Here is a 140,923-nt window from a genome sequence, read left to right on the forward strand (position 1 = left end):
AAGGCCCTTCTCACTGTGTGCACACAAGCTTTTCCTCGGTTCCTGCACACGGGGAAGTGGGAAGGGGGAAGGAGAGGGAGGGGAAGAGAGAGAAGCAAGCTCTCTGATATCTCTTCTTATAAGGGCACGAATGCCATCATGAGAGCCCCATCCTCATGTCCTCAGCTAAACCTAATTACCCCAAAGGCCCCACCTCCAATGCCACCACACTGGGAGGTAGGGCCTCAACATGTGAATTGGGAAGAGGAGGCGCAATTCCATCTATGGCATGGGCTTTGCAACGTCTGTGGAACAACCCCTTCCTCGCGCGTGCCTTTGAAGATGAAATGAAACAATAAACAGGAAGCCCCTCAAGCACTGCCCAGCACATAGTAGGCCCTCCATCACCAGGGGTTCTCTTCAATGCTCCCTGAAGCAGAGGATGACGGGTAGAGCAGGAGGATCCGCTGAGGAGGCTGGGGAGGGGGCCAGGCTCAGGGCCATGAAGATGTGTGAAGCATGATGCCTGTGACCCAGAATTACTGCAATAGCCTCCCAGCTGGTCTCTCTGCCCCTCAATGTATCTCAGCACATTGGCCAGAGCGGATCTTTTAAACTTTAGGTTCTTCAGTTGCAACAAATGTACCATTTGGGTGGGGACGTTGGTAATTGGGGGGGGGGGGGCTGTGCTTGTGTGGTGGGTGGAGGACATATGGCAGATCTCCATACCTTCCTCTCCCTTTTGCTGTGAACCTAAAACTGCCCTGAAAAATTAAGTCTTTACATTGCCCCCCAAAAGTAATTGTAAAAATGCTTAAATTAAAATTAAAATAATAAAAAACGTAAGCCCTACCATGTCATTTCTCTGCTCAGAATCCTGCATAGTCAGAGTCAAAGTTCTTATGATGGTCTCCAAGGCCACGTTCCCCATCCTCCTCCCTCACTCTGACCTCAAACGTGTCCAACAGAGTCCTGTATGGTTCCACTTGTATAAGGTTCCTAGAGTCACCAAGTTCACAGATACAGAAATAGGATGGTGGGTGCCAGGAAGTGGAGGGGGAGGGAGGTCATGGGCAGTGGGTGCCAGTAGTTACAGAGTTTCATTTAGGGATGATGAAAAAGTTCCGGACTGGGATGATGGCGATGGTTGCATAACTATGTGAATGTACTCAATGCCACTGAACGGTACACTCTAAAATTATTGAAACTAATTTTTATGTATATTTTCCCACAATAAAAAAAATTTGATTAAAAGCAAAACAGAAAAAAAAAAAAAAAACTTCCAGAAAATAAAAAGGTTGGTGTATCTCTAAGTCCAAGAAGTGTTTCCAAGCATAGTGTAGGGGTGGATACAGGCCAATGTCCCGTCCCCACAGGGGGCCCCCCCAAGCCACTGGCATGGACGGGCCCTGCCCCCCTTCACCACGTTGGGATTTAAGGTTGGCTCATGGTTATTTTCGGGGGTCCATCCATAATGACTCTGAGCCCCTAAAGCTCAACCTGCACAAAGCACATTCCCCTAAGAGGTCCCTATCCCCTTGTCCTAGTCACAACTTGGAAATCGGCAAAAAGACGGCTGTGAGTCTCCTCCGTGTCCTGTAAATTGGCGCCGGCTAGAGCGAGCGGGCTCTCTAGGGCACGCAGCTTTGTTTGACATCCTAATTACTATTGATTAGGGCCCCTGCTCTGTAGTCAGGTGTTCACTTGTAGAAAACTGATAAGGTACAAGTGATTTCCAACCAGCAGAGGGAACAACTCCAGAGGTTATAGCTTCATTGCCCTATTGCAGCAATTTTCAACTGGTGTGCCGCAAGAATTTTTAAAACATGCGGTACCTGACTACCTAGGGGCACTGACCTCTTTTCCCTTAGATTGCCCAATAAAAAAAATGACCACAGCCAACACAATAGCCATCCCGTGTGAATGAATCAAAACTAAACCTATTGAACCAAGATGGCAACGTAGGCAAACGCCTGTACTCACTGCCTCCCACAACCACATCAAAATTACTACTAAAATACGGAACAACCATCATCCAGGACCCCTGGAAAGCTGGCTGAATGGAAGTCCTACTAGAAGAAAGCACAGAGGCTGGGAGCAGGTGCGGAGGTGCGGAGCGGGCTGGTCCAGCACCCACGTGTGCCGCTTTTTTAACCGTTTGAGTCCCAAGCATCGCGATCGCGCTGCTTGGTATTTCTCCACATAAAATAAAACAAGCGCTATCACGCTGTTTGGGTCTTTTCGTACTCATTTAGAGAAAGCGCGGTTGCGCTGTTTGGGATTCTTCGACAGTGTTTTTTCAATACCCCCTGGGAATCAAACGAATCGTATGTTTTCTCGACATAAAATCTCAGCAGCACAATCGCGCTGCTTGGGACTCAAACGGTTAATCAGGAGGGAGATCGCCTCTTTGGTGGCCGCCCAGAGGAGCAAGGGGTCCCAACCCCACACCAGACCCCCAGCCCAGGTCCCAGAACTGGGGAAAGAAGTCCCTACAGGCAGTAAGAACTACGGGCTGTAAAAACCACTGGGGACTGGGGCTCAGTGACACAGAGGCTGCTGGAGACCCAGCTGCTCCTCTTAAAAGGCCGGCACCACGAACTGAACTTACAAGCTCCTGCTTCCTCTGAGCTCCAGTGCTGGGCGAGGCTCTGGGGGACCCAGACACATACAGGGGGAAACTGGACTGTCTGGCATCACAGGGCAGGAACTCAGGGGCAGCTTTCTTCCAGATGGAGGTGCTCACAGCGGTCATTGTTCTTGTACTGGAACCTCCCCAGTTGCAGGGCTGACTGGCAGCCATTTCTGTTTGCTCAGCCCTGGTAATTCCCTGAGATCCCGCCCTACCCAATTTATAACCCCACCCAAGCTGTCCTTTCTCAGGCTAAAACACTGGTTCTCAACCTTGGCTGCACATTAGAATCACCTGGGAATCTTTTTAAAATCCTGATTTCTGGGCCTCATCCTCCGGAAATTCTGATTCTTTGTTACTAATGTTGTGGCCCCACCCCATAACAAAGAAACAGAATTTCCAGAGGATGAGGCCCAGAAATCAGGATTTTAAAAAGATTCCCAGGCGATTCTAATGTGCAGCCAAGGTTGAGAACCACTAGGTTAAAACCTGTCAAACAAGCTGCAGCTGGGTCAGGAAGCCCCAAACCTATCAATAAGAGCCCAAGACCCAGCACCAGCACCAGCCTGCCTTGCTTCACAGCTGGGTCTTGTCTGGGCACTTCCAAACCAATACAAAGTGGAGGGATCTACAGATCTCTCTGTAGCTCCTGCTGGGTGGCCCCAGGCAGTGGCTGACTTGCACCTTCCTTGAGACCCAAGAGCCAGTGTACCCAGTGGTCAGTGTGAGACCCTACCAGATTACAACTCTTCACATCCATAAGCTTCACACTCAAGGGGCAGACTCAGTGAGCACCAAAGCCCCACTGAAGCAAGTCCTTCCTCATAAGGGTGTCTCCTGCACAGCAGCTCTCCACTATAGTCACAGCTGGTCCCCACAGCCAATTGGCCTGGAGGTCAATTCCTCCCAGTGACACCAACAGCAATTAAGGCTCAACTACAATAAAATTATGCACAGAGCCCACAAAGGGGTACACCTAGAGCTCCCAGCTCAGGTGACTGGGGAGGCTGAGCCACTGGGTCCTATAGGACATCTACTACACAAGCCACTCTATCAACTCAAAGAGACTTAGCTGCTCTACCCAATACATAGAAACAAACACAGCCCTGGCTGGTTTGGCTCAGTGGATAGAGCGTCAGCCTGCAGACTGAAAGGTCCCAGGTTCGATTCCGGTCAAGGGCATGTACCTTGGTTGCAGGCACATCCCCAGTAGGAGGTGTGCAGGAGGCAGCTGATCGATGGTTCTCTCTCTTCGATGTTTCTAACTCTCTATCCCTCTACCTTCCTCTCTGTAAAAAATCAATAAAATATATATTTTTTTAAAAAGAAACAAACACAGGGAAGCAGCCAAAATGTGAAGACAAAGAAACATGTCACAAATGAAAGAAATGGAAGAAAGCAAACTACTGGATATAGAGTTCAAAACCACAGTTATAAGGTTACTCAAGAATCTTCTAGAATCCTTCAAGGGACTTAGTGAGACTTTCAAGGATCTTAGTAAGAATGCTAAAAAAATGAAAAAGAACCAGTCAGAAATTAAGTATACACTGATTGAAATAAAGAATAATATACAGGGAGTCAATAGTAGAGTAGATGATTTTGAGAATCAAATCAATGATTTGAAATATGAGGAAGCAATAAACACCCAAACGGAAAAGAAAAAAGAAAAAAAAAAGCATCCAAAAATAAGAAGATATGCCCTAACCGGTTTGGCTCAGTGAATAGAGCGTCGGCCTGCGGACTGAAGGGTCCCGGGTTCGATTCCGGTCAAGGGCATGTACCTTGGTTGTGGGCACATCCCCAGTAGGGGATGTGCAGGAGGCAGCTGATCGATGTTTCTCTCTCATCGATGTTTCTAACTCTCTATCCCTCTCCCTTCTTCTTTGTAAAAAATAAATAAAATATATTTTTTAAAAAAATAAGAAGATAGTGTAAGGAGCCTCTGGGACAACTTCAAGCATACCAACATCTGAATTATGGGGGTTCCAGAAGAAGAGAGAGAGCAAGATATTAAAAACCTATTTGAAGAACTAATGACAGAAAAATTCCCCTACCTGGTGAAAGAAATAGACTTACAAGTCCAAGAAGCACAGAGAACCCCAAACAAGAGGAACCCAAAGAGGACCACACCAAGATACATCATAATTAAAATGCCAAGAGCAAAAGACAAAGAAAGAATCTTAAAAGCAGCAAGAGAAAAGCAGTTAGTTACCTACGAGGGAGTGCCCATAGCTGATTTCTCAACAGAAACTATGCAGGCCAGAAGGGAGTGGCAAGAAATATTCAAAGTGATGAATAGCAAGAACCTTAACCAAGATTATTCTACCCAGCAAAACTATCATTTAGAATTGAAGGTGAGATAAAGAGCTTCACAGATAAGAAAAAGCTAAAGGAGTTCATCACCACCAAACAAGTATTATATAAAATGCTGAAGTGTATTCTCTAAGAAGAGGAAGAAAAAAACAAAGATAAGGATAAAAAATATGAACAACAAAGTGGCAACAAATACATATCTATCAACAATTGAATCTAAAAATCAAACAAATAAAAAATCTGATGAACAGAATAAACTAGTTAATGGAATAGAATCAGGGGCATGGAAATGGAACAGACTGACAATTCTCAGAGGGAATGGGGTGGGGGTGGGGGAGAGATTAGACAAAGATCTTATATGCATGTATGCATTACCTAAGGACACAGACAATAGGGCAGGGAGGGCCTGGGGTGGGGTGGGAACCGTGTGGAAGGGAGCTATGGGGGGAAAAAAGAGGGACATCTGTAATAATCTCAACAATGAAGATTAAAAAACAATACCTATTTTTTGGTCAGATCGGCAAAAAATATATTTTTGATGTGCCACAGAATTTTAGTAATTAGTTAATGTGTGCCATGAGATGGAAAAGGTTGAAAATCGCTGCCTATAGGATATTGGCCGATTTGTATCTAATTTAGTAATCTTATTCCATTATTGTTTTTCATATGAGCTTCTCATATCTTCCTTTGAATCACCTTTGTTTAAAGATTCTCTCACTGAGCTAAGCAATATTTTGATTGTGCTTAGTAGGTATTGCGTGAGAATTAGGTTTTTAACATTTTGAGAATTATTAGTATACCTGGGCATCTGGGGAACCTAGAGAGGTGTTCATGTGATCCACACACGGTCCTGGGCTACTTGTCACCCTACTGTCCTGTCTCTCTCTCTCTCTCTCTCTCTCTCTCTCTCTCTCTCTCTCTCTCTCTTTTTCTCTCTCTCTCTCCCTATTCTCCTCTGTTCCTACCCCAGTCAATAAAACCAGGTCACATGTATAGCTAACTGCTTAAATACTGTCATTACAAAATTTACTGCCTGTTTGCCTGCCTGCTTCTTAGATTTCTTCTTCCAGGCTTCTTTTTACAAAAGCAGGTGATGTTTGCCTTCTTTTCATCAAGGATCCACCTGGTGATTTTCTTGAAAAGGGTGGAGAGGGGTTTAATTCAAGGTCATGTGTGTCTCCACTTCTAGAAACCAACCTGGTTCCCAGCAATAAACTGTCCCCAAGTGAGCATCCTCATTAAGTTAAAAAAAAAAAAAAAAGAAGTAAAAACCCTCTCCTCCAGATAACCTACTACAATATTTTAAAACTAATTATTGTTGTTAGAGAAAAAAAGCCGTTTTTTCTCATATTTATTATTCTGTTTCTAGCATCTTATTAAACTCTTTTATTTGCCATAATTAATTATTTTGACTTAATTTTATTGGGTTTTCTAGTGATAAAATTGTGTCTTTGGCAAATGATGATAATTTTCCCATAGCTAAATTTTGTAATTATGTTCTCTGTCTTATCACATCAGCTGTAATATGCACTCTTTTCTATGATTAAATGTGTTGAGCTTTTGAGCAGCTATTGAGAAAAATGTATTAGTGAGCAGAGAGGCTAGGGGCTGAGTAAACAGCTAAAAAAAAAAGTTATAGTAGTTTGAGCATGGAGTGATGGGACCCAGCCTGGACCAATTATCATGCCTGCAAAGGAAGAGATAAAGGGGAGAGAGAGTTTAGATCAGTGGTTCTCAGGGTGGGGCACATGCCCCACAGGGGGGCAATTTGACTTTTAAGGGAGGCAATTTGAGGATGAGTTATTAACCACGTAATTTTTGCGTTTCTTGTGGTTCTAGGGGCCTCATATACAGTATATAAATATATATTATGACATTTATGCATCTCAGTTCTCTATTATGTTTTGAAACTTTATTTGCTATTTTTATATCACTTTATATTATTATTATTTTTTAACAATTTCTTTTTTTTTTAATTGATTTCAGAGAGGAAGGGAGAGGGAGAAAGAGATAAACATCAATGATGAGAGAATCATTAATTGGCTGCCTCCTGCACACCCCCTACTGGGGATTGAGCCTGTAACCCAGGCATGTGCCCTTGACTGGAATCAAACCTGGGACCCTTCAGTCCACAGGCCAACGCTCTATCCACTGAGCCAAACCAGCTAGGGCTTTTTAAAACAATTTCTTAGTGATTTCTTCCTCAGTACTTCAATTGTCCTTTCGTTCTTTTCTTTTTCTCTTTCATGGGTGCCATGTTCTTTGGAAGCTTGTTTAGATGAACTTAATGGCCTTTTAGGCTTCCTCTGCGTGAATAGGAGTTCAGTTTTTGAATATTAAGAATTATATATCACAGAGGGCGGGGTGGGGGGGGGGGGGGAAGGGTATCAGGATTTTAGAGATGCCTAGGTGAGTCATGGCCAAAAAAAGGTTGGAAACCACTGGTGTAGATGCTGAATCACCAATGAGGACAGAAACCAAACACGAATCCAGGTCTGCACACCCATAGTCCCGCGGTCCACCTGAGTGACCAGGTATGGTGGGCACCCATCCTACCTCCTGTACCACAGTGATTGTTTTAGGGATGGGCACTTGATGCAGATCTATGCCCTGTTTTTCCCATCCACGTGACCCAATCGGTCCAATCAGAAGGGAAGTTTAAAGATTCAGTTTTATATTGAAACTAGAGGCCTAGGGCACAGATTCATGCACCGGTGGGGTCCCTCGGCCTGGCCAATGGGGATCCGGCCAAAACCGGCTCTCCGACATCCTCTGAAGGGTCCCAGATTGTGAGAGGGCAGTTCTCAGGTGACATACCCTGGAATTGGGCTCCCTCCTCTCTACCAAGTGACCGCAGCTCCTATGTTGAGCATCTGCCCCCTGGTGGTCAGTGCATGTACTGGTCGTCTGGTCGCTTGGGCTTTTATATAGATAGATAGATAGATAGATAGATAGATAGATAGATAGATAGATATAGATTCCCTAGGCAGCCTCTCTCTCTCCCAGGATTTGGAGGAAGAGCTAGAAGCTACTGGTGCCCAATACTGAGAAGCTGGCCTGCACACCAGGAGTCTCAAACTCTGGATAATAGCTGCACATGTTGAAGTTCATGCTGCCTTTGGCCTTTCAAATCACAAAAAGTGCACATGCCTTTTGTGGTGGGTCTTCCATTACATAATATTAGAGAGTCCCAACTGATGCACCAGGAAACTGACAATATTTTTAATAGCTACTTATAAGTCTCTTCCAGTGCATTCATCTGAAAAGAGGTGTGAGGGAGAAAAGTAATTAGACTTCTCAGTTTGTAAACATTTCCTGAAATGTGAATTCAAGAGAGAAATTAGCAGATATTTTAATTGTCTCCTCCATCTCCACATTCTCACACTTAACCTACCTACTCCGTGAATATATTAACATTTTCATAAACACTTTTCCAGTTTACAATGCGACTTCACACATCTTGACTCATTCGGTTCCCATGACAAACAAGAGGAGGATGGTGACAGCAGTGACTCATTTTGCGTAGCACTCTGCAGTTTGCAAGGCTCTCTCTTACCTTATTTCGTGCAATGTTCATATGCCTGGCTACTTCAAGTTCTGGCTCCTTCAAGTTCAAGTTCAAGAATACCGAAGGACTTGTAGTTCTCTTGGCCCAAGAGAACTGTTTCACATTTCTGTGTCTTCACTGGTGTCAGTCAGTATTGTTCTTCCCACCAGGTGAACTCCTATTCATACTTAAAAACCCATTTCAGATAGGACAAATTGTGTCTCTCTCTATGGAAGAGGGGCAGGCTGTGTGGTCCTCAAGAAGCGTGTTGCCTTTGCCAGGTTTGTCCAGGTCAGCCAGCTGGTTGTCGGGATAGAATGAGGGTTCTGGTCAACTGTTTTGTGGTTTGGGGTAAACTTCTTACATCATCAAAGGAAAGATGCTAGCCATTCTGCCAGCCCTCTGGCCATAAGAATCCACTCTCAGCTTGGCTAGATTTACTCTTAGTTGTATGGAAGGCGAAGAATCAATGTCAGCCTTGGCCTTGGACCATTTTTACTGGTTTGATGCTACTGGCCCTCAGGCCAACTAGTCTTAGGCCTTCAAACAGGTCTCAGATAGACTTACAAATAAACCTCAGACTTCTCAGGCTGGTTTCAAAGAGACCCTCACCTGGATCATCAGACAGATGTCGAGGGACCCACCGGCCATGGATCAGAGCACAGACCTGCATCCGGAAGCCCCATCCTGCCAGCCTCTGTGGCCATACCACCTCGAAGGCACCCCATCTCCTCTGCCCTCAGAAGAAGCCCTTTCCTCCAACCTCAGATGTTCCCTCAAAGACATCCTCCCAAGAGAGCCAGGACCAGGCACCCACCACCCGCGCCCCTGCTGGAGGTCTGCCTGGGTCCAGCAGAACTGCCCAGGAGTGCATCTGTGAGGCCAAAGGCCTTACTGGGGAACTAAGGGTGCTGGCTGACCATGGCAACCAGCTGGATTTCCTGACTCAGAGCAGGTGGGACACTCGGCCTTCCCGACTTATTGTTGCTCTGGGGATTCCAGTAACCAGAGTGCCCCTCTCCATATATCAGGGGCCTGGGGGCAAAAGGAGGGGGAGAAAGCTGCCCCAGCGGGGAACAAAAAGAGTCAGTGAGGGGAGGAGGGAGGTGATGGGAGCAGAAAGTGGCCCAGGCCCTTTCTCTGGACCTTTCCCGGGGAGCTACCTGGGGTCTGTGGCACCTTGGCCCAGTATTGACAGGATCCAGTTGTAACTGTCCGTGTGAAATCTACTTCCTACCAGCACAAGCAGGTCCACAGCTGAGGGTCAACTGGTGTTGCCACACTCTGGACTCGAGTATCCAAACAGACTTACAAACCAGAAACACAAAGCTACCACCCTGTTTGCTCACCCCCACCACCGCCTGCCATCTGAATGTGCAGAGCAGGTGTGCACACAGGCACCTGGACATGAGATCCTTGGGGGAGCAAGGCCTGAGCACACGCATGTGCTAGTGCCAGGCCCCAAGCCTCAGGGACACTGGGCCCCCGCCACCCTCCAGGGCTGCCTGGGCTGCTCACCTGGCCCAGCTCCCAGCACACCGAGTTCCTGTTGTTTAATTTTGCTGAACACCGAGTCCCATCCCTGTGTTAATTGGTTTTACTCCAGCCTTTTGTACCTCCCATTAAATGAGGAAGTGCCACCTATAAAATTTTAATTTTAAAAGCCAACTTGTTTGTTTTATATTGAAATTCCCCAGGCAGCTCCAGCAGAGAAAACAGACACATTTTCATTTCATTAAAGCAACTTGAGTGAAGATAAAAAAGAAGCTAAGAAATTAGATTTAAAAACAGAGCGAGAAGCATTTAAAGAAAATGAATGAAAATGAGCTGCCGCTTGGGCGGCAGAGATCATGGCTCCACCTCTGCGCAGGAGACATGGCAGCAGAAGAGGGAGGCAGTGGACACTCTAGGCTGGTGCCCTGAGAAGGCTGGACCATGGACTCTCTCCCCCTGAAAACTGGCACACTGGGTGTCCTAGAAGACGTAAGGCTAGAGGGTCTCCACCCCGGAGCCAGCAGCATCGCTTCCTCAAGGACCGCCTGCCTGCATGATGGTTAAACCAACTGGGTGGTCCTGGATCACCACTTACCAGCTGTGTCATAGAGGGCCAGTGGCCTCAGTTTTCTCATCTGTAAAATAGAAATAATAATGCTACTTCATTTGAGGATGCAGTAGGAGAATACCTTGCAACCCTTCAAACAGAGCCTGGTGTGCAGTAAGTGCTTAATAAATGTTAGCTTGTATTGCCTGGTCCTGCTGCTACCCTTCCACTCCATGCTCCTACCACAGTCCCCTCAGCTCAATGCGCCTGCCTCCCTCCCTCATCTACACATTCCCTCACCACTCAAAGGTTCTTCTACTGATGTCCCTAGGCTAAAGACAGCTAGGAGCCAAAACCGGTTTGGCTCAGTGGATAGAGCGTCAGCCTGCGGACTGAAAGGTCCCAGGTTCGATTCGGGTCAAGGGCATGTACCTGGGTTGTGGGCACATCCCCAGTAGGAGATGTGTAGGAGGCAGCTGATCGATGTCTCTCTCTCATCGATGTTTCTAACTCTCTATCTCTCTCCCTTCCTCTCTGTAAAAAATCAATAAAATATATTTTTTAAATAAATAAATAAATAAAGACAGCTAGGAGAAGTTGGGAGGAGATCTGAGGAGAAGCCCCATTCTATGGTACAATTCTTGGGGCCCTAACCAAGTCATTAAAATCCTATATAATAAAAGGGTAATATGCAAATTGACAATAACGGCAGAACGACCGGTAGCTATGACATGCACTGACCACCAGGGGTCAGATGCTCAACGCAGGAGCTGCCCCCTGGTGGTCAGTGCACTCCCACAGGGGGAGCTCTGCTCAGCCACAAGCCGTCAGTCGAACACACACACACATACACACACACACACCAAGGGCTCCCATGCTGCCAGAGGGATGTCTGTCTGCCAGCTTAGGCCTGATCCTCCAGGGAGTGGGCCTAAGCTGGCAGGTAGACATCCCCCAAGGGGTCCCAGACTGCGAGATGGTGCAGGCCAGGCTGAGGGACCTCCCCCCTTCCGAGTGCACGAATTTTCCTACACTGGGTCTCTAGTGTTATTATAATCCTTCCAAGGAAAGCCAGCTTGCTTAGGTTCAAATCCCAGCTCCACCAGCTGTATGTTCTTGGACAAGAGTCAGCTGGGGCTCAGTCTCTCCAATAATAAAATGGAAACAATAACTGGATCAGCCACATGTTGTCATGAAGATCCAATCAAACAAGCTCTTCAGAGTGCCCGGCACAGCTGCAGGCCCAGTGACTGGCCATTTCTTCATCAGGTCTGTGGAGGCGGAGGAGGGGTGGGCATGCGGTTCCATAATCAAGTGACCTCACCTCCCACTTCCTGGTTGTCGCCATGGGGCAATTATTAATGGTGTTCCCTTTCATTCCCCAGTGTCCGAATCTGGGTGACTAATGATATGGTCATCCTACTTCAAATCCCCCACCCAGTGGGAGGCAGAGCTCGCCCGGGTGTTGAGAAAAGGTCCTGATCCTTGACCTGTTTTCTGCCTGACTACTGAGTGCTAACCTTGAGCCCTAACCTCACCCTTGGCTCAAGCTAATGAAGCTCATTACCTCACTTAGCAAGAAAAAGAGATGGGGCGGGGAAAAGCCAAGGGTGCTGGGGTTGGAGGCTCGGAGCAAATTTACACAACTCTTGATCCTCAACTTCCTCTTCTCTCCAGGAGAAAATTAGTACTATCTTACTAAGGGTTGCGAAAATCAAATCAAACCAGTGAGTGGATGTGAAAGTGTTTTGTAAACTGTTGCTCACAATCTGAGGAGCATCCTTAGAAAGTCAATGACATCTGCTTCAGCCCCCAAGGCAGAATTTCCAGCTTCGGTTCCTGGAGGTGACCAGCAATGGGGACATAAAGAGTCTCCAAGAGGAACAGAGAGGGAAGGAGTCGCCTGCTCAGCTCCTCGGCACATGGAGGTCCTAGAACTCATAGCCTGTGTCCTGAAGACCTTGACCTACTTCCCACAGGTGCCCTACACCTGCCTAGGGCAATCTGGCCCCCTCAGAGACCCTCCCTCCAGACTGGAGCAACTGTGGGCCCAGGCTTCACCCCATTGGCTATGACAGCTACCTCAGGATAGAAGGTGAGTGTGTGACCTCATGGGCTGCTTCTCAGAAAAGCTCAGAGAGGACCATCCTAGGGGCTGCAAATCAACACCCTTTTCATTCTAGCAAAATCCTTTTCCAGTGGTTCCCAACTGTACACCAGGACTTAATGACAGTTCTGAGAGTGGGACCAAGTGAGTGGGGCTCCAGGTTCTCTCTCCCCCTACCTCTTCTCCCTCTCTCTACCTCTTCTCCCTCTCTCTACCTATCTCTCTCTCCTCGTTCCTTTTCTATGTATCTCCTCTTCTCTCTCTCTCTCTCTCTCTCTCTCTCTCTCTCTCCTCTCTCCTCTCCTCTTTCTTCCCTCTTTCCATCTATCTCTTTCTCTTCACTCTTTGCCTCTTCAACCAGAGCAGCTCTATTTTTACATATTCCTCCCAAGATTTTTCTTGCATAAAAATTTCCATCTTGTTTTCCAAAACACTGTTCTGCAGCTCTCCTCCTTCCTCCCTTCCTAAAGTCCTCAGGTGCAGCGGAGCAAGGGAGGCATCTGCATGGGGATGGGGGAAGCTTGGAGGCCCAGAGCAGGGAGTCAGAGCAGGGGATGGGCCCAGTGAGAAATCAGAGGCCCAGTGGGGTGAGGCGACTGTCTATCACAAGGGACAGCCTGGCCTGGAGGGCTGAAGTACTAATGGGGTGAGGGGGGTGTCCACAAGGGATAGCTGGTGTGGGGGTCAAAGCCCAATCAGGGCAAGTAGGGCAGCCATGTGGGGGATGGGCCCAGTGTGGGAAATCAGAGGCCTGGCTGGGTGAGGAGAGTTCCGCCTGGGAGAGGGTGTCAGGGCCTAGGTGTAAGGAAGGTGTCTAAACGAAGGGAGAGGGGGGACCCTGCCTGGGCGGTCACAGCCTGAGAGGGGGCAGTGCAGAGAGAGGAAGGGCTGCCCAAATCACCCACCAGTCAAGCCTGCTCTGCCTCCCTCCCCACTTGCCAAATCCTTCCGAGAGCCAAGGAAGGCCTGGAGCACCACCCCAAGGCAACGGAAGTCATCAAATATTCACCGCGCACCAGTGATGTGCCTGCCGCACGCTTGCTGCTGGGGCGAGAACAGGATGGAGCACGACAGACAGCCCAGCGGGGGGGACGGACCTTACAGAAAGTGAGGGATCGGAGCACATGGGGGAACAGAGCAGCGGCCAGCTGGGAAGTGAAAGAAGATGGCCTCGCCAAGTGGGGCAGGATGTGGGGCAATGACTCTGGGCCCTGTTTCTCCCCCTGCCCATCCTCACCCACCCAGGTTCATCCCATCCCCAGAGGCCAGAGCCACCAGGAACCTCACAAGAGACCTTTCCATCCTGGGACCCCCAAGGACGACGCCCTCGTCATGGCGCCTCCGGAAAGACAGGGAGCTTCAGGGGGCTATCTCCCATTTTCGTCCAGACCCCACTTCAGCAGGGGCCTCATCCGGATGGGAAGCCCTCCCCCCTGCTTTCCTTCGAGACCCCTCATCCATCTTAACTGAGAAATAATTCTGCCTGGTGTGTAACTCGACTCCCTCTTGCTTTCTCCATTCTTAGGAGAGGGGGCTCACTGAGGCCCTTCACCTGCTGCAACAGGCGCCCATCCTCCCTCGGGGAGAAGAGGGGAAGGAGCCAGCCCACGGGTCAGCGGCTGGGGCTGGGGTAAAGCCCTCCCTCGGCAGCGGCTCTCCCCTCCCTGGCTTTGTTTTCTCCTAGGAAACCCTAACCTACCGTCCTTCCCTTGAGGGTCCCTCTGCCCTTCCCAGGCTCAGGGGAAAGCTCCACTCATGCACCCTCCAGCACCCGGCCGGCCTGACTCCCCAAAAGGCGCTTTTAGCATAGAAACCCTGCATAGACCCCTCTCGGTGGTCCCTTCCATTTGGGCTCGAGATGGCCCAGCCCAGCCCGGACTCCATAGGACCTAATTTTCATGCTTCAAACGGCCCCAGGAGTTGAGGTTGGACCCCAGCAAAGCACTTTTTTTTTAAATTTAAATTTTTATTGTTTAAAGTATTACATATCTCCTTCCCCGCCCCCTTGACCTCTCCCCAGCTGCTCCCACCCGCCCAGCACATGCCCTCACCCCGCTACTGTCTGTTAACAAAGCACTTGTGCGGTCACCAGGAGGGGGCGCCACAGACCAGTTCACGGGTCGGATGATCCGAGGCCCGGCCAGGTCCCAAGGAGCGAGGGCGGGCCTGGAGGGCCCTGAGCCCGGGGTGCAGGGCAGCTGGGGAGCTGCGGGTCGGAGGCGACACACCCGCGCCGGCCCCGACACGAGAAAGGGAGTGGCATCGCTTCTGCCTAGTCATCGCCTGCGAAGACTCGCGTCACGACCTCTGATGTCAGGGCTTCCAGGGGCTTATTTCCAGTCCGGGCTCCAGGAAAGGGCGTCACGGGGCCAGAGGTAACACAACTTCCCAAAGGTCGGGGTGGGAGAGAGGGGTTCGACTCCAGGTCGTGGGCGCCCGCCAGCACCGTCCGCAGGTGGCCCGGCTCCAGGAACCACCCTTTACAAAACCACAGCAAGAGCACCAGCGGCCTTGGCCGAGCTTCCCTCTTTCTCTTCTCTAAAATAGTCTTTCATGGTAAGATCTCCTTGGCAGCTTCATAATAATAATAATAATAATAATAATAATAAGCCTCCTGCAACCACAAATGTTTTAAATGGATTCAGGCCCCAAAATACCGGAGTGGGGCAGAGAGGCGGGCGACGATGATCATCCTTTCACTGTGCAAGTCGGATGCCAGGGCGCCAGGGCCCCCACCAACCTCCAGCGCAGGGACCCGAGGGCTCTCCGCCTCCGGGGAAGTATCTTCTTTAGAAAACTCTCCGTCCTTGTGGTCTGAGTGTTTTGAGTTGAGTCCATTATGAAAGATCTCCTTTTGAGGATGGACATATTCAAATCCAGGTGTTGTTCCCGCAGAACAAAGAGCTCTCTCCAAATTCTCTTTATGGAAAAGTAGGTTCTCATCCACTGGAGGAATAACATCTCATGATAACTGGAATGTTTCATGCCCAAGCCAAGAACCTGCTGTTGGGAATTTATTAAGAACGGTTGAATGGCCTGTCTCTGTTCCATTTCAGATGCAGCAAGGACGGCAGTGACAAGGCAGAATGTCACGGCTGATGGACACAATAGACCGAGTATGGCTTCACTAAGAAGAGAATGTTGGCTTTTTAAAAATATATGTTATTTGTTTAGATAGATTTATTTTCATTCAAGACAGATATTCTAATGGGACAAGTGTAAGAGGAAACACAGATTGTCAAAAAACCTCCTGAATCACACAGTCCATCTTGCTAATTCACAAATGCTTGAATAACAACTTTTCCGAAAGAAGGGTGCATTAAATGTGCACGATGATTGTAAGAAAGTCCCAATTTCAGTAATATTCATGCTTAAAGTATACTTTTAAATAGGGGAAATATGGGTTACATATCTGTTGACTATAATATGGATGTATATAGCGAACAAGAATTCCTGTCCGCAGGGTCTAGAATTTTTTGTTGAAACTGAGAGCCTGAAGCGAGGCCTTTCCTCCGTCTACTTGTGCACTACCGGCGATGGGGCGTCCACCGCCTCTCATCGCAATCCTTCGCAGTGTGGGATGGTTCTGGCGGTCAGAGTTGGTGCTCAGCCCCTTGTTGTCCCCAGGACTCCAGTTCGGCCCTTGAAGCCAGGCAGGGTTGTGCTACTGCTCCTGCCTCTGCCCCTCTGAGTGTCTCTTCTCCAAGGTCAGTAACCCCATGTGCTCACTATCCTTTACCCTCCACAAGTTGGACTCTGGTCTCTCCCTGTCCCCTCAAAAGTATGGCAACCAGCCCCCTGCCGGGTGGTTCAGTTGGTTGGAGCATCTTCCCATGCACCAAAAAGGTTGCAGGTTCAATTCCCATCAGGGCACATATCCGGGTTGCAGGTTTGAACCCCACTGGAGTGCATGCAGTAGGCAACCAATTGATGTTTCTCTCACACATCAATGCCTCTCTCTCTCTCTCTCTCTCTCTCTCTCTCTCTCTCTCTCTCCCCCCAAAATCAATAAAAACATATCTTTTTAAAAAATATTTTTTAAAAAATAAGAATTAAATCTTTAAAAAAATTTTTTTTAAATAAAATCAATAGAAAGCATGTCATCTGGTGAGGATTAAAAAAGTATGTCAACCAGAATTGAACACAACCCTCAGCTATCACTTCCCTCATCTTCAACCTTATATCTGTATAGATGGAGCCTGAGATCATATTAGTTTGGGACTAAACTAAAATGTGATGAGATCACATTTGTTTGGGGCTAAAAATGTGGCACAGAGAGGTCAAGCAAGTTACCCAAGGAGGCCCAGCCGGTGTGGCTCAGTGGTTAAGCATCAACTTATGAACCAGGAGGTCAGGGTTTAATTCCCAGTCAGGGCACATGCCCAGGTTGTGGGCTCATCCCCAGGAAAATTCAGTTGGGCCCTTACACCTATGCCAAAATTAATTCCAATAGATACAAAAAAAAACTACATAAAAACGAAACCATAAATATGCTAGAAAACAAGGGAAGAATTTGTGTCAGAATCTTGAGAGGAGAAGGCCTTCATGAGTAGCTTAGAAAACCTCCACGCCATAAAGAGAATCATCTGCTTGTCTACAGAAAGTTGACATTTTTTTTCCTGGGTAAAAAGGAAAAAGAAATTTATATACAAAGTCAAAAAAACAATTGACTAACAGGAAAAGAAAATATTTGAAATATATCACACAGAGCTAATTTCTCATCTTTAAAGACCCACACATCAATAAGGATACAAGACCAATAATTCAATAGAAAACTAGGCAAAAGATGTAAACAACTGGTCATAAAAGCAATGCAATAGATGAGCAAATATATGAGAAAAGTGAAATACCAGCCGGACTACAATGAGATACCATTTTTCATCTACTAGGATGTCACCGATCAACAGATCTGATGTGCTGGCGAGGCGATGGTGACACAGGCTGTTTCATCATTGCTGGTGGGAAGGTAATGTCTATGAAGAGCAACTTAGCAATATTTTTCTAAAAGTAAATGTTTGTACTCTCTGTTATGGGTTGAATTGTGCCTCCCCCCAACTCATATGTTGAAGTCTTAACCCTTAATACCTCAGAATTTAACCTTACTTAGAAATAGGATCATTGCAGATATAATTAGTTAAGATGAGGTCATACTGGAGTAGAGTGGGTCCCTAACCCAATATGACTGGTGTCCTTATAAAGAGGGAAATGAGGGAACACACACACGCATACACACACACACACACACACACACACATGCACACACACACGCACATACATACACACACAGAACACTATGTGATTATCAAGGCAGAGATGGGGTGATGTGTCTACAAGCCAAGGAACACCAAATGTTGCCAGCAAAACCACCAGAAACCACGGGTGGAACAGATTCTCCCTCACAGCTCTCAGAAGCAACCAACCCTGCCCACACCTTGATCTTGGACTTGTGGCCTCCAGAACTGTGAAATAATAAATTTCTGTTGCTTAACCACCTAGTTTTTGGTACTATGTTACAGTAGCCCTAGCAAACTAATACACCCTTTGAGCCAGCAAGACGGGTTTATCCTACTTTATGTTTGCACAATTGCAAAGCGGTGAGTAGTCCAGGGTCTACACTGCAATAGCTAAAGATCAGAAACAACCTGAATGTCCATCAGTCAAAAATGGCCTAAGCAATCCTTACAAAGGAATGATTTTCAGCTGAGTCTTTTCCAGTGACGAGGCCATGTAACGCACACTGATTGGAACTGTCTCAAAGGTTTATTACAAATTGAGAAAAGCAAGGTGCAGTTGGTAGTGTAGAGAGACTCGTCTGTATAGAAATAAAGAGCAACAAAGCAGAATCTATACGTGCAAATATTTGCTTGCAACAGCACAGATTCTATCGGGAAAGATACATAAGAAATGGCTAACGGCCATTGTTCCTGGAGAGCAGAATCATTTTAAGGACAGTGGGAAAAAAGATGTTGGTTCTGTTATAAACACACCTGTACTTTTTGAATATTTTACTAGTGCATTGTTAATGTATCACCTGTTCAAAAAAAAAAACCTTATGTAGAACATTAAGATGTCTCTAGTACTTCAAAACCTACACTAGAAAGAGAAAATATAGTCATTTTAGCTTTTCATCTTTTGGAAATAACAGCTATTCATACTTGAAATGGGTTATTTGAAGAGATGATATCTTCTCTCTTACCTCCTTGTTGAGAAACAAAGCACAAAATTTGTTTTCAAAATAACTAGGTAAATCACAGAAATGGAGCATAAGCTGCAAAAATTCTAAACTCCCAAGCACTGAAAGCAAGTATACCTACTTTTCTAATTCATAGCATGCAGTTAAATTTCAACCTATAATGATAATTTCAGCATACATTCAGTTCCCAAACCAAGCCTGATGAAATGTTTTTCATTTATTTGTCCATACATCTTGATTTTCCCTCACAAAATTACTTAAATTCTATTAAACAGGCGGCACCATTTATGAAATAGGAAAGGGTCAAAAGTAGCCTTCAAAAATAGTAAATCTTATCAAATGTAAACTTTTAATACAATCGCTGGGGTCAGGCTGATCTAAAATAAATTTTCTCAAGATAAGCTTCATCTTACAAAAATGATGAAATTATTTTCGTATTCACCAAAGGGGCCGTAAGGTCACTCATTGCCGTGGAAACGATCGGAGTCCAAACCCGTTGGGAAATGAGCAACCTGGGCTCCCTGTGTATGGTTGGCTGTGCAAGCTGTGACCCGCACAACTCCAGGGGGTGCCATTCAGACTGTAATCCCCATCATGCAGTGCGGCCCCTGGACAGCTGCACAAGTCAACCCTGTGGCTACTGAGAAGGTGGAGGACCCATGGGAGGCTTTGGACAGGGGAGGGGAGGCATCTGAGCTGAGGTCACATGGATTGTGAAGCCAGAATCTAATGCATAGAGCCCCACCCCCCGCCCCCATCTCTCTAGGCTGGCCTCTTTTTTGGAGGCTCTGGCAACAGAAATATCCTCCGTGTTCTCTGAGCTTCCTAACCCTGGTTTCCCTGAGGTTAGGGGAAAGGACCCCTCAGCCAAGGACCACAATCACTTTCTCGGCCCCTGCAACTCAGCGTCCTCTTTAAACACTCAGCCAGATCAGACCGAGGTCCTAACCTTTCCTCCTTCCCTAATGGAGGCACAAGGGGGAGCTAGAGGGGGCTGAACCCGAGTGACATTCAGGACTCCCGGCCTCCGGAACCAGCTCTACCACCGCCTTTCTGTGGGACTTTTGGCAAATCTTGAAGCCTCTCTGGACTCTGCCTTCCTATTTGCAAAAGGAGAAGATTATTGCCATTCTTTCTCTGCCTCTTGAAGAAACAGATAAGAGAAAAACATGCAGTGATTTCACAAGGAATGATAGGCATTGGAGCATTCCTATTAGTATCATTCAACATGGAGAACTAACGGGCCGAGTCAAGAGGCCGTACTGAGCAGCTATGAAACCGCTGGTAAATCGCCTGACCTTTTGAGCCTTAGCTTTACCATGTGCCAAAGAGTAAAACTTGAACTAGATCAACAACTTGCTGACCTTCCACCAATAAGTCTGTTTTACTATTTCCAAACCATTCCCACAGACCTCATATTTTGTAAGATTTTATCCCCTAAGCTGTATTTAGGTAATTATTATATACTTACCAGTAATAATTACTAAGTAATTATTGTTACCATTATAAAGGATATTTTTGGTTGTGACAGAATTTATGAACTTACAAAAAGTCTAGAACTGGGAGTAGTTTCAGGCAAGGCTTGATCCAGCAGCTATTACCAAGGCCCTATGTTCTTTCAGTCCCTTGACTCTGCCTCCTATGCTGTGTCACAAGGTGGCCTCCTGAAGCTACTTCCTGGCGCTACTTGCTTTTCTCATTTGTGATTGGCGAGAAACAGAGAGCTTGCTTCCCAGTTAGTTCAAAGAAAAGACCCAGGAGGTGTCGTGGAAGGCTTCGAGGGTCCGGAAGTCCCTCCTTGTGGCGGGGAGGCCGTCCTGCAGGCACTTCACGCAGCGCTGGCACGGGGCCTGGAACAGCTTTATGTAACTTCTCAGGCAGGTCATGAAGGACCGGACCACGACGTCCGGCATCTGGGGCAGCGGGTAGTAGAGCGGGCAGTGGTGGCACGGTCTGCCGCCTTCTGGAACTCTTGGAGTTGGCTTTGGACCATACATCCAGCTTGCCGTCTTCTGCGTGGACGTTTTCCTGGTCCCCCTTTACTATCGTTCGGTCAATGAACAGGCTCCGCATGACGACAGTCACGTCCAACACCTTGCCCAAGGTCACCAGAAGCATCGCTGACGTTCCAATGGGTCTGGAGAACTGGAGGGACACTCCAGGAAACATCCCATCGATGCGGCTGATCACGTCCTCAACATACTGAGGCGGCAGGACGAGAGCGATGGGCTGCACCTTCGGTCGGTGTTTCGCAGACGCTCCCATCTGGGTAGCGGGACGTTTCAATGCCTGTTAATGCAGAAGCCCAGATGCCAGACCTGCATGGCACTGCGCTTGTTGGGCCATGTGTACGCTTGAAGGAGCTGCCTGCAGAGAGGAGGTTTGTCCGGCCCGGGATCCAGGCTCAACAGGCTGCTGTTTTGGAGAGGGCGTGCTCAGGCGGCTGGCCTAGCAAATTGCTCAGACGTTCCAGCTACTGGAGGTCCTGGTTGACCAAGTGCCAACCGTCCTGGATGTGTGCGATAAAGGCCTTCTCCCGGCCCTCCAGCATCCCCTTGCTGCGCACGCCCTCCTCAGGCAGTCGAACACCCTGCTCACCCTGGAGCGCCCACCTGGAGGGCACTGATGGCCTGGGAAAGGGCCTCCAGGTTCATCCCGACGCTCAACACGCCCGCCATGTCCCTGCACGCCCGCCATGTCCCTGCCGGGGCCACAGTCCAGACCTTGGTTCTTGTCTCCTTGAAAGAAGGATTTCAATCAAGAGACAAAGGGTAGAAAAGCAAGCAAGAATTTACTGACGCCAGCAAAACACACTTAGGACAGTGAAACAGGAAGGGCACAGGAGAGCTTGGCTGGGCTGCTTTGCTCAAGGGGAAGTCTTCATTTATCCGTCCTTGGGTGTGGCTGGCCAATGGCACTAACTGGATTTCTGCTACCTGTCTCCCTAAGTAGGGTGATTTAAGCTCTGTACCCTCTGGCTGGGGAGGAGAAGCACCACCCATTTACTCTTAAGTATTCTTGGTTTAGGGAAGATAGGATTTACTAGGTAGCTGCAAACTGCTGCTCAACTGTCTTAGTTCCTACTCCACTTGTCCTGGAATATTCCTAACTTCTTTTACTGTCCTATAACAGATCTCTACCTAATTTGACTGAAAATTTTCAGTGGAAACAGAAAGTGGTACTTTGGTTTTAAAATCTTCACATACTCTCATTTTTGTTTCCTTTGTACCATAATTCAGTATTAATAAGATGGGCTTGCAGTTTAGTTTGCTTGTATAGGCAAAATCTTTTCTATCGTTCTCAGGTACAATTAAAAGATTAACACGTATTAACATAGAATGCTTGAAAGATTTAGAAAACCGCATAAAAGCAACAACTTTACATATCCCCACTACCTTCTCATGCATTTTTTTCAGCCTTTTAAAAAATGCTATGCCAACATATAGCTCTATAAATGTATACATGCATCAACCGGGACTTAAAACAAAAGTGGGGCCATGGCCCATGTGACTAGGTTGGTTGGGCATCATCCCATGCACCAGAAGGTTGCTAGTTCGATTCCTGTTCACAGGTTTGGTCAAGTGCATGCTGGAAGCAACCAACCTGTGTTCCTCTTACATCGATGTTCCTCCCTCTCTCTCTCTCTCTCTCTCTCTCTCTCTCTCTTCTCCCTCTCCCTCCCTCTCTCTCTAAAATCAATTTTTTAAAAAATACATTTGAAAAAAAAGATGGTATGATACTATACACTGTACCATTTACTGTTTTTAGTTAACAACAGAATTCCAAGTGGGTATATAAGGAGTAATCACATTCTTTTGGTGGCTCTGTATTTCTGTGTAAATAAGTGAGCATATCATTTATGTAACCATTGTCAAATATCACATTGACAGATGTTTACCTTGGTTTTATTTTTTTAATATATTTTTATTGATTTCAGAGAGGAAGGGAGAGAATGATGAGAGAGAATCATCAATCAGCTACCTTCGGCATGTCCCCTAGTGGGGACTGAGCCAAAAACCCGGGCATGTGCCCTGACCAGGAATTGAACCATGACCACTTGATTTGTAAGTCAATGCTCAACCACTAAGCACACTGGCTGGGCATGTTTACATTGTTTTTACTTAAAAATATTTTTTTGGCAATTTTAAGCTATGCTACATGGATATTCTTGGTATATCTATGTGTCTATATTAGCATTTCTGTAAACATACATTTCTAGAAGTACAATTTCTGGGTTGAAAACTATGCACATTTAAATTTTTCATAGCTATGACCCTAATATTCTCCAAAAAAACATGTTATCAATGAACACCCTTAGCATGAATGTGCCAAATAACTCATTTCCTCACATCCTTCTGTGGTTGGCAGTGAGACAGACATGAGCAGAGCAAGGACGGTGCTCAGGTACAGAAGGTTCCCAGGGTGGAAAGCCCTGGGTGACTAGCAAAGAGCAATTACATGGTGGGATCTCACCCTAGACCAGTGATGGCAAACCTTTTGAGCTCGGTGTGTCAGCATTTTGAAAAACCCTAACTTAACTCTGGTGCTGTGTCACATATAGAAATTTTTTGACATTTGCAACCATAGTAAAACAAAGATGTATATTTTTGATATTTATTTTATATATTCAAATGCCATTTAACAAAGAAAAATCAACCAAAACAATGAATTCGAGTGTCACCTCTGACACGCGTGTCATAGGTTCGCCATCACTGCCCTAGGGTGACCTTTTCTCCCCTAGCATATCCCTGGTCATGCAGTTTGGGCCCCCTGACCTTTCCTCCCGAGAGATAACACTTAGGCTTCAGCTGTATTTCAGCTCTAGACCCAGAAAAGCAATCAAACCAGACCAGCGACCCCATGGCTGCCCTCAGGACCAGCTGCACTGAACACTTGGGTTGCGGGAAACGAGTTAAGTCGGCTCGCGTGAATTGCGCGTACTCCGCGGGAGCCGTCTTAACTCGGTTCATATAGATTTGCGGTGGAGTGCGGAAAACGTGTAAACTCGGGCCGATTGTAACTGCGTATTACCAAATATTTGTTTCAAAGATACCTACCTGCGTATGCGAACCGTTTCATACCCATTTCAATCGAACCCATACTTCAAAAGATATAGGCATTTTAAACTAACTCTGATTTTGCGCGGGAAACCTAAATAATTGCCCGCGCCATCTTATATTTTGGCGGGAAATTCACCCGACATGACTCCTGCCCGGCACCAGCCATTCAGAGACCTAGACCCTGAAAGGACACACATGGAAATCTGCTGACTAGTCTATTGAGATCTCTCCCTGGGACCTCCTCTACACTCTCCACCTCCTCCTGGGAGCACGCCTTCGCCTTTTCCTTCTCCTTTCCCTTTCCCTTTCCCTTTCCTTTTCCCTTTCCCTTTCCCTTTCCCTTTCCCTTCCCCTTCCCCTTCCCCCTGCCCACCTCGGGGTAATGTTACCATTCCCTTCCTCACTCCCAAGCTCCTAGGGCCCTTCCTTTGCCTCTATAACTTCTTCCTAAGCTCATTTCTCCTACATAGTGCTTCTTCTACCTCTGTAATCTTATAAATAAATGTTCTCTTATAAGAAAAAAAAAAGATGATGAAGAAAGAAAGGACCCAGAATTGAGACTCAGATTGGCCTGACTGGGGTCATGTGCCTTTTTCCAACCAATTACTACAGCTGGGAAAATGCAATATTCTCATTTGCTTAAGCCAGTTAGGTCGAACCCTTAGAATGGGGTCATTTCTGACCAGATCACAAGGCTGGGAAATTCCCAGGATTACGAAGGGGGAATCGGGCCAAGGGTGCTGTAGACACAACCGGCAAGTTTCCTATGGCATGTTTATTCGCCGGCGACATCTCCAACAGCCTGTCAGAACTTCTGACCAGCATGTGAGCTGCGTAGTAGTGACTTCCAGGATCTTGTGAGCTGGTCACGATGACAACCCCATCTGTGGGTGGCCGCACTGCCCACATGAGCTGACTCAGCCGAGCAGGCAGCAAGCTCCTGACTGTGGTTAGCCCTGGCCTAGTTCATCCATGTCTGGCTTATTTTTTTAAATTGATTTCAGAGAGGAAGGAAGAGGGAGAGATAGAAACATCATTGATGAACGAGAATCATCGATCGGCTGCCTCCTACACGGCCCCTACTGGGGATTGAGCCCACAATCCGGGCATGTGCCCTTGACGGGAACTGAACCTGGGACCCTTCAGTCCACAGGCCAATGCTCCATCCACTAAGCCAAATCGGCTAGGGCTCTCCACTCCCACCTGACTTCACAGATGGCTCAGTTGGAGACTTATTTATAAGATTACAGGAGCTCCCGAGTTCTTAGGCCTGTGACTGCCCTTTTCATACACGAGACGTCCATGAGCTGGACTTGGAAAAGGGGGCGCAACAGAGATGTCCACAGCAGAACATGCCTGGAACCACTCCGGCTCACTCATGCCTTGACTCACCAAGCTCCTGTGCCAGGTCCTGCCCCAGGGATGTGTCTTTAAGGAACCAGTCAGGTGGGGAGATGGTGGTGCCCAGACCATTACATTCAGATGGGAACACAGTGAGGAGGCAGAAGTGGGGCCCGAGGACAGGGGCAGGCCCCTCCCAGGCCAGAGGGCAAGAATGTCTGCCCCAGCACACGGAGCAGCAGGGCCATCTCAGCCCTGACCCACAGTCTCTTGGCCCTAGGGAAGTCCAAGGCCTCTCTGGCAGCTCCCAGTAAATCACTGAAGTTGTGTCCAGTACAAATCAGGAAGGGTTCAACCTCAAGGCTGGGACCCAACGCCTCTGCACACTCCCAGGGCTTCACAGCATTCCCTCTGAGTCCTTCTCAGCAGTGGCTCTGGAGGGGTTAGGGGAGAGGGAGAGGGGGAGGGGGAGGGGGAGGGGGGAGTGGAGAGTAGGCAGCCTCACCCTTTTGCCTTCCTTTAGATCCCACCTCTTCCTGGATCTTCCAAACCAGGTGGGATTCACAGTGAAGCCAAAGGGAAAACTTCACTGCAACCACACTCCCCAACAGACACCTGAGAGCTACCATTCCTTCTTGTTAGGCAGCTTTCTCAGGTGGACAGTCAGCACCAGCACTCGGAGCACCTGTGTGCCTCTGGTCCCATGTCTGTGGCGAGCAGGGCCAGGAATGCTTGGGTGGAGGAAGCCTGGCTGGTCCCATTCTCAGCTTTGACTAAATTAACTTGCCAAGTGACCAGGGGCAAGTCCCTCTCCCTCTCTCAGTCTCCCCGGCAAGCCTCACAGACAAAAAGTCCCCAAGTTTATACTTTGGACACTATCTCCAAATGATTCTACTTGGTCATTTCTATGTACCAATAGAAATGAAAAACGACATCTGGCCCTATACTACCTGCAAGGCCCATGAAATTATATTTTTAAATAAACTTTTAAATTCTGGAATTAATTGTAGATTTACACAGAGGCTGCAGAGATAGTACAGATTGTTCCCAAATACTTCGCTTGCAGTTTCAGTTTCCCCTATGTTACCTCACACCATGGTGCCACATCGTCAAAACTAGAAATAGGCCTGGCCGGTGTGGCTCAGTGGTTGAGTGTCAACCTATCAACCAGGAGGTCACGGTTAGATTCCTGGTCAGGGCACATGCCCAGGTTGCAGGTAGAGGGCGTGCAGGAGGCAGCCCATCAATGATTCTCTCTCATCATTGATTTTTCTGTCTCTCCCTCTCCCTTCCTCTCTAAAATCAATTAAAAAATAGATAAACTAGAAATAAAACAGCATTGGTACATCCCTGTCAACTAAAGTCCAGATGGGATTTGAGTTGAACCGGCTTTTCCATCAATGCTCTCTCTGTTCCAGCACCCAACCTAGGAAACCATACTGCTTCCGGTCGGCGTGTCTCCCAGCCTCTGGCCTGTGATTTCTGTCTCTCTGTGCTTTTCATGCCCCTTCCAGTTTTGAGAGTCCTGGTCAAGTATTTTCTAGAATGTCCTTCCACTGGGGTTTGTCTGATGTTTTCCTCTGGGGTTATGGGTTTGGGGGAAGAATAGCAGGGAAGGGAAGTGCCCTCCTTATCACATAACGTTGGGGGCACATGATATCCATCTAACTTACTGCTGCTGATGTTAACCTTGATGGTTTGGTCAAGGTGGTGTCCGTCAGCTCTCTCCACTGTAAAGTTACTGTGAAACGAGGGGCTAATTACTAGTAAGCTATTTGCGAGATCTGTCTCTTCTCCTGGCCCAGTTTGTTCTTTAGTCAATCACTTATTTCTACCGGTACGGACTCACAGATATGTATTTTATGCGAATCCTCTGTTGTCTATTTTATTGCTCTCGCTGTTGTTGCTTTGGCCATTGGGAGCTTTTGGCTCCTGGGTCCCTCTGACGCTCCCCCATCTTTTTGGGTTTTGAGCACTTCCCAACTCTGGTACCACAGACCTTCCTGGCTCACCTGTCCCCTGCCCCTGCCCTGGAATCAGCCGTTTCTCCGAGGAGGGAACATATTTAAAAACAAATCCAGCCGAAACCGGTTTGGCTCAGTGGATAGAGCGTCGGCCTGCGGACTAAAAGGTCCCAGGTTCGATTCCGGTCAAGGACATGTACCTGGGTTGCGGGCACATCCCCAGTGGGAGATATGCAGGAGGCGGCTGATCAATGTTTCTAACTCTCTATCTCTCTCCCTTCCTCTCTGTAAAAAATCAATAAAATATATTAAAAAAAAACAAAAAAACAAAAAAAAAATCCATTGCCCTGACTGTTTTGGCTCAGTGGATAGAGAGTTGGCCTGCGGACTGAAGGGTCCCAGGTTGATTCCAGTCAAGGGCATGTACCTTGGTTGCGGGCACATCCCCAGTAGGGGGTGTGCAGGAGGCAACTGATCGATGTTTCTAACTCTCTATCCCTCTCCCTTCCTCTCTGTAAAAAATCAATAAAATATATATTTTTTAAAAAAACACAAATCCACCAATTACCTTGTCAATAGTCCAGATATATTGCATTGCAGTTGAATATGTGATGAAAAGACTCAATTTGTTCAACTGCAGTTTAAAACATAAACCTTGATTTTTGTATCTCTATTGCAACAAGTCTTTTTTTTTTTAAATCCCACCCAAGGGTATTTTCATTGATTTGAGAGAGAGAGGAAGAGAGAGAAAGAAACATAGATCAGTTTTCCCCCTACCCAATGCATCCTGACTGGGAGTTGAACCCACAACCTAGGTATGTGCCCTGACTAGGAATTGAACCCGCAACCTTTTGGTGTACAGGACGATGTTTTATCCAACTGAGCCACCAGGCCAGATAGTACACACAGTTCCCAAATACTTCTCTCTCAGTTTCAATTTCCCCTCATGTTACTTCACTACACAGTGCCACATCGTCAAAACCAGAAATAGGCCTGGCCAGTGTGGTTCAGTGGTTGAGCGTCGCCCTATGAACCAGGAGGTCACAGTTAGAGTCCCAGTCAAGGCACATGCCTGTGACAAGTCTTTTATAAATACACCAGGAGCCTCAAAACCTGAGAGGAACCTGCCCTTCCCCCATTCTCAGGCCTTGTTGAATTTAACCTCTGCAGTCGCTCTGCCAAGGGCTGGGAGCAGCCTGCCTACCCTTCCCACAGAGGTGACCTAGTTCCTTGATCCACCACAGTCTGAGCTGCCCAGTGTAGCTACCAAAGGCCAAAGTAATTAATTCCTGGGACCTTTCCCTCTCCAGTCTCTCCCCCACCCCCACCCACCCACCCCCCGCAACCCCACTCAGGGGTGGCCAGTCCTGGAGCTCTGCAGACCTCACCCAGGCTGTCCAGGTGCAGGCAGGTGTCTGGAAAGCAGGGGAGTTCCAGGAAGGAAGTTGGCAAGCCCAGCCACTGCGTCATGCATGCAAGAGGCAGAGGGGGGTGTGGCAGGGCACCTTGAGGTCCCAGAGGGCTCCTGGGCATTGGGGCCAAGGTTTGCAAAATCCAGCTGGAAGTGGAGCAGGGGCTCCATGGAAGAGGGTCCCGGAGCAGCCCTAGGTTCTGCAGAAGAGAGTGGGCTTCTCAGGGAAGTGCAGCCTTTATGAGCCGGAAGAGAGCTAGACTTCACTCATTCTGGGAGGGCACAGAGCTGCGTGACTCATCGCCCAGTCCCGCTGCTCCCTCTGGCACAGTGCTGGGCAGCATGGAGCCTGGGAGCATGGGTGGAGTCCCAGCCCAGTCCTGGCCCCAGAGGAGATCCCAAGCAGGCAATCACAATCCAGCACGTAGGAACAGAGGAGGAAGCAACTCAGCATCTAAGGAGTCCGGGGCAGGCCTCCCAGAGGAGGTGACATCATCAACAAGATGAATGGAATTGGCCAGGCAGCAGTGGGGAGAGGGGAAGGGGAACACTCCCGGGCTGGGGAAGGAGCAGATGCAAAGGCACGGAAGTGTCTGCAAGGTGCTGGCACAGTGCCCGCCGCCTGGTAAGAGCTTTATAAATGTGAGGCATTATCGCTGTGGCATTCTTGACTTATCATTATGATGATTAACCTGAACTCGTTACTTACTATCATTCCTATCTTAAAGCTAGTTACTACAATGAATAAATGCCTGGCATCGCTAAGCTTTTCTCAGCTCCAAAAGGAACTGTTGGGAAGACGAGGGGTGCAGCCTACACAGTGCTCAGTGGGAGTGGCTGTGAGCATGTGATGAGGCTGCAGTATCCCTGGGGGGCCCAGAGGAGGGGAACAGCTTCAGGACAGAACTAGGAATGCATGCTCCCTCCCTGGGGTGGTCTGTGGCCTCCGGGAACAAGGTCCCAAGGTTGCGGGTTCAATTCCTAGGGATGCCGTGGAGAGAGCTGTGGGATTTTCAGCTCTGCCAGCTCCAGGACCTGGCCAGTGATTTCGCCTTTCTGAGTCTCTGAGAGTCCATTCCCTCAACCCTACAACTGCATTGAAATAGGCATGCTCTTTGTAACAGTAAAAAAAAAAAAAAAATCCTATAAACAGCACTACTAACACATTAATGGATAATCAGTGGTATATTCCACAATGGAATATTATTCAGTAATAAATATAAAAAACAATGCTGCTCTGGCCAGGTAGGTCAGTTGGTTAGAGGGTCATCCAGATACACCAATATTTCGGGTTGGATCCCCAATCAGGGCACATACAAGATTCAACCAATGAGCACATAAGTGGGAGGAGAAATATCTCTCTCTCTTTCTCTCTTCCTTCTTCTCTCTAAAATCAATAAGTAAAAAAAAAAATGTTAATGCTTCATGAAAAAGAAAGTCACATGATCATGTAGAATGATTCCACTTGCACAAAGTTAAAAAAAGCGAAACTAAACAATATATTATTTAGGAATGCATACAAAGGTGCTAAAACTTAAAAATCAAAGAAATTATTAGCACAATTAGAACAAAATTCAGGAAAGTGGCTGTTCAAGATGAGGGTGCAAGGTTGTAATGGAGGCACACGGTGGCCTCAGAGGTGCTGGCACAGGTCTGTTTTTTAAGTTAGGTGACAGGTACGTGGATCTTTTATTATTACTACCCATTAAGTTACACATGTATAGGGTATATGGTGTCTTTTACAAGAAACATTTTTTGGTTACAACACTAATAACATGTAACCTTACAGGACACATACCTACGATAAGGCCGAGAAAATATAAGAAGTATTGGCTCACACAGGAAACTCAGTATTGAGTACTTGGCGCCCTGGGACTCAGTTTCCCCATCTGCAAAGTGAGCTGGTGGCACTGCCATGGGCTGGTCCTCTAGCTTATGGGTTCCGTGTTCACACACACACTCAGGCAGGTTCCAGGCCTTACTCCACCAGAAGAGTCTCCCCTCTGCCCTAGGTCACTTGTGGTTTCAAAACTGGCCAAGGTGGCACCTGCTGCCCTGGAATGGGAGCTCCGGCTCCTGGTTCCCAGTCTCTCCAGCCGGGACAGTGGAGCCTTTTCGGAATTTCTCTAGGGTAAAGGGGCATGACAGCCCTGTCTCCCTCAGCTCAGCCCAGGGGCAGACACTATAAAGCGCTGTGCTCCCTGTGGGATCAGGACTGGCTGACCTGGGACCCCAGAAGCGTCCTCCGGAGGCCGGGCGGCCTCACTGCGGAGCTGCGTGGGAGGCAGCATTCTGTGAGCATTCACAGGCGACGGGGTCGGTGCACCTCCGCTGCCTGCTTCCCCCCTCGTCGCCGCGGACCTGCTGGCTGCGCCTGCCCTGCCTTTCTCTCCTGGTGTGGTCCCTGTTTCAGAAAACGCGAGCCTGGCCCTGGGTGTGTGTGGCCCACCTCGGTGCGCCTGCTCCTCCCCGCCTACCTGTTGAGCGCTCCTGTCTTATCACCACGAACCTACCTCCCGTGGTGCGCGGAGCCAACTCTGTGCCTGAGCCACTCCGCGCGCCCCTGACCGCACCTTCACCAGGTGGGGGTGCCTGCCAGGCGTCTGGGTGTCCGTGGCTGTACCTGTCCTCCTCCTCTGACTCGGTGCGCGCCCCTTCCCCGCGCGGGCCGTGCCCTCCCGCCCTCTCCATCTCCTCGCCCCGGGCCCCAGCTCCCGGCCTGGCGGGGAGCGCGCGGCCGCAGCGGCGGAGCCGGAGGCGGGGGGCGGGGCGGGGCCGACGGCGGGGCGGCGCGGGGCGGAGCAGGAAGGGGCGGTGGCCGACCAGCTCTTCGCCTACAGGGCTTCCGCGTCTGGGTCCTTAATCAACCTGCCCGCCCACCGGCCAGTATAAAGGCGCCGCTGGCCTCGCCCCTGGGACTCGGACCCATGGAGACGCCGCCGGCCGCCCTAGGTCCACGGCGGGGTGAGTTGTACGCGGTGGGGCGCGGGGCGCGGACAGGGGAGGGGGCGGGAAGGGTTCCCCTGAACCTACCGGACGGGGAGGCACGTGGGGCTGGTCCCCTCCGGCCTCGAGGGTTCTCGGGACCATCTCCAACTTAGCCCAAGTTTGGGGGACTCTGGGGGAAGGAGGCCAAGCTCCAGACGGGGAGCCTGGGGAGCTCGGGCCGGGACAGCCTGCGCGTCACCGAGCCCGGCAGCCAACCAGAGTTTTCCAGCAACTTTTCTGGCCGGTGGGTCTCCCCGGAAAGTTCTCCCCCAGCCCAGGAGGTCGGCCACGGGCTCTGCGCCTCTTGGGCCTGGCTCCGGGGCGTGGGGGCAGGCGGGCGGGGGCGAAGGCCTCGGCGGGGAAGCCCCCGTCCCCCCACCCCCAACCCCCAGCTCAGTTCCAACCCTGGGTTTCCATCGGAGCGCCCCGCCCCGCAGCTGTGGGGGCGCGGCAAGGTCTTCTAAGGCCTCCCAGGACATCTGGGTCCCTTGGGTTGGGGTGGGGCTGAGCTTGGGGTAGGAGGTGGAGTCAGACTAAGTTCAAATACTTGCGACACCAGCCTACCAGCCGGATGACCTTGAGCAAGTGCTTCATGTCTGTGGCTCAGTTTCATCCTTGGGAATGCTGACCCCCTCGCTGGGGCGCTGTGGGAGGATGACCAGATGCTTGCAGAGTGCCACCAGCGGTGCCTCCTTCCGCTGGGTGGGGCGGAGCGGAGGGGGGTGGAAGAGAGCCATTCCCCATCCCTAACCCTGTGGTTTTCCCACCAGGAGCTGTGACTGGTGCCTTCCACCGGTCTGATCTGTGAGTGGCTGGCGGAGAGAGGCCCACCGAGAAGCCAGCCCCCACCATGAGTCTGTGGGAACCTGAAGACAGGCACAGCTGCCAAGTTACCCCCAGGTCAGCCCAGGAGCCCCCCGCGGAGGAGGCCTCTGCTGCCGAGCTGCAGATGAAGGTGGACTTCTTCCGGAAGCTGGGCTACTCCTCCGCTGAGATCCACAGCGTCCTGCAGAAGCTGGGCGTCCACGCAGACACCAACACCGTGCTGGGCGAGCTGGTGAAGCACGGGTCAGCCGCTGAGCGGGAGCGCCAGGCCTCGCCGGACCCCTGTCCTCAGCTTCCTCTGGTCCCCCGGGGTGGGGGCACCCCCAAGGCTCCCACCCTGGAGCCCTCATCCCTGGAGGAGGACAAGGAGGGCAGTGACCTGAGGCCCGTGGTCATCGACGGGAGCAATGTGGCCATGAGGTACGTGTCACTTTTGTGGCTGAGACGTGGCTGGGAATGGTGGCCCTGTGTCTCCATGTCTGGTAGAGGGGCCTTCAGGAAAGAGTTTGACATCTTCTCACATACTTTTATAAAGGAAAGGAAAGCCCTTTAGTGAGGCCCTACTGTGCGTCAGGAGGCTCCCATAATCCTCATGGCCTCTTGGAAGTGGATTTGCTAGGAATGTTTTAGGGATTGAGAACAGAGGCTCAAAGACTTGCTCGGGGTCACACTACTGGGGAGCAGTGGAGCACAGATTCAAACTTGGGTCCTCTGTCTCCAGAGTTCACCCAGTGCTCTTTGCCTTCCTGAGGGTCAAGTTCCTCTCCTGTGACTTGAGGCAGTACCGCGGAAGGAATCAGACCGGCTCCAGCTCATCCGAGAAGGGCCTGGAGTCATTTGCCCTCGCTGAGCCTTCTCCTGTGATCAGTTCTCACCCAGCCCTCAGGTGCTGGTTGGAAGGTGTCGCTACAGTACCTAGAGTAGCTGCTCAGGAAACAGCAGCAGTTGATACTATTACAGTGATTCAGGGTCTGGGCTCCCATGGAAGCAGGCCAGCTCCTGAGGCCTTTGTGGCTATGACCAAGAGTGATCTCGAGCTCTGGCTCTTTGTGGGGCCTATGGGCCAGTGACCTGATGCTTTGGCTTCAGGTGAGCTGTGACTTGGGTCCATTGTGATTCAGCTAGAGCCACTAGGCTGGACTGGGATCTGGGGACTCCCTGGGGCTCAACCCCAGTACCCTCCTCCCTCCCCCCCCTTACAGGCTTTAACGGAATGGGATGGGCTGGGGCCAGGGTTGCCTCTGGCCCTGCTTTCTTCCAGTCCCTCCAATGAGGAAAAGTACCTATGGGTGTGGCCGGGGAGCCCCCAGACATGGGTGGGCTACTGGCTGCTCTTAGGGACCTCCCAGGTGCACTGCCTGAGGCCTCCGTGCCCTTGGCCCCCTTCTGCCCCTCCCACTGCCCAGCTGGGTCAAGTCATCTTGTCTGGTTGGTCCTGGCCCAGCTTTAGCCATCTTTAGATCGGTCTTTCCATCTCTGAAATGGGTAGAAGTTTGGGTAAAGCTGGCTCCCACGTGCCAGTGGCTGCTGGTCACAGCATGTGCTTTGAAAGTCAGGGGCCCCCTCTCAGGCTCCATCAGCGTGTGGCTGGATAGGTCTATGGGCCAGAGTGCTGAGCCGGGAGCAGCCATGTGCTGTGTGTGTATGTGTTTGTATCCTGGCAGAAGAAGGTGGGGCCTGGGAGGGAGGAGGGGCAGATCGTGGAGGGGGTGGCTAAAGGAGCTGGCTGGAGGGGCAGAGCCACCGGGGGTTTCTGAGCTGAGGCTCTAGCGGAGGGGAATTCCAGCCTCAGACTTCCTGTCTCAGCTGTTTCTGGGTTCCTGCCCTGCTGCCCCCTCCCCCACAAGGGCAGATGGGCCAGCCCACACCGTATGCAAATCGTGGGGAAATTCACCTCTGTTTCCTTCTAAGGGAATTTTTCTCTAGCTGGGCCCAGCCCTGGCAAATCTTTCACCTGAGTAGCCTGGCTTGACCCAGCCCTCTGTCCTAGGGTGGGAGCCACTGAGTCTCTTACCAGGGTCTAGTTAGCCAGGCTGAGGGGTCCTGACCTTCTGGGCACACAGGACTGCGGTGGGGGTGGGAGGATATCTGGTTTTCCTGTGCCGACAGCTTCCTCCATTGCAATGAGAGGGCCTGAAGGTAGCTGTCGAGGCACTTCCGGCCTGGGAGGGCTGTCTGTGATGTTCTACTTCTGCCAAGAGCCAGGCTCTGACTCCCTGTCCCGGGGACATTCTGAAGACTAGGGCCAGAGGTAAGAGACAGAACCTGAGCCCAGGCCTGGGGCCCCTGGATTGCCTTCCTGTCCCCACCAGCAAGATCTGAAATTCGTGAGGAGAAAAGGCTCCCAAACTTGAGTTTGTACCAAATGTTAGGAGGGAGGGGCAGGCTGAGATCAGACTTGTCCCAGGCAAGGTTTTTGATGCGCAAAGGCAGTGCGCTGACCTGGAAGCCCTGGCATTCCATGGAGTCCCAGGGCTTGAAGGTACTGGCCTAGGATGGGGCATTGCATGTACACACGTGTGTATAGGAGGAGGTAAGTGGGTGCCCGTGCAGACTGCATACCTGCGAGAGGAAGCCAAGCCAGGGATGATCGCATCCCTGCAGTCTCGGGAAGACAGAGCAGGAGGCCCAGGGAAGGGAGTAAGGTGATGGGGGAGCGGAGCACCAGGTACTGCCCTCCCAGTCCGGGCGTGCCTCCCGACAGCCAGCTTTCGTCCCCTGCAGTGGGCATTACCCGACCTGGAAGGCCAGGGGAGGCTTCTCGGAGGTGCTGGCCCCTCACATGGGACCTGATGGGGGAGAAGTTTGCCAGATGCGTCATTTTTCCTGTCCCCAGCCTGCCCCTGCCTCCTAACACTGGGTACAAACTCAAGTTTGGGAGCTTTTTCTTTTCTAAATATATTTTATTGATTTTTTACAGAGAGGAAGGGAGAGAGATAGTCAGAAACATCGATCAGCCGCCTCCTGCACACTCCCCACCGGAGATGTGCCCGCAACCAAGGCACATGCCCTCGACCGGAATCCAACCCGGGACCCCTCAGTTCACAGGCCGACACTCTATCCACTGAGCCAAACCGGCTATGGCAAGGGAGCTTTTTCTTTTTCTTTTCTTTTTTTAATATATTTTTATTGATCTCAGAGAGGAAGGGAGAGGGAGAGAGAGATAGAAACATCAATGAAGAGGGAGAATCATTGATTGGCTGCCTCCTGTACACCCCCCACTAGGGATTGAGCCCACAAGCCGGGCGTGTGCCCTTGACCGGAATCAAACCCAGGACCCTTCAGTCCACAGGCCGACGCTCTATCCACTGAGCCGAACCGGCGAGGGCTAGGAGCTTTTTCTCCTAATAAACTTCAGATCTTGCTGGTGGGGACAGGAACGCAATCCAGGGGCCCGGGCCTGGGTTCAGGTTCTCTCTCTTACCACCAGCCGGGGTATCTTAGAGGACTCTCAGAGCCTGGGTTTCCTTCACTGCAGCTAGCTTGGGAAAGGATGGAGCAAGGAGGTGTGGGATGCGCCTGGCCTCCCATAGGAGCTGGGTACCCGCTAATCCTCCTCCATCCCTACCGCCAGGCTGGCCCCTGTCTGAGCATCGACATGGTGCTGCTGAGCACAGGTTCTGGGGTTGCATCCCTGTTCCACAATTGCTGCTGTGTGGTGCTGGCAACCACTTGTCCTCTGTGGGCCACTGTTTTCTCACCTGACTACAGGGGAAAGGAGCCTTTAATGGGAGTACCCTCCGCAGAGGCTTGCTCATAGATCAGGGCCTGGTGCAGAGCGCTGGTGGATGTTAACTTGTATCATAAGCAGCTGGCGGATGCACCTGGCGGGGAAGCCCCACCTAGCAGGGATGAGCACTGCCTTCAGGCCGGACTTTGCCTCCCTTGCAGTTTACAGAGAACTTCAGACCCGGGAGTCCCGGCCTCACCGCCAATAGCTTCTGTGCCCCCAGCTACCCTGCCTCCCTACCTTCTCTTGGGGCTCAGCTATCACCCCACCACCACCAGAAGCCACCCACAGGATGTGGTCGGCCATGGACTTGAGTCTCTTATGTAACGTTTATTCTGTTTTATTTGCCAAATATGAGAGTCTGAGTTGTTCACTGAGGGATTAGTGGGAGGCCAGCAGTGTTGGGGAGAGATCTCCAGCTGGCCTCCTCCACCCCGCCAGCCTGGTCCGGAGCTCTTCCACCACACCCAGTATTACCTGGGAGCTCCCCCCCCACACACACACACACCCAAGAATCCAGCGAGACCCTCCACTTTGCTGGACTGTCTTTGGCCTCAAGCAAACAGGAAAGTTGTCCCACTGATATGGGCCCTTCTTAAGGAGGCTGCAGACAACCAGGCCCATTTTTCAGATAGGGAAACTGAGCCAGAGCAACCCAGCAGCAACTCAGGATCCAGACGCATCAGGATGGGGTGCGGTGTGGTCATGAGACCACGGCAGGGGCATGTCCCATGTCCCAACTCCTCTCGGAGTCCCCGGGTCCAGACTGTCTTCCTGCCTCAGGTCATGCCCTTCTGAGAGGGGGGAAGAGAAGACAGGGCAATTTAGGCATTTTGGGGAATTGGCGGTCTTGAGAGGAAAAGCTGTGTCCTTTCACTTTCAAACTGAAAGGCTCCGCTGAGGGCAGCCTCCCGCATCTGTGGCTGCCTTCCCTCCCGGGAGGTGGGGGTGTGGCTCCTTCCCCTTCATCCTCCTCAGCCCCAGCCCCTGAGGTTAGTGCAGGACTGAACTTTAATCCAGAACAATCTGGTTTCTCTTCTGTTGGCGGGGCGGGTGCCTTCCCCACCCCCACCCCTGGATGAGGGAGGGTGGTGACTCAGTCTGCCTGTGGACATCTGTGTCCCCTGGTCCCAGCGCCCCGGGTGGGGCAGGAACCAGAAGTCTCCAGCGCCTTTCCCCCACCCCCAGGTGTGTTGCAAGCAGCCTGACCCTCCCCCACACGGGGAGCGAGTGTTGCCAGATTCCTGGGTGTTTCCTCACTGTTGGGAGATGCGACCTCAGGGAAAGTCCCAGGTCTGGTCATCCTGGGCGCTGTGGGAACCAGCAGGGAATGCAGGCGTGGGCCCTGGCCTGAAAGGGGTGGGCTGAGAGCCAGGGCAGGGGCTGGAGTGGGACCCCCTCCCTCCTGACCCCCCACCTCTCCCCCGCAGCCATGGGAACAAGGAGGTCTTCTCCTGCCGGGGCATCCTGCTGGCCGTGAACTGGTTTCTGGAGCGGGGCCACACAGACATCACGGTGTTCGTGCCATCCTGGAGGAAGGAGCAGCCCCGGCCCGATGTGCCCATCACAGGTGAGTGACACCTCTGGAGGGGGGCGGGCTTGCCGCCCCAGGAGCCCTGCTTCTCCCCAGAACAGACCCTGTGTGTGTGTGGCCGTAGCCTCTGCCTCTGAGCACTGGGCACCTCCCTCTAATGGTGGGGCGCTCTCTCCACATCCCCAGGGGCAGCGTAGTGCGGTGGCTGAGCCCGTGGGCTCTGGAATCCTGGCCCTGGCCCTTCTGGCAGCCTTGCTCAGAGCCACGTGGTGGGGTTGATAATCTCTCGGGGTTGTTGTGAGGATCACATGAGTTAACGCATCGTCAGTGCTTAGAAGGGTGCCTGGCACATAGTCAGTGCTCAGCACATGCTGGCTGCTCACCATTGTTCCTACAAGAGCCCCTAACCTTTGAGAGGAAAAACCCAAGTTTGTTTCCCTAGAAGTCTTGAGATCTGGGACAGGCTGGCTGGGGCCACCCGCTCTAGGAGAAGTGGTCTCTCAAATGGGCTCTTGCAGCTTTGTCCTGGCCACACAGGAGACAGAGCCAAGACACATCTCCACGCTGGGGCTCATTCACGGACCCCTGCGGGACGGCGGGGTGAGCACCAGAGCCGAGCCCTCTGCGGCACAAACAGGCTGATACGCAGAAGGAGAGAAGGTTAAGGCCCAGCTCTGTGCTCGGAGCCTCTGCTGAGCGGGCCTACAGGCCTGTTCTCAGATGTGCTGGGTTTCTAGGCAGCAAACCGTGTGCCAGGCCCAGGGGAGGGGCTGAGTGTGGCAGTGGCCTCAGCAGAGCCGCATCCGTCCCTGGAGCCCCTGTGCCAGCCGCCAGGAGGTTAGGGAGCCCAGTAGGCCTGGTTCTGGGTCCAGGCTGGGCTCTGACCTGTACCCCTGCCCCTCCCAGACCAGCACATCCTGCGGGAACTGGAGAAGAAGAAGATCCTGGTGTTCACACCGTCGCGGCGCGTGGGTGGCAAGCGAGTGGTGTGCTACGATGACCGCTTCATCGTGAAACTGGCCTTCGAGTCTGACGGGGTGGTGGTTTCCAACGACACGTACCGGGACCTCCAGGGCGAGCGGCAGGAGTGGAAGCGCTTCATCGAGGAGCGGCTGCTCATGTATTCCTTCGTCAACGACAAGTACGCTCCCGCCGGAGGGAGGGGCCTCTGCTGGGGGGGCGGGGGGGGGATCCAGGCGGCTTTGATGGGGAGATGGACACAGCACCGCATAAGAAGGGTCAGGCTGGGACTGGGCTGAGGCAGGGGCGTTTGATTGGGAGGGCAGAGCTATAGCATTTTTTTAAAAACATTTTTATTGATTTCAGAGAGGAAGCGGGAGAGAGAGAGAGGTAGAAATATCAATGATGAGAGAATCATTGATCAGCTGCCTCCTGCACGACCCCTACTGGGGATCGAGCCCTTGACCAGAATCGAACGCAGGACCCTTCAGTCCTCAGGCTGATACTCGATCCACTGAGCCAAACCGGCTAGGGCTATAGCATTTTTTTTTTTTAATCCTCATTTGAGGATGTGGTCAGTGGTTCCAAGAGAGCCTCCGGGTTCCCAGCACTGAATCTCTGACCTGAGGCCAGTGGACGCAGCCTCGGGTTCACATGTTCAGGTTGCCCACTTCCCTCTGGCCTCAGAGAGCGCCCAGCATGAGGGTTGCCCAGGGATGTCCTGCTGGACGGGCCCCAGTGTTAAGAGCTGCCCTCCCATCGTTCCAGGGGAGGCTCACTGTCCAGCCCCCTCCCAGCACTGAGAAGTCCCCCTCATGTCTCCCCCTTCGCCTGCAGGTTCATGCCCCCTGATGACCCCTTGGGCCGTCACGGGCCAAGCCTGGACAACTTCCTGCGTAAGAAGCCACTCACAGCTGATCACAGGAAGCAGCAATGTCCCTATGGTAAGAGACCCAGCTCCACCCTCCCTGGCCCTCCTCGCTCCTTCCCCTTCCTCTCACCTGTACCCACGTTCTTCCTCATAGGGACCACCCAAACCCAAGTTTCCTGTGCCCCCCTGGTCCTAGACATCCCCTGCTTAGAGTCCCCCTTCCTTCTCTCCAGGAAGAAAATGCACCTACGGAATCAAGTGCCGGTTCTTCCACCCGGAGCGGCCGAGCCGTCCCCAGCGCTCCGTGGCGGATGAGCTCCGTGCCAATGCCCTGCTCTCGCTCCCTCGGGCCCCCGGCAAGGATAAGAGTGGCCGGCGACCTTCATCTCCGTCTCAGCCTGGCTCCCTGCCCCCAGAGCGTGAGCAGTGCAGCCTGGAAGGGAAGAAACTGGGAGCCCAGGCAGCCCCAGGGTCCCACCGAGAGGGTCTGTCCCAGACCTTTGTCCCAGTGACCACAGGCAGGAGCCTCCCACCCAGTGGGGGCAGTGGCAGCAGCTTTGGGCCCACGGACTGGTTCCCACAGACCCTGGATTCCCTCCCGTACACCTCTCAGGACTGCCTGGACTCGGGCATCGGCTCCCTGGAGAGTCAGATGTCAGAACTGTGGGGGGGTCGAGGAGGGAGCCCTTACGCTGGCTACAACCCCTATGAGGCTAAGCTCCCAGCCGCTCCGGCCTTCTCTCCAGCCTTCGGGCGGGCCGTGGGTGCCGGCCACTTCAGTGTCCCTGCCGACTACGCACCTCCACCGGCTGCCTTTCCACCTCGAGAGTACTGGTCTGAGCCATACCAGCTGCCCCAACCCACCCCAGTCCTGCAGGAGCCCCAGGTGCCCAGCCCAGTGGCCGACAGGGACACATGGGGTGGGGCAGGCGGCCTGGCCAAGGAGCGAGCCAGTGTGTATACCAAGCTGTGTGGCGTCTTCCCCCCACGCCTGGTGGAGGCCGTGATGGGGCGCTTCCCACAGCTCCTGGACCCCCAGCAGCTGGCTGCCGAGATCCTCTCCTATAAGTCCCAGCACCTCAGTGAATAGGAAACCCTCCCAGGGCTGTCCGGCTGGACTGCGGGCCATTGAGCAGCCCATTCTCAGCCCACGGCCCACCCTGGAGGCTGGAAAGAGGGAGGATTAAAGTAGGGAAGGGAACCCATAAACCAAAGATACTGTAGGATTGGTTCTGACCCACTCGGCACCTCTAGCTGTCTGCCTGAGTGGGTCAGAAGTGATCACCCTGTTGATGCACATTGTATCTCTGTAGTTTAAGGAGACGCTGCCGGTAACGGCCGTCGGTCCGTGGCTAAAGCCCAAACCCTCCTTTCTCTCAGGGCGGGGAAGGAGGCTGGGGGAGCAGAGGCCTGGGCTGGGGGCCCTGTGCACGGCCCCCCACCTCCACCCCGTCCCTGGGGTGCCAGTCTTGGCTGGCTAGTTGGGCACCGTGTGCCTGCCCTCCAAGGGCCCCTCCTCTAAGCCAATGAGGCCTCACCCGTGCTCTCTCGGACATGAGGCTTCATGTTAGTAAGCAAGATGCTTCTTAATAACCCACTTGTCCGCTCAGTTCGCCTATCCCATCACCCCTGCCAGGGGTCCAGAGCCCTCTGCCCCTACCCTCTCTTCCTCCCCCTTCCTCTGCTCTTGGAGTCATCTCACCCTTCCCCGCAGTGGGGGGAGACACATGTAATGTTAATGTTTTAAGTGGAAAGTCCTTGCCTCCCCAACACATCAATAAAGTACAATGTGAGCCCTTTGAAGAGGTGATGGTCTTTGTGTGCTTGCGGGTTGAGCTGGTCTTTGGGTGATGGAAGGTCAGAGGTGTGCACACGGACCTGCCAAGCCCCACCAGGACTGCTCAGTCCCTCTGGGGCAGAGGAATCTCTCTCTCTCTCCCTCCACCCCTGGGCCAGGCCTCTAGAAGAGGCCGTGGACATGGGAGGGGTGGAGGGAGGTAGGAAGCAGAAGTAGAAAGAGCTTTTCCTGAAATTGTGTGGGGAGGGGATGGGAGGGGGGCGTTCTTCCCCTTTTCTGTCCTGTGACCAGAACTGAGGATGGGAAACCACCTGGCTGAGAAGGTGGCTTCCAGGAGAGCTGGTGGAGTGGGCAGAGACGGTGTCGGAGTGGAGAGCGGGGCAGGGGGCGCTGGGGCAGGAGCAGCTGGAGAGGCAAGGCCAGGGTAACCTCCAATGGGAGGGTAGAGTCCTGGTCCCAAACTCAAGAACTGGCTCTGCCACCGATTATGTCACCTGGGGCAAAAGACTCCTCCTCTCTGGGTCTCAGTTGCCTCATCTATGAAATGGGGATAATAATGGTACCTGAAGGGTTATAAGGAGTACATGAGATCATATCTGTTGGGTGTGTGTCCCAGTGCCTGGCACATAGTAAGTGCTCATTAAAGGGCCTCTGGTGTTGGTCTGGGTGGGCTATGTTCACCTCCATCCACCATCTCCACCTTCTCATCGGCCCCAGAGGGAAAGAGGCCAGGCAGGAATATACTCTCTCTCCCCCTTTCTTTTGCAGATTAAAAAATGAGGTATAAATGTTAACTATTTTAAGTAAAAAGCTGGGCTGTCAGATGATCCCCAAACAGCACTATCAGCGGGGGAATGGAAAAAGTACAGCTTTAATAATTGCATCTTTGAACATCTCACCTAATTTGTGCTTATTGTTTGTGAAGCTTTTATGGTATCTGTATTTTTTCTGTTCAGAAACTGCTTTACCACAGAACAGCTGTGCAGCAAGTTGGAGAAAATGCCACATTGGCAGTCTGCACACAGGGCCCCACCCTGTTCTTCACACCAAATGTTCTTTAGACGCCTGCACTTGAGGCAGGGATCCATGGACAATCCCGAGTGTGCTTGCCGAGGGACCCCGGGCCGGTCGCTCGGCCTCCTCGGGAAGTTTATCTGCACAAAGAAATGGCATTGCCTTATTTATATATAAAAAAAATTTCCCAATCAAGAAGTGTACTCCAGGTTAAAAGGCTATTTATGGGCCTTTGTTTTTATGGGACAGGAAGCTAACATACTGGCCTGTCCTGTTCATTATCAGCCACTGACAATGCTGAGTGACTGACTTGCCCAAGGTCCCACGGAGAGGGGTGGACTGGGCAGGGCCTCAAGTTCAGGTCCCCTGGCCCCACAAACCTGGGGAAGGGAGGACCCTGGGAGGGATGGAGGCGGTGTGCTCAGCCCCGAACCTTGCAACCCTCTCTGCTTACATCACTTACATAGGAATCCCTCCAGCGTGACTGACATGACCACCTCCCACCTGCTCAGCAACAGGCACCCAGCAGCCCAGCCGCCGAGCCTCCTCTATCTGTATGAATGGATACAAGGGAGCATGAAGGCAGTGAGGCCTCAGCAGGGGCCTGGAAGCAGAACAGGAAGCCTTCACCCCTCTTCCCATCCCACCAGCCGCCTGTCCATAGACTTGAGAGCTTAGACTTGGTCCTTGACCAGAGCCGAGTTCTTGGTCATTTGCGGCTTCTGCTTGGGGGGGAGGGGGGGTAAAGATCCTACAGAAGTGGGCAGGTGGTGGCAGGTCAAGGCTGGCTGTGGCTAATGTCTGGAGGCCGGGTCTGTCCCTGACGGCTTGTTGACAGACACCAAGGGCAATGGAGCCCAGGTGGCAGGTGCCAGCTGGGGCTGTGCTCCGGGGAGGATTGAGGTCAGTTCAGTGCCCTGTTGGCCGGAGCTTGTATCCTGTGCTTTCCGGGCAGCCCCAGCCTGGCGGGGCTGGCCATCCAGGGTTGGTAGCCTGCCCTCCAGGCCTCTTTCTCAATCGGACTTCTGGGCAGAGCCACTCAGAGGCTGCCAGGCCAAATGTCCAGGATGTCTCTCCCACGAGTTGAGTTTTAACTGGGAAGTTCTTCCCACCATCTCTTGAAGCACCTTTACGAATGGGGCCTCCGTGTCCCCACCTGTAAAAGGGACACAAGGATCCCTGCCTCTCTCTGGATTTGACAAGATGATACCTCAGTCCTCACGGCAGCAGCATGAGAAGAAGTCCCCTCCCTGGCTGTGTGGCCCTGGGCAACTCCCTCTCCTCCCGGGGCCTCAGCTCCCTGGCCTGCCCCACATGACAGCTGTGAGGTTCCCATGGGCTGGTGTGGAGGCGAGGGTGGCAGGGCCTGGGCATGATTCCGGGACAGAAGCGCTGGCACTGAGGCACTGGAGGGGATCAAACGCCTCAGCTGCCCTGCCTGTTCGCCTCCTCTTCTTTTCCTGGTTCCAGAAGCTGAGAAGCTGATGGGGAAACCAGTGAGTATGCAAATTCCTGCTGTGCTGGGAAATGATCCTGGGGAGCTCACAGAGGAGGGCCTCCTGCCAGCCCTTCCCTGAACCCCCACCCCACCCTAAGCCTGAGTCTTCTTGCAGGTTCTGTCTCTCACATGCACTAACCCCGCTTGGGGTGCTGGACGACTGTGGAGATCACAGCCACCTTGGCAGAGAATGAACTGGCCCACAAAGGGATGAAATTCCTTGCCCTGAACGTCCCCACCCACTCTGTCCCCATATCACTCACCAGCCTGTGAAAAACCCCAGCGGTCCCTAAAGATCTAGGGACCTAAACTAGGAGGAGGAGAGCTGTGGGACTCCAGGGGAGCACCTATCCCAGGGCCCCCCAATGCTACTAACACCTCAAACATGGCTAGTCTCCGGTTGGGGGAGTGGCTGGGAAGAGGCAACCACTGCAGCTGCCCCTTCCACCCTCTTCCCACCAGCAGTCTGTGCCCTCCCATCTCCACCAGTCGCCTCCAAAAGCTGGAGGGTCTCCCCAACACAGAAGGGCAAGATCCCTGCCTGAGGAGGTGCTGCACCGACCTGTCAGAGACAGTGAGTAAGCAAGAGAAACTGGGATGCAATGGGACAGATCTGGGGCCTGGGGGTGCCCCCAGCCTGAGCCCTGGGTCCAGCTGGTCCCCAGGGCCTTGTGCCCCCAAAGAAGGCGGGCCAGGGATCAGCACTTGGCCCCAGGGTCTCTCAAATCTATGGCTCATTATTTTTTTCCTAGAACACAGCACAGGGGGTGGAGTAGAGGGTGGTGAGTAAGAGCTGCTTCTGCAGACCTCCTAATTCATGGGAAGGGTGTGGGAGATTTGGCTGAAAGAGACAGGAAGTAGGGCCCTACAATTAAGAAAACCCAAGCCATCCCAGGTCATGGTATGTAAATCCTCCCAGCTAGTTCCTGGATGGGGAGTAGGCACCAGGCTGTCACCCTGAGGTGTGCCGCCTCCTGAAGCCCATCCTCCAGGCAGCAGCTGGTGATTTTAAACTGCTCACTCATTAAGACATGATGCAAAACTAGGTGGAGAAAAGGATCCGGTAGCCCCACCCCCGCTCCTACCGAGTTGGGCTTGCTGCTGGGAGGGCAGGTCACTGGGAAAGGGTCCAAAGGCTCTGGTTCTGGCTGCTCTCCGGAGAAGAGCCTCACAAAGGCCCGGGCCACTGGCGGGGCGCTGCCTGCCACCTGCCGGCGCCTCCTGGTACCACAGCCTGTGGAGCTGGAGGCTGGCTGAGCAGCCTGCACCACCAGCATTGGCCTGAATGAAGGGCCTAAAGATAAGGGTCTGCAGCTCCACCCTGGAAAGCAGCACCAGAGGTCACGGTTGTGCTGCCTACAAAGTTTAAAGTTCCAGAATATTCCGACTGTTCTGGGTAACAAACTGCCCAAGTCAAATTCTCAGGAAGTGGAGGAATAAGAAAGAAAGGAAAAGGAGAAAAAAAATACAAATATCCATTTTTTTAATGATCAGGACGATGAATGAGTTCCATGTGTTTAAGCCCTTTGACAGATCCCCTCTGGCTCAGCAATCCCACTGCTGAGAAACTATCTACAGGTATTCAACACACTTACAAGATGAGGTGTATAAAGCACCTGGAGCCCTGGCCAGGTGACTCAGTTGGTTGGAGCGTTGTTCCTACACCAAAAGGTTGTGGGTTCGATCCCTGATTGGGGCACTAATGGAAAGCAATCAATCAATGTTGCTGTCTCTCTCTGTCTCTCTCCTTTCTTCTCTCTCTAAAATCAATACAAATCCTTGGGTGAGGATAGAAAAAAACACTATACGACCCAGCAAAAGATAGGCAACAGCATTACTGCCAGCAACAGAGAACTGGTTAAATAATGTTGGTACAGTATACACAGTGGAATGTTAAACAGCCAAGAGAAATGAGGCAACTGCACAGATAGAACGTTTCCTAAGCTATGTTGCTTACAAGGGAAAAGCAAGGACATGACAGCGTCGCTGTGTGCTAACATTTCTGTAAGAGACACGTACACATTGCTCATATGAGTACGAAGTTCCTCTGGTTAGGATACACAAAGAACTGTCTCTGGGAAGGGCAGCTGGTAGCTGAGGGACAGGCAGACTTACTTTTTAGTGACCACACTTCAGTACCATTTGAATGTATGCTATTTGCATGTATTACTTATTCAAATTAAATATCATAAAGCCCCCTTGGGGTATAGAACTAAGTTATGGGTGTGGGTGTGGGGACCTGAGGACGGTTGTCTTGGCCAGAGTCTCCCAAGTTTATTCTTGGACACGAACAGTAAAAACTTAGAGCATACATATTCCCAACAGGTATATGTTATCAATCGTGATAATTGCCATTTTTGAAGATTGAAATGATTATCAGCAATTGCTGTGGTTCAACCTAATATTTACTTATAAATTATCTACCTGTGCTAATGAACTAAGATTTGAGTATATTCTCTAAGACATTCAAAGTGAAAGTAAATATAAATCAAAGGCCTGCTATGTTCTCCCGGCCCCCGTGAGCCACCCTACACACACACACACACACACACACACACACACACCCGGGGACGCCTGCCCTGTGATGTGAGGCTCGGAATCACCTGCACCACAGCCCATCTCAGCGGTGAGAACTTTTACTCTACAGGAGCAGTTTTTCAAAGTGAACACTGTTTGAAACCATGACGCTTAGCACTTGTTTAAAATTCAGACATGACAGCATTAATTTAGATCATTATCTTTGCATCGTCCGTGCACATCACCTTCCCGGGCACCGAATACAACACAAGCCTGGGAGGAGCAAAGGTGTACGAAGCCACGCAGTCCGCTCTCTCCACACTGCACTCACACCAGGGCACTGTCTGGAGTGGGGCTCCAGGTGTGAATTTTTAGTGTAGCAAAGCCTGTCATTTGGAGTTAAAGATGAGGGGCAGAAAAATCAGAATAAAAGCAAAAACTAAGTCGCAGAATATTTTAAAACAGCCTACTCACTGCTTTCAAGCTCAGGCCATTTCACATTTGCTTGGTGCCCTTATTCATTGCAGGAGTCAAGAAGTCAAGAATAGTCTTTATAGAATATTTACATCCCCCAGCACCCAAAGGCCCCAACTTGGAGTTGGAGCTAATTCCTATGCCTGCTTCCTTCTCTCTCAAAGCAAGGGATTATTTTCCTAAGCAACCAGTATGAACTCAGTTGTGGGGAGAACATTTAACCTCCTTTTGGTAAGTTCTTAAAGCACTCTGAAGACCCCTGAGCTATGTGGACAGCTTTGAAAGCCCATGCTCTCTGAACCCGCACTGGCCCTGTCCAGATTCATGCTTCCCGTCAGCCTCTCCCCTGGCCCCACACAGCTTCTCATCTTTTACTTTGTGGGTTGTCCCTACAGAGTTGCTGTGGACAACTTGTAGGGGAAGGGCGTTTGGTTTTGAGTTTGAATAGACTTCCTCAGCCCCTGGAAGAGGGCCCTTGAGACTCCCCAGGAAGCTTTGTACAGATGCCACCTCACAGGATAAGACGTAAAGTGTAACTACAACGCGCCTGGACTTTAAAATGTCTAACTACCCAAAAAAGCAAAGGACAGCCTATTCCCATCTTAGAGATGAGAAGGCTAACGAACAGAAAACCAAGTTTACCCAGACGGCAGGAATCCGCCAGCACAACTGCCCTCAGCCCTCCAGTTCCCTTCTTGTTCCTTTGAAGTGCAGGAGAGGAAGAGGGGAGGACAGACATATCCTGGGAATCATCTTGGGATTTGGCTCTAGTGCTTTAAACCAATTCATTCTCTGTCCCCAAAACCTGAAGCAAAGTCCTATTCCAAACCCAACTAACCGGAAGGCAGGCCCAGAAGGAAGCCCCTTCCTGGTGGTCCTGGCAGTCCCTGTTCAGGGGGCTGCCGAGAGGGGAAAGGGTAGGCCACCCGGTAGACTACCTCTATTCAGCTGTAACAGGCGCTAGGAAGGCATCTGCCACCTAAGTAAATGCATCCCTCCGTGTTAGCACTTTTGAGCAAGACTTATCAGTCATTACCTTATCTTCTTCTTTTTTTTTAAATATTTTACAGAGAGGAAGGGAGAGGGAGAGTTAGAAACATCGATGAGAGAGAAACATCGATTAGCTGCCTCCTGCACACCTCCTACTGGGGATATGCCCGCAACCAACGTACATGCCCTTGACCGGAATCGAACCTGGGACCCTTCAGTCCGCAGGCCGACGCTCTATCCACTGAGCCAAACTGGTTAGGGCGCCTTATCTTCTTTTAAAGTCAAGCAAACTGTTCATAATCCAGGTTACAAGTATCATAAGCATGGCAGACAGTATCCTTTGGTGCCTTTTTCTAAACCACCCCACTGTAGGGGACCAATCTTTCAGGACTTGAAAAGCTCCAGTATGCCTGGCCAACTTACAGAACTGGGAGGTTCCCCAAATCAATGATTATACCTCACAGAGAAGGCATCCTGATCCTACGATCATGTATGCACACAGGTGATCATGTGTACATAGCTATGCTTTGAAATCATATGCCTTTCAAAGAGCAGTCCTAGCACACCTCCAGCAAATGTCAAACTGAGAAATGTTTGCAGGTTTGCCAGGTGCTTTCCTCAGAGTTAAGGAAACTGTAGGTACCCTTCCCCTCCCTCCCGGAAAGGAGACAAACTGACAAAGGATACTGGTTTCCACTGTTTTTAGTTTTTCTTTTTTTTTTTAAAGGAACAATCTACATATAAGAAACTATTTCCTTAAATACCCTGACATTAGAGTTCTGCTACCAAAGACATAGCCAAAGACATCTAAATAGCCACAGGGTCAAAAAAAAAAAAGGGGGGGAAAGAAAGATTTATTGAGAACAAGAGTGAAAGCTTTTGTACATCCGACAAAGTAGAATTGTTCTGATAATCGACATCACCCACATTCAGCTCTACCAATATGATCACAAATGGAACATATTTTTTCTAACAAAGATATAGGCATAAGTAAAGGACTATGACTAAATACAGTCCAAGGGAGGGGGAGGCCCCCAAGTCTCATCCCTGCTTAGACTGATTCACAACACAGGATTTAAGTCGCATCATCCCGTCTTCTAACACAGTGGTTCTTTACTTGGCTTCCTATCAGAACCCAGGGACTCTCGGAAGAGAGATCCCCATTCCAGACTGTACCCTGGCCCAGAATCTCTGGGGTGGGACCCAGGCATGAGTATTTTTTAAGCTTCCCAGGTGATTCCAATGTGCAGCCAAGGTAGATCACAACTGCTCCACGGGCAACAACGACCAGTAACGATGATCAGCAAGTTCCTGGGCTCATCACCACCCTGAGAAGGGGGATCTGTTGGGCGATACTGGCTCTTGTTGATCCTATCTCTCACTCTGCTCAAGAACTCTGTGTGGTATCAGCTTTGAGTACAATTTTGAGCCTTTCCATATGCCTTAGTGATTTTCCAAGTACTATTTAATCAGGCAAATACCAGCAAAGAGAGAAAAGGTGGAAAAAGAAATTTCCATAAGGCATGATATGAATAAATAAGTGAAAAAAATCTCAAGTTTAAAAGTAAAGCATGAGAAGTCAAATCCTATGGATTTTTATTTATACAAAAAGAATAAAAATATTTTTAAAAGGACTGATTTAAACTTACGTTTTTCAGCTTTTCCTATTCCTTGAACATGAAACTACTCCCAACTCAGAAAGAGTTAAGATAAGTAATCATTAAATAAACACTCTTTAACTTTCCCCTGTGAAAAACCAAAGAGCCAAGTTCCCCATTTTGTTTATGGTAAACCAGGTCACTTTCAGTTTAAGAACATTGGCAACTCCGTGAAACAGATTATTAGATATGTCAGCCGGAAGGTATGAGCTGTACAAAGTCATTACAAAAAGCCCCAAAGGAAATAAGATGGTAAAAACAATAGAAAAATAATGAAACACAAACAAAATAAGAAAATGACAGGTATTTACAGCCTCCCATGAAATGTGATCAGTGCTCTACTTTCAGCGTAAAATAAAAGCAGAGGCCATTTCTCTGTGGCTCACAGATGAAGCTGGTGCCGACCAGGTTAGGGGGAGATATTCGTTCCAAGAAGGGAGAGATTCAGTTAGCAACTTGCTGGGATTACAACCAGGTCTTGGTCTTCCTGCAGTTCTGTTACTAAGAATGACACAAAGTAAATGATCCGACGTGGTCTTACAGAAATGACTTGTCACCACATTTCAGAGCAAGCGACTCAGAGTCACAGGCACCAGGTCTGGGAAAGCAGAGGTGGATGGCCACGCACTCAGGCAAGGGATGTTTATCTTTGTGAGGCCGGAGGAGGGAAGCAGGGCTCTACAGCCTGGAAGCTGCTGCACTAATGCGTCTTCTAATAGTCCTAAAGAGGAAAAACAAAGGCCCAATTCATTCTCAGCAGAGCATTGGTTTGAACCTAAAAGAAAAAAAAATCTCCAACTCGGCTAGGCTATCGTTCAGAGGCAGCCAAAATTCTATTTCATATGTAATGGACAATAATATTTCACCCCTGAAAATGACGTGTCTTCTGAATCCACAAAGGGGCTGAAAAACCAATTCTGTCCTAATTATTACACATCCTGAGCTCACCAGTCAGAAAAAAAAAAAGCTAATATTAACAATTCATTATTTAATCAATCAGTAAAAATGTGCGACTCCTCTCTCTCCAATATAAAAAAAAGTAAGTAACACCTAAAAGTTGAAGAGCATATATATATATATACATATATATATATATATATAGACACCCCAGATTTTTAAATTACAGTTGTGACCCCAGATTGGGGACACTCAAGCTCTGAGGACATTTTTCTAATCATTTTCCTAATAATCAACAACACTGCCAGCCTCTTGGATATGGTCTGACTGATACTTACAGCTCGTGGTTTTTTGTTTAACTTCAGATCAATCCTGTATAAGAAAGATAAAGATATTTGCATTTCAATTTACAGAAAAAGAGTCCAAGATTCAGCTACTGCATAGGGCACAAGCTATAACAAAGACTATTTGGTTAAGTAAAATCCACATTCTTCATTAGACTATGTCATATTTAGTTGTTTATCCAGATATTATTAAGTAAGTATTTAAAACATGAGCAGATACTCCTGCCACAAGGCAAACTTAGATGACTCAAAAAGAAATATATAGCAGTTATGAAAGCCATATAATTTTTAAGTTATTCCAAAATTACACATTAAAGAGACTGAATTAAGAGGGCATGCTCTATGTTACTGTGTTAGCTTTGTAACTATATCACTGATAATCACTGAGACACATGTGATTAAGAATAGGAAAGAGACTAGGAGTTTGTATTTCCAGACATGAAACACAAAAGAAATTGAACAAATTTCAATTTTTAAATCTTTCCAAAGCAAAATATCAAGATCTTAAACTATTAATCTCCTTATGAAGCAAAGCCAGAAAATCAATTTAAATATGAATTAAAGTGAAAGTTATCTATTTTAAAAGCAATTAAAATGCATAAAAGTGAAGTTTACTTAATTTTGCTGAAGTTATTAAATAAAATGTTACCTCCATCACGTTTTTCTGTTTTTAAAAAAAACTTCCCAGCCTAACCTAATATACATACCTACAATTAAACAGATAAACTATGGGTTAGAAAGGTCTCAAAAAGGCATATTGGTCTCTACACACTAAACAACACAGCACAAATACTAATTCAAATCAAACTTACTCAAAGTCATAATCAAACATGCCAGACGGGCTGAGGGGCAGCATTTGAAAGGAAGAAAGCAATAGAAATTAATATACTAATTGAATAAATTAGTTGATTAGCCACCCTAGCAAGATTTATAGAAACAAAATCAGCTTTAAGAATCTTAAGCCATAAAGTTTCAAACATGAAAGCACCAAAGATTTTGTGGTTGGAGATTCCCTCCACTCAATGGTTTTCATATCGGGAGAACAGACTATGAAAGAAAAAGTTATTTCATTAGAAAACTAGATAGATACCTGCAGGCCTTCTATTAGCTGCCAGATTCAGAGTTAGAACTTGGAAAATATTTAATTGTAATGACAAGCATAATTAGGACATTAGAAGAAATAGAAAAAGAAGGGATTAGTCATATAATGAAAAGTGCTTTGAGGACAATACTAACAACTCAGCAAAATACACTTGCAGTAAAACAAAAGATAAAAACATCATACATTTTTTTAAAAGAAAACATTCTGCAACTTTTAACTCAAGTTATATGTTCTAAACAAGTTATATGTTCTAAGCATGTCCAGGGTACATGGTACTCCTTTTCTACAGCATTCATTTTGGAAGCCAGGGGTCGAATGAAGGAACTTCAGTGATAGGTGAGTCTTGTTCCAGAAACTGCAGAGCCTGCATTGGTGATGGCAGTTACTGTTTATGTCAGGGCTACAGTTATGGGACACCAAAGTCTGCAGCACCCCTATGAAAACAAAGAAAAGTTGACACCCACAAGCACCCAAGCCTCAGGGATCCGGATGGGAGTAGCATGAAGAGAAAGTAATCCGGGGCCATCACTGATAACCATGGTGTGGGCAGGCCTCCAAAGCAAACAAAATCCAGAGTATGACACCAGCCCTGCTGGCTCCAACCGTTCAGACTATAGATAGGTGGCAAAACAATATGCAAAATGGCTATCTTTTCCTCCTAACCAATGTTTGCAAGAGTGAAGCTGGAAGAACGCTTAATGTCAATACCCCTTATGCAACAGTTTCACTCAAGACATTTGGGAAGGAGTATACAATAAGTGTACAAACCAGGAACTATTAAAAATTTTCCTTCCAGCCTCATTTACTTTTATTCACAAAATAGATGTACCTCCTTAATGAAAACTTCACAAATCTAGAGGAATTCTCGAGTTTAGTATAGTAATAAAAACCTAAAAGAGCAGCTGTAAGTTATTATTCCAACTGTTTTCTTTAAATATACTGAAACATCATTCAGATAATTTATGAATATTAAATATTATTTGATAAATTTTCATATTCCTGGAGGACAAATTCAAAAGTTATTCCTTTTTGCTAAAGTAATTTATTTATTTCCACTTTGCTTCACTCACCACTAAACAGTGCCTAGCACATAGTAGGTACTCAGACATCTGCTGAAATAATTTACTATTGACTTTATCTGAATACATGCGGTGTGTGGCAGGTTGGAGAAGAAACAAGTACTACACTGGGTGCAAACTTACAAATATGTACTAAGTGCTCCATCCCGCCATCCCACTCTGTCAGACCCACTAAGAAAGACCTCGGTCAGAGGTGAGGGGTTTGGGCCACACATTTCCTGACTAAAGACGGCAGGAATCTGAGAACCTTCACTGGCCACTGAGCCAGTCAGGCACAGTCAATCTGTTTTCCCAAGAAGGAAGGTAAGTAGCTCCACTCTGCTCCCTTGGGGCAGGCGAGTATCTAAGTCCAATGGAGAAGCCCAGCCAGATTAAACCAGGGAAATGGTCAAAGGATCCTGCTTTCCAAACAGAAAGCACTATTTGTGAACAATAACTAACATCAAAGATCTTTATAAATCCTAGTTATTTTTCTGGAAGGAGTTAGCTTCTAGGGCCAGGAGAAAAGAGTAGAAAGAAGTATAGTTCCTATGGAAATCTACTACAAACCTGCAAGAAGAAAATCAGATTCAAGTTCTAATTCCATTTTATCACCAGCTGATCATGTCACTGAGGGAAATGAAGTATTACCTGAAATAAACCATAGCTGTCTAGAGAGTGTCTATTGGTATCAGTAACAAACCTTCATGGAATTTCCCCCCCACTGCAGACACTGAAATTGGAAAAGCATCATTTCTTTAAAATGACACTGGAGTAAATTTTAGTAAAAGCAACAGAGAGTATAACATTTAATTTTTCTTTTTCTTTTTTTTTTTTTTAATATATTTTATTGATTTTTTACAGAGAGGGAGGGAGAGGGATAGAGAGTTAGAAACATCTATGAGAGAGAAACATCGATTAGCTGCCTCCTGCACACCCCCTACTGGGGATGTGCCCGCAACCAAGGTACATGCCCTTGACTGGAATCGAACCTGGGACCCTTCAGTTCGCAGGCCGACGCTCTATCCACTGAGCCAAACCGGTCAGGGCTAATTTTTCTTGACAATTTTAAAAAATATTTTTAAGAGTATGGTTCTCTGCTACTATTTGTGATAAGCTAGGATGAGTCCTATCACAGTGATCAAACACGTAACCTTACAAAAATGAAAAGATATGTAAATTTTGCTATTTCTTACTGCACTTATGAGATTGGCATGGTGATCTGTGGTTTGCAGAAAAATGCTAAGCTAGCAGTCCTTAGTCTGTATTTGGAGGAAATACTTTTTCTGCAGTCTCAAAACCACCACCACCATCGACAACAAAAACTCTTAAAAAGAATGAAGATTCCAAGGAGGCTTAAACCAGTTAGAGTTAATTTTATATTATCCCTGCGTGCCGCATCCACAGAGCTAACAATGTAATGCCTGGGTGCATGAAGGAAAATCCTACAGGTTTGTAAAACAACCCAACCCAGAAGCAAACTGGGGGACAGGGAACCCCATCCATTCCTTGCATGCCTCCTTTCATCTCCTCAGCAAGCAGGCTCCCAAGAGAAGCAGGACAAAAGCCAGCCCGTAAAGAACTGGTTTCCATGCCTCCCAGAGAAGGTCTTGAGGCTAGGGCAAGATTCCTCATTCTAGAAACTGTAACCTCTCTGAATGCAGCTGTATAATTTCCAATTACCTGAGTTAACAGGCCCGTATTATCATACAAACCCCACACAGAGTGAACACTAAATCCTCTCTGGTGATATCTGACCTCTCTGTCCACTGATGCCATTCCTATCTCATTACGCACTGCAAAAAAACACAGTGGACAAACGTTACCTGGGAGGCACTCTCATATCTTACAGACTTTATACTCTTCCTCTGATATCTGGAATCAGCATATTGCAGAGGTACATAAAAACAGAGAATCACATGCAATAAAAAAACCTCATATTTAAAAAGAAAAAAGACACATCAGATTGGTTCCCTCCATTCACCAGGAAACAAGAGTAGGCAGGGATTGGGATTAAGAACAAAGGACTTTATCCCACGTTGCAGCTTCTCAACATGGACTAGCGGTATTTTTCAAATACTATTACACAGACTCTGTTTCTATATCCCTTTTTCCACTTCTAAAAGGATTCCAAATTTGTTATATTAAACAAATATTTTATGGAACAAAATTATTCTACATTAGAAATGTGAGAATGCTGTCCTCCTACATGGTTATGCTGAAGCCCACTAATTCCTCCCCTAGACAGAGAAAAATTATTCTGTTTCATTTGTACCAACGGAACTTCTTCCCAACAGCACAGAAGAACTAAACCAATCCTGAAGACTTTTCATTCTAGTAAAATCCCTTCATAGCAATGGTCATGGAAGCTGGGGGCAAGAGGGGGTTGGTGGGGAGTGGGGACATATGAGGGTGGGAGGTGGGAGGTGGTCCCTACCACTGACCTGTGTCGGTTTTTATTCTTTCGTTTTTTATGGCTGCTGTGATGGCTCCCTGAGGAAGTGGAAGCAGCCTTCTGGGGTTTCACTCCCTGCACAGATCCGTCCAGATCCTCAGGGTCCTCCTGGGTGGGCTCATTTTCCTGATTGTGGAAGTCTGGAGAAGTATCGCTTTCCGTCCCACTTCCTGGTTCCCCTTGAGGGAAGAAACACAAATCCCCAGAAGCACCATCAGTACTCGGGCAATCTGTCTGTCAGTCAGGAAAGATTTTTTTGAGCACTAATATATAAAAAAGACTACATTCCTATACTCATTGATCATACCGTCTAACAAGAAGATATATACAATCAAAGCTTCAAAGTTACCAGCGTTCCTGACATGTAATCAGAAACTGTGCAACCAGAGGCAGATCTAAGGACAGCTGGGAGATGTGGACACAGGCAGGATAGCCTCACTGCACAAAGGTTCTGTAAACATAGAATATATTAATGGGATTAAGAATTATGCAAGAAGGTGACGAATGACCTTGGAAAAACTTCCTATAGCCAGCCCTGATTCCTTCCCTAAACCATCCAGAAATCCTGTCTTTTTGTCAAGAAAAGAGGCCCATGAGAAGAGTCCCACTACCTAAATTACTCTGAGAAACCTTGAGTATTATTTTTTAAAATAGCGATAATACTCTTCAGCTGACACATTCTCAATTTTACATCCCTTGAATATATTATGCAAGATAAATAATAATTTATATAAAATGTTACATATATTTTGGTAAATGTATACTTTTTTCTAAAAGGAATTTCTTAAAACTCTTAATAGAAAAGGATGGGCGAAGGTTTTCACTTTGCTCACTTTTGATGTCTTTGTATTACAAACTGCTGGGAAGAGATTTTACATTGAGTAGCACATGGACACAAGAAGTAAAAGAGATGATTCCCAAAAGACAAAAGAGAAACAGAACCAGGTCTCAGAGATCATGAAATACTATTTTTTGATCACTTCATGAAAGCAACCAGAAGAGGGAGCCCTAGAACTATAAAGCTAGAAAAAGTATATTGATCAATCTGGCCCTTCCACAGATCAGAAAAACAGATGTCATAGAAAACTTAGCAAAAGAACGCCAAAACTTACCCAACCAAAAGTATGTGGTACTGGCATAAGAACAGACATACAGAAACCAGGGAAGAGAATTCAGAGGCCAGATACAAACCCTTAACATTTATGACCAACTGATTTTCAACAAGGGTATATTGACCAACCTGGCCCTTCTAAATTTGACAAGCAATTCAATTAAAAGACACTGATGAGCAAAACGAACATTTATTCATTGTGGGCCAGATGCTCTGGGAGTACTGAGTAAATGGATGAGTTGGTCATATTCTATAAGGTAAGCACGCAAGTGCATACAAAACAGTGTAAATCAAGGCCCTATGAACAAAGAAGGTAACATGCCAGGCAGTAACCCATGCTCCAAAGTCCTGATATGGATATTAAGTATCATCAGTCAGAGAAGAAAGAGTGAATTCCTCAGGAAAAGCTTCATTGAAGGGATAGACTTTAACTGGACCTTGAAAAACGAGAAGCCAAAATAAGTTAAAAAAAAAAATAGCACAAACAAAAGTGTAGAGATGAGAAAACAGAAGGTATATTTGGGACAAATGAATCAAACAACGTCATTTTAACAGAGAGCTTGAGAAATGAGAGGTGACATGGAGTGGCAGGTTAAGAGGACTCATATGTCAGACTAAGTAAAGGATTTCCTTTTGGGGAGGTGCTGGTTAAGAGAACTGACTTGCAGTTTAACCTTTCTAAGCCTGTTTCCCCATTTGTAAAGTAAGAATTCTTTCTTTCATGTGTTCAGTATCTCCTATGGACAAGGCATTGGGCTAGACCCTGAGCTACCACAACGTTCCCTATTTTCAAGGAGTAGTTTTAAAGACTAAATGAGATAATGCAAGTACAGTGTTTACTTGGTGTCTAGAACACAGTAAGTGTTCAATCTCAGTATCTGTGAGATCTACAAGCATGCAATAGGGTGGTGAAGACCTGGGGAGAGGGGAGGGGCTGGGGGGAAGAGATAAAGGGAGGAAAATGGAAGATACCTGTAATACTATCAACAATAAAAATTTTTTTTTTAAAAAAAGAAACTCCGAACAGAGAAGTGACATCCAACAATGAATATTTATGAAGTTCTGTCTAAATCCGTGTTTTAGAGTTATTAGGCTAGAAGTAGTTTATAAGAGGAACTGGAACCAGGGAACTAAACACCATTAAAGTGAGCTCTGAACAGCATGTTCAGTGGTTAGAGCACCGGCCTGCCCACCAAAGATCTCGGGTTCAATTCCCGACCCTGATCTGATCAAAGGCCCATATCTGGGTAGCAGGTTCGACCCCCCACCCCGAGTCAGAGTGGGTGCAGGAGGCAACCAATCGATGTGTCTCTCTCATATTGATGTTTCTCTCTCTTTTTCCTTCCTTACCTCCCTCCACTCCCCCTCCATTCCACTCTCTCTAAATATCAATGGAAAAAATATCCTCACTCCTCAGTGAGGATAAAAATAAATAAATAGAACACAGCCCTAGCCGGTTTGGCTCAGTGGATAGAGCATCGGCCTGCAGACTGAAGGGTCCCAGGTTCAATTCTGGCCAAGGGCACATGCCTGGGTTGCAGGCTTGATCCCAGTAGGGGGCATGCAGGAGGCAGCTGATCAATGATTCTCTCTCATCATTGATGTTTCTATCTCTCTATCCCTCTCTCTTCCTCTCTGAAATCAATAAAAATATTTTTTTAAAAATAAATAAGCGCCGGAACCGGTTTGGCTCAGTGGATAGAGCGTCGGCCTGCGGACTGGGGGGTCCCGGGTTCGATTCCAGTCAAGGGCATGTGCCTGGGTTGCGGGCACATCCCCAGTGGGAGGTGTGCAGGAGGCAGCTGATCGATGTTTCTCTCTCATCGATGTTTCTAGCTCTCTATCTCTCTCCCTTCCTCTCTGTAAAAAATCAATAAAATATATTTAAAAAATAAATAAATAAATAAATAAATAAGCCAAAACCGGTTTGGCTCAGTGGATAGAGCGTCGGCCTGCGGACTGAGAGGTCCCAGGTTCGATTCCGGTCAAGGGCATGTACCTGGGTTGCGGGCACATCCCCAGTGGGAGGTGTGCAGGAGGCAGCTGATCGATGTTTCTCTCTCATCGATGTTTCTAACTCTCTATCCCTCTCCCTTCCTCTCTGTAAAAAATCAATAAAATATATTTTTAAAAAAATAAATAAATAAATAAATAAATTAATAAAAAAAATAGAACACAAAGTAAGAATAATTTTCTTCGCTGGCACAGGGAAGCCGAAGAGGAATGACGACAAAAGGGCTGAGCGACAACATCTCCAAGTGCAGCAGTGAGTCAGTCAAATACATGCTGCTGCCACCACAGACACACACGCTCAGTTTGTTTCTCACATAAAAGTGAGCAACTCATTTTTAGAGCACAGAACATCAGATTCTGATTAAGTTTAATAAATCTACAAATGAGACACTCTACTTATTAAAGAAAGGAACAGAAGGAAACCAAGATGGCGGCATAGGTAAACACCGGAAATTGCTGCCTCACACAACCACTTCAAAAATACAACTAAAAGACAAAACGGACATCATCCAGAACCACAGGAAGGCTGGCGGAGTGGAAATTCTACAACTAGAAGGAAAGAGAAAAGCACACTGAGACTCAGAGGAGGTGTGGAAGTAAAGTGCAGAGGTACGGAGGCGCACGTGGAAAGGGGCTGGCAACTGAGGACACGGTTGTCTTTTTCAATTGGGAGGGAGACACAAGCTCCCGACTGCTCTGAACTCCAGTTCCGGGCGAGTCTCTGGGGACCCAGACTCATAAGGGAAGAAACTGAATTGTCTGGCATCGGGCAGAACTCGAGGGCTGCTTTCTCTCAGAGGTGCTTGCAGCGATTACCGCTGGACACTAAGACCCAGGGCCTCTTAGGGTAGGACTGAGGATCAGCCATAGCTGGTTGCTCCGCCCTGTTGATTCCCTGAGACCCCGCCCCACCCAAGCTGTGCACAGAGGCTTTTGCATATTAAAGGCCTGGCCCTTTGCAATCTGAAAATTACCTAAAAAACTGCAGCTGGGGCAGAGAGACCCAGAACTTCCAAAAGAAGGCCCAAGGCCCCACAGCAGCTTGCATTGCTTCACAGCTGGGCCTCATCTGGGCACCTCCAAATCCCAAAGAAGAGGAATCTGCAGATCTCTCCATAGCTCCTGCTGGGTAGCCTCAGGCAGAGGCTACATTAGCACCTCCTTAGAGATCCAAGAGCCAGTATACCCAGTGGTCAGCATGGGACCATCCAGATTACAACTCCTCAGATCCATAGGGGACACACTCAGGGGGCAGACTCAGTGAGCACCAAAGCCCCACTGAAGCAAGTCTTGCCCCAGAAGGGTGTCTCCAGCACAGAAGTTCTCCCACTGTAGACACAGCTGAGTCTCACAGCCAATTGGCCTGGAGGTCAATTCCTCCCAGTGATACCTACAACAATCAAGGCTTAACTACAACAAGACTGTGCACAAAGCCCACAAAGGGGTGCACCAAGAGTGTCCACCTCAGGTAATTGGGAGGCTGAGCCACTGGGCCCTATAGGACACCTAGCACAGAAAGCCACTCTATAAACACAGGGAAGCATAAAAAATGCGGAGACAAAGAAACAGGTCACAAATGACAGAAATGGAGGAAAGCAAACTACTGGATATAGAGTTCAAAACCAAACTTATAAGGTTTTTCAAAAATTTTCTAGAAACCGCCGATAAATTTAGTGAGACCCTCAAGAAATCTAGTGAGACCCTCGAGGTTATGAAAAAGGACCAACTAGAAATTAAGCATACAGTGACTGAAATAAAGAATATCATACAGAGTTCCAACAGCAGACTAGAGGAGCACAAGAATCAAGTCGAAGATTTGAAATACAAAGAAGCAAAAATCCCCCAACCGGAAAAACAAAAAGAAAAAAGAATCCAAAAATATGAAGATAATGTAAGGAGCCTCTGGAACAACTTCAAGCGTACCAACATCCGAATTATGGGGGTGCCAGAAGAAGAGAGAGAGCAAGATTTTGAAAACCTATTTGAAGAAATAATGACGGAAACCTTCCCCTACCTGGTGAAAGAAATAGACTTACAAGTCCAGAAAGTACAGAGAACCCCAAACAAGAGGAATCCAAAGAAGACCACACCAAGACACATCATAATTAAAATGCCAAGAGCAAAAGACAAAGAGAGAATCTTAAAAGCAGCAAGAGAAAAACAGTTAGTTACCTATAAGGGAGTACCCATAAGACTGTCAGCTGATTTCTCAATAGAAACTATGCAGGCCAGAAGGGAGTGGCAGGAAATATTCAAAGTGATGAATACCAAGAACCTACAACCAAGATTACTTTACCCAGCAAAGCTATCATTCAGAATTGAAGGTCAGATAAAGAGCTTCACAGATAAGAAAAAGCTAAAGGAGTTCATCCCCACCAAACTAGTATTATATGAAATGCTGAAAGGTATCCTTTAAGAAGAGGAAAAAGAAGAAAAAGGTAAAGATACAAATTATGAACAACAAATACACATCTATCAACAAGTGAATCTAAAAATCAAGTGAATAAATAATCTGATGAACAGAATAAACTGGTGAATATAATAGAATCAGGGGCATAGAAAGGGAGTGGACTGACTATTCTCAGGGGGAAAGGGGTACAGGGGGTGCAGGAAGAGACTGGACAAAAAGTGTACACCTATGGATGAGGACAGTGGGAGGGTGGGGGTTAAGGGCAGAGGGTGGGGTGGGAACTGGGTGGAGCTGAGCTATGGGGGGAAAAAAGAGGAACGACTGTAATAAACTGAACAATAAAGATTTAATTTAAAAATAAATAAATAAAAATAAAAAGCTAAGCACTGCAAATAATAATAATAATAAATAAATAAATAAAAGAAAGGAACAGCTATTAAATAGTGTCAAGGCAATAACTTCTGAGCAGCACAAACAGCTAAAGGAGGAAGGAAGGGACCAGGAACAAAGCTTCCTGCAGGCGTATACTTACCCACAGGGCAAAATCAATGCTGAGGAGAGATCTGGCTTAATGAAAGCTCCAGAGGAGTCAAATAAAAAAATAGTAGAGACTGTGCTGATCCTTTATTTTTACTTTTTTATTAAGTATTTTATTTTAATTACTTTTATTTTTGTTAATCCTCACCTGAGGATATTTTTGCACTGATTTTTAGAAAGAATGGAATGGAGGGGGCGAGACCGAGAGAAACATCAATGTGAGAGAGGTACATCGATTGGTTCACACACACACACACACACGCCCTGATCAGGGCTGGGGGTCTAGCCTGCAACTGAGGTACATGCTCTTGATCGAAACCGAATCCAAGACCCTTCAGTCCCCAGGCTGATGCTCTAGCCACCAAGCCAAACAGGCCAGGGCTGTGCAGACCCTTTAAAGGAAACTGGATAAAACCTACCTGTTTTGTTTTTCTCTTATTCTTTCAAAAATATATATACAATGATTCACTAATCTGCATAAAATTCCCCTTTAGGGAATACGATGCTAACCCACTGTATTATTCTAGTTTGAGCACATCTGAAGCCAAAGGAAGCAGAAAGCAATACATTTCTGAGGAAATTTTCCAAAACAGTTTGAAAATAAAATACCAAAAGTGTAAAAGTCGCCCGGCCAGCATAGCTCAGTGGTTGAGCGTCGACCTATGAACCAGGAGGTCACGGTTCAATTCCCAGTCTGGGCACATTCCCAGGTTGCCGGTTCGATCCCCAGTGTGGGGTGTGCAGGAGGGAGCCGATAAATTATTATCTCTCATCATTGGTGTTTCTCTCTCTCTCTCCTTTCCTCTCTGAAATCAATAAATATATATATATATATTTTAAAAAGTGTAAAACTGCCGAAACCGGTTTGGCTCAGTGGATAGAGCGTCGGCCTGCAGACTGAAAGGTCCCAGGTTCGATTCCGGTCAAGGGCATGTACCTGGGTTGTGGGCACATCCCCAGTGGGAGATGTGCAGGAGGCAGCTGATCGATGTTTCTCTCTCATCGATGTTTCTAACTCTCTATCTCTCTCCCTTCCTCTCTGTAAAAAATCAATAAAATATATTTTAAAAAAATAAAAAATAAAAAAATAAAAAAAAATAAAAAGTGTAAAACTCTAAAATCCTTGAGATCTAAGGATATATGCAAGTTAGAATTCTAAAAGAATGTTCATTTCACTGCCACTAAAGATCAAAAACAGAGACATCATTCCACAAGGTATGTTATATAGAAATTTTGAGATAGTGGAGAGATTTTCTACAAAGGAAAATATATAGAGGCAACATAGACCATTCCTTCCTCTCGTGGAATTAAAGCTTAGTTTGAATCACTTGGGTCACTTAGGCACACTCAAGCCTTGAACTTGGTCTAAAGAGGTCTGAGCACCTAACAGAAGCAAACATTCAGTCTTCTCTGGAAGACAGCATCTTTATCCTTGCCCTCAAACTATTCTATGAATACTTTCTTTTAAAATATGTTTTTATTGATTTTAGAGAGAGAAGAAGGGAGAGGGAGAGGGAGAGAGACAGAAACATTGATGAGAAACATTGATGGACTGCCTCCTTCATGCCCCCCACTGGGGATCGAGCTTGAAACCTGGGCTATGCCCCGACCAGAAATTGAACCTGAGACCTTTGGTACATGGGATGATGCCCAACGAACTAAGCAACACTGACCAGGGTCTATAAGAACTTTTTTTCTTTTTAATCCTCACCCGAGGATATTTTTCCATTGATTTTTATAGAGAGTGGAAGAGAGAGGAAAAGACAGAAAGAAATATTGATGTGAGAGAAGCACATTGGTTGCCTCCTGCACATGCCACAACCAGTGCCCGGACTGGGGAGAAGCCTGCAACCAAGGTACATGCCCTTGACCGGAATCGAAACAGGCACCCTTAGGTCTGTAGGCCAATGCTCTATCCACTGAGCCAAACTGGCTAGAGCGATGAATACTTTTAATAATAATGAGTACACAAAGATAACCAAGCACACAGAGAAATTAGGTTTCATGGGTAATGACTAGTAGAAATAAACAGAAATAGGTCATTAAGGATTTCAGAAACTGAAGTTAAATACAGACTGCAGAATAACTACACGTACTATACTTTAGCATAAAACACACATTTGAAAATAAATGCAAAGAAAGCTATTGGAAAATTACATACCAGATTTTTGAAATAATTAAGTAGAATTTATGGAAATAAAATTGTATTAAGATTTAAAATCAAGGGAACAGCAAATCAGATTTAATTGAAAAGAGAATTGGAAATGGGTAGGTCAGAAAAAAATTATCATAATGCAGCACAGAGACAAAAAGATATAAGGTACAGAAGAGATAATAAAAGACATAAAGGTTAAAATGACAAGGATTAACATAATTTAACCACAGTACCAGAAGGAGAAGAGAGAAAGCATGAAACAAATAGAATATCTGAAAAGATAACAGCTGGGAATGTTCCAGGACTGATAAAAATACCAAACACAGTTTCAGCAAGTCCAGTGAAACCCAAGCCAGATAAATAGAAAAAAATTCATACTTAGACACCTTGCAGTTAACTATAGAAAATCAAGACAAAAATAAAATCTTACAAATAGCAGTGGGAAGTGGTAATGGTGGAGGTGGTGAGATAAAATGCAAAGGAATTACTTTAAAAGGGCTCTTACCATTTAAACTGATGAACTCCAGTATTTGTGTAATTCTCTGCTTTATTAAAAAAAAAAAATCCCAGGCAGCTTGCCAAGATTCATATAATGTAATCCAATAAAATAAATTTAAAATGAGATAAGCAAAGAAGAATAGAAGAGGAAAGTAAGCTGGATGCAGTACTGATTCAATCCCCAAATGCATGCTATAAATTCCTATCTGCTTTCTAGAGGGACACCACAAATTTGGTTTTAAGCGTTTTAGCACCCATACAAAGAGGGAAACAGTCAATTACAGGATTTTCAGTAAAAAACAACAAGGCCCTCAGGGAAAACAACTATTTCTAAAAGAAGGATAATTAGAATGATGATTAACAGCATTTGCCACATCCTCTTACAATAAAGAGAGACACATTTTACAAGACCAAATGCAACTTCATAGGGAAAACCAAGGAATACCAATATGGAGGCTCAATCTAGGAGGAAGATCTTAGGGGAATGGATGGTCTGCATATGCTTCAGAAAAGCTTTCATACATAAGCACGTTCTCAGGTAAGCTTCTGAAAGGAGTGGCTTTAAGAGTCTTTTCCTGACTAGTACTGAGGTGTAGGTGCTCTGTATGAGTAATTAGGTGCAGAGCATATACTAAACTACCCACTAAGCAAGGGGCAGGGTAAAAGGCTCTTATGAAAACTGAGGAGACAGACATCATTCCATCTGGACTTGTAAGAGTGAGATCCACAAAGTGCCTTAACCAGCCTCATTACTCTACAAAGCAGGTGAAATGGCTCTACATTCTCCAAGTGGCATTAATTGAAAAGAAACAAGATTTACCGGGCCTTCGTGGCTCACTGGCATATGCCCTGACGGGGAACTGAACCATGACTTATGAACCAGGAGATGGCGGTTCGATTCTTGGTCAGGGCATATGCCAGGGTTGTAGGCCGAATCCCCAGTGGGGGCAGTGCAGGAGGAAGCCGATCAATGATTCTCTCATCACGGATGTTTCTATCTCTCTCTCCCTCTCTCTTCCCCTCTGAAAGTAACAAAAATGTTTTTTTAAAAAAGGAAACAAGATTTATCTGACAGTCATAGCAAAAGAAAAAAAAATTGGCACAATTGATTAGGTTGGCAAAAATCAGTAAAGATGCCTACAAAGTTCTGAATGATGAAGAACAGAAATACTATAACAAAAATTGGGCAGACACATTTTGAAGGAAATAGAATGGCTCAGTTTTAGACAAAATCTTTGGGCTTGAATATCTGAATGGAAATGTACAGAAGACATTTTCTAGAAGTTTCTAGAAATGTATCACTAAAGGGGTTAAGGATAGAGTTAAAAATTTAGAAATCTGCCCTAGCCAGTTTGGCTCACTGGATAGAGCGTCGACCTGGGGACTGAAGAGTCCCGGGTTCGATTCCGGTCAAGGGCATGTACCTTGGTTGCAGGCACATCCCCAGTAGGAAGTGTGCAGGAGGCAGCTGATTGATGCTTCTCTCTCATTGATGTTTCTAACTCTCTATCCCTCTCCCTTCCTCTCTGTAAAAAATCAATAAAATATATATTTCTTAAAAAATTTAGAAATCTGTACACAGAGATAAAATTGAAGTCGCTGAGTAGTTCTAATTCCCAAGCCACCAAAATCTCTTCTCCTCAAACCACTGCCCCAATGCAAACAAAAGAACTGGATCCCACAAGATATGCCACAGCCACGATACAAAAAGCAGGCTGTATTTCAAAGTGAGCCAGTGCACAGGGAGAACATTCAATACAGCTACATAGAGTGTGACTCAGAAAGATAAATGTACAGGTATATATGCCATCACTAGAAATTAGAAAAGAATTGCACTATATGGCTCATTACAGAGAATGCCACAATTGCTCTATTCTCCATTTTATTTTATTTATTTATTTATTTATTTATTTTTGTTAACCCTCACTCCAGGATTTTTCTTTCATTGATTTTTAAAGAGAGTGGAAGGGAGGGGGAGAGAGAGAGAAACATCAATATCACACTGATTGGTTGCCTCCCACATGTGCCCCAACCAGGGCCAGGGATCGAGCCTGCAACCAGTATGTGCCATTGACCAAAATCAAACCCGGGACCCTTCGGTCCGCGGGCCAATGCTCTATCCACTGAACAAAACCAACTCGGGCTCCATTTTATATTTAAGAACACAAAGGTACATTCTGTTTGAAAGATCAAATTTCTTAAAAATTATTAATTTGGGTACATGAGGATTTATTAGATATGTCTGAAATTTTCCATGATAAGAGTTTTTTAAACTTATAAAAAATTTCCTAAGACTTATCAGGAGTGAAGACATACCTTTCTGTCTTTGAGCAGCTAACATCAACCTTCCTGTGATACAAGAGGCAGGAAGGAAGGACATGGTCATTTCTTTCTCATAAGAAAGACAAAATTAAAGATACACAAGAGGTTATTAACTTCTAGAAAGAAGACACAAGAGTGTAAGAGATGCAATCTTCAGATACACCGTTGGGTAGGTGTTAAAGACAGGAACTATAGTAGCTTTAAAATAAACTAATAAAAAAAGTAGAAAAATAAACTTACTCTTTTCAATGAGCTGGTCCTGAACTCCTGCCAATGCACTTACTGCCTAAAAGAAAAAAATACTAGTTACAAGAAAAATTATCACAGACTTCAGAAGAGCACTCACAGACAGAAGGGAAAAAGAAAACTCACAAAAATGCAACTGAGGTTTTCCTAAATAATGGGCCACATAAAGATCCCCCCACCTCACTTACAGCTGCTGAAGTAACTGAAGATTTACTGAAGAGCCGCTCAGCTTCCTTAAACTTCCGGTTCCTTCGATCATTTTTGCTATTGGAGTTTCTAAAACACACACAAGGATTCATTATGAGCACCAAGCTTTGTCTATGGCTCAAGCTGAGGATGTCCCAGGGAAAATATAATGAACTTCTTTGTTTTTATGTTTATTTTATTTTTTATTTTTGTTAATCGTCACCCGAGGATATTTTTCCATTGATTTGTTTTTCTTTTTAGAGAGTGGAAGGGAGGGAGAGAGACAAAGAGAGAGAAACATCGATATGAGAGAGACACACCAATTGGTTGCCTCCCACACTCGCCTGAGGCACGTGCCCTTGACCAGAATTGAACCCAGGACCCTCCAGTCCACAGGTCACTATCCACTGAGCCAAACTGGCCAGGGATCTTTTGTTTTTATTACTTCCACCCCACTTGGATTGACCAAAACAACCTTTATGCCGAATGCCTATGTAGATAGACAACAATGTTTTCCAATGTATGGAATGTGTTCCACAGTGGTACATGACACTGTTAGTTGGTTTATAATCATTTTCATTTTAATCTGTATATATTTTAATGATTTTAAAAACAACTAGAATAGACTAGTGATATGAAGTGTCTGTTAAATAAACTTAAATCTTAAAATTTTAAAGAAAAAAAACAGGATCCCTTAGAAAAATGATCTAGGACAGCGGTTCTCAACCTGTGGGTCATGATCCCTTTGGGAGTCAAACGACTCTTTCACAGGGGTTGCCCAAGACCATCAGAAAACACATATATAATTACATATTGTTTTTGTGATTAATCACTATGCTTTAATTATGTTCAATTTGTAAATGAAATTGGGGGTCACCACAACATGAGGAACTGTATTAAAGGGTCGCGACATTAGGAAGGTTGAGAACCACTGGTCTAGGACAGTGATGGCGAACCGATGACACGAGTGTCAGAGTTGACACGTGAACTCATTTTTTTGGTTGATTTTTCTTTGTTAAATGGCATTTAAATATATAAAATAAATATCAAAAATATGAGTCTTTGTTTTACTATGGTTGCAAATATCAAAAAATTTCTATATGTGACACGGCACCAGAGTTAAGTTAGGGTTTTTCAAAATGCTGACATGCCGAGCTCAAAAGGTTCGCCATCACTGGTCTAGGACAAGAAAAGGAAAAGGTGACAGACAGAAACAAGGTACTCAAACTAACAGGATCACGTCGAAAGGACAAAGGAAACCAGCTTAAGGAGGCTCCTTCTGGCCATGTTTGGGATAAACCAAGCATCAAAAAGAATGACGGGAGCCCTGGCCCCGGCCGGTGGCTCAGTTGGTTTGAAGCATCATCTCATACACCAACAGGATGTGGTTCGATTTCTGGTCAGAACACACACTTACATTGCAAATTTGATCTCCAGTTTGGGTGCATACAGGAGGCAAATGATTGATGTTTCTCTTTCGCATCAATGTTTCTCTCTCTCTCTCTCTCCCTTCCTCTCTCTAAAATCAATAAATATAACCTCAGCTGAGGATTAAAAAAAAAAATGACGGATGTGTTGGCTTTGTGAAAAATCACTGAGCTATATATTTATGATTTGTGCATTTCTCTGTATATATTTCAATAAATTAATTTATACTAAAAAATAAACCTCTGTAATAAAAAAGTGACAGGGCTAGATCCCAACATTAATTTTTTAAATAAATATTTGTTATCTTTTAAAAAAATATGTTTTTATTGATTTCAGAGAAGAAGGGAGAGATAGAAACATCAATGATGAAAGAGAATCATTGATAGGCTGCCCCCTGCACACCCCCCCACTGGGGATCTAGCCAGCAACCAGAATATGTGCCCTGACCAGGTATCAAACTTTGACCTCCTGGTCCATAGGTCAACACTCAACCAATGACCCACACCAGTCGGGACCAACAGTAATTTTTTAAAAAATCCATAAGTCTATAGTGATACAAGAGAGACAGAGATAAAAAGGATGAAAGGGAATGAAGATAGCCTGACTGGTGTTACTCAGTGGTTAAGCATTGACCTATGAACCAGGAGGTCACAGTTCGATTCCTGGTCAGGGAACATGCCTAGGTTGTGGGCTCAATTCCCAGTGTGGGGTGTGCATGAGGCAACCAATCAATGATTCTCTCTCACCATTGATGCTTCTATCTCTCTCTCCTCCCTTCCTCTCTGAAATCAATAAAAACATATTTTTAAAAAAGGGAATGAAGATAAAAAGGGAAGGTTCTTCTTTCAGAATACCAGTAATAAATGTAAAAGCAATAGTAGAATCACCATTTTGCAACCTCCATATAATAACTGGTTCAGACAGGAATCAATAATGTAGACTAAAACAACCTAATAAAAATGAGGGGGTGCACCTTATATTCATAGCAGCACAATTCACCATAGCTAAGATTTGGAAACAGCCTAAGTGCCCATCAGTAGATGAATGGATTAGAAAACTGTGGTACATCTACACAATGGAATACTATGCTGCGGTAAAAAAAAAAAAAGGAACTCTTGCCTTTTGCAACAGCATGGATGGAACTGGAGAGCATTATGCTAAGTGAAATAAGCCAGTCAGAGAAAGATAAATAGCACATGATCTCACTCATTTGTGGATTATAGAGAACAACATAGACTGATGAAAAGGGACAGATCCAAAGACAGAGAAACAGCGATCAGACTATCACTCCCCAGAGGGAAAGTAGGGGAGGGCGGGGGTAAGGGGAAGAGATCAACCAAAGGTCTTGTATACATGTATATAAGCCAAACCAATGGACATGGACAACAGGGGGATGGGAGCATGAGTGTGTGTGTGGGGGGGGGGGGGGGGGGGGGAGGTTGGGGGTTAATGGGGGGGATGAGGACACATTTGTAATACCTTAACTAATAAAAAAAAAAAATTTTTTTTTAAATGAGGGAGTGCAGTATATTACTACTATCTAAAAGCATGAACTCCAAATTTACATGGTTAATTACAAAGAGAAGAAAAACTTTACAATGGAGAAATCACATGGTCAAACTTATCAGTACCAATAATGGGACAATCTGACATTATGTGCCTCCTGATGAAATAGAGGTAAACAACAAGAGGTACACAAATCACTCATGCAACATTTCTGCAAAAAATGTGTAATGGATCTCTCATGAGGTGGCAAAAGAAAAATCTGGAATTGGGACATTCTACAAAACAATGTCATACACAACTTCACCACCAAAAAGGGTGGGAAGCTCTCCTAAATTATGAGACTAAAGAGACATCATAGCCAAACGCAATGGAAAACTCAATGGATCAAATAAGGTAGCAAAACATGTTGAGGACAATTAGGGAAATTTGAATAAAAACCACATATTAGATGATACTATCAATGTAGTGCTAATTTTCTCGGCATAATTGTGGCGAGGTAAAAAAAGGTTCTTATTTTTAGGAGATTGCTGACATATTTAGGGATAATGTGTCATGATATCTGCTTCTAACTTTTTTAAAAATTTTTTTTATTTTTTTTTAAACCTATTTCTATTGATTTCAGAAAGGAAGGGAGAGGGAGAGATAGATAGAAACATCAATGATGAGAAAGAATCATTGATTGGCTGTCTCCTGCAAGCTCCAACCAGGGATCGAACCTGAAACCGAGATACATGCCCTGATCAGGAATCAACTGAGTACCTTGTTGTTGTTAATCCCTCACTCAAGGATATTTTTTCCATTGATTTTTTAGAGACAGAGGAAGGGAGGGAAAAGAAGTGTGGGGGGGGGGGTGGGGTGGGGGGGGAGAGATCAATGTGAGAGAGACACATAGATTGTTTGCCTCACGCATGTGCCTGACTGGGACGGGGATTGAACCTGCAACCCAGGTACGCGCCTTTGAACAGGAATTGAACCCTCAACTCTTCAGTGGGCAGGCTGACCCTCTAACTACTGAGCAACATTGGCCAGGACTCATACCCAGGGCTCAAACCTGGCACCTTTTGATATGCTCCAATCAACTAAGCCATATAGGCCAGTGAGGGCTCTTTCCATTTTTCTGAATATTTAAAAAATTTCAAAGTTTAGAAAGTTTTTGAGAATACTATTACTAAATAAATCGTGGTACAGTTGGTACATATGTCTAGAGGGTGGGACTCATGACTGATTAAAACGTAGAAAACGCCCTGACCGGTTTGGCTCAGTGGATAGAGCGTCGGCCTGCGGACTCGGGGGTCCCAGGTTCGATCCCAGTCAAGGGCATGTACCTTGGTTGCGGGCACATCCCCAGTGGAGAGTGTGCAGGAGGCAGCTGATCGATGTTTCTCTCCCATCGATGTTTCTAACTCTCTGCTGTCCCTCTCCCTTCCTCTCTATAAAAAAAATCAATAAAATATATATTTTTTTAAAAAGTAGGGAACACTAACAGAACGCTGCTGTGTAAGGTATTACATGCTGTGTTTCATTTAAGCCTCACACACCCTGTGCCACAGGCAGGGCTCCCCTATCAGACAGACGTAGGATTTGTTTAGGATTACTCAGTGAGGCTGAACCAGGATCCCAGCTCAAGCCCAAACCCCTTTCCACACTACCACGTATTACATCCCCTGCCTACAAAGCTGCCACCAAAAATGTACACAGTCTTCAAAGCCAGTATTAGTAGGTCCCCATACAAACACCACCGGCTTCTGACACTCACTTTTGGTTGGTCAGATACCTATCCCAGCCACGAATGATATTGCCATACATCTGGGTGTCTTCTAGGTAGCTTCCTTCAAAAGCATAGATCTGTCTCTCCAAGTTTGCCAGCGTTTCCTGCGAGGTGAAAAACAAGGGAATGGATAATGCCTTGTAAGTGCAAAATTAGGTCTGACACACTGGAATCTTGCTATTCGACTTTTAAACTCGAGCACAAACACACTAACCCACCCTTGTGGAGAGATGGATGGCACAGGGAGGAGCAGGCGGACTGAGACAGCCTAGAACTGTCCTCTTGGATCCCTGTGCGACAGAAGGAAGCAGAGCCTGTCCCGTGAAAAATGTACACACACGCGACATTCTGGATCTACTTCCCAGGGTTCGCGGAGACCCCGCTGTGAAGCAGCCCGGCCCGTGCAGACGCCGCTCCCGGCGTTAAGGCACCGCTGGCGGGAGGGGAGGGCGAGCAGCCTCCAGCGCCAGCAACCCGCTCCCCTCCCCGCAGAGGCCGCCAGCACTGGCTAGCCAGTTGCTATGGAAACCTGGGAGGATAGCTTCAGGTGAGACCGGCCTCACAGGTGCCCCAGCCAGGACTCGGGGGTGGGACAGGTAGGACTTAGCCGCCAGGGTGCACGGGACGCTGGGTGCACCGCACAAGTCCTCGTCCCCGGGCGGAGTCCGCTCCCCTCGCCCGACACCTTCCAGACGTTCCCACACCCGCCGCATCCCTGCCCATCAGCAATGCCATTCAGTGGGTCCGCTGGTGCCCAGGAGGACACCCGTCCCTCCACCCTCCGAAGGCCAGGCTGGGTGACCGCGTCGCCCTCCCCCCCCCCCCCACGATCACCACCACCGCCGCCTCCTACCCCACCCTGCCAAACCCCCCCGCAAGCCCGGACCAATCTGCTCAGCCTGCCGGCACGCCCGCCCTCGCCGCCCGCCAAGGCGCACGGGCACCCGCCTCTCCGGGCTCCCACACACCAGCCCCCGGCGCCCCGCGCCATCCTTCCTCCAGGCCCCCGCCCCTCCCCGGCTCCGCGCCCCCGCCTCTGGCCCCGCTCCCTCACAGCCGGGAAGCCCAGGCGCCGGCGGGCCGCGAAGGCGCAGCCCTGCCTCAGGCCGCCGGCTCCGGACCGCCGCGCAGCGCCCGCGAAATAACGGCCTGGCGCGGCGGGGCTGGCGCCTGGAGGCGGGGGCAGGCGCGGGGTCCCCACTCGAGCTCCCCGGGTGGTAGCCCCTCACCGCCAGCTCCTGCTTCCGCTTCACGAGCTCCGCCAGCTCCCGCCGGGTGTCCGGGATCTGCGGTGGCGCTGCCTTGTTGTGCATCGCCATGTTGGGCCGAGGCGGCAGCGGCGGCGCCGGGCTGGGGGCGGTCCCTGCGCGCCGCCGCCAGGGGGCGCCCCGCGCCGCACTGCGCCTGCGCGCGCGGCTTCCGGAGCCGCGCGCGCCCAGCCTGGGGACCCGGCGGTGGGGCTCTCTGGTCTGGGTACAGGCGACTCCGCCCCTGGTGGACGGTTTACCTTTACAGGCACCGCAAACAGCGTGAGGACACACCTGGAAGCCTTCGTATCCTCGTCCTCCTTCGCACCTTAATCCTGCACCCTGGCCGGCCTCCGGGAGAGCTCGCAAATCCATTTGTTTTTGTGCGCCACCTCCCGCCCTGTCGTTAGCTATATTATTCCAACAGACTTGTTTCCACACTTAGCTGCATTTAGTCCATGCTCCACAGGGATGCCAGGATCATTTGATTTGGGGAAACAAATGTCGTGTCATGCCCCTGGCTTCCCATCGTCCTTTATAGAGACAAGTACTAAGAAATGTATGTCTAGTTTTTCAAAAGAGCCAGAAGTACCTTGTTCAAAATCCTACCTCTACCACTGATACCTGTGCCACCTTGGCAAGTAGCCAAATTTCACTTGTCTCAACTTCCTCATCTGTAAAACGGAGGTAGTAAATAATACAATTGCTGTGAGGAGTAAATCACTTCACGTCTGCCCCGGCTTGGCAAGTACTGTAATAACACTACCTAAGTGTTAGCTTTTAACATTAAGTCCAGTCTCCTTAACTTTGTCTTCACTTGGCCCCTGCTTACTTCTCCAGCCTCAGCTCTCTCCACTTTCCAGGGTTCTGCAAATTTCACTAACATGAATCTAGGTAGGATATTTTCCTCCCTCGCCCTCCCCCACCTACTTCTCCCCTCCCCTCCCCTCCCTTCCCTCCTTCCTCCCTCTCCCCTTCCCCTTCTCTCCTTTTCCCCTCCCATCCCTTCCCTTCCCTTCCCTTCCCCTCCCTTCCCTCCCTCTTTTCCTTCCCTCCCTCCCTCCCTCCCTTCCTTCCTTCCTCCCTCCCTCCCTCCCTCCTTCCCTTCCCTCCCTCCCTCCCTTCCATTGTTACTGGAAAGGGGACCTGGCCCTGTGCGGGTCTGCCTAGGGCCAGCGGTAGTGTGTGTGATTCTTGACGTTGTGCAGGAAAGATTTCACAATGAGTTCGGGTGATTTTTAGACTACAGGGTCTTTTATTGTGTGCTTTTTTAAAAAAAGAAAATTGTATCATTTGGGGGGAAATTTGGAAATAACTGGAGGGGAATTAAAAAGTCCCTCTAAAGAGTAATTTCACCTATTTCTGTCAGACACCTGAAGGCACTAATAGTACAAGGTCATCTTTAATGGAGTTCAAGGCTTGACGTTTCCTGAGCTCCCAGGCTACAAATACCTGGGAGGATTCTATTTCTGATGCACTCTTTTATTCTGAAAATTACAGCCCTTTGGCATGCCAGCTTTTCATAGGAAACATCTACTATACTACCCATTGTGTGTGGGTTTTGACTTCTATCTCATGCAACCTAGAGTAAGGTCTGATTTGCTAGTATCAAATATGGTTTGCCTTTAGATCAAATGTGGTTTCAAAAATAACTTAGTCCCTCATTATCAGAATCCAGAAGTCACACTCACCCTCTTCTCCCTAACTGAACTTTAAGTGCTTCCAAAGCCTCATTAATTTACCACCTCAGGTATTTTCTAGTTCGAGTCTCTCCCCCTAGAAATATGTATTCCTTTCTTTTCGCATCCCCACTGGCCTCTTTTCAGTAACTGCTCATTCTTCTGACTACTGAGGCTTTGTTGAATACTATTTCTCAGAGCTTCCGTAACTCCCAATGCTTCTTCTATCTAGCACTGTGTGTAGCTCCCGCTTATATTGTTCTGCGAGGGCCAGACCATATGTATCTCATAACTATAAATGCAATATAGCCCTAGTCCGTTTGGCTCAGTGATTACAGCATCAGTCCAGGGACTTAAGGGTCTCGGGTTCAATTCTGGTCAAGGGCACGTACCTCGGTTGCAGGCTCGATTTTGGGAGGTGACCAATCAATGTGTCTCTCTCACACCAATGTTTCTTTCTTTTTTAAAAAATATTGTTATTGATATCAGAGAGGAAGGGAGAGGGGAGGAGAGAGAGATAGAAACATCAATGATGAGAATCATTGATCGGCTGCCTCCTGCACACCCCCTACAGGGGATCGAGACAGAAACCTGGGCATGTACCCTGACTGGGAATCGAACCTTGACCTCCTGGTTCATAGGTCAATGCTCAACCACTGAACCACACCAGCTGGGCCACTCTCTTTAAAAAAAGGGGTGGGGTGGGGTGGGGTGTAATATATCATAGTAGTTAAGAATGTGGCATCTGCAACCAGAGTGACTAGGTCTGAATCCATCCTACCTACCACTGTGAACGTAACCTCTCTCTTCCCCAGTTTTCCAATCTGCAAAGTGGAACAATGGAAGAAGCCTGCCTCACAGGATTATGAAGAAATGAGTTAAAGTATGTATTAGTGTACATGTAAAATGCTTAGAACTGTGCTCATACATAGAAAGTGCTAAGTGTTGGCCAGTTTTATTATTGAGGTCTCAGTTCATAGCACTTCTTAGGCACCCAATTATTGAATATTTGTCTATTTTTATTCATCAACATGATTTCCAAGCAGCTCTGGCTATGACTTGGTGGAGTGAGGATTTGCCTGAGCCACTCTTCCCCTGAAAATCCCACCCACTGTGATTTCCTTGAACCCTCTATGAATAGGACAGCCTATTTCTCTCAGGTCTCCCCACTAAGCTCTGCTAGGGAGGTGAAAAGCAAGGGTCCAGAGGAAAGACCACTGAACCTGGACTGAGGTTCCTAGCTCTACAACTTTCTGTGGGCCTTCAGCTAAACAGCTAAATTTTATAGGATCCTTTCCACATCCTCACCCGTCCTGCTGTCCCCTGGACTACTTGGTGTAAAACAATGCCCTCCTCCACTACTGGTTCAAAATTCACTTAGTCTCCAAGACATACCTTACATGCCATCTCTTGCCCACGGTGCAGCCCGCCTCCATATTATTGCTCCCTGCTTGTAACTTACAGTTGTAAACCAAGTGCTAGCACAGCAAGCTTATACAACTATTGCTTTAGTGAATTACTTAAACTTTAGAATACATGTGAACAAATCAATTGTCATATAAAATTGTTTACCATGTAATAAATATACTGGAAACCACCCAAGAGACTGAATGAAGCTTTCAATTCCAAAGCTTTAATTTAAATCAAGTAGCCCTTTCAGTTCATATAAACTCACATGTCCAGGAACATTGTGGGCTCACAAGCAGGCACTGCTGGCATGGTGAGTGTGTCACCCTTTGATTAACGTCGTGTCTTCTTTCATCACATCCACAAATTTCCCCAAAGGGAAAGATGTTAAAAAATATTACCATTTGGGCAACATATTAAATGATAACTCAACATATGTAAGTTCTAAGCCTTTTGAAGCCAAGCCATGTTGTATACTAATATACTCAATACAGTAACATAATTTTTAAAATTTTTCAGTTATCTGAATTGATAGCTTTCACTTATCACCAGGATACAATAAAAGTATTTTAAAGTTACCAGCTACACCCGGCTGGCATGGCTCAATGGTTGAGTATCGAACTATGAACCAGGAAGTCATGGTTTGATTTCCAGTCAGGGCACATGCCTGGGTTGCGGGCTCAATCCCCAGTGGGTCAACCTCCAATGAGGGGCGTGCAGGAGGCAGCTGATCAATAATTCTCACTCATCATTGATGTTTCTCTTTTTCTCTCTCTCTCCCCCTTCCTCTCTGAAATCACTAAAAATATATGTTTTAAAAACAATTACCAGCTGCACTTAATGAGCTGTCCTTGGTCAAGGTTAAAATGAGGGAATGAGAAGATGACTAGGAAAAAGTTTGATGGAGAAAATCTGAAGATCCTGTCCCATACCTCTGCAGAAATGTAGAACCACCACAGAGGATTTGGGGAAGGGTCCCAGAAGCAAAGGGCTGTTTTACATATTACTTGATTTTGACAATGATTTACAGACAAGCCAACCAGGGTGGAGAAAAGATAGGGAATAAAGAAGTTGCAAATAGCTTAGATCAGTGGTTCTCAACCTTCTGGCTCTTTAAATACAGTTCCTCATGTTGTGACCCAACCATAAAATTATTTTCGTTGCTACTTCATAACTGTAATGTTGCTACTGTTATGAATCGTAATGTAAATATCTGATATGCAGGATGGTCTTAGGCGACCCCTCTGAAAGGGTCGTTCGACCGCCAAAGGGGTCATGACCCACAGGTTGAAAACCGCTGGCTTAGATGAACATGAGTTTCTAAGCAATAAATGTACTAAAAAAGAAAGTTTTAGGATTATGTCAACTTCAAATGAGAAGCCTGCTGGTGATATCTGGCTCTGGAGATGGATGATGTCTTTCCTTTAACCCTCTTTCTTCAAAAAAAAAAAAAAAGGAGGGAGAGCACCTTCCTAGATATTTGACATGAAGGATCTCTTAATCCAGGAAGCAAAAGTTTACTGCACAATTGGGACCTCTTATTGAATATGTAGGCAAAAATGGTCACCACAGTGCCCATCAGGATGGCATTTGAAGCAAAGCCCAGGGCCTCCAGGAAGTAGTAGGAGTAGCACAAACTGAACAAGGAGGCCTGGAGGTGAGATGCCAGATTAGTGCCTAAATCCCTGAAAGACAAAACCATCAGTCTGGATCAACAGAATAATCCAAAAATCCATCACAGTAAAACACACCTTTTAGATATGCACATATATAGTTTGTGACCTATGGCACATATAAAAATTAGAAAAACAGCCATTACAGTAGCCCATGTAGAACACAGTGGGGAAATGGTAATTGCTCTTACATGGTTATAGCTTCCCTTCATCTAACCTTTCATCTTACTAACCTTAAGTGTTCACTCTTCAAAGAGGATCTTTTCATTTCTTTTGAGTAAACATTAGTCAGCTGCTCCCCCGAGTACACATGGGTGAGACCTTAATGGAAAAACAATATAAAGACAATCTAATAGTATCATAAGTTTCAACCCAAGAGGAATAGTTAGCAGCAGCAATGATTGAGTTGTATGATCTCTCCTTTCTCTTCATCCCACACCCATCACCACCTGAGGGTGAATTAGTGAGGGCAGGGATAAACTGGTACAAGGCCCACTACATATAACCTGCCCCAACTCTATTCTGAGAAAGAAAACCCCTTAACTGCCAATACAGAAAGCACTGCTGCTTCAACAAGGACCAACACTCACTTGCCAAGATATGGGGCTATATTTACAAATTTTATTATTTTTTATCCCAAAAATACATATAAATGAAAACCTGCTCTTCAAATGCAGGGAGACTTTACCTATAATGTAGCATTACATTTACATCACAAAACATCCTCATATGAAAATCAGTTGCAGCTCTTTCATACACAATTAGATATATATTCACACTATATATATGTAAGTAGTTATGAATTATCTACTTACACAGATTCCTTTAGTGGAAAATTAAGAAATTCCCATGCTTTCCAGCCTTGGGAAGGTAAATACAACCTCTCTAGATGTTTTTAAAAAGATGAAACATGTAAACTACACAACCTCCTTTAGACATGTACACATGTTGCTAGAAGAAAGCAAGGACCCTGCCACATAAATAATAGTGTGTATCTCAAAAGAGAAAGAGATAACATTTGAATAAAAATGCAAAGTTGAAGAACAGATAAGATGGTCAAAATTGTTATGTACACGCTCCATGGAGAAACGAGAATTCTCTCACAGGAAACAGATCCTCGATGCATCTCAGCCTCTCGTGACATTAAATCGGCCCCCACTGGCAGTAGTCATGATCTTCCTGTACAGTCAAATGCTTAAGCAGGCTCTTAAAGCATCTGTTTAAGTCCAACAGTCAATAATGAGGTCATGTGGTAAATTCCCACCCCCACCCCCCCAAAAAAAGAAGTGCAAAATCAACTTCTGTGACTCAAGAGCTCAACCAGGTCAAAGCTTTGGTATATACAGGAGGCTGTTTTGGTGAGAACCAAAGCTTAGAAAGATTCTGTTAAGGGATTTGCCCCAGAAACAAAAACAAAACAAACCCAGTCCACAAAGCCTATAAATAAAGTAACTGTACAAAGAGAACAAGCCACAATTCCCCTTTAGACAAGGGTTTATAGTTTCCTAGGCAGCAGTTCTGAAAGCACCAACTAAAGCCACAATGCTTCTACGAGAACACAATGTGTTGGTGAGACTGTTCTGAAAACATATGCCCACAGGCAAGTGGCTAATGTGCCACAGAAAAAAGTTCAAACACAAGTCAGTTTTCTTACATTATAACATAAGCTGGTCAGCAACCGAAGAGAGACTTAAGGCAATAAGAGGCATTACAAAGAGCGCCACGGTGCTCGAGTCAATCACAAAGCCTTCGCAGAAAGGAAAGGTCTCTCAAGAGTTTGGGTTGTTTATTAGTTTGCTAGCTGTCAGATACTTCTTCCTCCTCCTCTTCATCCTCATCTTCTTTCCTGTCTACTTCAGAGGTGTCAGAGGACTCATGCAGCAGAACATACTCTCTGCTGCTGAACCCAAATTTAAGTACATCTTTTTCCTTCAGTTCGTAGTATCTCTGTGGCTCAATGCGCTTGTTATTCAAGAATGTTCCGTTGCCTGAACCAAGGTCAATGATGTAGGGCTTCACCCTGCGGCCAACTGTCCCATCAGCACGGGTGTATTCCACAAGCCTGGAAGAGATAAGAGAGAGAAGCCTCAGGGGGGTGAGGGTAGGTAGAGGAGGATATGGGGGGGATAATGGTGATGGAAGACTTGACATAGGGTGGTGAATACACAATACAATATATAGATGATGTATTATAGAACTGTACACCTGAAACCTATAATTTTATTAACCAGTCACCCCAATAAGTTCAATATAAAAAAGAAAAAAAGAGAGAAAACTGTGGACCAAATCTTGCCTCAGATCATCCAGCTTTTTGTTAACACAGCCTAGATGTGGTAAGTACCTGGCTTCAATACAGCTCAAGTTCAAACTAAGAAACAAGGAGAAGACATGACCTTAAATCTAGAAATCAGGAGCAAGTTAAATAATACTTCGTAAAAAGGTGAGACCTGGTACTTGGTGGATAGGAAATTCATGGTAGATCAAAAGCTTAAAATGCAGCCCCTGCCGGGTAACTTAGTTGGTTAGAGCATTGTCCTGATATGTGAAGGTCATGGGTTCCATCCCCAATCAGGTTGCACATAAGAATTAACCAATGAATGCATAAATAAATGGAACAACAAATCAATGTTTCTCTCTCCCTTTCCCTCTCTAAAATCAATCAATAAATTTGCCATAATTAAGAAAATTTTTTGGGTTGTTTATAACTTCAAAGTTAAGGGCACTAGATTTGAGCCAGAGTTCTATTACAGGGACCACTTACTAGGCAAGTCACTTGGCTTTGCTGAACGTGAGTCTTCTCACCTGTCAGATGGGGGCATTAGTACCTACGCTATCCACCTAACAGGATTGATGGGAGGATCAAACAACAGCAGATGTACTATGCAAACTGTCAAGATACAGACACAACCAACACATTCTCAATTCTATTTCCATTTAACAACCCTGTGAGGTAGGTAGAAACTGAGGCCCAGAGAGTGGCTTGTCCCAGGTCAAACACCTGGCAAGTGGGAGTGGCAGGATTCCCAACACCAAGTTCAATGCTCTTATATAAATATAAGTGACTATTTAAAGGGTAATTAGATTAATACTCCTTAAGACAAATATTAGATATAAGGGGCACGGATTCTTTTGCATATACATGCACACAAAACTTAGTAATCCTGAGACACTAGCTTCTGCTCACACTTGACTTTCTTTCTGCAAATGCACTTACCTATACTGAAAGACCGCGTGCTGCTTTGAACAAGAGGGATGATCGATTGGAATGTCTGCAATACGGCGGTGTCGCCCCAGGAGGTAAGCGCTTTGTCGATGAATGTACATGATCGGAAGCACCTCATCATTTTTAAATGGGTAGAGACGCCACCGTTTTTTAGGGATACGTGCTTCGGGGGGCTCGCTATATTTAATGACTACACCTCGGAAGGTGTTAGTGTCCTCAAGAAGTGCCCCAGAAAGTTCAAAGCTTGGCTTTTCCTTGACGGGCACCTCTTTGTTTTTGTTGTTGCCACCAGGTGGAGGAACCAACTCCTGAGACTCATTACCGCTGGTACTGACTTCATTCTTTTGGCGATGCTCCCGCCTTCGGGCATTATAAAACTCCCGCTCTGCTTCCTGAGCCGGCAGGTTCTGAAGGTCTCGATCACGTCCCTGAGCGGGCCCACTCCCAGGTCTCTCATTAGAGGTTCTCCTCTGGTGGGAGTGGCCCCTGTGCCTGCCTCGGTCACTATTCCTCGATCGCCTGTGCTCCTGTTCAGATGCTTCCCGGTGCTGCCGATCTTCCCGTTCTCTCCGGGGTGGATGATCTTCACGCTCCTGAAATTGGAGCAGACTCAGTAAATTCAAGGCAGTCCAAAATCTATGAACAAGCTGCATTCAAAAAGTCATTTGTGATTTGGACTTTGACATTCAAGAGCAAAATGCCGCCCAGCCAGCCTGGCTCAGTGGTTGAGCTTCCGCTATTGAACTACGAGGTCATGGTTCAATTCCCAGTCAGGGCATATATGCCCAGGTTGCAGACTCAATCCCCAGCCGATCAATGATTCTCATCATTGATGTTTCTATCTCCCTTCCTCTCTGAAATCAATAAAAATATATATTTTTTAAAAGCAAAATGCCCCACAGAAATAAGGTTATCCGTGGTGGTTATGTTTCCATGAAAGGCCACACTGACTGTGTATCCCGTGCTGTTGCCCAATTATAGCTCTAACAGTGCCAGCCCATGTTCAGAGCTCTAGAAACAGGAGTGCCTGCAGGCAAACTTAAAAGGGATCATATACAGAAAATAGAACTAACAAAGAGAGCTAACTAGTCACAAACAGGATAAATGTGTTTTAAAAAAGCTAGCTTTCTCCTATGCCAACAGTTTAAAAATGTCTCATTTCAACAGTAACAAAAATTACTCAATACCCAGGAATACACTTAAGAAATATGTAAGATCTGCCCAGGATCAATTGGTTGAAGCAGTATCCCCTGCACCGGAAGATCCCGTTTGATTCCCAGTCAGGGCATATTTTTATGTCTTGACTGTATAGAGGTCACCATTGCAAGAAACAAGGTAAAGAGTATACGCCTGTATTAGTTTTACAACTACAGGCATATACTCTCTTTCATTCAACAAAAAAGCAGGTAAAAAAAGTCACCCAGTTTTGAGAAAATCCCATGGCAGATGCAGGTGAATACATGCACAAGGCTTTAGCGATGGTGGTAACAGGCTCTAGATTCAGACCCAGCACCAGAACATCTCAAGCCACTTACCTGCTTCACTTTGACTGTCGAGTGGTGAGGACTTCGGCTTCTGTTACTCCGAGGAGACTTGCTTCTTCTCCCTGAGGACTTTTTCTTTTTGGCTGGGGATCTGTTAAGAGAATGGCACACACAGGATTTTATCTCCATTTCCCTCCCCCATGTAAATTACCTTCAAGTATAAGGTTTGTGAAGGTCTCTGCTTTTCACACTACAGGAGTCAGGAAGCTTCACCTTCCTAGCCCACAGTCTCCCCTGAGTTCCATACCCACAGACATAACTGCCTACCAAACCTTCTCACACTTAGATAACATAACTCTTGATTCCCGACCCCTTAAAACGTTTCCTCTCTCAGTCTGTGCCATGTCAGTGGCACCACCAACCACCCTGCTCAAGCCAAAAACCTAGAAGTCATCCTTGACCCCTTTTTCCCCTCACCAACAGCGTCCACACCCCTCCCCCACAGTCACATTCAACCCATCAGCGAGTCCTCTGCCGTCTCCTCCCTCTCCTACCTCATTCCAACCACTCTCCTTGATCACCACACAGGATTTTTTTCTATTCCTAAGACAATCACAATTGTCCGGGCCAGGTAGCTCAGGTGGTTAGCGTGTCATCCAAATACACCACGGCTGCAGGTCCCATCCCAGCCAGGACACATACAAAAGTCAACCACTGTATGCATAAATAAGTGGAACAAAAATCGATGTTTCTCCCTCTCTCTCCCTTCCTCCCTCTCTAAACCAATCAATAAAAATAAATAAGCCCTAACCGGCTTGGCTCAGTGGATAGAGCATCGGCCTGTGGACTGAAGGGTCCCAGGTAGGATTCCAAACAAGGGCAAGTACCTTGGTTGAGGGCACATCCCCAGTGGCGGGTGTGCAGGAGGCAGCTGATCCGACGTTTCTCTCTCATCGATGTTTCTATCCCTCTCCCTTCCTCTCTGTAAAAAAAAAATCAGTAAAATGTGTTTAAATAAATAAATAAATAAAATAAAAGATAAGGCAATCACAACTGATTCCATTACAGGTTCTTTGCACACATTGTTTCCCCTGCCTGGGTCTTATCATTCAGGTCTCAGCTCAACTGGCACCTTTTCAAAGCAGCCTTCTCCCTTTTCCCTCCAATCTCTGTCACGTTAAATGTTTTAACCTACTCGTAATACTTGTTACTAACAAACTATTTTCTTTATTTGCTAGTTACTTTGTCTCAGGGTCTGAGGACATCAATTCAAGAGGGTAATGTCCATCTATCTTTCATTTTATTTTTGGGAGAGAGAGGGAGGAAGAGGAGGAGAGAGACATCGATTTGTTGTTCCACTTACTTATACCATCCACTGGTTGGTTCTTGTGCCCTGACCCGGGATCCAGCGGAACCACACGAGGCTCTCACCGTTCAGCCCCGGTCCCCGGGGCAGTCTTCAGCACATGACAGGTACTCAGTAGAACTATGTGGAACGAATAAATGAACGCGCCTAGCAAGACAACCCTGGGCGCTCCATGTGGAAACCTTTGGGGGCAGATCATCAGAGACACCGCCCACACTCCATTCGCAGGCAGATGGGGAAAACCTTTCGTTTCAACTTAAAATGATCCTTGCTAGCCGCTAAGTGCTGGGCACACAGACCCGAAGAGGTGGGATCCTGTCCACTAGGCCCTTCACGCGCAGCGACAACGCTAGTGACAACTCAACAATAACACCAGCACCGCCGGTACTTGGACCGGTACGGCCAGCCCTGCGCTCCGCATTCAAAGTGTGTTTCTAACGCCGCCGGCCCGCCCCGCGGCTTCCCACTCACCGGCTACGTCTCTGCGCTCGGTTCCCGCGGTGACCAGGGCGGCCCGGTTCGCCGGCCGGCGGGGACGCGCTGCCGCCGGAGTCCGGGCGGCGGTGAGCGGGAGGCGCGGCCTCGGGGCTGAGACGCTCTTGCTTCACCACCACCGTCGCCGCCGTCGCCGCCGCCACCGCGTCCTCGTCCCGGTGCCTGCGCCGGCTCCCCCGCTCCCGCTCGCTCTTCACCTCTTTCATGATGCGATATCCGCGGAGCGCAGGGGAAACTCGGCCGTTGCACTCCCCTCGTAGACAGGAAATGACGTGCCAGACCCCGGGACTTCCGCTCTTGGAGTACACGCTGTCCCAGAAACCCTCGCGATGCAGAGGCTAAACACGTGACGACTCTGTTGTGGGCGGGGCCTTCAGGACGCAGCTCGGGTGGCGGGAGTTTCAAGTTTCAAAAACCAACTCCTGGGAAAAAGCTATGCTCCAAGCTGTTGCCGCGTCATTAGTCCTTCCTAAACCCGGAGACAACCGAAAAGCTCAGCAGTCGGGCATTTAGCCAACGGATGGATGTTATATCGCCATTTGCAATGCTATGTACAAACTCTATTATGACAAAAACAAAACAAAACCCAGACGTTAAGCGAAAGAAACAGGATACAAAGTTGTGCGCAAACTGCTTACATTTATGTTTGGAAATGCGAAGGCAAGAAGGGAGTAAATGCAATCATTGATAGTATACCGTGGGCAAACCATTAGTATTTCTCCAACTGTTACGTTGTCTCTTCGTCACTTAATTAAAGACAATTGATTTTTAAAACCTGGGAACTCCAGATGTCTTCCTCTATGACTCCCGCTTTGCAGATGACAAAATCGGGAGTCAGGGAAGGTGATTTGCCACCTCACTCAAGTTGCGAGCTAAGCGTGACACAGGAACGCGAGTCCGTTTTCCCTACTTCCAAGAGCAGAGGAGCGACCCGATGAGCAGGAAGCCGGCCTGCCGAGCTAAGCAAGGAAGAACCTTACCCGGAAGCTGCGCCGAGAGAAACTCGCGCGATGCTGGCCCCGCCCAACTCCAAAGCCCCGCCCAGGCCTGGAGGCTGGGAGGAGAGGTTTCCATGGTGACAGTAAACAAGGCCCTGCCTTTGAGGGGCTATTGCTGGGCTACTCGCCGGCACCATGATTCCCCCCGCGGACTCTTTACTCAAGTATGACACCCCGGTGCTGGTGAGCCGGAATACGGAGAAACGGAGCCCCAAAGTAAGGATGGGTCTCAGGGGGGCAGGGGAACCCCGGAACTCCTATGGGGAAAGACAGATGCCTGCGTTGAAGATCCGGAGTCCCAAGAAATAGAGGCTGAAGCAACTGAGAGTAAAGAGAATTGGGATAGGGAAAGGAGGATAGGAGAGCGGAACCAGAAGCCCAGATGTTGGGCCACTCCAGAGGGTAAATTTAGGACGGGAAAAGAAGTCACAGGGAGATGAATGAGATTCGCCGTTTTTCATGGTAGCCGGTGCAAGAATAGATCTGGTGGCGAAAGCCGAGGCCTGAGCACCCGGGCCAGAAACATCGGTTCAAGGAGATACAAGCGTTGGATTGGGGTGGGCCCAGAGACTCTTGGCTTCCTTTAGCTCTGAGACATAACTTCTGCTGAGAAGACAGATGGGGAAAGTGTGTGGGAGACCTGGAGCAAGGACCAGGTGCTTAGTATCAGAATCACCTCCTGCCCTAATGTGTCTCTTCCTCCCAGGCTCGGCCATTGAAAGTCACCCCCCAGCAGCCTGGACCCTCAGGTCCAGTCCCACCGCCAACCAAGACCAAGCTCTCAATTTCCTGTGTCCCAGATCCTACAAAGCAGGCAGAAGAAATCTTGAATGCTATCCTGCCACCAAGGTAAGAGAAAAAAAAAACGTAAAGAAAAAAAATGCAGGGGTAGTGGCTAGGAGAAGACCCAGGCTTTCGCATCCCAGAACCTGGGAACATGGCAAGAGGCATGCTGTCTCTGTTCCTGGCTGCTCTTTCCTCCCAGTGTCTCTGAGTTCCTAGAGCTTACAGATGGCTGGATCCTGGGGAGGTGGGGCTACCTTGTTCTCTATCTACCCTCATTTCCAGAGTGCTCATGGCTTTAAATACCATCTATGTGCTGAGGCTCCCAAATGTGTATTTCCAGATCTGTCCTCTCCTCTAAACTCCAGAGCCATATATTCTGCTACTGCTTTCCTACCTTCATGGAGATGTTAATAGGGCACTCAAGCCACCCCATCCACTTGGCTCAACATGTTCAACCCGAGCTGGGTTTCTCAGGGGTTAGAGCATTGGCTTGTGGACCAAAGGGTCTCAGGTTCAATTTTTGGTAAGGGTATGTACCTCGTTTGCAGGTTTCCCAGCCCTGGATGTGGCATGTGTGGGAGGCGACAAATCAATGTCTCTCACGTTGATGTTTCTCTCTCTCTCTTTCTCTCCTTCTTTCCTCCCTTCCACTCTCTCTAGAAATCAATGGAAAAAATATCTTCGGGTGAGGATTTAAAAAAAAAACCCTCAACATGTCCAAACTCATAATTTCTTCCTTACCCCAACCTGCTCATCCTGTCTTCCCTTTCTGTTAGGGGCTCAGGCCACCTCTCATCCCTCTTGGTCTCTCACATCACAGATGCTATCCTTTATTGATTTCTTTTGGCCCCACCTTGAAATCATATCCCAAATCTGACCATTTTTCGCCAGCTCTGCTTCCATCATCTTGTTTCTAGTCACTGTTTATCACCTGTACTACTGCAGTGGCCTCCCACTGCAAACCTGGCTTCCACTCTTTGCCCCTACAATCTATGCTCCACACAGCCCCCAAATCATAAGTCAGACCATGCCAGGCTTCTGCCAGAAACTCACGGCTTCCCATCTTATCAGACCAAAACCCACAGTCTTTTCAGTGGTCTGTGAGACCTGGCATGATCCCGCCCCAACATACCTGTGATCTTATCTCCTGTCATTTTCTTTCTTGTTCACGGTGCTAAAGCCACAGGGGCCACTGCTTGCTGTCTCGGAATCACTTCGCTCTTCCACCTCGGGGCCTTGACAACTGCTATTCTTACTGCCAAGGGTACTCTTCCCCGAATATTCACCTGCTTCCCATCCTTCCTTTACTCTGGTCTTGCTCAAATGCCATTTCTTCAAGGAGGACTTCCTTGAGAATCCTCATAAAAGAGCTCCTTCTCCCTCCATGATCCCCTTACTCTGCTTCTTTCTTCTGCAGCCACACTTATCCCTCGCTGATGTGCCTTTTCCACTATTTTTTATATAATCCGCTGACAGCACAGTTTTTAAGGCTCTGATGAAACGAGAGCCTGCAATTTCCTCTCAGGTGGAAGTCAAAGAAAGGGGAGGGGTTGATTTTCCTGCGGATTCCTTCCCACCACGGCATGGAAGTCCTCTCCCCCATGGTGATTCTGCCCTTAGGCTCCCTCCTTGTGATTCTAGAACCTGGCCATGGCTCTGATCCAAGGTTTGCTATGAGGAGCTACATGCCTTTAAGAACGTCCCTACCCCCCACTGCACACATGCACCTCTTTCTGATTGGCACAAGGGTTATGGTGCCCTGTGTCTCCCACCCCACAAGTCAGTGGGCAATTTCCACTGGGCCTTCTGTTCATATCAAGCAACAACCATACATTTGTCCTGGACACATTAGGAGGGTAAGATCTGGAGCATGGGTGATGATTTCAGAGGGCTGGAGGAGAGTGGAGCTTGCCCAGCCCCGAGGGAGGGGCCCTGTGGAGGCAGCTGAGTGTGTGTGGCTTTGGGACCACACACTCCCCAAGGAAGAAGGAAGAATGGGGGATCCTGATGGGTTGGTGACAGAGCTGCCCCTCACTCCTGCCCAGGCAGAGAGCTCAGAGGGCCATCTCTGCTCCTGTCCTGAGGACCCTCTCTGGCAATGGGTTTCTCTCAGCCTGGCTGTGTCTGTGCCGCAGGGAGTGGGTGGAAGACACACAGCTATGGATCCAGCAGGTGTCCAGCACGCCCAGCACCCGGATGGATGTGGTGCACCTTCAGGAGCAGCTGGACCTGAAGCTGCAGCAGCGGCAGGCCCGGGAGACTGGTATCTGCCCTGTCCGCCGGGAGCTCTATTCACAGTGTTTTGGTGCGTGGCCAGGGGGAAGGGTGCACTACACTCTGCTACCTCTTTCTCTTCCCCTTCAGCACAGCCTCAAGCTCTGAGTATCCCTGAGCTGAAGCCCACCCCATCCTGAAATCATCTGTGCCCCACTCCCTGTCTCTCCCTGGATCTGCTAAATGCACCCTCTTCTCCCTCCCAGCCCTGCCTCTCCCACCAGTCTCCCTACTTGCCCATCAACCTGACAACTTGGTTCCTCACCTCTTAGCAGATATTGGAGTAAATGAGAACTTCCATTATAAATCTTTGTTTTCTTTTTTGTTTTGTTTTTTTTTGTTTTGTTTTTTGTTTTTAATATATTTTATTGATTTTTTTACAGAGAGGAAGGGAGAGGGATAGAGAGTTAGAAACATCGATGAGAGAGAAACTTCAATCAGCTGCCTCCTGCACACCCCCTACTGGGGATGTGTACACAACCAGAGTACATGCCCTTGACGGGAATCGAACCTGGGACCCTTCAGTCCGCAGGCCGACGCTCTATCCACTGAGCCAAACCGGTTAGGGCGATAAATCTTTGTTTTCTTTCAAAGATTTCTATAATAAGCATGTGTTAATTTTTCAATCTGAAAAATTAATGTGCTATATTTATATCCACCTATCAACATTCAGCCCTTGGTCCAGAAAGCACTTCAGGGTAATTTGTTGTTAACAGACAGAAGGATTTAAGTTCTCCCTCCTCAAGTGCAGGTGTGAGTGGCTGTCCTCTGCCCAATGTCACTGGCCACATGGACTGGGACATGCAGACCATCTCCAAACCCTGAGGCAGCTGCAAGGGCTACAGGCTCCCTGTGGTCTGAGTGTGATGGTGGTTTGTCCCCCAGGACAGCATTTATGGAGGAGACTGTGCTGTGTCCAGCCCCAAACCAGCCCAGCCAAGGAGACACATGGGATTTCCCAGCTGCTTTAAAGCAGCCACCATCTTCCAATTGAAAAGTCAGGTTTCTTTGAATAGTACCCAGTTCCTGGCTGAAGATGGAAGAGAGGGGCCTCATGCTGCAAGCAAACCTGGGGCTCCTGTCTCCCTCTGCCCTGGGCTTGCCGACTGCCAAACTCCCAAGTGCCGAGTTCAGAGCAGCGGCTACATGGCAAGGCTCCTGGGACCACTGAAGGCCCCTCCCTGAGATCTGTCTCCAAGTGAGGAGGACACCTTCCCATAGGAAGGGTGGTTTGCAGTAGACAGGTGTATCCCCCCTCCTGCCCTTCCCCCGCCCCCCACCCTCCACCTACCTTCTCTGACCTCTGTGTGTGTGTGTGCATTGGAAGATGAGCTGATTCGTGAGGTCACCATCAACTGTGCGGAGAGGGGGCTGCTGCTGCTGCGAGTCCGGGACGAGATCCGCATGACCATCGCTGCCTACCAGACCTTGTACGAGAGCAGCGTGGCGTTTGGCATGAGGAAGGCGCTGCAGGCTGAACAGGGGAAGTCAGACATGGAGAGGAAAGTGAGTGGGGTTTACACAAGCCTTTGGCCCTGGACTCCTCTGTCTCGGGATCACATGGTTGTCATTCTGGCACTATAGGCTGGTCTCCTAGGGTGATTTCCATCACCTCAGTGAGGACCCTTGGTTCAGAGTGTAAGGGGCACCGCGGGATTGTCTCCTCTTGGACGTGCCGTGTCAGGCACTGACCTCCCACTGGGTGGCAGTGCAGACCCTGCCAATGTCTTAGGTTGGACAGTGTGTTCCAGGGCCCCTCCACCAGGGCACTCAAGCGCCCCATCCATCCGCTTGGCGACGTCCCAGGATGACTGGGGTTCTGTCCTCAGATTACAGAGTTAGAAACGGAAAAGAGAGACTTGGAGAGGCAAGTCAACGAGCAGAAGGCAAAGTGTGAGGCCACGGAGAAGCGGGAGAGTGAGAGGAGACAGGTGGAGGAGAAGAAGCACAATGAGGAAATTCAGTTCCTGAAGCGGACGAATCAGCAGCTGAAGGTAATCATCACACAGACCCGAGTGGAGGTGCACGTCCACCCGCCTTCCAAGCCACAGAGGCCAAGCCTTTGGTTCTTTTTCCTACGGATGACTATTGTAAAATCCTCATGGAGGACATTTTTTTCCTTGATTTTTTAGAGAATGAAAGGGGCGGGGGGAGAGATATCTCACATGGACTCGTTGCCTCCCACAAGTTGCCTCCCACACGCCCTGACCCAGGCTGGGGATCAAACCTATGACCCTTCAGTCCAAGGGCCAACACTAACCATTGACCTAAACCGCCCAGGGTCAGATGACTTTATTTTTTTTTTTATTTTTTTTAAATATATTTTATTGATTTTTTACAGAGAGGAAGGGAGAGAGATAGAGAGATAGAAACATCGATCAGCTGCCTCCCGCACATCTCCTACTGGGGATGTGCCCGCAACCCAGGTACATGCCCTTGACCGGAATCGAACCTGGGACCTTTCAGTCCGCAGGCCGACGCTCTATCCACTGAGCTAAACCGGTTTCGGCTCAGATGACTTTAAATACCATCTATATGCGCTACCCAGGAGTAAAGGAAGCTGACTTTTTTGGGGAGGAAAGCGGGGGAGTGAGGGGTGATGAGGGTTCATTACCCGAATTCTCCATTCTTCTGGTTCTGGAGGGGGCTCTGTTCTTAACTCTGAATCCCCATGATCCCTCAGACTGGCTCTGCGGTGTTTTTTTCCCCTTGGAAAACAGTTGCCCATTCTTGGGAGGGGTGGATATGGCAGAAAGCAGAACTTCCTCCCCAAGGCAGCTGGTGGTCTGGCCCTTCCTAGAGTGGGCGGAGCTCTCAGTGCTGTCCCGCCTGCAGTCAGTCCCGCCGAGACCCTGCATTGGGGGCAGGCAGGGAAGGCCCTTTGAGATGGAAGAACCGTTTCAAACCAGGATGTGTGGTCAGAGGAACTCGCGTTTTCCCTCAAAGCCCTCTTGCAGGTGTATACTTTTATCCAGCTGAGCTGGAGGGAAGGGAAGGAGGGGGCTGGTGAAGAAAAGGGCTGAGCAGGGGCCAGGCCTCTGAAACTCCAGGCTCTCTGGTCCAAAAGTTCTCAAAGACTGGATTCCAGCCCTGGCCAGTGTGGCTCAGTTGGTTGGAGCATCATCCCATACACTGAAAGGTTGTGGGTTCGATCCCTGGTCGGGTGCATATGGGAAGGCAACCGATCAATGTTTCTCTCTCACATCAGTGTTTCTCTCTCTTTTCCCCCTCTCTAAAATGAAGAAGAATGTCCATAAGTGAGGATTTTTTTTAAAAGGTTGGATTCCAGACCAGCATTATTCTCATCACAGATGATTGGGCCCATGCCAGATCTACCGAGTCAGAAACTTTGGGATTGGGGGTCCAACAATCTGTTCTAACAAGGTCTCCAAGTGATTCTGATGCTTGCTAAAGCTCGAGAACCACTGTTCTAGATATAGGGCCGACTGACATTTAGTGGCTGTCTCCCATGGCCCTTGGCCAGAAGGGGCCCCTGAATTTTTCTCCCTCTCCACCCTAGTCTCATAGAAAACTTACATTCTTGGGATTGGTAGGCTTGTTGGCACTACAAACCAAGACAGGCACTTGAGATAAAGAAGGGCTTGTATTAGTGGCTAGTGCAGGATGACAGATTTTCTTGTTGCTGCATTTAACAACAAAAAAGCTACAAACGTTCACTGCCAGATGTGCATGTTTACTTAGCAGCCTCTGAAGCTGCCTCCCTTATCTCCTTTACCCTAAGTCCAAGTTCCTCAGTTCCTCTATAGCACTGGCAGCAAGAGCAAAACAGAGCACCTTGGCATCTTTCTAACATTAACAAGCAACGCTGTAATCCCCAGGGTGAAGGACTCTTTAGAAGTGAGTTATTTTTATTGGCTCAAAACTGCCCTGCAAATAAAGCAGTGTTTGCAGTCCCCAGGATAGACCTACTTAAAGATCTGTCCACACACCATGATAGTAAATTATGTTACTGGCTGCCAGAGGAGCAGAGCAAACAACTCCCAAGTGTCTTCGGCTCTACATGCAAGACAGACAGCTCCCTACTCACTGGTAGCAATTTTCTCTAATTGGGTGTCAAGTTGTCTCAGTGGCTGAAAATTTGCTGTTTCCCAAACCTCTTGTCCCAGCACAGAGCTCCCAGGATCCCAAAGTTTAACTTAGCAGACATATTCAGGCCTGAAATCTGAGCCATGAAAAACCACTATTTCAACAACTTTGATTCAATTTCCTTTTCACTGCTTTATATTATGCACTGAGCCATTATGGTATGGAAACCAGGACAGCTCTGGTTTCTCCTAATGTAGCAAGACAGTATGCCAAGCCAGAAACCAGCTAATCTAGAAAATATGGAGCTGGGAATGAAGGGGGGAGGGGTTTTTGGAGTGGCAGCGTTGGGATTATCCTTCCCAGAGACTTTTATCACCTCTCAGCTATTTGTGTTAGGCTGCAAGTTTTAAATATTAATGGAGTTTGTTTTTGCTTTGCAGGCCCAACTGGAAGGCATTATTGCACCAAAGAAGTGATAATTTCCATATGGGTCCCACAAACACGACTACCCCATCGTAAGCCCTTTGTAATAAAAAGCTAGTTTCCTAAATGAACAAGCCATACGCTCCCCTGATCACCACCTACATATTTGTCAGAAGTCACACCATTGACCCAGTGTCATGAAACACCTAAGTCTGGCAGCCAGGCTCCTGGTTGGGCAATGGAAGGTGGTGAGGCCCAGGCAGTCTGTCTCTGGCCAGCCTTGGGATTTGCCAACTCAAACAGTAAGACTTAGCATCCACCCCTTTCCGCTGCATCCCTCTTTGGTGAGGCAACTGCTTTCACATCACTAATCCTAGCAGGACGCAGCTGGTTCCACCCCAGTCCTGGTCCAGTCCATCTTGTACCTGAACTTGGGCTCCTCTGGCCTCAATCTTTCCCTTATTTGATGTCTTTTCACCATCCCGGCTCCAACACAGTTCTAGTAACTCCTTTTGAAGGATAGATTTATACTGTATCTGATCCCCGCTTGTCAACTGGATCCCTTCCTTAGTTTGACTGCCTAGGTGAGAAGGCAGTGGGAGAGTCAAACCCATGACTTTTAAGTAAATGTTTCCTGGAAAGAACTCAGTGTCCATGGTGAACTGCTTGTACCTCAGCTCTTCCTCCAAAACCTTTTTGTTCACTTTCTTCTGCTGAAAATCAAACCCTGGCCCTATACCCCTCTAAGTAGCTAAATTTAGTTAACAATGGGAGAGGTGCCCAAACCTACCTGCAGTCCTAATTATTGTCAGGCTATGCCGGCAGGCAACTGCATTTTACTGTTCCTCTTAAGTTAAACTCAACGTTTGGACGCGCAGGACTCTTCTGGCTTCGTAGACCCAGACTACATAAGCGACAGGGTGGGCTAGGGCAGCAAGCTGCATGACTTCAGCACCCCCACCCCCCCACCCCAGCTGGAATGTTTCTCAGTGCTCCATATTCCCCCGGAGATGTGAGGGCTCTCGCAGTGGAGCCTGATCTGCCACCATCCTGGTAGGGCTTCCAGGCTCAGTGACAAACTGCAGACCAAGAGCTACCTTCACCTTCCACCAAGTCAAACACCCCCATTTGCCTCTCAAATTTGAAGGCACAGCTTCCCCTTGTCCAGGGTCCTGAGGAGTTCTAAGGCTCCCTCTGCTCTGCATGCTGTCGTTTTCATGGGGAAGAATGCCATGCACTGAGATGTACTAGTGCCACGCCTCCTTACAGTATAGCACGGATATCCCGACCGCACCCACCTACCAGACGCAGTGAGGGACAAGAGAAGCTGCGGCAGCCTTGTCTTCCTATTTTGAAGCCCAGGCCATGCCCAATACATCCTTGAAATTTTGTTCTTACTGTTCTGTTCCAACAGCTTCTGTTCCATAATGCTAACTGCTGGGACAGAAGAAACACCACCCTTCCCATTCTATAGATATCATCCAGTTTCTGTCAGACATTCACGTGACAGAGCTTCTCCCTGGAGGAACCACAGGGCTGATCCGTGTCGGAAATGCCAATGGACTCCATCGCTGAAATTCTTGGGGGCTGGCACTGGTGAATGGTTTCAGCTGTCAAACCTCAGAACAAATGCACTGTGGCCTTAGAAATGCCAACTGGGCAGGAAGAAATGGAACACAGTTTCTAATGCATATTTTTGTATAATTTAATAATCAGCTTTTAAAATGTTACTGCTTATGCTTGAATTTTTTGTGTTTATGCTTCTGTCCCTCTGAGTCATTGGTCTTCTTTTTGTTCCTGTTCCTATTTTTCACGTTGTGTGTTTCATAGTAGCGGACACCAACTTTTCTGGATTGTTGCTTCCGTGCTGCTCGCCTCCGCTGTAAAAAACGGCATAACAAAAAAGGCAAACCATTCAAACTCTGAAAATCACAAAACAGGCCCGTTTTTTTGTGCTCCATCCCCGTGCCACTTCCACAGCTACTAGAAGCAGTCAGTGCTAACGAGGGAGGGTCTATCTCCCAGACCAAGTTTGTGCTTCCACTGTGATTTGTGACAAATCCAAGTTACAGACTCAATTGGTCCAGCCCTCATCCAATGTTTAGATCCGTTCTACTGCACCCCTGACATGTGGTCCCCTGGTCAAAGGCCGAACATTTCCGACAAGCTCTCCCCCCCTTAAGAGGGCCCGTTTCAGCTCTGAAGAGCCCAGGTACAAAGCTAACTTCACAGGGAGTGGAGATCTGACTGTCTATAACAGCTCTGCTCACTGTGTGTCATTTCCCTGGGGCCACATAAAACCAACTGATGCTTCCAGATGATAGGCTACACTTGAGAACAAGACCTTCATCCACTGGGCCAACTCCTGATCCTATTTAACTGTCTTCAACTCCGTCACTTGGGACTGGGGTTCTGTGAACTCCACTCTAGGTCACTAGTTTCAGAAAGAGCGCACCATAGAACGAGGCTCCTCCTCTCTACCTTCTATACCTGGGTGATGCTTAAGGTAAAAAACACGTACTTCCTTAGATGTCAGCGTCTTTCGAGATTTATTTGGATGTTCCTCTTCCCTCTGTGCCTTCCTCTTCTTGCCCTTTTTGGCAGGCGCTAGAAACATCGAATAAACACACACACAAAAAAGAAACAGGAATTTTCTATTCAAAATATGCCTATGAATCCTAAGATGGGAAGGAACTTGATGCGCTGGAAGAAGGAAAAAGGCCAGAGTGAATGGAGCATGGCGAGCAAAGTGCAGAGCGAAGCAGGATGAGGAGGGAAGGGCATCGGGCCAGGAGGGACCCCACAGGCCAGGCAAGGTGTGCATTTATGTCATGAAAACACATTCCTCTTGAGTTAGAAGCTGTTAGTCCAATGGAGTAAAAAATAAATGCATAAACCACCCTGCCCACCACAAAAAGTAAAATCTGCCTGCAGACCCACCCTTCAACTGTAAGGCTAATAATGTACCCTGTTGAAGAGAGTTTCCTGAATTACCATTTAATCCTAAGAAATAGGCAGAATAAAAAGTGGATAATTCTATTTGTATTATAGATTGTGGAACCAAGGTAATTTGCCAGATGTAAATAACTGTGTAGAAGTGACAGTACAAGAGATTACTTAAAGATTTAGTTTGGATTTCCTGAAGATGCCAATCACATCTAAATTTAATAATTTAACTCTACCTGTATCTTCCACATCTTCTTCAGCTGTTGTTTCTTGCTCTTCAGATTTTGCAAAAACCATTTCACTGAGACCCTTGGATATTCTGAAACAGAAAAGCAAAATGATGAAGCTGTCGGACATTCCCCTCCACTGCCCAAGCCACACGCTGACTTGAGACAGCCTTACAGGTTAAGACAGCCCACTCCTGTTCAGTTACCACCACTGGCAGGTAGAAGGCAACACTCCACAGTTTTGCAGCTTCCTGAGCATTTCTAAAAAACAACAATGAAGCTTCTCATATTTTAAGGAGCTGAATTTTAAAAATCTAACAGATCACTTTTCAAAACTGTGGGCAATACCCCCTAACCCCCCATCCTCATAAACATATCACTCTAGTGCTCACAGCAAGTTTCTTGGAAAGAAAAGAGCAGACTGTAATTCGTGAGATGAAAATACCTGACTGCTGAGAACTTTTTCGCTTTGGCTTTGTTTAAAAACTTCTGATATTTAGCGATCTTTTCATCCAGGGCTTTAATCACTGCCTTGGTGTCGTTTTCCTGGTGTTCTTCCCGGGACTCTGGGTAATACTCTTCCTCCTCGCCCCCCTGTTGCGCCTGTTCCTCCTCCTCCTCCTCCTCTGCAGAGCTCTCTAGCTCCTCATCCATATCTGACATCTCCAAAGGAACCAGGTCATCCCCAGAAAACTCAGGCACGACGTTGATTTTGCCGAAGTTCTGCCGAACCCGCGCAAGGATCTGCTGCATCTCTGAGCTGGCGTCACAGGGACTGTTCACTCCTTTTTCCTTCTCGAGGATAGACTCTGACTCTTCACCTACAGTTTCTGTGATGTCCTCTTCTGGGTTGTTCTGGGTTGTTTCAGTGGCAGCTTCCAAAGATGATGAAGATGGAAGCTATTCGGGCCCAAGGGTAGAGGTCGGGGAGAGAAATCAGAAAAGAAAAATGGAATTTTTGAATTTATACCTTGCTCTCAAATGAATAGTCCTCTTCTTAGGACTAAGGGGGAGTGTTGAGAACGCCCAAATTTGCGTCATATCACTATCTATTTTACGCCAATGTGCAGTAAACTCAGAACCCAGCATTAAAGATCAAAGAATGATATTTGCAGTTTCAGAGGAAGGACCCACTGTAAGAGTATTTAATCATTACAACCAAACACCTTCTTACTGCTGGGTAAGACTCCCTACAACTTTCCTGAGGATTGTAAGGAATAGGTGTGGAGATAAGCAGCATTAGTTTAGGAAGTAACCAGTGCTAAGGAGAGGCACTGGGGAGACATCTAAAAGGAAGGTATAAGGTGAGTTCAAAAGGAGCAGGAACATGAAAATGACGAGCCTGTTTCAGATAACGATGTAAAGAGAAGTATGTACCAGACTTTATACTGATGCTTCGCAGATGCAATATTTTATTCTTGTAACTGAAACTCACAGAACTTGTGATTTTCCAAAAAAAGTGCTAAATAGTTCAGAATCTATAAAATTCAGGACATTTTATAAAATGTATATCTATTTATGTACATTTTTTTAGCAAAGTGATTTTTTAGCTTTTGGATTCTCAAGGGGGTTTCTGCCACCACAAGGCTGGGTCTAATGAATGTCAGTTAAAGAAATGAGTCTTGCCCTGGCTGATTTGGCTCAGTGGATAGAGCATCTGCCTGGGGACTGAAGGGTCCCAGGTTCGATTCCAGTCAAGGGCATGTACTTTGGTTGCAGGCTCATCCCCAGTGAGGGGTGTGCAGGAGGCAGCTGATCGATGCTTCTCTCTCATCGATGTTTCTAACTCTCTATCCCTCTCCCTTCCTCTCTATAAAAAATCAATAAATGTATTTTAAAAAAAAAGAAAGTAAGAAAAAGAAATGAGTCTTGGCAATGCCTCTGTTCCTGAAGCGTAGGAAAAGACCAAGTACCAGAAGAGCACTTACATTTAATGAGCCCTCTTTTTTCAAGGTCCTAAAGACTAGTATTTAAATTTGGTCTTCTAGCCTGGCCGGGGTGGCTCAGGGGCTGAGCATTGACTTATGAACCAGGAGGTCACAGTTCGATTACCGGTCAGGGCACATGTCTGGGTTGTGGGCTTAATCCCCAGTAGGGGGCGTATAGGAGGCAGGTGGTCAATTATTCTCTCTCATCATTGATGTTTCTTCTCTCTCTCCCTCTCCCTTCCTCTCTGAAATCAATAAGACAATATATTTTTAAAATTGGTCTTCTGCCATGCACCTACTTTCCGGTTTCCAAATGCCACCCCTGCAAGGTCATGGTGATGGCATTCTGGACTGGGAGACATTGCAATTGAAATACCTAGCTGGTAAAGGGGGGCAATCAAGACACCACACCTAGGCCAGTCACCATGCTTTCTAAGAGGTGGGTGGGCCCGCCCACCCTGTCCTTACCTGGGGGGCTGTAGGGGGCTCTTCAGGGGGGTCTGCATTGGGTGGCTTGACAAAGAAAGGAATGCGGCCCCTCTGCCAGTCATTGAGAACCATCTTGCCCACAGTCTGCAAGTCAGGCTCGCCGCCCTGAAATATCACAGAAAGACTCCCAATTAAATTCGAAGACCAAAACCAGCACCCAGCAGTTGCTCATCACCACCATCTACTTGCCACCAGGTTTCATGCTGCTCACACCTCCCCGACAAAGGAAGGTCCAGACCACATCACAGCTGCCTGCAGATGTCCCCGTCTGAAACCTCACAAACCCTGGCTCACCTTTAACAACTTCCCTGTCCGGAAAGCGAGCTTCTCAAGAAAGTCCTCGGCATTCTCCCAAGAATCAATCTTGTATGTCTTGCTGATATACTCTGGTTTTGCTCGTTCGAGTACAGCCCCAATGTGGTCTTCGGGAGCCTTAATTTTTTCAACTTGAACCTAGATGTTAATAGGAAAGCTCTTGCTTACCAACCTCATTATGGGAACAGGAAGCTCGCAGTACTGTTTGTAATAATATCTGAAAACAGATTTCAAAACCACATAGCAAGTGGGTCTTGGCAGGAGCCTGTCTCTGAGGTGGCTGGACGTGGTGGGCCAGAAGGAGCGTCACCGAAAGTCAGCCACAGCCACGGAGCCCAGGACTCAGCTTGAATCCCAGTTCACCACAAACTAACTGAGTGGCTTCCGCAAGCAGTTTAAACTTGGAATGCTTCATGCTACTCATGGCAGAAATGGTTAAAAGTCTACCAATCCCAGCACACAAGGAGAACGGAGTAGCCTGAGACAGGAGGGGAGGAATGTGCACTGGGATGTATAGCCAGCAGCACTGGTTAAGGTTAAGAGGAACCAGTTAAAGCTTTTGGTTGTATTCAGAAATAAGTGAGGAAATGACTGAGCTCCAAAATGACTCAACCCGTAAACCCACAAAGATGAATTATCACTAAACATAAACAGGCCCGACTTCCCTTCGGATCCCATGTGTAAACTACAAACTCTTTTTGTGGGATGACATTAACCAGATATGGCCATGGTTCCACTAACTCCTCAAACAGGCTTAAGGGGAATGGAGAGGGTGCCCTGTTCAGCATCATGTTCCTAAAGTTTGGTAAGACAGCTTGACCCCAAACTGTCTTCCAAAGGAGAGAAAAGCAAAGGTATCCAGTGTCCCCCACAGAACGTTTTCCCCAAAAGGCAAACCAAGAGCCTGTGAGGACCAGAGTACTTACAACTCCTTTCAGCACAATGTCTGTCTCTGAGTCCTCAGAGGGGTAAACCACGCCTGGACAGTCGATAAGGAATATCCGACGCATCAAGGTAATATACTGCCAGACCTGAGACAGAAAAAAGCCAGAGACTTCCCAGGTCAAACACTAATTTCACAAACCCCTGACGCTTATGAGGTGGGCGCGGGAGGGGGAAGAGTCAAAAGAAGCCACCTGCTGAGTAACGAAGCCAGGAAGACTCTCCTCTACGTGTGCCATGCACGAGGCACTTCACTAAGTATAAACCACAGTTCCCATCAGCTAAGGATCTAAAAATAATGCAGAGGCAGGATCCTCATCTAGTATTGTGCAACAGCATCCAGCAAACCTCTCCCTGATTTTATAAGTACTCTTGGAAGCTTAATACTGTTTGGACTCTCTTCCTTTCAGCAGCAGTATGCTGCCCCCAAATGTTCTGTGTTCCAGGGTATGACCCCAAATGCCAGAAACTACCCTAAAGTTGAGCTTTCTTTCTTAACCCATTGGATATTCTTGAGTTAGCTTTGTGCATCAAAGTAAAAGGCTGCAGTGACGATTTAAAACAGACTTAAATATGAACAGCACTTACCAAATGCCAAAGCCTCAGAGCAGCATACAAAGTACTCTTAGTCTTACTGAAATGGGCAGAAACCACTCAGCACATTCCAAACTATTATGCTGAGACTAACCCTTCAATGGTAGTCTTCATTCAAGAGCAGCAATAGAAATGTCCATGTCCTACATAATCACCCTCCATGGAGATAAAATCTTGGAAGTAAATAAGATCCCCTCAAACCAGACGTACCTTTGTTTCACCTGCAATGGGGGCCACGTTGCACACTTTCTTGGAGCGTAACGTGTTTATCACAGAGCTCTTGCCGACATTCGGATAGCCAATGAACCCGACGCTGATCTGCTTCTTGTCAGTATGCAACTGTTCGAAAAAAGAACACACGCTACATAAGCGCAGTCATGAAAATCCCTTTGGACAAACAGGTTGTATTCCTTTGCTAATATAAAGAATATAGTGTGAAATTGTTGTTAGCATTTTATTTAAAGCACAGACACACACCACCTACGTAGTCTGAGCAGACTGGATACATATGCTTATTAATAAATCAGAGGTGAGTCATTTCCTCAGTCATCCATGTGAAATTATTCTTGAATGTTTTAAGGTTAAAAGTATGTAGGTCAAGAAACAAAGGCAGAAACAGTTTGTTAGTCATCAATTTAGAAGAACACCAACCACTGATAAAATGTCTTCAGGGAAGAGAACCTCAGCAGATGCACCAGCTGCCAACCCCAGTCCCATCCCTTTTCGCTGCACAATACATTTTGTGTTTTCATTGCCAAAAAGAAACGAAGGAGGCAGAGCTCAAGAAGAGGGTCTACAAATGGATGGGGACTCTGACTAAAGGTGGCAGAGTAAACATCCATGTCTACTTCACTGCTTCCCCCAACTCTCCCAGAATGACAGCAGTGGGAATGAATACCCATAGAACCAAACATTTAAAACCAAAAATGAGGTGGAGATGAGACAATAAACACTAACATGTGATATTAACAAAACACTAGCAGCTAAAAAGTAGTATCTAATTTGGCCCACTATAAAATACAAAAACTAAGTGGCTACAAAGGAAGAAAAACTAAAAATCCAGCAAAAATGATGTCAATGAATCACAAAAGACCTCGGAAATTAGCAATGCAGATAGCTCTGAGGGCTGGACAGAAATCAAGGAGACATGGAGAGTTTGTAGAAACTGTCACTTCCCCACACCTGCCCTCACTCATCACGGGCACAAAACTTCCCTAAACCCGAGCCTTAGGGGATAATGGTATTTTTGAAACCCTGCATTTCTGAAAAGACCTTTAATTTTCAGACCTGAAAGGGACCCTAGATTTAGAGTTAACAGTGGCTGAAAGCAAGTGTTCCCTAAATGATTAACTGAGAGCTTAAATAATGAATAGTGAGACCCTCAGGATCTTACTTTCACTGAGTTCCCAGAACCTTGGCCAGGCTTCTCCACCTCTGAGCTGGAGAACGAAGACTTTGTTCTGGGGGAACTCACAGGCTCAAGAGTAAAGACCCATAGACACAGACATCTAGGGTGCCCTTCAACAAAATAATGGGTTTCTATCCAATCACCCTACAGCAGTGGTTCTCAACCTTCCTAATCCCGCGACCCAGTTCCTCATGCTGTGGTGACCCCCAATTTCATTGTTACAAATTGAACATAATTAAAGCATAGTGATTAATCACAAAAACAATATGTAATTACATATGTGTTTTCCGATGGTCTTAGGCGACCCCTGTGAAAGGGTCGTTCGACTCCCAAAGGGGTCGCGACCCACAGGTTGAGAACCACTGCCCTACAGTGAAGTCTTATCATTCAACAACCTCCCACTCCTGACAAAACCGTATCAGCTTTTTGTAGTGGCTCACTCTTAAATATGAATGGAGAGCCAAGAATAACCAAACCTTTGAAGTGTTAATAAAAAAGACAGAAAACACACGAAGAAACTGGAGGAAACATAGTCATTGTAAGAAGAGAGGAAAATTTCAAAACACCACTATCATTCTCAGAGACAGATGATATTCCATCTGTGAAAAAAAAATAGGCTGTAGCCAGAACCGGTTTGGCTCAGTGGATAGAGCGTCGGCCTGGGGACTCCAGGGTCCCCGGTTCGATTCCGGTCAAGGGCATGTACTTTGGTTGCGGGCACATCCCCAGTGCGGGGCGTGCAGGAGGCGGCTGATCGGTGTTTCTCTCTCATCGATGTTTCTAACTCTCTATCCCTCTCCCTTCCTCTCTGTAGAAAATCAATAAAACATATTAAAAAAAAAAAAAAAAAAGAATAGGCTGTAAAGGGGGGCAGGACAACTCAGAGTTAAACAAGAGATCTCAGGAATTAAAAGTGAGAGGTAAAATTAATCTTGCAATAAAACAGGTAGATGATCAATTCAAAAACTGCCAAGAAAATAGAGCAATATGTCAGAAATGTAATGAAATAAAGCTAAAAAAATCCAAGAATTAAACCAGGAGAGAAAACCAATTCCTGAATGAGAACAGAGATGACTGGGGGGTGAGGGTGGGGTGGGGATTTCCAAAAAATAACACAGGACAATATCAGACTGAAAGTCCCATCCAGTGTCTGGCTCACTGAATAATAAAAGAGCCACCTTAAAGCACATCACTATGAAATTTTAGAACAGAAATTTTTAAAAAAATTCCAGCCACAAAGGATTAGGAGTCAGAACGGCCTGATTTCTCCACAGACATGTCAGAAGACAATGTAGCAATACCCTCGACTGCTGGGGAGAAATGTTGCAAGGTCTCAAAAAATGTTCTTCTAAACACTGCTACTCAGGAGTAAACCAAGAAAAGGGATCAATGCCTAAGGGACCCCACACAGGAAACAGCAGATGGTGGTGAAAGGCAAGCCAGGAAGATCCTGCAGCTGGTGCCCCTGGAAGGGAGGTGCCCGCTCATCCTAGGAGGTCCCACTCCACCAGGGAATCTGCTGGGCCATTAGTGACATATAAAATAGAGCAAGTTAACATCAGAGAAAACAGAAGGTTTGATTAGAAGGCAATTATAATCACAGTACTGTGTGGATCAGCTGCAATTGATATTTTACAGTCATGATGCAAACACTGAATTTAGCCAAACATTAATGATATAGGAAGAACAGAGGGAGGGTAAGTATGTGTGCAGGGAAGGTGTAAGAAACCTAATTCTCATTTTCCATCATAGGAACTTAAATACCTATAACTGTGGGGGTGGGGGGAAGGGGAATCAAGAAATAGACTCATAAGCATGTATTCAAATATGGAAGGGTGGGACAGAGAACATGTGTCTTTTGTTAGAAGCCAGGTAGAATTAATCAAATACGCCAAGTTGCAGGTACAGAATATGAAACTTTGAGAACATTTGCTAGGATGATCCGATGGGGTTTCAGGGCTTCCCTGAGGAACTGACATCTGACCAGGAGTTTGGCAGAGGGGACAGAAACAGCTCAGGCCCTGAGGGCAAAGGACGGGTGGCAGGCCTTGAAAGCCCAGGGCAGGGAACAGAGTGTGAGCTCAGGGGTCCATCAAGTAGAGGTTGGGCCATAAGATGCAGAGATATGGCAGAAAGGGAAGCAACGTTGGTCAGGGTGGGAGCCAAGGTTGACCTAGTTAACCCCTTATAATCATGAGGCTCTATGGTTTTTTACATCAGTAGAACACACGTTTCTCATTACAAAGAAGATGTAGGAAATAAGGAGTGTAACTTTCTGACAAACTGGCAAGAGAAATTATTAACACAAACCCACAGCTTTACAACCGGAGAAATACCTTTCCAAACTGCCGTAGAAGCTGAATAAACGCTCCTTTGCCGAAGGGGTTAGTAAGACTTGCATGGAAAGCAAGTGTTGGATAATCCTGGGAGAGGACAGCAACCCATCGTTTCTAAAGAGGGAAAAGAAAAGATGCTGGTAAATTGTAACTTGTTTATTTACAATACAGGAAGAATCAGAGCTTGAATTATAGGATTGTGCTTCAAAATACACAGCTGTCTATGGAAAATGTTAGCTATAATTCTTTGAAAATTTTTTTTTCAAGTATGACAGTTAATGCTTTGTCTTTTGTCTTCTAAATGCAAAACAATATTCCAAAAATGCCCTCATTGCTACTAAATGCAATTAATATAACATGTGAACAGGCCAGTGGCTGTGGCAGCCGCCTCCTTCTGAAGCTGCCCGCTACCAACCACCAGAGGAGAAAAGGTAAAGCTGCCCAATCAGTGAAGCCCGTTTCAGTTGTGTTTTCAATGAGAACACTTCAATGACTACAATCGCAAGAGTGCCACCCTTGTCCCAAGTCCTAGAAGCCAGAAAACTAATTATTTATGGACACTCAAGGCCTACATGAGTCGAACAGCCTGGGAAGTCTGTTTTGCATTAGCAGCTGTACTTACTGTTGCCCAGGTTGGAACAAGGTCACATTTGTTAAGAACAAAAATGAGGTGTTTCCAAGGCTTTTCCTTTTTCAAGTAAGTCTCGATGTGAGGGGAACGGGTACCCATTGGATCTCTAGCATCAAGAACTTGAACAACAACATCTGATGAATCTATCACCTGCAAATTCAAAGAGGTGAAAATGATTTGCTAACGTACAGGGGCAAATGAACAAGGGTTAACGTTTAAGGGAACATGGGGAAAATAAAACTATAGCAATCTTGTGAGAGTTGAATGTAGACAATCTCAATGCTCAGTGATCAAAATCCAAAAGTTTTATTTTCATCCTGGGTATTTGAAACTTGTCGAATTTCAAATAGGAAAACTAGCTTAGGTGAAACCCATCTTATTTCATGACTACTATGCATTATTGAACAGAATCAATTACTTCTTAAGACTTCTAAAAGTTTCTACTGTCATAGGTTTTGTATATTTTACAAAAAACTACAACATTTAGTTTGCTCTCACTGTACTAGTTACCTATTATGTTACCGTTTAATGATGCAACTATGCTTGAAGGTCTTTGTTACTGAAATGTTACTGGTCTGTAGATAAAACTCAGCCAGCTGTAAAGCACTGGACCAGGACTCAGGACACACAAAGATTTCCCCTAACCAGCTGGTGAGCTGGGTAAGGTATTCAACCTTTCTAGATTTGTGTTCTATGAAATAAAAGGCCTGGACTAAATAACTTAACAATTCTCCCACTGAATAGTAAATCTAAACAGGACTATCATTTTAGTAGGTAACCCAAAGAAATATTGACAGAATATATGAATGTATATAAGGCAGCTGTTACTATTATACAAATAATGAAAATGCAGTTATTGAGACCGATGCTAGCATGTTCACGGCTATAACGATCCTAGTTTCTCTGTGGGAGAAAGAGAATGGACTAGGTAGGAGAGCCTGCACTTTATCTGACGGTTTCAATACATCAGAATCAGTTTTCTCATATAAGACTGTAAAGCCAAAGGGACCACTCAATGAGAGAGTTTAAAGTCTTACCTTGTAGAGCTCACCCCATATTCTTTTGGACTGTCCCTTTTTATAGATCTCCTCTTGGGCTTCATTTCTAAAGAAGAAAGTACCCAAAGTGAGCAACTGGAGCACTGTGAAGATTAAAAGGATTTTTTGGGGGAAAGTCAACCATATTCCAAAGGAAAAGGGTGTCAGAAGTAGTTGCAGATGGACCAAAAAAACCCTTAATTTTACTATGGTTTTTTGTTTGTTTTTAAGAGAGAGAGGAAGGGAGAGGGATAGAGAGAGAGAAACATCGATGAGAGAGAAACATCATCAATTGGCTGCTTCCTGCATGTCCCCCACATAGAATCAAGCCCACAACCCGGGCATGTGCCCTGACCGGGAATTGAAACGGTGGCCTCTTGGTTCCTGTGTTGATGCTCAATTGCTGAGCTACACCGGCCAGGCAAAATAAACTTAATTTTAAAAGTGACTCTATCCACATGTCCATCAACAGGTGAATGGATTAAAAACAATGTGCATACTATTCAGTAATAAAAAAGGGTAAAGCACCGATTAGTGCTATAACATGGATGACCTTGAAGACATTATACTAGTGAAATAAGCCAGACACAAAAGAACTACTGTATGACTGTACTAACATGAAGAATTACTCGTAAGAGCAGTCAAACTCACCAGAGACAGAAAATAGAATGAATGGTGGTTGCCAAGGGTTTGGGGAGAGGGAAAATGAGGAGTTAGTGTTTAACAGTTTCAGTTTGGGATAATGTGAAAAATTCTGGAGTGGGTAATGGTGATGGTTTCATAACCATGTGAATGAACTTAATGTCACTACATTATACCCTTAAAAAAGGTTAAAGTGGTAAGTTTTATTATGTATATTTTACCATAATAAAAACTTTCTTAAAGCACATGTCATCAGGTAATATATCAGAGAATTATGAAAACGAATTGGCAGGACATGAACCATAATCTATGCTCCATCGCTCCTATGTAAAGTGAATTTTTCTGATTAAGAATCTGTTTATTTACTAGCTTCAATGACTCTGAAACAAAAATAGTTTTGTGCCACCGTCCCCGCCCTGGCCCGCTGGCCCTCTCCTATTACCGACTGTACCTTTTGGGGGAATAATTCAAATCAGCAGAACACAGTCAATTAAAAAGTTCAAACAATTATAAGAATAAATGAACTTGCTGCCTCTTTTTGCTAGGCCTCAAATGGCTTGACATTACCTCCAGGAGGCCCACAGCTTGGCATGGGCTAACAGCAGCACTAAGGTGGCATTACTGCACTCAAGAGACAACACCTCTTTGCTAAGGCCCTTAAAAGACATGAGAGCCCTGGCTGGGTACCTCAGTTGGCTAGAGCATCGTTCCGATATGCCAAGGTTACCAGCTCTATCCCTGGTCAGGGCACATACAAGAAACAACCAATGAATGCATAAATAAGTGGAACAGCCCTAGCCGGTTTGGCTCAGTGGATAGAGCATTGGTCTGCGGACTCAAAGGTCCCAGATTTGATTCCAGTCAAGGGCATGTACCTTGGTTTCGGGCACATCCCCAGTGGGGAGTGTGCAGGAGGCAGCTGATCGATGTTTCTCTCTGATCGATGTTTCTAACTCTCTATCCCTTTCCCTTCCTCTCTGTAAAAAATCAATAAAATATATATATATTTTTTTTAAAAAGTGGAACAAATCTCTCTCCCTCTCTCTCTAAAAGTCAATTTTTTCAAAAGACACAAGAGAAAGAATGGGGACTATCCGGCACTGCCAGAGAAAACTAAACTGGTGACCCCTTTCTGGAGGGTAATGTGTCAGCCGCTCATCAATGCAGGCACAGCTTCTGATATAATAACCTTCACCATAAGAGTTTATCTCTGGGTAGTAATTAAGGATGAGAAAGGTTTGGTCACACGAATGGTTTATTCTAACGATAAACAGTGTAAATGTCCAACAGTGGGACTGGCCACAGCAAAGCACTACTCTGACATTAAATATTACATTGCTGTTAAGGACCGACATGAAAACATACTCTTAGCCATTTGAAAAAATGTATTAAAAGGCAAGTTCAAGTACAGTCTTAGGGTATTATATTTGTCAATAAAAACTGAGTGTAAGAAAGATCTAGAAGAAAATAAGTATTGGTGACTGATTCTTAACCTTCTTTGGGGTATGGAACCCCTATGAGAATATGATAAATGTATGGACCTTTTGTCTCCTCCCACCTCCCCAAAACAATACAAAACAAAAAGAAAAAGAAAAAGAATCTCACCACGTTTATATATATGTACATAAATCCTCAAAGGGTCACAGAAACCTCAGAGGCCACTCATGAATCCCCAGTGGTCCAGACTTCTGGTTAAGGAAGCCCTGATCTTCACAACACTTAACAGAAGTTGGGATTATGAATTCTTATTTTTTGCTGCATTTCAACCTTAACTATACTTCCTAATTTGTCCGTGACAGAATATACTGGTCTTAAAATGAAGACGAAAATGTTACTTACTTTTACTTTGGGGACAAAGAGACCTGTAGTAAACAAGTCCCCTTAAATTATTCAGTCTGGCCTCAATTTCACTACAGTTTCTAGTCTAAGGGAAGAGGGTGACTCTCCACCTATGAGTTAAGTCACTGAGCTTCGCACAGGCAGAGTAAGTGCAGATAAAGTGTTTTGTTGCGGAAGAGCAAATGATGAGACTTATGTGAACTTCAAAACTGTACCTCACACCTGTGTCTTCAGTTACCAAGTCCCGATCCTTGCCCTGGTCATAGCTCCCAGTGGACATTTCTGCATTTTCTACAAGCGACTGCATGTCACTGGCAAGTAAATTTGGTCGCTTCCTCTGAGACTTAGGGCCAAATGTAGTTTCAAAGCTTTCAGTATCGAGAATGTGCACCTTTGAGTTCTAAAGAGAAAGAATTATTGGTAAAACTAAGGAAAACACTAAAATAAGACAAAGAGTTAAAAACCTGCCTAGGAAAGGCTTTCTGCTTTTACTCTCCCAAAGCTCAAACCACACCAAAATCAACATGGATGCAGCCCGATTTCAAATGAGAAATGATTACTTAAATAGCAAAGGCACTTGCTCCTCTACTCTGAAGTTCTGCAAACTTCCCTGGAGATATACAAAAGTAATACAAATAGTCAAAGCAAAAAAAAAAAAAAAAAAGTCAAAGCAAATATGAATAGTTGTGCAAGACCTGCCAAAAACTCTGCTTTATTTCATTTATCATAAACTTAGTCAAATGTAATTAAAGCTACAATACTGAAAATTAACTTATCTTTTCTGACTTTTTTTTGTGAGCTTTCAAACAAGTGCATAAAATACGCCAAATTCACAGATTTTGTCAGGGACGATCATACTCGAATATGTTTTTTTTTAAACCAACTGTAAATGCCAACTTTTTCTTGGAAGTTCATTTCTTTCATGGCTAAAAGGAATTGCTTGTTTTGTAAGATGCATTTTAGTTTCAGATAACATTTTCCCTAATTTAGGTAACGTTTTTATTAAATGCACATGGAAAGCCTTCAGATGAAAAACATCTAGCAAAAGTCCAAAATAATAGTTTAGATGTGATAAAAGGAACCTGATACTAACTAGAACTTGATGTGACTGTAAAGGAGTCACGGGCATAGGAATTTTTGAAGCCGGATAAAAGTCAAAGTTTGAGTTAGCATCTATCACGTAACAGAATGTTAACAGCCGGCAGATGATATTCTTAAAAAAACACACACAAAAAAAACCAACACCCTCTGCCCCTCAGTACAAGCTCCTCTGTAAGCACAGCTACTAAAACAGATGAAGGAACAACCCAGTGGCTTCTAAACTTTAACAGATCCTCCCTCCAACTCCTAAAGACCCTTAAGCTGTTATCATTTCCTCAAATCCTCTAACACAGCTCTTAGTTCAGTTTTACTTGCTACCTTCCAACAAGGGAACATCTCCAAACATGGATGCATTTACATGGGAAGTAGGTTCTAATGTCACTGGGGAAATGATGATCAAAATTATCATTGAAAATCTCTTAACCTAAAAAGTACAGTACACATGGACTTGTGTACATAAATCTACACATTAGTAAAACAGTAATATGTGGTACATAATGAAGCACACACAAAATAAGTAGTTTTAATATAATGCTACAGAAATATAATAATTATAATGCACATTTAGCTAAGTGTGCAAAAGTGAAAACCATATCTGATTTGACTCCACTCTGCAGCAATCTCTAAATTAGATTTTATAACATGTAGCAGATGTCATGCTAACATAAAAGAGGTACGGTTTCGCCCTGGTCAGTGTGGTTCAGTGGCTATAGCGTTGACCTGTGGACCAAAGGGTCCTGGGTTCAATTCCAGTCAAGGGCACGTATCTCGGTTGCAGGCTCCTCCCTGGCCTGTGCTCAGGAGGCAACCAATTGATGTGTCTCTCTCACATCGATGTTTCTGTCTCTCCCTCTCTCTTCCACTCTCCCTAAAAATCCATGGAAAAAATATCCTCGGGTGAGGATTAACAAAGAAAACAACAACAGAAAAAAAAAAAAAAGAGGTAGTTTCTTGAGACCAAAGCAGAAAACTCATCAATTACTCTGAGTGCCTATCTGCATCAAAATGCAAGCTGACTGCTCTGGCTGCAGAGCCTTCGATCTTCAGAGCAGATAGTTAAGCACTGGGTTTTGAAAGCACTGAAAGACTGGAATGGGCAACAAATCAGTAAATCCATAATAGAACCTCTCTGTTCTTCCCATAAACAGGATTCAATAGTTTGTTGAAAGATGGCTTTAGGGAGAACAGACAAAGGGAACAAGGGAAATGAGCAACTTGTCTGTGGTTCATGAATTACACTCATGTGTTTCCCTGAAAGAAAACAGTCATTCCCCTAATAGGTGCCATTCTTCCAGTCTGTCATAAAACAAAGCCTAATTGATAAAACCTGAGGCAATAACCAGGCCTTGGTTTTTATTTTGTTCTGCAAGTAAACACTTTTCTTTGAACTGTTAATCCATGTATGCATGTCAATGTTTTCCTCCCCTCCTTATACTGGAACTGAAGCTTATGCACTGGCTCCGTTTCTGGGAATTATTATTCAATGTAAGTAAAAATGTGCAGGAAAACATTAGGCCATTTTTTTTTTTTTTGGATTCTGTGTGAAACTCATTCTACTCAAGCCAGATTCAGTTCTTACTGTACTTTGAACTTCAATGATTAACAATCAATCTGACCAACATCCTTTCCTTCAGCTCAAAAGAATCTCCATGGGATCTCACAAAAGCTGCAATACACACCACCAAAACTCTCCCTCCTAACAACCCAATCCTAATTCTATGTTTCCCCAAAGTTAGATGGAATTGCCACTTAAACAAGTTTGCCTACAAAAAAAATTTAAAACAGTATTAGTGATAGCTATGATCTATTAGGTGGCGGGCTGAGTGCTATGTGCCAGGAGTTTAACTGACGTCTCATCTGCATCCAGTCACCCGAGAAGGTGGGTTATCTTGATTTTACAGCTGGGGAAGTGAAAGCTCAGAGAAATTTAACGGAAGGCCATAGGAAGGGGTAGCGCAAAGATAAAATCCAGATCTCACTCCAAAGCCAGGGCTTTGACCAGCATACTACTGAACCGCCCTGACAGAATGCGACTCATACGAAAGGTCAGACTCCCCTAACAACGGTGAAGAGAGAAGTCTCAGGAAGCTCACCAATTCTGCATTAAAGTCACTATTCTCTATGGAAAAAACAATAGACAGATATGGTAGAGAGAATCTGCATGGCTCTGCCAATGAAATTCCATTCCCAGGGATATCTCCATCTTACATGAGGCCGGATTCGATCATGGAGAAGAGACATGGGTAACTTGCTCTGCTTCATGACAACTTTGTAAGGATCCTTCATAACTGTATCCATTTCCTCTTGAAATTTTTGTAATGATGACTGCTTAATCACACGTGTGTTTCCTGTTTTACAAAAGAATGTTGCCATTTACTAAAAAACTTCTTTTTGCTTTTGCATCCATCTTCCCAATGACAGAGTGAAAGGCAAGATTTTACATTACCCTTGCTCACCAAAACACCTAATACATTCATCCATGCAGTCATTTTTAAAACTTAAAAGGAAAAAGCCCTGCCCAGTGAGGCTCAGGGGTTTAGACTGTCCATCCACACACTGAAGGGTCATGGGTTCAATTCCTGGACCTGGGTTGTAGGTTCAATCCCTGGTCCCAGTGGGGGCTCATGAAGGAGGCAACCAATCATTGTGTCTGTCTCACACTGACGTTTCTCTCTTCCCCACCCCCTTCCACTCTCTAAAGATCAATAGAAAAAATATCCTCGGGTAAGGATTAACAAAAAAAGAGGAAACAACAACAACAAAAACTGCCTCTCCTGCACTCATTACACTATGAACTAATCCATCAACCCAGACACATAAAGGATTTCAATAGATTTCCAAGCCCAATTTCCTGACTGGATGAAACTGAAAAATAAACATCACTGAATGGAACTCAGATTTGACAAATGTCCTACTTCCTGTTAGATCTGACAAAGAAATTTGGAGCCAATCACAGCTGATTAGTTGGTATTCACAAGGAATCCCAAAGCACAGAACCTAGGAGTCGGCTGCTGTTTTTAGGGTTTGAAGGGACTAGTAAATAAACTAATAAATCACTGTAAGGGAACAAAATAAAGGTATATAACACCAGCTGGAGAACACCTTGTAAGGGAGAGATCCCCAAGAATGTATTAAATTAAGCGGTATGGTGCAGCACAACACAAAACTGAAGATGTTGATTATGACTGCTCTGATGTGACAGCAGTTCATGCTTATATATATTGTACTTACAGATAGCTAGACACTATTCTCAGCACTTTACGTGGGTTTACTCATTTATTTACCACTAAAAATGGGTACCATTTTTATCTTCCTTTTAAATATGAGGAAACTGATTACCAGACAGACTTAATAACGTGCCCAGTCACAGAAATGGTAGCATCCAGAGGATTCAAACCCAAGTGATCTGGATCTGGAGTCACAGTATCCAGCCCCCAAGCTGAAGGCCTCTATGAGAGTTTTTTTGACGCTTTTCTATGTTGCAGTTTCCTAGGGGGTATCCCATCCAAAGATGTTGGAGATATTCAAAGGTCGTTGCCCTCGGCCTCCAAGCAGAGAGGTCAAACACGAGACAGACAAAGGGGTCCAATCACCTGCAGGCCCACACACCTCGCAGTGGCTAAGGGAGAGCCTGAAAGCCCAGGCTGAAAGGAAGGTGGACTTTCCAAAGGAGGCCTGATCCCTCTGTGACTGCAGATACTCTACTCACTCCTGGGAAGAACCCACATTGTCACTCAGTTCAAATACAGCCCCATTACAGATAGTGTTTCAGAGGAACTCCAAGAGAATGCACTCACTCTGCAAACAGAAGCCCAAACACACCCGCAAGGCACCTCTCAAACAGTAACCTGTCCAGATGACCAGAAACGAAGAGATGACAGTTCTAAGGCCTATGAATGGTGGTCATTAGGGTGGTCTTACCTGCTTAAGAGGGTCACTTACAATTAACAACCATGAGTTCTTTTAAAAAAAAGTTATTGATGAAATCTCTCACCTCTACTTTTCTATGCACTTTTTCTCATTCCCTTTCTCATACAATCCTTGACAGTTCCACTCACCCCAAAACTCCTGCCTTCCAGACACCTGAATATCCCACCCTTTTCCACAGAGCACACATTTTGTAGAGCAAAAGTAACAGATTATACTCACCAAACCATTTAATATTTGGCTCCACTCTTGCCACTGTGCCAGAAGCCACGGATGATTGATACTGCAGAGGCTTAATCACTTTACCACGATTGTTCCTAAATTGAGGAAATTAACAGGCTTTGGGTGAGGACAGAAGAAAGGCAACAGCAAAGTTTGGTTTACAGAACACCCTTTCCATCAAAAGGACCTTTTCTTTTCTTTCTTTGTTTTAAATGATCATGAAATACAGATTTCAGTAAACAAAAAGTACTTCTACATTTGAAACAGATTGTCCAAAAGCCATTTATCCTCTTGCAACAGAGCACGTAATGATTTCTGCTAGATGAGTAACAAATAATGCCAATGTTTAAAAATCTGTTTACTGTTTCTTGCTTTAAAAAAAAAAAAAAATCACATACTTGAGTTTTTTGAGTAATTATTTGAAGGCTGCTTTAAATGAATTTTAAGTAGAGGGTGATTTATGCTGGAACTCAAAATTCTAAAACACACTACAGGGTAGGTGACTAAGGCAGATTAAGTTCATTGACATTTGTGTTTTAGACACATCTTTTAGAACGGATGGAGATTCTAATTACTAAACAAATTAAGACCAGCCAGCGAAATGCCACAACTCAGCAAGTCCTGGCTATAGAGGCTGCTTCAGCAGAACTCAGAGTTGTGATGAGTTTTCAAGTGCCACAACGTTGTGATTAAACATTTGGCATTAAAAAACAAGTTTTCTGGCTGCTTTTATGACTACAGTCCTATCTGCTTTGTTAAAGAAAACCAGATTCTGTCTGACAGATACTTAACCTGAGATTTAATATGCCACTCGTGGAGGCCAAGGCTGTGAGGAACAAGACCTCTAATTGTTGTAGAGTACGATGACACAACTACACCACCCACTACCCTCATCTTGAACCCAAAATTCACAATTTATCATAACAATACCCATATAAAATGACATATGAAAACATACTACTCCTACTGGGGAAAGCAGGGGTGAGAATAGCAAAGGTTTAATGGTCTCCATCTACAAGTCAAGGGCATGGAGGAAAGGGGAACAGATGACAGTGCCCGATGCTCACCTGCGCTCCTTCTGCCTGTACATATTCAGGCGCCGGATTGTGGCCCGGTCCCTCATGTTTTGGCCTCCTGCTCCCTGTACTCGATCTAGGAAACACAGAAGTAGACTGACTGACTGCACACTATTTGATAACCAAGTCTAAGTATGAACATTGCTTCAAGCACACTAATTAGTTCACTTAAGAGTAGGCAGGCTGACACCTCATGGCAAAATCTCTACTTTCTCCATGTGTTGTTCCAACAGTTATTCCTGGGAGCTACATGGCATGACAAAGCTGACCTAATCTCTGATCCTCAGTGGGGTTGTACTTGATAATGATCATGGCTAATATTTTTGAGCATTAACTATGGCACTGTCCTAACCACATCACAGGCACTAGCTCATGCAATTCACACAACAATCCTATAAAGATGGACACACTATCACCATTCTGCAGGCTTAGAAACGATGCACCGAGTTCAGACACTTTGCCCAAGGTCACCGAGTACCAAATGGCAAAGCCACCATTCGAACAAAAGCATCTGATCACCATCTGTGGCCTTACCTTCTAAGAACCTACCTCTGGGTCTCAGCTGAACAAAAATAGAGTGTCTGCCACATGAAAAGCACCATGGAGACTAATTTTGATGCAGTCATGTTCCTAATGTACCGGTTCCCTAACTTTCTAATGTTTGATTTTAGTTTGAGCAACAGCTAGTAATTCTTGCCTTACGTCTCAGAGAGAAAGAGAAGGACAAATAAGCATGGGAGTACTAGCCTAGTTTCTCATTTTGGGATCCCTTCAAATCACCCGTCTACTCTTGAAGTGATGCAGAAAAAAAAAAAAAAAAAAAGGCTAAAATCACAGGACTGGTGGCCCTACTGCTCACTAACTGTACCAACAGTGACAGCCACTTCTGCTATTTTGGCTGTGTCATCACCTATAACATCATGATCTCTAAGGGCCTTTTGGGGTCTCACATTCTAAGATTCCAGTTTACCCAAATTGAACAATTTATAGGTAATCCAGAGACGACATTGGACATGAATTAAAATCATCAAAAACTTCAAATCATATATAAAAACAAAAAGTTTTACTAACTAAACCTGAATGGAAGGGGATCCCCCAAAGTCTATCTTGTTCCTCCGATAAGTGGAACCTCCACAAAACCCATACACAGCTTCAAAAACACCTTGATGGAGGGCAGCGGTTCTCAACCTGTGGGTCGCGACCCCTTTGGGGGTCGCCTAAGACCATCGGAAAACACATATATAATTACATATTGTATTTGTGATTAATCACTATGCTTTAATTATGTTCAATTTGTAACAATGAAAATACATCCTGCATATCAGATATTTACATTACGATTCATAACAGTAGCAAAATTACAGTTATGAAGTAGCAACGAAAATAATTTTATGGTTGGGGGTCACCACAACATGAGGAACTGTATTAAAGGGTCCCAGCATTAGGAAGGTTGAGAACCACTGATGTAGGGTTTTCTCTGCGCTTTACTGCATGGGATGACCCCAAAAGCCCAATCTACAATGTCTTTCTCATTTAAATGGTCAAAGCTTAGGTGCAGGCAAGTGTGGTCAAGTATCAAAGGCCAGCTGGGCTGGCCTACACCCCTTTTAACCTGACTCCAATTTACTCCTGGAAATTCCTTGGGCTGGAAAGGTGCAGCATCCCAAGACTGAAATATACTGGGGAAGGGGCTGCCACACGTGATCCACGCAAGAACTAAAGAAGAGGTCAAGGTGAACCGCCCCTTCCGACTCAGAGCTTCCGAGTCCCAGCACCCCACAACGGGAGCCGCCCCGCGGCTGCCAGGCCGGATGTCCCCCTGCCCCGACCTCAGACCCGGGGCCTGACACACAGCCCTGACAGGCGTGCAGGACGCCAGCCCCCTTCAGTGCCTCCGAAAGAAGAAGCCACCTGCTCATTCCCCAACAGCCACCCGGCTCCAGGTCACTCCGAGCAATACCACTCGCGTGTCCCCCTCCCCTCGGAGCCTCGCCCTCGGCTCCCCTCAAGCTCCGCCTTCCGCGAGCCCGCCGCCAGTACCCGGGTTTGTGCTGGCCTTCGACGGGTTGATGGTGCTCCGTCCTTTGTACTTGGGCTTCACCATCTTGCCGACGGGTTGAGGGCCGGAGCGCTAGGTCCGGCCTATCTCAGGTAAAAGAGCTCGTAACTTCCCGAACCCGGCCGAAGTGACCCGCGTGAACTACGCTAGAACACGTGTGCGAGCGCGACGTCACTTCCGCTCGCGCCCTGTCTTTCCCCAGAGCGACTTCCTGCGAACGCGCGGAGCGCGCCGCCGCACTCCTGGCTCCACCCCCGCCCCCGCCCGCCCCTTAGACCAGGACCTGCGCGGAGGCCGTGCCCCTCTCTCTCCCTAGCAACCGCCAAGCTGCCCCTCCATAGCAACCGCCTAGATACCTTACACTCTAAGGCTTAGAGTCTAAGGCTTAGACTGAGTCCAAGGGCCCAGAGCTCCTAGTTGGGTCCACCCGCAAACACAGGGGTCTCGCCCCAAGCCAATGGCACAAGCTTAAGTTTAATTATCTGAATTTGTCTTTTAAGGCCTTCTGAAAGTGACTGACCACACAGCAGCTAAATATCAATCAGATTTTGTCACTCTCTCCTTAAAACTCCAATGGTTTAGAGTTAGAGAGAGACAGACAGACGCAGAAATCTCCTTGTCCACCCTACAGAATTTTGCATGATCTGGCCCCTGCCTATTTATCTGACTTCATCTGTACCTCCCTCCCTCTGATTATTCTCACATTTACACTGGATGTTCCCTCTGCTAGAATCACTCTTTCCCTAAATCTTTGCTTAGTTAGTTCCTCCTAGTCATTCAGTTCAAATGTTACCTACTGGTAGGTTTGCAAGATTTAGCAAGTAAAAATATGCCCAGTTAAGTTTGAATTTCAGAAAGACAATAACTTTTTTTAAAAAATTGATTTCAGAGAGGGAGAGGGAGAGATAGAAACATTAATGACGAGAGAGAATCATTGATTGGCTGCCTCCTGCACGCCCCCTACTGGGGATTGAGCCCACAATCCAGGCATATTGATCGGGAATCGAACCGGTAACCTCTTGGTTCCTGGGTCAACGCTTAATTGCTAAGTGACACCCAGCTGGGTGACAATGAATAACGTTTAGTATAAGTATGCCCGATGCAATATTTTGGACATACTTATACTAAGAAAAATGTATTGTCTGAAATTCAAATTTACTTAGGCATCCTGTATTTTATCTGGCCTCCTTTCCTACTGGGAGAAGTCTTTCCTGCTGTTAAAAAAGTAAACAACAGGCCAAAATGGACTCACTTTTTAAAAATATATTTTTTTATTGATTTCAGAGAGGAAGGGAAAGGGAGAGAGAGATAGAAACATCAATGATGAGAGAGAATCATTGATCAGCTGCATCCTGCACACCCCACACTGGGGACTGAGCCTGCAACCTAGGCATGTGCCCTTGACCCTTGACCCTTGACCAGAATCAAACCTGGGACCCTTCAGTCCACAGGCTGACTCTCTACCCACTGAGCCAAACCAGTTAGGGCTGGAGTCACTTTTGCTAAGCTACGTCACCACACAAAATTTAAAAGCTAACCTAATTGCAGTTTCTGCCTTTCCCAGGAATGGGATTTTAAACCAATCAATCTGATCAACAATAGTGAGATAATCTGCCTGAAATAATCCACTCTTTTAATTTCTTAGTTCCACTCTCTTTCTGCCTATAAAAACCTTCCATTTTGTATAAATTCTTGGAGTGCCCTTCTAGTTGCTAGATGGGAAGCTGCCTGATTCATAACTTAATAAAATCAATTAGATCTTCAAATTTACTTGCTTGAATTTGGTTCTTTAATACTGTCTCATCAGCCATCTCCCACCCTTCTGCAGTTATTCTGGTACATATTGTTTTATTTACTTCCTGGCATTTATTAGTAGCCAAAATTATTCTATTTACAACTTCATCTGCTGCTTCCCCAAAACTAGAATGTAAGCTTCCTGAGCACAGGGACTTTATAAGTTTGTTCACTGCAGTATCTCCAAGAGTTGGAAAAGCATTTGAAACTTAGTAAGAACTCAAAAACTATTCACTGAATGGAGGAATGCATAGATCAGTGGTTCTCAACCTTCCTAATGCCGTGACCCTTTAATACAGTTCCGCATGTTGTGGTGACCCCCAATTTCATTGTTACAAATTGAACATAATTAAAGCATAGTGATTAATCACAAAAACAATATGTAATTATATATGTGTTTTCCGATGGTCTTAGGCGGCCCCTGTGAAAGGGTTGTTCAACCCCCAAAGGGTTCACGACCCACAGGTTGAGAACCGCTGGCATAGATGGTATCTTAGCTCATCCTGCTGTAACAAAATATCAGCCTGGGTGACTTAAACAACAGACATTTATTGTTTATAGTTCTGGAGCCTGGGAAGTCCAGGATCAGGTGCCAGCCTGGTTGGGTTCCTGGTGAGAACTCTCCTCCTGGCTGGCAGACAGTTGTCTTCTCACTGTGTCCTCAGGTGTTGGAGAGACAGAGAAGGCTCTGGTCTCTTCCTCTTCTTATAAGGGCACTAATCCATCATACGGGCTCCACCCTCATGACCTCATCTAACCTACTCACCTGCATACCGCCTGTCCTCCAAGTAATGTCACACTGGAGATTCAGCCTTCGAACGTTAAGGGGACACAAACATTTAGTTAATAGAAGGGAATGCTTCTTGCCCTGAGGGGGGGATGAGGGTGGTAAGACCCAACAGTTTCTGTTTCCACTAGTCAAAATAAAGTTTCTAGATGCCAGAATTTCAACCAATAATCCCTCCCTCTTTTTTTTTTTTGGCACTTCAAATTGCCAGCAAGTGCCCACCACTATGCTTTCACAATAAGCCAGAGAAGAGGAGGTTAGGCAGGAGGAAGGCGGATTCCAGCCTTGTAGTGAAGCTCATTCCGTAAAAACAAACAATTTAGTATAAAGTGAGTTATTCTAATTGTGGGAGGTATGATTGAGTCTTTATTTCTCTGAGTCTGAAACAAACAAACCCCAAAACATTCTTCCTAGAGCAAAAGAAGGCCAGTGTCCTAAACAAGGGCGGGAAGTACCTTCTCTCCCTTGAGACTCACGTTTATTGCCCCCAGGGCAAGTATCATGAGATTAAACACAATTTTGCTACGAAGGTCTGACCCTGACACGGTGTCCCAGGGAGTCCTTGAGAGCTGATCAGAAACGTTTTGTCCAGTGAGGATCCAAAGATGACTTCTTCTGCCTCACACTGTCCCTTTGATCCCCCAAATGAGGGTGCAATAGCCCACTCCCAGAGAGAAGACCAGGATAATGTGTTTCTGATGCCTCAATTTGGTTCAAACCAGAATAAACACGAATGGCAAAAATCAGCCCATGAGCTCATTCAGGCTTTGATCAGAGACATAATTTCATTATGAAATTTTGAATCAAGCTGTTGTGAAGTCTTGCCAAGGAGTTTCATTTTCCCAGATGATATGGTGGGTTGTTTCTCTCCTGTTCTCATACTCAGCTTGCATTTATCATACAAACTTTCCATCTATTTTTATAACCTGGTCCATCAATCCTTTTACAACAGTATTTGCTGATCCTGACAACCAACCTCAGTTCTACTGGCCAAAAATAAGCTTGATCCATGTGGGTCAAGCTAAAGTTACTGGTTTGGTTCGCCTCCCCTGCTTACCACAATTGAAATACACTGACTATTTTTCACTCCCCTCTCTGATGTCGTGGTAACTAGAGGAGGCAAGATACACCTTCAAGCCTACAACTGCTCCGCTTTAAAATGGACATAGTAACTACCCTGAAAGACTGCTGAAAGCGTTGTAGACATGATACAGGTGAGCTGCTTTCTCCTTTCCTGCAGACTCATGGTTAGCCCTCATTCCCTGGACTCCTGCTTCCAGGAACCCACAGGTTAGTGTGAATGGAAAGACCCCAAGGAGCTGCCTGGAAATGCCACTTTTCTGAAGCAACCTCAGGCCAAGTGCTGATAGGAAACTATGGGCTGGTGTTTCTGCAGGAAGCAGAGGATCTTGACCTCCCTGTCTTCCTCATTCTGTAAAAACACTTTCATTAGGATCTAATGGGCAAGGAGCAGCAGCTTCAAAAGTAACATTTTTCCAAGTGTGGTCTGAGGGCCCTCAGCATCAGGATCACTGGGGGGAAGTGGTTAACAATGCAGACTCCTGTGCTTCGCCCTAGAGCTACTGAATTTAGACCTGCTGAAGGTGGGGCCCAGAGAATATGCATTGTAAGGAGCTCCTCACATGCTTCTTGTTTTCACAAAACTTTGAGATCTGAAAAGCAAAGTCTTTCCCAAAAGTTGCCCTGAGGCTCTCAGGCCCGATGACCAGAAGGCGTCCCCTGTAAGTAAGGCCCAGCTCCTTCCCCACCTATCCGAGATCCTCTGGTTTTCCCAGCAGAGCCAGGGCGAGGAAGGCTGCGGCAGTGTCTAATGCACTCTGAAAATATATGTCTTGGCTCTGCCCCAAATGCCTTGATATTTATGCTGCAGCTGGAGGGTCGTTATCCTTTGGCAACGCTCCACTGTAAGGCCATTAGCTCTTAATTAGTGCCAGCTTGTTGGTTTAGCCTTCCCGGTTGAACCCAGAGCAGAGGCTTCTCTGTGCAACCTCCTGGGTCTCTCTGCTGGCAAGCCCATGAGGGACTGACCCCTGCCCGCTGGGGCCAAGAGCTGGGCCTCGGGGGGTGGGGGGGCTGCCGCTCAATGTGAAACAGTTGCTAGCCCCCAAGCAGAGGCTCTGGGACCCTAGAAGAATAGGGAAACCACTTGGAATATGTTTTCAGGGTTTTGTTATTGTGTTTTGTTTGTAGGAAAAAGAAAGATTAAGAGAGTCCTTGGCCTTACAACCTCAACAGTTTACAAGGGAATCTAAGAAAAATAAGGTGCAGAGCCCTGCCTGGGTAGTTCGATTGGTTAGAGCCGTGGTCGGCAAACTGCGGCTCGCGAGCCACATGCGGCTTTTTGGCCCCTTGAGTGTGGCTCTTCCACAAAATACCACGTGCGGGCGCACGTACAGTGCGATTGAAACTTCGTGGCCCATGCGCAGAAGTCGGTTTTCGGCCTGGGCTAGTCTATTTTGAAGAAGTACTGTTGATATTTGGCTCTGTTGACTAATGAGCTTGCCGACCACTAACTTAGAGCATCGTCCCAATACACCAAGGTTGCAGGTTCAATCCCCAGCCAGGGGACATACAAGAAGTAACCAATGAATGCATAAATAAAGTGGACCAATAAATCTCCCTCTCTCTCTCTCTCCCTCTCTCTCTAAAATCAATCAATACAAAATAATAATAATAAGGTGCATTGAATTGAAGCTTTGTGGGCCAAATGGCCCTCAGTTTTTAGTCTAGGATGCCTGAGAAGTTTTGGGACAAGGATACAGCAAGCTGGTGGCCTGGATGGCTATGAAAAATGGCTGAGGGACTTACCTCTGGGAACCCCAAGAAATTTCTCTTCATGGATGATGTATCTGGTCACCACTTCTAAGTGGGAAAAACAGTATGTGTTGGTCTTGGCAGTGATCTCACTGCTGGGTAAGGAGCTCTTCAAAAAGATCTCTAGATTAAGCTTTGGAAAAATAACTAGCAGCATTTTGCTCCTTCCTATCACCGAATCCCCGTGGCCCTTAGCACATGCCCCTTAAGAAAATCTGAGAAGTCATTTTATGAGATGCTATTAATGGCCTCTAATTTTCAGCCTGGCTTAGATAACTCAGGATTGCTGGCTGCGGCCTGAGAAATGGATCCCGAACACACATCGATGTGGGAATTTAAAGTATAACTCCAAATCGTAGATAATTGTTTATGCTCCAAGATGGCTGGAGGGCCCATATTAAGTCATCTCCCCAGGATCAGTGTGTTTTCTATTATACTAGATACCTATCTGTCCAATGATCCTTTTGATTTTTAAGCCTTTAGACTAAATCTTTGTGTAATTCTTTACCCGCTCATCTCCTGCCTACCCCCACCCCCTTTTCCTTAGGAAAACACTTTTCTAAAATGTTAACCAGGTCCCTTGGATTGTTTCCAGAAGAATAATGTCATGTTAAAGAATCTGAAAAGTCAACCCCCAAAACCAGCGTGTCAGGGGGACTTCTGTCTGTCAGAAGGTCAGTCTTGCCCAAGGGGCAGCTCCTCCCCAGCAAGATACTCAGGTTTTCCTTGGGCTCCTGCACCCCTCCTGCTCTCTTGTCTGGTCTAGTCTAGCCTGGGAACAAAGTCTTACTTCCCTAGTAGATACTCAGACTGAGGTGGAGGAAAGGTAGGACGAATACCTTCTCAAGCAGCAGAGGAAGAAGCTGCCAGGACCTACATCCATGTGCCTCTTTAGAGTCCTGATTAGAAAAAGACAAGTATACCACGCCTTCATCTCAAAAAAGCAATCCTTCCATCTGTGTAACCAGGTCGAGGAATCTTCTAGGGCAGTGGTTCTCAACCTTGGCTGCACATTAGAATCCCCCGGGAATCTTTTTAAAATCCTGATTTCTGGGCCTCATCCTCCGGAAATTCTGTTTCTTTGTTACTAATGTTGTGGCCCCATCCCATAACAAAGAAACAGAATTTCCAGAGGATGAGGCCAGGAAATCAGGATTTTAAAAAGATTGCCAGGTGATTCTAATGTGCAGCCAAGGTTGAGAACCACTGTTCTGGGGCTTTAAATGCCTATTTGAACCACTTTAGAGTTGTCATTTTTGCTTCCAGCCAGAGCTGAGCATATCCCCAGGATGCCTGGGCACGGTACCCAGGACCCGGGGACTTGGGATTTTGCTGTGCTCCCCCATCCCCTACCTCCCCAGTGCACCAGGCATAAAACAAGTAGTTTATCTCCAAGGGCAGGGGTAATCAAACTCCGGCAATCCCACCAGCCTCCTGTCTTCATGTGGCCCATGAGCTTAGAATGGTCTTTATGTTTTTTTTCAAATGTTATGTAGAACTTTTTTAAAAAAAATATGTTTTTATTGATTTCAGAGAGGAAGGGAGAGGGAGAGAGAGATAGAAACATCAATGATGAGAGAGAATCATCAAGTGGCTGCCTCCTGCACACCCCACTCTGGGGATTGAGCCCACAGCCCAGGCATGTGCCTGGACTGGGAATCAAACCGTGACCTCCTAGTTCATAGGTCAACACTCAACCACTGAGCCACACTGGCTGGGCAGTCTTTATGTTTTTAAAATAAGAACATTTTATGACATGTGAAGATGACATGAAATGCAAAATTCAGGGTTTATAAATAAAGTTTTATTGGAACACAGCCACACCATTTGTTTACAGATGGTCTATGGCTGCTTTTGAACTACAGTGGCAGAGAAAAGTAGCTGCCCTGCAAAGCCTGAAATATTTACTACCTGGCTCCTTACAGGAAAAGCTTGCCCACAACTCTGGCCTAGGGCTCTGGTGTGTGTTCTGCGCATGGAATAGGTATGTAACTGACTATCAGCTGACCCTTTAGTTGCCATTGTCCTCTGAGAGTGAACATTGCCTTTCCCAATGTGGAGGAACATTTATTTATTTATTTACTTACTTATTTATTTACTTATTCATTTATTTATTTTCTGCTCTGAGGATTCAAATGAGGGGTCCACTACACATCTGAGTGTAGCTGACACTTTAGTGGACCAGCAGGGGGCACTCTGTCAGGTTTAAAATTTCATGGGGAGAAGACAGAGGGAGCCTGTGAGAAGGAGAAAATGGGGTCTGGGAAGAGCAACACTGGTCTGTCAGTCCCTGGCCAGCCTGGGATTTTTGTTTTGTTTCTGAGCCCAAAGAAGAAGGGGGCTTCAGGCAGAAACCCCAAAAGCTCCTTGGTCCCAAGTCTTTGTGAGACAGGTTTTGGTGATCTTGAGGCAAAGCATGACACAGGTAGGAAAGAGACTCTTGGCTTTGCCAACCTGGTTCTGGTGCGTTGGAGTCTTCAGGGGCTGCACCCAGGGTGGGCAGCTTCAGGAGTGTCCTGAGGTTGTCCCCGTGGCCTGAAGGCCCAACACTAGCTCACATGCTGACAGCCATGCCAGGGTCTGGAGCAGCTTCATGAGTGAGGATGCCCACGAGGGACTGGAGTGGAGAGGGCCTGGTGGATGCCCATAAAGACCTTATGGCATTATTTGTGAGCACATGTGATCCATCCTCTGGTCCCCACCTCTTCCCAATAAATGAGTGAAATTCTGAACAGGCTGGGTGGGTATCATGGCACGCAGGTAGGGAAAGGACATGCAAAATGTGAGTTTTCACACAGCTAGGCAGTAGTGCAGAGAAACTAGCTGAGTTCAAATCCTGGCTCCACCGTTTAGTAGCTGTGAGCTCTCGGTCACATCCCTTTACTTCTTTGTGTCTCAGTGTACTCGTCTGTAAAATGGGCATAATAACAGTATCCACCTCTCAGGGCTGAGTTGAGAAATGAGTGAGGCAATGGCCAGGAAAGGGATTAACAGTCTAAGTGCTATATAAATGTCTGCTATTGTTATTATAAGTCGTGCCTCCAACTGCACACAGAGCTTTGTGAGACTTGAGAAAGGACAGGGGATGCAACAATGAATCCCACAGCCCCTGTTCTCAGGAGTTGACATTAGGCTGGGGGCAGAGACTTAGATGTGATAAAAGTGTGTAGACAGTCCATAGAATCACAGAGGGGGGAGCAACTACCAGTGAGGGGACCTCCTTCACATAATAATTTGATCTAGATATGAAGTATGAGTATTAGGGGGAGGAAACAGCTTGAACAAAGACACTGAATTTGAAAATTCATTTATATTGGGCACCATTGAGTAATTCTGAGAAGTTTAGATGGGAGGGGGTGGGAGTGATAGGAGATGATTCTGGAAAAGCTGGGTTGTCACAACCCGTTGTGGCCAAATGACAAAAAGATCAAAGTCAAGTTGCTTTCGGTCTAGTGCCCTAATGAACTTTGATGCTGGCCTTGTTTTTCCTCCCAGAAGGAAAAAGGCATAGGCCCTATCAATAACTATGATCTCCAGGAATCATATGAGAATAAACCCATGCTATTCATGCAACAAATATCTGGCCTAAAATGACAAAAGACAAAGGCAGTTGGTCAAATATACAGGGGAAGTGGAGACTGGGCAAGCCATGGTTATGAAGAACCTGTGGCTGCACATGAGGAGGAAAGGAAGACAAAGGATGGTGGTGGGAGGGGGCGTAAAGTTCTCAGGAGTTGAGTAGAAATGCCAAAGTTAGCCAACATGGAGAGAATCAGAAGGACCAGAAGGGTGAAACAGGTTTAAAAATAAAAAGAGGGAGTCCAGCTGGCATGGCTCAGTGGTTGAGCATCGACCTATGAACCAGGAGGTCACAGTTCAATTCCCAGTCAGGGCACATACCCGGGTTGTGGCTCGATCCCCAGAGTGGGGTGTGTAGGAGGCAGCCGATCAATGATTCTCTATTGATGTTTCTATCTCTCCCTCTCCCTTTCTTTCTGAAATCAATAAAAAAAGAATTTTTTTAAAAGAGGGAAACAGGAGAAGGGTAAACCATGGGAATGCGAAGAGAGTATGTTTGTGAGAAATCGAGATGCAATGTCTGTGGGCATTTTGTTGGTTTGGGAAAAGGATTGTAAATATGCATGGTAGGCAAATACCTTGTACAAAAAAATACCTTGTGAAAATGAATGGGAGGGCTCGAGAGAAATCAAACACAGTCTATCGGTAATGGTCCTGCCCTTGGGAGAAAGGCCAAGTATATATTCAAGGCAGTTGTTGCCAGTCTCCCAGCCCTGGGGGCAGATCCAAAGTCTGAACCAGATGGGTTATGTGTATCTCAACTGGCACGAACAGCTGTGGGGCCATCGTCCGGCTTTTCTGCCCAAAGTGGGGAGGTGCTGCTCCCCTCCCTCCACACGGTGCTCAGGCCAGTCCCAGAATGGGACTCCTTTTGGGCTTTGCCATTGGTTCCTCAGTCCCACTGTGCATCAGACCAACCGAGTTGAGAGCCATCCGATGCCCTTTAGGATGTGGTTTCCTTTGTGCTCCTGGAAGCAAAAAGCACAGAAGTGAGACTTGGGCTCAAATCAGGAACAATTACCGTATTCAAATGCAAAGCCCTCAGAGATCAATCGCATTAAAATGCTGGGCTCTGCAATCCTGAGCCTGCTCTTCACTTGGCCTTCACATCTGAGTCCTCCCTCTTTGAATCCTCGAAGATGAGACAGTGAAGTTCAACTGCCCAAATGGCCATCCTCACGTGCCCAGGCCTGGGGCCAGCAGATCCAGAGCTCGAGGATCTACCAACGCAACTGGCCCAGCCTCGCTCCATGTCCATGTCTTGCTCCAGCTCCCAGTCCTTGAGAGGACCCTTCCCATGGTCCCTGGGATTGTGACACCCTCATTGTCACCAACTCTGCCAAGTGAGTGTTCCAGGGCTGGCCTGGGAAAGCACTTTTCTTTGTTCCTTGAGCTGCCGGCTTGTTTGACAGGCTTTGGACCTGGTCTGGCTGTTCCAGCATCACTTAACCCCCTCCACTGCCCCAAATCCCTGTTCCCCCCTCCTCCCATTCCTCTGCCCTGAAGGCTGCCGGCTTATTCCTTTTGGAGATGAACTCATTGTTGACTTTAACTCACTTCGATGTTTCCCAGGGAAGCATGCTGGCGGGAGGCCCACCGCAGCTCCTTGAAGAAGACAGCCGGTCCAGTGCCAAGACTGGGTGCCAGGGGCCTTGGAACTGCCAAAATGCCTCCCATTTTATGGACAGGCCTGGCTCGACCTGAAGACATTCCAAGTATTTAATCAGCAGCCCATGGTACATATTGGGTTGCAGAAGGAGCCCTCAGAAGCTAGCCTTTCCAGGAGATGAAACTTAGCCAGAGGAAGGAGCTGGCCTTCTCCATGGGGGCTGATGCTCAACAGATGGAAAAAGTGCATCCCAATAACAATAATCAATAACCAAAGGCTGGCAGCTACTGCGGCAGGCCTGGGGATCCTTTGGGGGGTTGGCTCTGCCCTTGTTCTCACACCAGACTGAACCCAGCCAGGAACCCATCTCACTGACCTCCCCTCACAAGGCTCCGGGAGAGCGGACAGGCGAGGGAGGAACCATATTTCACATACTTTCTCTTCTAAAATGTAGCCCTGTTTCGCAATTTCCTACTTAAGTTCTGGAAGGCTCTAGGGTAGGACCCAAGCCACCTTCTCCAGCCATTGACCTGGCTCTCTTCTCACCACCAACCTGGAAGGCTAGTGATACTAGACAAAGGGGCCCAGGTAGTGGCAGTCCCACCACCCCATCAGCAGCTGCTCATCTCAGGTCTATGTGAAGCTGAAGGAGCCTCTACAAAACCTCCAGCCAAAACCTGTTGATTCTTTATCCTCCGTTGCCTCTTGGCTCTTTCTCTTGGGAGAGCCAGGAGGTTGACCCAAACAGGTTCACCCAACTCTGGTGTTCAGTCTCAGCAACCCCTGAGGCATCTGATCTTCAGATCTTGACTTCCCTACAATAAGGCTTTTGTTCTCACTCACTTTTCCTGGCCGGACAGTCCTCCAGGCCCTTTGCAATGAACCCACTCAACCTTGGAAAATGGAACCTGTTCTCTCTGGTTTACTTTTCCTTCTTTGCCATCTTTCAGCAAGGTTCCCACCTGCTGTCTGTTACAGTCTGGTCTGGACCACAGCTGGAAGTGTCGGGGGCAAAAAAAGCCATTCACTTAGGTGACCGGCTCTGGGTCAGGGACCTGATTTGGGGCCTAGGAAGCTGACCCTTTTCCTAAATCCCCTCTTAGTCCTTCTAAACCAGACCAAACGGGGGCGGGGGAGGAGAGAGAGAAATACTTAAAAAATAAAACCCAGACAACGCAACCCCATCACCCAAAATATTGAAATGGAAAACAAACCCTTTCTCTGGAGACTTGGTCTGAAACATACCGAGCTGACACTGGGTCAGGTGGCCAAGAAACGTGTTAATCTGGACAAGCCTGGGACCCGCAGCAGTTCTCAACCTGTGGGTCGCGAACAATGAAAATACATCCCGCATATCAGATATTTACATTACGATTCATAACAGTAGCAAAATTACAGCTATGAAGTAGCAACGAAAATAATTTTATGGTTGGGGGTCACCACAACATGAGGAACTGTATTAAAGGGGCGCGGCATTAGGAAGGTTGAGAACCACTGCTGTAGAGGAGAAGGCTCACATTTTCCAAATGAACCTGTGGGCCGATAAGTCACAAACAAATCACGGGCTAGTGTTGCCTAACTCTTGGGAGCAGGGTTAGGAATCGTGCCATGACTCCCTCTCTCCAGCACCCCACTCACTCTGAAAATCACGTGTAACTTCTGGTCAATCCTTTGGTCTCTGGCCTCAGGGGGCGCTGCTTCTAGGGCTAGGAGCAGGTAACTGCCCACATCTTGAAACTCACACCCCAACTCCTGCTTGGAAAAAAAGTATGCTTACTCTTGAAAGCGCAGAGTGAGGCAGAGAGGAGTAGGTCCAGGTAGGGCTGTTTTCAGGGAGGCATGGGGATGGCACCTGGGGGCACCCAAGGCATCAGTATCAGAATTCCCTCCCACCAGCATTTTTGCAGATTTGGAAGCTCATGATGTCCCCTCCCTTCGCTGCCTAGAGTTTCAGGAGCAGCTTCGGGAGGCTCAAGGGGGTGATGCAGAGAAGCCGGATGCCTCAGAGCATCCCCAAGGTGATGCAGCAGATACATCCCATGTTGGTAAGACTCTGGATTTTTGTTTTGATGCTGTTTTAGAGGAAAGCTTAAGGGGATGCTTCACCAACGTTTAACATGCACAGGAGCCCGGCTGGCGTGGCTCAGTGGTAGAGCGTTGACCTACAAACCAAAGGTCACAGTTTGATTCCCCGTCAGGGCACATGCCCTAGTTGCGGGCTTGATCCCCAGTGGGGGATGTGCAGGAGACAGCCGATCAGTGATTCTCTGTCATCATTGACGTTCCTATTTCTCTCTCCCTCTCCCTTCCTCTTTGAAATAAAAAATATATATCTATATATACATAAAATATATATAAATATAATATATATAAATTATAATTATATATATTTATATATATACTTATATATAAATTTAAAAAATATATATATATATATATATTTTTTTTTTAAACATGCACAGAAATTACCTGGGTGAAAATCTGTTACAAGGCAGGTTCAGATTCATTTGGTCTGGGAGGACCCTGAGATTCTACATTTCAAACAAGCCTCCCCCCCCCCCCCCGCCCCCCCCCCGCCCTCATGACGTTACTCTGAGTAGCGAGGACCTAAGGATCTGGCAGATTGGGGCAAATCAGAGCCAGAGACAGCCAAGACACACAGGGATTGACGACTGATACCCAGAAGAGAGACAGAGAAACAGAGACAAACAATGGCACATACACGTAGAATCAGAGGCTGAGGTGGGAACAGAGAAAGACAGGGTGATGAAAAGAGAGACAGAGAAGGGGACAGTCAGAGAAACAGAGGGCAAAGGCAGAGAGAACCAGACCAGAGATGGAAGACCGACAGGGCCAGAGAGACTGGCAAAGACAGAGCCAGGGTCAGGGAAGGAAGGCAAGGCGAGGAGCTGGGGGAGAAGCCAGAGCTGGCCATGGGCAGCCCGTGGTCACCCAGGCTCCTGACCAGCAGCGAAGGGGCTCACAGGTATGGGAGGGACGGGCTCACAGGTATGGGAGGGATGACCCTGCGGAGTTTCAGGTGTGCAGACCAGAGATGCCCACCTTCCCAACCTCTCACACCGATACCACGCTCTCCTGCTCCTGTAGGGCTGTCCCTCCCTCGCCTGGAGCCTTCCACTACTGATTCCCCTTGTCTTTCCTGTGCATTTATTCTCTTAACTGGATCCTTCCCAGAAGGTTTTAAACATTTTTAAGTCTTTCCCACCTAAAAAAAACAAAACCACAAAACAACAAAACTCTCTCGTAATCCCCTCTCTTTGTAGTCCCTGTCTTATTTCTCTCCTTTCCTCAGCTAAACTTCCTGAAGGAATTGTGTGCACTGACTTCAACCTCTTGTGAAGGTACATGTTGTAAGCCCAAAGGTCAATTTCCAGGTCAATTTCCAGTCCTCCTTTACTTGCTATCTTAGCAGCCTTTGGGCCTCCTGATCTCCCCTCCTGCCTGCTGGCTTCCAGGACATGATATTCCCCTGGTTCCCCTATTGCCTGCTCCTCTGACTTTTTCCCACCAAGTCTCCATGATCTGACCTTCATACTTGAAGACCTGAGCTCTCTCATCACCTGGTACATTTTTTAGTCAACCTATTCCAAACCCCAAGCAGCTTCTCTCCAGGCTGTCTTCTACACTACAGCCAACAGGATCTTGGCAACATACAAATCTCGTCATGGCATTGGCCTGCAATTTAAAAAACCCTTCAGCAGCTGCCCCTGGCTCTGAGAATAAAGACCCAACTCTGGGTAACCTTTCTCCCGGTCCTTCTACCCCTCCCCCCCGCCCCACCCCCCGCCCATGACCTTTCTGAGATGATCTCACTTCACTTGCCCTCTAGGCCTTCTAGCTATATTGGCCTTCTTTTAGTTCCTGTAACACCAAGCTCCATTTTACTGCAGAACATTTGCATGGGCTGTGCCCTCTATATAGAACTCTGCTGTCCAATACAGAAACCACTAGCTACATGTGTCTGGTGAGCACTTGAAGCATGGCTTGTGCAAATGAAAAACTGAATTAATTAAATTGAAAAAAACATTAAATATTGGCAAACAACTATTCTTGAAACAACCTGAGTATGTGAATTCACTTTTCAATTTTAATTTTTATGAAATCTAAATCTAGGTAAGCTATTTCTGGAGAAAATTCAGTGTAAAAAACCCGTTCAAAGACTCGGTTCGAAAAAAAATGTGAAAGATCTCATTAATAGTTTTTTTGTATGGATTCCATGTTTAAAAGATATTTTGCATATATTTCGTTGAATAAAAGATATAATCAAAATTAATCTCACCTGTTTCTTCTTACTCTTTAAATGTGGCTACTAGAAAAATGTAAATTACATAATTGGTTCATATTCTATTTCTATTGGACGGCACTGGTCTAGAACGCCGTTTCTTCTCTTCGTCTTAACACCTTCTACTTGTCCTGAGCCTGGCTCAAATGTCACCTCCTCTGAAAAGCTCCCCTGAGATCAAGTCTTCTATATTTATTCGCTTTCATAGCTATGTGTATGTGCCCGTGGTTGCCTCCCTTTAACTCCGCCCCATTATAATGATACATGTATTTGCATAATTACTAGATTCACCTCTGTCAACCCCACCAACCTCTAAGCTCCGTAAGAGCAAGGGCCATGTCTGGTTCCCCTCCTGAAAGCAAGCACTTAGTCCAGAGCCTGGTGCATGAGTGGCCACCAGTGGACACTTCCAAATACCACAAGATGTCTTCCACCCGCTGTCCTTCCTCTGGGTCCACGGTCCCCAGCCGTCTCAGAGAGCCTGGGCACCCCTGGCCTAGGAGTTCCACTATGGCCCTTCAGAATAGAGATGGCACCTCTCCCAGACAGAAAGTCCTCCTCTATGGCTGACCAGCATCCTGCCATCTTTACAGGTAATTAGAGTTTCTCAAACTTGACTGTGCACACCAGTCACCTGGAGCCTCGTTAAAATGCACACACTGGCTCGTTGTGTCTGGGACGGGACCCGAGATTCTCATCTCTAACAAGCTGCCCAGTGATGCCGTCAATGATGGTCCACAGACCACACTCTGGGAAACAAGGATTGAAAAGCTGGCTCCGCCGTGAGTATCCCCAAAGTTTTCTTCCTGCTCTGCCCAGGGGGCCGGCAGGGGTCTCTTAAAATTCAGCCCTGACTCTTCCTGCTCCCATACGTGCCCCACCAAAACCTGTACCCTGAAAAAGAATGTGGTGCCTGGGGCCACTGTGGTCATTTAGCTTTTGTTTTTAATTGGAAATAAACCTTTAAGCAGTTTTCAGAGTCCGGGCAGCCCTGATGTGGATCATGGATGGGTAACAACGATCAGGTCACGCCACTGGAAATGCAGAACAGTCCTCACGCTTCGGCTCCCCTCTGCCACCCGGGGCTGGTGCTCCGGCTCCTCCCGAAGGCTCCCCTCGGCAAAGGCCGGGCCTGGACGTCAGGAAATGTTCTCTCCGCCGTGTCCATGGGGAGCATCGCAAACCAAGTGTGTGCTGCCGGGGCCTCTTCCTGGCGGAGATGACCCGTCCACCTCCCTGCCCTGTTCGTATCATGATGTCCAAGGCATAGAAGTGTCTTCCGGTCGCCTCGAGTGTGTGTGTGTATGTGTGTGTGTGTGTGTGTGTGTGCATGCATGTGTGCACACACATTTGCATGTTTGTTGGTTCCATGTTTGGACATGGGGGTCACTGTGTGTGTGTCCATGTACGTGTGCAGAGTGTGTGTCCATGTTGCCCTCCAGGGCTCCAGTTCAGTAAAGCTTCCGTCCCTCTTTCTGCACAGGCCTCGAGGCTGAGGAGGGTCCCTAGGTGGGCCCTGAAGATGTGAGTGGCCCGGGGCCCACTGTCCCTTGCTGCTGCTGCTGCTGCTGCTGCTGCTGCTGCTGCTGCTGGCCCTTGCGTCTCCGAGAGCCGGCGCCTGCCTCCTTGCTCTCCTTCCTGCTCGGGTTCCTGTTGGCCTTTTCCCTCCGGCCCTGGCCTCCCTTCCTCCTCTTCTGCCCTGCAACCCAACAGCAGGAAGACTCAACACAGGACTCTTGCCACAGCAGGGAGGCCCCAGGCATGGCCATGGGCCCCAGGAGGGGAGTGGTGAGGAAGCTGGGCAGGGGCGGCAGCGGGGAGGCTGGGATCGCTGCCTTTAGGCAGTCAGGCGCCCTGAAGGCCTCCTCTGACCATCAGCCACTTCAGAGGACCCTGCGACATGGGCACTGAGAGGGGTCCCAAGAGCCTTTTCATCCTCCACCCCTGGACAAACCGCACACCCTCCTCCTCCTCCTCATGCCTTCCTCAGGCCTGGGATCCCAATGGGCCAAGAGGTTCAGTGCAGTTTTCAGGACCCGCAGGATGGCCCCGCCTCCTCTGGGGTCAGTCACCACATCATTGCCAACTGCAGGCTCAGTGACCTTGATCAAATCACTAGCCCCCTCCACCACCATCCCCAGGCCGGTGTGGCTCAGTGATTGAGGGTCGACCTATGAACCAGGAGGTCAAGGTTCAATTCCCGGCCAGGGCACACGCTCGGGTTGTGGACTCAATCCACAGTGTGCGGCGTGCAGGAGCGGCCGAGCAACGACTCTCTTATCATTGATGTTTCTGTCTCTCACTCACTCTCCCTTTCTCTCTCTGAAATCAATAAAAACATGTTTAAAAAAATGTTTTGAATCACCACACCCCCTTCCGTGCCCTATCTGACCTCGCAGGGCCCTCCCAGTGCCCACATCTGCTGGCTCAGGAGAAATGGAGACACTGAAAGGATCTCCACACGGAAGTTTCCAGCTCCCACCACACAGAGTTCTGGGTCTCGGCCAGGCCTGGCACCAGTTTGCACGGCATGGGCTCTTGAGTTGGGGCTGCCCCATTTGGCCTGGCCTGAGACCCTCTTCTGGGCAACAGGCAGGGAGCAGAGGTGGTCCCATCTCTGCGGTTGGGCCTGGCCCCCGACTCCGGGGAGGCGGAGGCGGAGGCTGCAGCTCACCCTCAGGACAGGGCGTCCTCCGCACTGTGCACCTCCGGATCTCTTTGGTGTCGGAGCAGATGGCATGGTCGCCCCCAGGCGCATGGAGCACCCTTCGCGTCCGCTCCTCGGAGCCCCTCCGGAAACCACAGAGCTTCTTCCTCTTGGTGCACGGCCCCCACGGGGACCACTCGCTCATTTCACATTGTGCTGGCAGGAAGGGAGAGGAGAGAGAGAAGAGGAGGGTCACAGAGTACCCCAGGGGAGCTTTCCCATCTGCTCTCTACCTGGGGCTCGGCCCAGAGGTCAGGAGAGTCCTGAGAGAAGCCCCAGAGGGTGGTTGTGGGGTGAGCTTTCTCTGGGCAGTGCCTCAGCCACACTCTCCCTGGCCCGCCCTCCTCCGGGGGTCCGGGACCCTCTGCCCGCAGTGCCCACATGCGTACCAGGACTGCTGCACTCCATGGTGCCGTTGGCAGCTGCGGAGCCCTCGGGGCAGGCCGGGTAGCAGCGGCCCTTGTGCAGGTACAGGCTCTCCTTACACTTGGTGCAGAAGTTGTGGCTGAAACAGGCCTCGCAGTGCTCAATCTTGCATTCTGAGGAGAGGACCAGAGTGGGGGCCTCTGGCTCAGCCTCCCCTCATCCCCATCCCAACACCCACCGCGCCGGCCCACCCACACTGAGAGCAGGACAGGGCGGGGGAGAAAGGGCCAAAGTGGTCACTCTCTGGGCTGGCTGGGACTCACCGGGGTCAGCTAATCCCAACCCAAACTCAATTCCAGGCCCTGGAGCCCAAGGTAAGGTCCAAGAGAGCCCGTTTCAGAGGAGGGGGGCAGGACCCCCGGGGATTAGTGGGGGTGAGAGAGGAGGATCCCAGCATCTCATGGAACCCCAAAGGGCCACCTTGTCAGAGCTGGACTGAGGGATACAGTGACCCCCTGACCGTGGCTGTGTGGTCTCCTCTTCCCCCACTGCTGGGCATCCACAGACCCAAACCCTAGATCTCCTCCTGCCTGGGGCAGAAAGAATGGGTTTGGAGGAGGGAAGCCATCCCAGGGCAAATTCCTCTCCCTCCACAAGGCGAGTTCCAGGAACCGCCTTGGTTGGACTCCTGGGTCCCTCCCCATCCCCTCCTGCCAGCTCTCCCTCCTCTGGGGACGAGGGGGGAGGGTGGGTTCAGGGCTGAAGGAGCAGGCAGGGTCTTTCACAATCTCTCCCTTCTCAGATTGTGGGCAGGGCTAACTTCCTCCCCGTCTCTGGCACCTGGAGCCCGGGCTGCCAGTTTCCCAGGAGCTGGCACAGCCAGGAACTCCCCACCCCAAACACCCTGAGGACCCAGAGGGCAGCCCCAGGGTCCTACCTCCAACCTCACAAGCTCCCCACGCCCACCGCACCCTCCTCTGTGCCTCCTAGCCTCTGTGGCTTTATCTCAGCTTCCCTCCCTCCCTCCCTCCTCTCTCGCTCTGATGCCTGGGTTTGGCTGCAGGTGGAACACAGTAAGAACAATAACAGCTACCGTGTATTGAATGCCAGACTTGAAGGGCTTTACATATGCCTCCCACAACAACCCAGAGGTAAAAGCGAGTACTCCCATTTAAAATATGAGATCTTGGAGAGGTTACGACACGCCCAAAATCACACAATGAACTAGTAGCAGAGCTGAGAGGACAACCCCAGCCGGCTGATCTGGGGTCATTCGTGTCCCTTCCAGCCTCGCTGTTATCAGCTATAAAAAGGTAGCGTCACCTAGATCCTGTCTCCCTCCAGGGGGTGTCGTGGACTCAACTGATATGAGATCCAGAAACGCATCCTAAGCTCCAAGGCACTGAACACACGGGAGGGGCATTGGTTTTGTTCACTGGAGTGTGTTCACCGTGTACCCCCAGCATGTCACAGCCGGGATGGATGCAGGGGTGACAGCAGGTGCCTGGGAACTGTGGCTGGTGTGGGAGAAAGTTGAAGAGTGAGGAGACCAGGGGGAGGAGGAGGGGGAAGCAGGCTGACCGGGGCTTGAATTTCTCTGCAGTCAGTAGAGCCAGTGGCGGTTTTTAAGCAGAACTGTGATGGAATAGGCTGTGTGTCTCAGAGGCATTTTTCTGGCTGCAGTGTGGAGATGGGTGGAAGGGAACCACATGAGAGTTGGAGGACAGATCAACAGGCTATTGTAATAGTCCAGGAGAGAGATGATGGGGGCCTGGGTTAGACAATGGCAGTGAGGACAGAAAGGAGATGGAGCCCAGCTCAGTGATTGAGCATCATCCCATGTACCAAAGGGTCTCTGGTTCCATTCCTGGTCAAGGCACATGCCTGGGTTGCAGGCTCAATCCCCAGCAGGGAGCATGCAGGAGGCAGCCAATCAATGTTGATGCACTGATGTTTCTATTTCTCCCTCTCCCATCCTCTCTCTCTAAAGTCAATACCCACACACACATACACACACATACACACACACACACACAGATATGGAGCACGCGTGATTCAGTTATTGGATGGATCGGGAATAGCCCAGTGAGAGGTTGGCTCTCAGGTCTATGGCTTGGGTGATGGATTGAGACACAGAGTGGCCTGTGGGAATACAGGTGGGTGCAGGTTTGGAGGGAGGAGATGCAGTTGGAAATGTGGAAGGGATATCGGGGGAGATGTCTGACCAGTAACCAGATACTTGAATCAGAAGCCTCATCTCCCCTCATCTCAGTGTCCCCCCTCCTCCTCTTGCTGGCCACCAACAGTGCAGAGTACCCTCCCGCAGTGTCCGGCGTCTCTGTGCCCTTCTCCAGCCCTGCCCACACTCACTGATGCACTTGTTCATGTCGGGGTTGCGGGCATCGAAGTATCCAGGCGGGCAGGACGGCAAGCAGACGCCCACCTGGCGGATGTCGTTCCTCTCCAGCAGGATGAACAGCTTGGGTGAGCACTTGAGGCAGCCGTTGACCTCAGAGCAGAGCTCACAGCCTTTGGCGCAGGCCTGGCTCCCCTCGGCACTGACTGCAAAGGTGGAACAAGGGTGAGAAGGTGGCTGTAGGGGAGAGCGCAATCCTTCCCAGGCTCCCACGAGGATGGGAAGCGAGTGGACTGGACTTTTCTCCTACAGAAAGAGTGTGTTTCTCAGAAAGCACAGGCCAGGCTGGCAGCTCTCTGCAAGACTGCTTTCTGAACTCGCCAGGATCCTCTCTCAAGGGAACAAGCACAGACTCCTGGAGCAAGAGCTCCCATCCATTCTAAATGCCTCCCTAGCTTCAGGCACAACACAAGCTCACCCGCCAGGCTCGCTTCGCCATCCCCCAGAGAAGCTACTGAAGCTGCACCCTGCCTGGAACTTACCCCTACCCTCTCCAGAGGAAGGAGCCTTCTTATCCTTGAGAAAGTTTTAAGGACAAGAAGGATAATGGGCTAAACTATCTGAGAAAAACATCACCTGCCCAGAGACAAGAAGACACCTAGAATAATCTATGTCTAGAACAGCAGTTTTAACCAGAGGCAATAGTGCTCCCCAGGGACATTTGGCAATGTCTAGAGACTTTTCCCCCCTCCCCCCAAAAATATGTTTTTATTGATTTTAGAGAGAGAGGAAGGGAGAGGGATAGAGAGATAGAAACATGGAAGAGAGCCAAACATCGATCGGCTGCCTCCTGCATGCCCTGTACTGGGGATTGAGCCCACAACCCGGGCATGTGACCTACCAGACAGAATCAAACCAGGGGCCTCTTGGTTCATGGGTTGACGCTCAACCTCTGAGGCACACCGGCCGGGCTAGAGACACTTTTTATTGTTACACTGGAGAGGGGGGTTACTACTGGCCTCTAAGGGAGGCCATAGATGCCAGTAAACAGCCCGCAGTGCACGAGGCAGCCCCCACACAAATTATCTGGTTCAAACTGTCAGTGGTGCTGAGGTTGAGCAACCCTGGCTTAGAACCATCCTTTGAGGTAGTGTGATCTCCAGCCCCGCATACCTTTGATCTTGTTTCCTCATCCACTTGTTCAACCAATACTTACTGAGCCCCTCCCAGGTGCCAAATGCAGTGTGAGGGCTGGGGATGTGGAGGCAAAGACGCCGAGCCACTGTGCCCTGATCTTGCAGTGGCACAGACAGACCCGCAAACAGGCCAATGCTGTCAGCCACCAGACCAAGCAAGAGTGGACCCAAAAGAAGAGCGAGAAGGAGTTGCATAGGGGGTGCCATTCGGGCCAACTCTTGAAGAATGAGTGCATTTGTCGGTTAGGAAGTAGAGGCAAGGGCCTTCTAGGAGCAGGAATACAGAGGTATAAAACAACCCAAGGGGAATAGCAGATAATTTGGGCGCAGGAGGGATGGGGGAGGGGAGTGGTGAAAGATAAGGAGTCCTACCTTAAAGGGACTTTTAAATCATGCTAAGGAACTTGCACTTGATCCTGCCCAACAGTGTTTCCCAAAGAGTATTCCTTGGAACATGATTTCCCGAAATCAGTGGTTCCCAATCTTTTTTGGCAATGCCCTACCTGAGCATCTCTAAAATCCTGATGCCCCTCGCCCCGTGACATATAATTCTTATTATTCAAAAAGTGAACTCCTATTCACATGGAGGAAGCCTCAAAGGCCATTAACTTCATTTCAACAAGCTTTCAAAGAACATGGCATCCATGAAAAAGAAAAGAATAAAAGGACAGTTGCAGTACCGAGGAAGAAATTGTTAAAAAAATAATAATAACATGAAGTGATATGAAAAAGTAGCAAATAAAGTTTCAAAACATATAATAGAGAACTGAAACGCATAAATATGTCACAATATATGTTTATATACTGTATATGAGGCCCCTAGAACCATAAGAAATGCAAAAAATTCACTGTAATAACTCATTCTCAAATTCCCCCCCTTAAAAGTCAAATTGCCCCCCTGTGGGGCATGTGCCCCATGTTGGGAACCACTACCCTAAGTGATCACAGGGGGCCACTGCAGCAGGTAAGACTGAGAACCACTGGGTCCAACACTCTAAACAAGACTCTTTTTCTTTTTTTTAAATATCACTTCTCTTTATTATTTTTTTAAAAATATATTTTATTGATTTCAGAGAGGAAAGGAAAGGGATTGAGAGATAGAAACATCAATGATGAGAGAGAATCATTGATCGGCTGCCTCCTGCACACCCCCAATTGGGGATTGAACCCGCAACCCGGGCATGTACCCTTGACTGGAATCAAACCTGGGACCGTTCAGTGTGCAGGCCAACGCCCTAGTCCAGCGGTTCTCAACCTGTGGGTCACGACCCCTTTGGGGGTCGAACAACCCTTTCACAGGTGTCGCCTAAGACCATCGGAAAACACATATATAATTACATATTGTTTTTGTGATTAATCACTATGCTTTCATTATGTTCAATTTGTAACAATGAAAATACATCCTGCATATCAGATATCTACATTAGAATTCATGACAGTAGCAAAATTACTGTTATGAAGTAGCAACGAAAATAATATTATGGTTGGGGGTCAGCACAACATGAGGAACTATTTTAAAGGTTCGCGGCATTAGGAAGGTTGAGAACCACTGCTCTAGTCACTGAGCCAAACCAGCTAGGACTAAACAAGTTTCTTTACTGTAGGGCTTCTTGCACCCTCTGTGATGCTCCTGAGCCAAGTGCCATTCCAAGATGAGGACAGAGAGAGCTGCATTTCCCACACATTTTGGCCACAGAACCCTGTTTTGCAGACTTTTTCTTGGGACCTTTCTCAGAACTAATTAGACAGCAGCGAGCCATTGGCCAGTTTTAAGCAGAAGCAAGAGCTGCTCTGATTGACATGGTGGACAGGTCCTTTGGCAGCCTGGGAGGAGACCAGAGACTGAAGGACCATTTGGAAAGAAGCTGACCAGGTCATCCAGGTGAGACAGATGAGTCTTAAAACAAAATTTGGTTCAGAAATGCTTAGGGAATACAATCCGTAGGCCCTGGGGACCAATAGGAGGAGGAGGAGGAGGAGTCTAGAATGAGGCCCAGTATTCAGGCCTAAGGTATGGGTGAACGGTGGGCCCGGTCACTAAAAGAGGCTCATAGGAAGAGAAGCAAGTTGAGAAGGAAGGAGAGTAGGTATGACTCACTTAGGAGGAGCCAGGCATGGAGGAGCTGGAGATACAGGCTGCAGACAGAGAGCTGGGGAATGAGAACAGAGACGGCAGGAGACTGTGCAGGAGGCAGAACTCAGGCTGCAGAGTGGGCCGGACCTGGAGCCAATCCCCAGCCTGTGACCCAGGGTGAAGCCCTGCATCTTGTGAGCCTCCCTCTCCCACCCCTGGGAAAGGAAGCTGTGGATGCCCACTCGGGAGGGCTGCTGGGAGGAGCACCTGCTCCGTGCCTGATCCTTGATTTCACAACAGGAGAAGGAGTGAGACTTAAGAAGGTGAGCAGAAAGGAAGAGGAGAACAACAAACACAATGATAACAATACGACAAAATCATCATCATGGCAGCTTGTCAGTAAATGTCGAAACGGGCTCTGTGGCAGGCGCTGCCCTCAGGCTTGACAAGTATTGACTCATGTAGTCCTTGCAACCCATAAAGTGGGTACTGCTATTTTCTTTTTAATCCTCATTTTTACAGATGAGAAAACGGAGAAGCTAAATTACTTGAACAAGGCTTCACAGAGAGTATGTGTTCTAGGCAGAGGCTGCGGAGTTCATGAGGCCAGCGGTAGGACATTACCAGGGGACGTGGAAGCTGAAAGTGTGACTAGGCTAATTTTTAGGTTTATTTGTATAGAGTCAATGTTATTTGATTAATCGATAGATTTAAGAATTAGTACCGTTCTTGGTTTAGTTATTATGAGAGCAAAAGTACTCAAATGTTGTACTGGGTTCATGAGAGAACCCTAGGGATTATTTTTCCACTTTGGGCCTTTGTTCAGCTATATTACAAATTCATTAAATCACTGGAGCTATTAGATATCATTTCTACTTCAAATATATTAAATGCTCTGTTGCTCAAGGTTTTTATTTCATTCATTGTTGAAATGAATGATCCCTCTAGGTTTTGGCCTTGGTTTCAATAACCAAAGCCATTCAGGTGTCCCCTTTAAAGCCTCAATAGCTATGTT

The 140,923-nt window shown here is 47.1% G+C and overlaps 6 protein-coding genes and 1 pseudogene across 16 annotated transcripts in view; 2 read left to right on the top strand and 5 right to left on the bottom strand.

Annotated features, from left to right (window-relative positions):
• Positions 1-20,548: 20,548 nt before the first annotated feature.
• Positions 20,549-22,046, bottom strand: LOC139004365 (mediator of RNA polymerase II transcription subunit 27 pseudogene; annotated as a pseudogene).
• A 9,405-nt stretch (positions 22,047-31,451) lies between these two features.
• Positions 31,452-41,295, top strand: ZC3H12A (zinc finger CCCH-type containing 12A). Of its 2 annotated transcripts, none has more exons than XM_070403250.1 (6): positions 31,452-31,552; positions 32,347-32,821; positions 37,562-37,701; positions 38,572-38,806; positions 39,463-39,569; positions 39,730-41,295. In XM_070403250.1, exons 2-6 carry the CDS (start codon positions 32,427-32,429, stop codon positions 40,584-40,586), a joined length of 1,734 nt encoding a protein of 577 aa, XP_070259351.1. In that variant the 5' UTR covers positions 31,452-31,552; positions 32,347-32,426; the 3' UTR covers positions 40,587-41,295. The 2 variants fall into 2 exon arrangements, with proteins under 2 accessions (XP_070259351.1, XP_070259352.1); XM_070403251.1 differs by lacking the exon at positions 31,452-31,552 and adding an exon at positions 32,166-32,261.
• A 5,131-nt stretch (positions 41,296-46,426) lies between these two features.
• Positions 46,427-72,827, bottom strand: MEAF6 (MYST/Esa1 associated factor 6). Of its 8 annotated transcripts, none has more exons than XM_070404742.1 (9): positions 72,711-72,827; positions 71,470-71,585; positions 66,782-66,869; positions 66,588-66,633; positions 66,342-66,374; positions 55,291-55,480; positions 51,499-51,528; positions 50,681-50,714; positions 46,427-50,166 (listed from the first exon to the last, which is right to left on the bottom strand). In XM_070404742.1, the coding sequence occupies exons 1-9, from the start codon at positions 72,798-72,800 to the stop codon at positions 50,158-50,160; spliced, it is 636 nt and encodes a 211-aa protein (XP_070260843.1). In that variant the 5' UTR covers positions 72,801-72,827; the 3' UTR covers positions 46,427-50,157. The 8 variants fall into 8 exon arrangements, 7 of the variants coding, with proteins under 7 accessions (XP_070260843.1, XP_070260846.1, XP_070260844.1 ...); XM_070404744.1 differs by lacking the exon at positions 46,427-50,166 and adding an exon at positions 51,336-51,393 and having other exon boundaries at positions 50,680-50,714; XM_070404745.1 differs by lacking the exon at positions 66,342-66,374.
• A 3,191-nt stretch (positions 72,828-76,018) lies between these two features.
• Positions 76,019-84,310, bottom strand: SNIP1 (Smad nuclear interacting protein 1). The gene is made up of 4 exons (XM_070404749.1): positions 84,032-84,310; positions 82,246-82,345; positions 80,702-81,303; positions 76,019-79,549 (listed from the first exon to the last, which is right to left on the bottom strand). The coding sequence occupies exons 1-4, from the start codon at positions 84,259-84,261 to the stop codon at positions 79,285-79,287; spliced, it is 1,197 nt and encodes a 398-aa protein (XP_070260850.1). The 5' UTR covers positions 84,262-84,310; the 3' UTR covers positions 76,019-79,284.
• Positions 84,311-85,141: 831 nt separating this feature from the next.
• Positions 85,142-94,294, top strand: DNALI1 (dynein axonemal light intermediate chain 1). Of its 2 annotated transcripts, XM_070404752.1 has the most exons (7): positions 85,142-85,269; positions 85,760-85,902; positions 87,975-88,144; positions 89,441-89,619; positions 89,943-90,107; positions 92,601-92,675; positions 93,998-94,294. In XM_070404752.1, the coding sequence occupies exons 1-6, from the start codon at positions 85,189-85,191 to the stop codon at positions 92,634-92,636; spliced, it is 774 nt and encodes a 257-aa protein (XP_070260853.1). In that variant the 5' UTR covers positions 85,142-85,188; the 3' UTR covers positions 92,637-92,675; positions 93,998-94,294. The 2 variants fall into 2 exon arrangements, with proteins under 2 accessions (XP_070260853.1, XP_070260852.1); XM_070404751.1 differs by having other exon boundaries at positions 92,601-94,294.
• On the bottom strand, positions 94,275-116,453 carry GNL2 (G protein nucleolar 2). Its single transcript, XM_070404750.1, has 16 exons — positions 116,284-116,453; positions 114,235-114,319; positions 113,168-113,262; positions 111,227-111,366; positions 108,133-108,317; positions 105,437-105,503; positions 104,391-104,549; positions 103,769-103,882; positions 100,235-100,363; positions 99,415-99,519; positions 98,468-98,626; positions 98,153-98,278; positions 96,202-96,656; positions 95,766-95,848; positions 95,105-95,190; positions 94,275-94,463 (listed from the first exon to the last, which is right to left on the bottom strand). The coding sequence occupies exons 1-16, from the start codon at positions 116,345-116,347 to the stop codon at positions 94,311-94,313; spliced, it is 2,205 nt and encodes a 734-aa protein (XP_070260851.1). The 5' UTR covers positions 116,348-116,453; the 3' UTR covers positions 94,275-94,310.
• A 16,167-nt stretch (positions 116,454-132,620) lies between these two features.
• RSPO1 (R-spondin 1) overlaps positions 132,621-140,923 on the bottom strand; it is a 26,614-nt gene continuing 18,311 nt past the window's right edge. For both annotated transcript variants that reach the window (XM_070403253.1, XM_070403252.1), the window contains exons 3-6: positions 136,653-136,844; positions 134,306-134,455; positions 133,884-134,072; positions 132,621-132,908 (exon numbers count right to left, since the gene is read on the bottom strand). In XM_070403253.1, the coding sequence (XP_070259354.1) occupies positions 132,715-132,908; positions 133,884-134,072; positions 134,306-134,455; positions 136,653-136,844 (725 nt within the window). In that variant the 3' untranslated portion in view covers positions 132,621-132,714. The remainder of the gene's footprint in view (positions 132,909-133,883; positions 134,073-134,305; positions 134,456-136,652; positions 136,845-140,923) is intronic.

This window comes from Myotis yumanensis, unplaced genomic scaffold, assembly GCF_028538775.1.
Source record: "Myotis yumanensis isolate MYYU_CA2020_CCGP unplaced genomic scaffold, mMyoYum1.0.hap1 SCAF_2, whole genome shotgun sequence".
NCBI lineage: Eukaryota > Metazoa > Chordata > Mammalia > Chiroptera > Vespertilionidae > Myotis > Myotis yumanensis.

What these genes read in the sequence shown, in the direction of transcription:
- ZC3H12A (XM_070403250.1), top strand. Translation starts at nt 32,427, where the DNA reads ATGAGTCTGTGGGAACCTGAAGACAGGCACAGCTGCCAAGTTACCCCC. An exon ending in GGGAGCAATGTGGCCATGAG is followed by an intron (nt 32,822 to 37,561) that starts GTACGTGTCACT and finishes TCTCCCCCGCAG; the next exon opens with CCATGGGAACAAGGAGGTCT. An exon ending in GAAGCAGCAATGTCCCTATG is followed by an intron (nt 39,570 to 39,729) that starts GTAAGAGACCCA and finishes CCTTCTCTCCAG; the next exon opens with GAAGAAAATGCACCTACGGA.
- MEAF6 (XM_070404742.1), bottom strand. Translation starts at nt 72,800, where the DNA reads ATGGCGATGCACAACAAGGCAGCGCCACCGCAGATCCCGGACACCCGG. An exon ending in AGGTATCTGACCAACCAAAA is followed by an intron (nt 66,870 to 71,469) that starts GTGAGTGTCAGA and finishes TGTGTGTTTTAG; the next exon opens with AAACTCCAATAGCAAAAATG. An exon ending in CTTCAGTTACTTCAGCAGCT is followed by an intron (nt 66,634 to 66,781) that starts GTAAGTGAGGTG and finishes TTTTTCTTTTAG; the next exon opens with GCAGTAAGTGCATTGGCAGG.
- SNIP1 (XM_070404749.1), bottom strand. Translation starts at nt 84,261, where the DNA reads ATGAAAGAGGTGAAGAGCGAGCGGGAGCGGGGGAGCCGGCGCAGGCAC. An exon ending in CGACAGTCAAAGTGAAGCAG is followed by an intron (nt 81,304 to 82,245) that starts GTAAGTGGCTTG and finishes CTCCAATTTCAG; the next exon opens with GAGCGTGAAGATCATCCACC. An exon ending in CACGCGGTCTTTCAGTATAG is followed by an intron (nt 79,550 to 80,701) that starts GTAAGTGCATTT and finishes TATCTCTTCCAG; the next exon opens with GCTTGTGGAATACACCCGTG.
- DNALI1 (XM_070404751.1), top strand. Translation starts at nt 85,189, where the DNA reads ATGATTCCCCCCGCGGACTCTTTACTCAAGTATGACACCCCGGTGCTG. An exon ending in AGTCAGACATGGAGAGGAAA is followed by an intron (nt 89,620 to 89,942) that starts GTGAGTGGGGTT and finishes TTCTGTCCTCAG; the next exon opens with ATTACAGAGTTAGAAACGGA. An exon ending in GGACGAATCAGCAGCTGAAG is followed by an intron (nt 90,108 to 92,600) that starts GTAATCATCACA and finishes TTTGCTTTGCAG; the next exon opens with GCCCAACTGGAAGGCATTAT.
- GNL2 (XM_070404750.1), bottom strand. Translation starts at nt 116,347, where the DNA reads ATGGTGAAGCCCAAGTACAAAGGACGGAGCACCATCAACCCGTCGAAG. An exon ending in ATGATCGAATCCGGCCTCAT is followed by an intron (nt 108,318 to 111,226) that starts GTAAGATGGAGA and finishes CTTTCTCTTTAG; the next exon opens with AACTCAAAGGTGCACATTCT. An exon ending in TTGTTCCAACCTGGGCAACA is followed by an intron (nt 103,883 to 104,390) that starts GTAAGTACAGCT and finishes TTCCCTCTTTAG; the next exon opens with AAACGATGGGTTGCTGTCCT.